Source organism: Echiichthys vipera (genome assembly GCF_963691815.1).
Source record: "Echiichthys vipera genome assembly, chromosome: 1".
In the NCBI taxonomy this organism is placed as follows: Eukaryota; Metazoa; Chordata; class Actinopteri; order Perciformes; family Trachinidae; genus Echiichthys; species Echiichthys vipera.
The window spans coordinates 6225412-6369590 of record NC_139826.1 but is presented as its reverse complement, the minus strand read 5'-3'; the positions used below and the strand labels follow the sequence as shown (position 1 = coordinate 6369590).

Genomic DNA, 144179 nt, shown 5'->3' with positions numbered 1-144179 from the left:
ATTATTATATCTTATTCAATGAGGCACACTGCTGGAGGTTGCTTTTCTAAATTAAAATAAAAAAATCTCATCACTTCAACGTTCACTGATAAACAGAGCAATGGCATAATGGAATTCACGCCCAAATCCTGTTCCACAGCAGGATAAGATGTTTGATCACAGTACTTTGTGATTTAAGTCTGTTGATGTAGTACAAGAGCTCAAGAATCCTCTTTGGGAGGATGGTCGTGGTGTTGGGTGGGTCCAGGAACACAGGACTTTGACCCGGGGGAACGCTGTCTGTGTCCTGGAAGTATTAAGCCAAACCACACCATTCAAGTCATTTTGGTGCCTTAACTTAACCGTCACCTTGTTTTGCATAAACTTGATTAGTCACGGTCACGTACAGGTCAATGTTTCACTGCCTTGAATAAAATGTAATATTTTGTAAGATATTGTAAGAATTGTCGTGCATCATTTTTCATAAGCTGTCATACTGATCAGAATACGTCGCCCAGAGTCTGTGAGTATCCTTTTCTGAATCCAGGTCCAAAATAAAGCTGCAGAGGTGTGAGTTACTGCCCTTTTCCTATTAAATCATTTTGAACCATGGCTGCGGTCTTACATAGAAATAACATTTTCATTATTTGCTCTCATTTAATGGCCTAATAAATACAGTTGCTCTTTGAACCAGATGAAAACAAATAGTTTTATTCACCTAAAACTTGTAGATAAACCATGATAACATGAGAGTGTATACATCGAACACATCACTCATTCTGTCTTAATGTTTAAAGAAACAGCAGCAGACCTGCACAATATTTTATGTTACTTTTAGAGGGGCCAGTTGGTGGCTTTTCTACAAAGTACTTGTAATGCGTCTGGTCAAAGGATTGATTAGGTCTTTAAGCCTCCTGATTAACTCTGTTTTAAGGAAGTGAGGAATGTGACTTATTTTAATAAATGCTTCTTCCTCAGGTGGTTCCTTTTGGCCTTTGAGAACTGAACGCCCTGATGCTGAGAGACGTCCCAATGACCCAGTCCTGCCTGATTACGAGGACGTCGTTGGGATGGATGATGTGGACGGGCTTCAAGAGGCAGAGCCTCATGGAGGTAATGCTGAAGGTGAGCAGCAGTTCCCACTGCACTTTGGCGCTGAGGGAGAACAACAAGGTCCTGCTGTTGCTTTTCCTCTTTCCTACCGTGTTCCCTACCCTGTTTCCTACCCTGTTCCTTACCCTGTTCCCTACCCCGTTTCCTACCCTGTTTCCCACCCTGATAACTACCCTGTTCCCCACCCTTTTTCCTACCCTGTTCCCTACCCTTTTTCCTACCCTGTTTCCAACCCTGTTTCCTACCCTGTTCCCTATGCTCCTTATGCTTATTCATATGCTCCCTTTGCATATCCTAATGCTCCTTATACATACCCTCATGCTTACCCTCCTCCTCCTGCTGCCCCTGCTGACCCTCCTGCTGCTCCGGCTTTCCCTCCTGCTGACCCTTCTGCTGACCCTATTGCTGCTCCTGCTGACCCTGATCCTGACCCTTTTGATAATTCTATGTTTGTTGGATTTGTTGACGCCATTCTTGACCACTATAATAACGGGCTCTTTGATGAGGATTCTGAGATAGATGTCGTTGGACTTCACGTCCCTGAACTGGACGTTGAGCACATTTCGTCAAACTTCCCAGAAGATTCTTCTGAAGATCAGGTGGTTCCTAACTGCTTCACAGGAAGTTGCAGGGAAGAAAGCGACGGGGAAGAAAGTGACGAGGAAGAAAGCGACGGGGAAGACAGTGGTGAGGAAGAGAGCGACTGGGAGGAGCCTACTGCGAAGAGGCCGAGGTGGTCTGATGATAGCAACTCGGATTGACTGCGATGAATGGGCTGTCAATCCTCCTTGAAACATCAAAGTCCACACATGCCCTTCATCACTTCCAAATCACAGCAGGACCAGTGATTCCCATGGTTACCTTAGTGTATGCCAAGGTTGTGATCACCCTAGTTAGCGTCTTGCACTGGGGCCATTTTGTAGCATCTCCTAATTCTTGCACATTGGATCGATCAACCTTCTTTCATTCTGAGGGTTGGCATCCGGCAATGCCCCAGAAGGCCCCAGGAAGCCCTTGCGTCTTGCAGGGCTGTCGACACCCCATGCAGGTAGCCTTTGCGTCTGGCAGGGCTAAGGTAGAACAAGTAGCCTTTGCATCTGGCGGGGCTAAGGTAGAACAAGTAGCCTTTGCGTCTGGTGGGGCTAACGTAGAACAAGCAGCCTTTGCGTCTGGCGGGGCTTAGGTAGAACAAGTAGCCTTTGCGTCTGGCAGGGCTATGGTATAAAAGTAGCCTTTGCTTCTGGCAGGGCTAAGATATAAATGTAGCCTTGGTCTCTGGCAGGGCTAAGGTAGAACAAGTAGCCTTTGCGTCTGGCAGGGCTAAGGTATAAAAGTAGCATTTTCGTCTGGCAGGGCTAAGGTAGAAATCATTGCCTATGCGCCTGGGATTAATCATGTGTTCAAATGAACCCAGTATTCTTTCTCTCTGCACCAGTGACTTCAATAGTTGATCACAGTCTGCACAGCGGGGATTAGCTTGAATCATCCACATGTCACGCCCCCCCAGTAAAGCTGAAAGCCCTGTGAGTCAGTCAGTCCTCTCCAGATCAACACCAAAGATATCACTCAAAATGACGACACTGAAAGAAGAAGAAGCTGGAAAAATGCTGCAGAAATGAAGAAAAGACAAAGCACTTTACTATCACACCACCTTCAATTCACAATTAACTGGCAATCCATGGGACACCAACAACAAACAGAACATCCAATATGAGCAAACCTCATGGAACCAAATAACCCAGGCCATGTACCCAAGAAAGCTTCCCAAAGGCAGTTTAGATACAGTCTGACAAACATAAAAAGTCGACTCACACTTACCATTCATACCGTTCCCCTGCACGAGTCACGGCTAAAGTCTCGTTTGTTTGAGCACTGTGAGTACAACATTTCTGTGTCTAAGCACGGTTCAGTTCCTGGCCAAGGCCTGGTTGAGAGAGGTGGGCTTTAGTAAAGCATGACTGCACATGCACATGCATGATCACAGTCATTGACAGCAGCCCTGATGTCTGTATGCGTCCTTTGGATGCCTCCTGAACGTCTTCCTCCACAGGTTAATAATGCAGTAGCTCTAAGATCGAAGAGAGGCCGATGGTATGCCCCTAGTGGTACAGTGGTCTATGCCGGTCCCTGGTGTGGTATGTCACTCAGTGCAGCAGCAAATGCTGATCCCTGCAGGTTCATGCCGATCCCAATAGTAGTTTGCCAATTGTCTCGGCACATACCGTTTCCTAATTGCAGGTGGCAGTCTAAAGTTTTTTGCCAGTGACAATGACAGCAAAGTTATTTGATACAACTTAGTTTTACTGTAAATACCTCAACGTCTATCATATCTTTGCAGGTAGAAAAGGTCATATGTCCCAATGACAGCAAGCGCTTACTCATTTAAAGTAGCCTATTCATGGTGAATAATGATTTATATGTATGCCAAGTTAATTTACCGCAACGTGCAGTTTAAAATGATGTAATGTCTGATCATGTCTGCTATAAAACATGCCAAAATGAATACAAGTGAGATTTAGGTTAACAGTTTAGTTTGCTCTCATGTTGTTAGATTCATAATTCTGTTATGGATTAGAAAGCCTGGCCACGGTGAATAGGCTAAGAATAGCTATGTGGCTAAGGCTAGCTCTAATATTACCTTTGGGTACATTGGCAAGGATGTATGAAATTACTTTATCATGGTTGTCACTGGCCTACCAGCGTCACATGCCATTAGGAAACAGTATGTGCTGATGGAACACAAGCAGTATACCACTCAGACATCAGCATGAGCCACGAGAGATCGGTATATGCTGCTGTACTGAGCTGCGTACCACTCCAGACATCAGCATGAGCCACGAGAGATCGGTATATGCTGCTGTACTGAGCTGCGTACCACTCCAGATATCAGCATTAGCCACGAGAGATCGGTATATGCTGCTGTAGTGAGCTGCGTAAGGCAAGGCAAGGCAAAGCAAATTTATTTGCATCGCGCATTTCATACACAGGGCAACTCAATGTGCTTTACATGATCAAAAGGTGAAGCAGAACATTAAAAAACATTAAAATTCAGGAATAAAAATATTCAAATTATTCAGAAATAAAAACATTCAAATTCAGAAATTAAAACATTTAAGTTAAAAAATAAAAATTTAAATTTAAATTCAGCCAAATAAACTTCATCAACATGACCAAAAATCAACCTGTCAGAACATTAAAAAACATTACAATTCAGAAATAAAAACATTCAATTTAAAAATAAAAAAAAAACATTTAAATTCATCCGTAGAATTTTTAAATTAAATTCCATCAACATGACCAAAAATCAACCTGTCAATCATATGCAGTAGAGAAAAATAGTGCCTTTAACTTTGATTTAAAAATGTTTACATTAGATGCTGACTTCAGCTCTATTGGCAGTTTGTTCCACTTCTTTGCAGCATAATAACTAAACGCAGCATCACCATGTTTACTGTGAACTCTACTATCTGACCTGTGTCCATAGATCTGAGAGACCTGCTGAGTTCATACCTGACTAACATCTCACTGATGTATTCTGGACCAAACCCATTCACAGATTTATATACCAGCAGCAGAACTTTAAAATCTATTCTGAGGCTGACTGGTAGCCAGTGTAAAGATTTTAAAACTGGGGTAATGTGTTCTGATCTCTTTGTTCTGGTTAAGATCCGAGCTGCAGCATTCTGAACGAGCTGTAGCTGTTTGATGCTCTTTTGGGGGATTCCCGTTAGAAGACCATTACAATAGTCCAGTCTTCTGGAGATAAATGCATGGACCAGTTTCTCCTGGTCTTTCTGACTCATTAAACCTTTCACTCTGGAGATGTTCTTTAGGTGGTAAAGGGCTGTTTTTGTGATAGATTTGATCTGACTGCTGAATGTCAGATCTGAGTCAATCACAACACCACGGTTTTTAACTTTGTCTTTAGCTTTTAAAGATCTAGACTCTAGATACTCACTGACAGCAGACCTATTTTCCTTGTGACCAAAGACAATCACCTCCATTTTGTCATGATTTAGTTGAAGGAAGATTTCACTCATCCAGTGGTTTACTTTTTCTAAACAGTCACACAACCCCTCAATGGGACCATAGTCATCTGGGTTCAGTGCTAGATATAGTTGTGTGTCATCTGCATAGCTCTGATAATCAATCTTACAGCTCTGTAAATATCCAGATATCAGCATGAGCCACAAGAGATTGGTATATGCTGCTGTACTGAGCTGCGTACCACTCCAGATATCAGCATGAGCCGCTGTACCACTAGTGGAAAACATCAGACACTTTTTGATTTCTGAGTCACTCTTAACGAGGCCAAAAGGGCCAAAAAAGGTATAGTAACTCTATCAAATATTATATTCATTATATTCAATAATTCAAAGATTATTTGTCTTCTAACCAATTCTTTCTCATTTTACCCGTATCATACTGCATCACCTGACCCGCTGTTCCACTGTGGACAAAATAAGTAAGTCTGAGCTTGTGACTAAGAAAGAAAGTGACTTAGAAGAGTGTAGAATGTAAAGACAAAGTGAGAGATGTATTCTGTCCGTGAAGTATGCTTATCAATATTTATTCAAATATTGTTTTACTAACCATTCTCTGTCATACACTATCATTCTATTCCACCACCTGAGCCGCTGCTGTTCACTGTGGACAAAAAGGGGAAGTTAGACTCTGTGACTTGAAGTCAAAATGATCCACTACATAATACTCCGGTTTGACTTTATATTAATATGAACGATTTTGTTATTCACTGGACTAAAAACCCTTCTGACTAAAATCACCTTGAATAAGCAAAGACAAAGACTGAGAAACCTGCTTCTCTAAGTGATATCATTGATTCAATCACTAAAATATAGTTTGTCTTACTAACCTTTATTTCTCTTTTCCTTCTCTTACTCCACCTCCTGAACTGCTGCTGTTCACTGTCGACTACAAGGTGGGTATGAATTTCTGATGTATGTAAAAATAAATAATGCATCTTATTGTTACTGTTTTTATTTGTTATAGTTGATGTTTTTTCCCCACACAGGTGCTCCAACGTCCACACAGGAACCAACAAAGGAGGAAGACCCAGACTCTGTGTTCCTGCAGTTCATCCAGGGTTACCTTGATGTCCAAGAAGAAATGTGTCCATCCCACCCACAGGACCAGTCTTAGAGCAGACAGTTGTCTAATGTTACTCTTTCTATTGTAATTTAAATCATTTGGATCCATTTATTTCAGAGACTCAACGTTCCTGCAGAACATCCAGGGTTACCTTAACAAGAGAGCTGGAGAGAAGCAGCCGTCTGGGTTTCAGTCAAATTAGTAAGTAGACACGAAGAGCTAACATAGGCTGATGGTTTCTTCTTTCAAAACATATTTCCTGCTCCTGTGCTTAAATCCTTTATACTTGTGACTTGGTTAAATTAGAGATGATTGAGTCTACAGACGTGCATTTAACAGTCCATGAGTATACCTGAAACCATCATGATACAAAGAGCTCCAACAGTCGGATTTCTTGTTTCAGAGCAGGACTCCTCTTGTGTCTGTAGAAATCCTGGGGCCCTTGGGACAAAGACGGCATCACTGCGTCACACTGAGTCATCTCATTTCTCGACTAAACTGGTTTGGTGTTGCATTCAATAAAACAGGACATCCAAAGTGAAGCTGGAATCCAAACTGGAAAACAACAACACCAGGGACGTATGGAGGGGGATGAGTGAGATCACCGGCTTCCAGAGGAGAGGAGGAGGAACAGCAGAGGGAAATGAACAACGTGCGAACGAGTTTAACCTGTTTTTCAACAGGTTTGACCCCAGCTCCCCCAACAGCCCCCCTGCTGCTCCTCTGAGCAACTACCTCTTCTCACAACCCCCCCACAGCTCTACACCAGCCCCACAACCCCACCCCAACCCCCGCAGCAGACACCAGGTTCCACCACCCCCAGCCCCCCCTACCCCACCCCCCACCTCCCTTCTGGCCCCCACCACAGCCCCCACCACAGTCCGTCTCACACCCCCCTCCCCCATGACCCTCGCACATCCCCCACTGCTACCATCCACCCCCCAGTCCAGTCTCAACATCACAGCCAGCCAGGTGAGGAGAGAAGTGGAGAAGCTCAGCCAGAGAAAAGCCGCCGGTCCGGACCGCATCAGCCCTCGCGTGCTGAAGGCCTGTGCCAGCCAGCTCTGCGGAGTTCTCCAGCACCTCTTCAACCCTGAGCCTCCACCTTCAGAGAGTGCCAGTGCTGTGGAAAACATCCTGCCTTGTTCCAGTGCCCAAAAAAGGACATCCTGTGGCACTGGATGACTACAGGCCGATTGCACTGACCTCTCACATTATGAAGGTCATGGAGAGGCTGGTTCTTGCACACCTCAGACCCCTAGTGTGCCCATCACAGGACCCCCTACAATTTGCATATCAGCCCCATGTTGGGGTTGATGATGCTCTCATCTACCTGCTGCAGGAAGCCTACTCCTCCCTGGATAGACCCAACACTGCTGTCCGCGTCATGTTCTTTGACTTCTCCAGCGCTTATAACACCATCCAGCCCGAGCTGCTGAAGGCCAAACTGGAGAACATGCGGGTGGATTCTCCTCTCGTCACATGGGTAAATGACTATCTGACGGGCAGGCCGCAGTATGTGAGATTACAGAACTGTGTGTCTGACCGCCTGATCAGTAACATTGGTGCCCCCCAGGGAACCGTGCTGTCGCCCTTCCTCTTCACCACCTACACCGCAGACTTTAAGTACCGCACTGAGTCGTGTCATCTGCAGAAATTCTCTGATGACACGGCCATTGTGGGGCGTGTAGAGGGTGGAAGGGAGGACGAGTACAGGGACCTGGTCGGCAATTTTGTCAAGTGGTGTGAGGAGAACCACCTGCAGCTGAACGTGGCAAAGACAAAAGAGATGGTGGTGGACTTTAGGAGGAACAAGCCCCCGCCCTCTCCAGTCTGCATTGGTGGGATGGACATAAACATTGTGGACTCCTACAAGTACCTGGGTGTGGTGCTGGATAATAAACTGGAGTGGACCACAAACACACAGGCAGTCTACAAGAAGGGCCTGAGCCGGCTTTACTTCCTGAGGAGGCTCAGGTCCTTTAATGTCTGCAACCGGATGCTTCAGATGTTTTATCAGTCTGTTGTCGCGAGCACCATCTTCTTCGCTGTGGTGTCCTGGGGTGCGGGCATCAAAGCAAAAGACGCGAACAAACTGAATAAACTGATAAAGAAGGCCGGGTCTGTTGTTGGCTCTAAGCTTGTCACCCTGGAGGAGGTTGTGGAGCACAGGATGCTGGCAAAACTGCTGGTGATCATGGACAATGTCTCCCATCCCCTCCATAAAACCCTGGACAAGCTTCAGAGCAGCTTCAGCAGCAGACTCATTCAACCCCGCTGCCTTAAGGAACGGCACAGGAAATCATTCCTACCTGCTGCCGTCAGACTTTACAACGCTGCACAACAACGCTGAGCAACGCTCAGGGAATAAACTCTGACTACTCATAGTGACCTATCACTGACATGCACGTTATCCCAATTGCACATTAAAATCCACACTGCACATTTTAATATAGTGTTTTATCTGCAATACTGTACTTTAATTTTATTCTATTTTATTGTTGTTCATATTTTGTATTCTATATTTTGTATTTTATATTTTTATCTTATTTTAGTACTTCTGATTGCTCTGTACCGCTGCTACGATGACCTAATTTCCCCTCGGGGATAAATAAAGTTATCTATCTATCTATCTATCTATCTATCTATCTATCATATTGTTTGTGAGTTGTCTTTTAACTACAGTGATGTTTGGCTGAGTTGCAGCTTTTTTAAGGGTGAGTCAGTTGCAGGTGACATCAAATGCATCGTGTCTTAAAGGGACTTGACAAACACCTCTTTCAACAAGCAGGTACACTGAGTCGTCTGGATTACCTTGTAGAACAGACCTTTTTAAATCGCTCCATGTACCGATTCTAATATTTCCTCATATCCAGCAGTTCTGAGAAACCATCAAAGATCAGGGAAGTAAGAAGATGATCACATTGGACGGGTTGTAAACACTTTAGAGAGGGGAAAAGAAGCGCACTGACACTTAAAAAGATTAGAAAGTCAGAACACACATGCACACCACACAACACAAATCTGTGCAGGAAGGCTAACAGATACTAATGTATGGTTTTTGATGCATTAGTCACTGGTGTCTTTAACACTGACTCCTGGATATTAAATGTTAATCTGCAGTTTTCTGTGGTGGTTTCTTATTAAAGTGGAATGAAGTAGTGCATCACATGGCATGGTTAAGCTACGTCTGAATACTGGGATGCTTTCTATGACAGGGATTCATAATGGGTACTGGGCTATTAGACTCATTTGAGTAAGACGTCTTTTCATCAATACAATTTAAATTTCCATTTCCGTTCATGAAACATTACTTAAATCATCCAGGATCTTTGTTTCCAAATGCTTGAAGATGTTCAGTGGAGCTGTTACACTCAAACCATCTCTCCTGGGGGGAATTCCCACGGGAATATCCTTCAGGGTAGGATCCAAGAAGGCACACATCGCAAAAGGCTCCGCACACCACTTCTGTGTTAGTTCCTGCTACAGTAGGTGTCTCCAGGACCACATTTTACCATGATGAGACTGAGACACACACACACACACACACACACACACACACACACACACACACACACACACACACACACACACACACACACACACACACACACACACACACACACACACACACACACACACACACACACACACACACACACACACACACACACACACACACACACACACACACACACACACACACACACACACACACACACACACAGTTGGTAATAATTAAAATAGATTACTAAATATTATTCTTGGGGATGTCACTGTAGAAATGCTCAGGGGTGGAACTTCTGGTGAGATAGCAGAAGTAGCAGTAAGCTAGTTGGTCCCAGTGGCTAACCATGGTGGCTAACTGCCAACAGAAAAGTCATGTGCCTTTGAATGTACTGCTTTGTATTTTGAACTGATATCTAAAGGGAGCGTTAACCTTTTAACATGTCAAAGTCACACAATAACACAAAGAAAGGACCTGATGGAGGCAGTGGAATTCATTGATCTTATAAACAATGTAGGTACTTTAGGATTAATTGGATCAAAAGTGTGACTATCAAATGAAATATTTGAAGAAAAATTACTAAAAATGAATAACTTTAATTTATTAAAACTTCACAAGGAGAACCTATTAAATGTAGGGCCTTGACCGACGTTCAGATTATCTGATTTAGTATTCTCAATAAACTTATCGTTAATCAAGTAAATATTAGTTATCACCAATGATTATCAAAGATAATAATAAAAATTACTCTAGTTAAACCAGAGTTCCTCAGGGCACCACCGTCATAGACGGAGTGACAACTAATATAAAAGTCTCATTAAATATATTAAGCTACTAATTAAGGGTTAAACACCGATAAATGTAATAGTTTAATCAGTTGAAGGATTTAAAAGTTCTTTTCTTAGTAGATGCTGGCTCATTCATCTTTGTGTAATATTAAATAAACAGACATATGGCAAACACAAACATTTATTAACAAATTAATAAATGCAACAAACCAAACACAATAAACCAACTTAAGCCAACAACTAGTGTGTGTGTGTGTGTGTGTGAAACAAAGAGGAGAGGTAGGGGGCTTGGACCCCTGCAGAAAAGGTGTGAACATTAAGAGCATGATCACACTATCCTTTTGGCCGCGGCCAAAACCGTTTTTTCAGCTAAAGTCTAGTACCTTTAAGTAGTGTGAGCGCACCCGCTCAACTGGGGCCAGCTGGGCCGCCACGGCCCGCTTGAAAGAGGTGGGCTTTAGCGGAGCCGTTTGCACATGTACGAGCACGAGCGTGCGCACGTGTACGAGCACGAGCACGAGCCCTACGGCAGTAGCGTTATGTCCGCCTGTTCGGACATGTAAATAGAAGGACGGACCATGCGCGGACATTTAACAACAACAACAATGGTGGTGAAAGGTTCACGTTGTGTTTACTGCAGATTTGGTCGGATGAAAATATTCAAAAACAGTCGACAAGACGCACAAAAACTCAGAGGTCTACGGAAAGATTTGTAAACAAAGCCACACACACGCGATCAATGCGTGTGACGTGTTACGGCTTGCAGGCGTATGGACAGCAAGAAGCATTGGCCGAGGCCCAGGTAGTGTGAGTACAAACGGGGCTGGGGCGCGGGGGGGAGAGGAAGGGGGGACAAGTACCCTAAAGTCTGGGTCGTGGTCCGGGAGGACAGTGTGATCACGCCCTAAGTTACACAAAGGCCAGCAGGCTGAAGACCTCAGAAGTTAGAGTCAGGTTATACCAAAGTCACAGTTCTATGCTTAGCCGTTCATTCAGTCCTAGAACATGTAGTAATGCCCAGTTGGTGATCAGTTACCAGTCCATGAGATGGGAGAAGTTATGTAGCTTGATGCCAGTGGCTGGTCCTTGTGAAGGAAGCTGGTTGAAGAAAGGTTCTTGTCTTGGTTGTTGCTCTTAAACAAAAGAGGACTCAGATCGCTCTTTGTTCTACTTAGTTGAGTTGATAACCGGTTGGTGATCCTACACCATACAGGCCATGTTCAGGGCCGAGGGACAGCGGGTCCCTGGATCCAGCAGGAGAGTGTTGAGTTGAGTGTGGAGATTGGAAGGAAGAGTTGCGCACAGACAGAGAGAGAGAGAAAGAGGAAAGAGCCCAGGAGGAGAAGACCCCCCTGCCTGAAGACATCCATACCCTACCAGACACAAACACCACCCCCACCTGCCCTGCTGCTGACCACAAGAGTGAGCCCCCCATCTCTGAACAGGCCCAGGACCCCCAGCTGACCTCCATCATCACTGACATGAAGGTGAAGTTCAGTGAGCTAGAGAGAGTACTGGTCCAGCTGAGAGAACTAACCAGCCATCAGCTGAGCCAGGAGGAGGCCTACAACCTCAACACAGAGCTGAGCAGACTGAGAGGACAGAGAACTGAACCAGGCCACGCTAAACACCCTGAGATCAGAGAAATACAGCAGCACCAGGCAAACCACGTGGCAGCACTGAGCGCCCTGACAGAGGAGGTGAAGGAGCTGAGACAGGAAAGAGAGCCGCAGGAGAGAACTGGCATCTCTGTCACAGAAACACCAGGAGACATCGGGACAGCAGGACTCACAGCAAGACCACAACCAGGACCCTGGGAGCCCCACCCAGAGACACCTCGACAGAGATGCCCCACCCACCCAGAGACGACAGGACAGAGAGGCTCCACCCACCCAGAGATACCTGGACAGAGAGGCTCCACCCACCCAGAGATACCTGGACAGAGAGACCCCACTCACCCAGAGACACCAGGACAGAGAGACTCCACCCACCCAGAGACACCAGGACAGAGAGACTCCACCCACCCAGAGACACCAGGACAGAGACTCTATCCACCCAGCAGCTACCCCCCAGCCAACTGGTGGAATCCACCCGTCCACCCAGACCGGCACAGCAGCCAGACATAGCCATCCTAATTGACTCCAATGGAAAATTCTTAAATGAAAAAAAACTTTTCCCCAACCACCAAGTGGCCAAACTCTGGTGCCCAACCAGCCAACATGCCATGGAGATGCTCTCAGAGGAGTGTCTGGGTTCTCCCAGTCACATCATCATCCACACCGGCACCAACGAGCTGAGGACGCAGCAGGAGAGAGTGTCAGAGTCACTCAAAGGAGTAATAGAGAAAGCCTCCAACACGTTTCCCAACAGTAGAGTGGTGGTATCAACCCTGCTGCCCAGGAAAGACTTCCACCCTGATACCATCCACAGGATCAACAGCAGCGTCTCCAGAGACTGCGTCCTGAGGCCGAATGTCCAGCTGGCCCACCACCCCACCCTGGACATCAGCTGCCTTCATGACCACGTCCATCTGTTAAAAAACACAGTTCCAATCTTCGCCCGTACACTGAAGGACGTCGCTCTCAACCGAGACCAGTCCGCCCCCCACACAAGGAACAGGTCGGTCCGCAGCACCCCAAGACTGCCAACCAGACCATCCAGACCACCCACACAGAGACCTCACCATATTCATACCCCTACACGACAACCACACCAGGAGAGCTACGGACCCCCTCACACCAGACCAGGGCCCCTCCTGCCCCCAGGAGCCCCATCCCGGCACCGTCACCAGGGGCCACACCCTGCCCCACTGAGCTATGCTCAGGTGGTGAGGAGAGCAGCAGACCCCCCCACTTACCCTCCCAACCTCCAACCTCACCCCCACACCTCCACACAGCCAGCTGAGAGACATCCAACACATGCTCAGCCTGCTCTGCTCCCACCTGATTAATCAAACACAGTAGACAACCCTAGAGTGTTTACCCACATATTTACTAAATTATAGATGTTAAAGGGTAATAATAGTATTATTATAAATATATATATATATATATATATATATATATATGTATATAATTATAATATTATTAGGTCTATTGACAATAAGGATTGGAAGTTTGTCTCATTTTACCACAGAAAGCTACATGTTGAGTTTAATACCTAATGATATCGAAGTCATTTGTTATCTCATGTTGGAACATCCAGGGTCTGAGGTCTTCTGCTTTTGGCCTTAAGAGCAGGACCCCAGACTTTAAGAAAGAGTTGAAAAACGCAGATATCATTGTTTTGCAGGAGACTTGGAATAGAGGAGACATGCCCACTGGTTGTCCTTTAGGATACAGAGAAATAATATTCCCATCAACCAAACTGAGAAGTGTAAGCCAAGGCAGAGATTCAGGAGGGATGTTGATCTGGTACAAGACAAACCGCACCCACTCAATTGAATTGCTCAAAAAAGGAGATTTCTCAATTTGGATCAAAATAAAAAAAGAGGTGGTCTCCACAGACAGAGACATATTCATGTGTACAGCCTATATCCCCCCATCAGAGTCCCCTTACTATAATGAAAACAGCTTCTCCATCCTTGAAGATGAGATCAGCTTCTACCAGACAAAAGGAAACGTGCTGTGGTGATCTTAATGCCAGAACAGGCCCATAATCAGATCTAATCAACGCACAAGGAGACAGACATATACCTGGCCAGATCAACATCCCCTCTCCTTCGCACAAAAACAGGAACAACTTCGACAAAACAGTCAACAGAAATGGGCAGCAACTGCTGCAGTTGTGTTGCACGCTGGGTCTGTACATCGTCAACGGTCGGCTTCGAGGGGACTCCTTTGGTCTCTACACTCACAGCTCTACTCTTGGCAACAGCACTGTGGACTACAGTATTACAGACCTGGAGCCTTTCAGTGTAAGAGCATTCACCGTCAGCCCCCTCACACCCTTATCCGATCACAGCAAAATAACCCTATACCTTAGGAAGACACCAACTGACCCCCATGTAGCAGAGCCCGGTAAACTCAACCCCTCCAAACAACCCTATAAATGGACGAGTAATAGTAAGGATGACTACCACAGAGCCATCGGTCATCCAGCAGTCCAATCCCAATTAGATTATTTTATCACCACCTCCTATCCCCACAGCACTGACGGCCTGAACCAGGCTGTGCGGGATATTAACTCCATATTTGACAGCACAGCATTGCTCGCCAATCTGAAACAAAAAATGGCATTCATTCAACAAATCAAATAAGGAATAATTGGCTATTCAAAACGGGGACTTATGGAAGAAACATTTTGAAAATCTATACAGTGCAATCACACTGGATTCAGACCAAAATCATCTGCTCAACAAATTAGAAAACCTTGAATCAATCATTAAAGACAACCAAAATCCTTTAGATTATGAGATGAATGAAGGGGAACTGCTGGCTAAGATCCAGAACCTGAAGCCCAGGAAAGCAAGTGGCCCTGATGGCATCTTAAATGAAATGTTCCAGTTTAGCAGCCAGAAAATCAAGACTGCCAAGTTAAAATTATTCAATCACATCCTCAACGTTGGACATTTTCCTGACACCTGGAGCCAAGGGCTCATCACTCCAATATTCAAAATTGGAGACAAATATGATCCAAACAATTACAGAGGCATATGTGTCAGCAGAAACCTGGGGAAGTTATTCTGCAGCATCTTAAACAGTCGACTGCAAAACTTCCTCAGGGAGCACAAAGTCCTGAACAAGAGTCCGATTGGTTTCACACCACAACACAGAACCACTGACCACATCTACACCCTGCAAAGCCTAATCCAGAAACACATCCACCACAACAACAACACCATCTTCTCTTGTTTTGTAGATTTCAAGAAAGCATTTGACTCAATTTGGCATCATGGCCTGTTTCTGAAATTACTAGAAAAAGGTATTGGAGGAAAAATCTACGACATTATCAAGACAATGTATATAAATAATAAATGTGCTGTCAAAATTGGAACTAGGGAAACAGACTTCTTCCCCCAAAGTAGGGGAGTGAAGCAGGGCTGCAGTCTGAGCCCCACCCTGTTTAACATTTACATAGACGAACTGGCCAAATCCCTGGAAGAGTCAGAGATCCCTGGTCTCACCCTCTCCGACACAGAAGTCAAATGTTTGCAGATGACCTAATACTGCTGTACAAAAGCAGCTAGATCACCTGCAAAAGTTCTGGCAGACCTGGGCCCTGACCGTAAACATGAAGACCAAAGTCATGGTCTTTCAGAAACAACGCAAGAGTCAGAAACACCCCCACAGGTTCCACCTGGACTCTACGGACATAGAATACACACACAGCTACACATATCTAGGACTAAATATCACATTGACGGGAAATTTCAATCTGGCCATTAAAGATCTCAGAGACAAAGGCGGAAGAGCTTTCTGGACTATAAAAAAAGTCTTCAAACATCGACATCCCTGTCAAAATCTGGATCAAAATATTTCAATCCATAATTGAACCAATCATATTGTATGGTAGTGAAGTGTGGGGCCCTCTCATGAACCAAGACTACCAAAAATGGGACAAACACCCAATCGAAAGCTTGCACACAGATCTGCAAAAGCATCCTCAAAGTTCACAGGAACACCCCCAACAACGGATGCAGAGCTGAACTGGGCCAATTCCCCCTTTTAATTCGGATCCAAAAAAAAGCAATAAAGTTCTACCAACACCTCAGAGCCAGTGTGCCCAGCTCCTACCACTACAAAGCCCTACAATGCCAAGAGGAGAGCAAAGGAGGGAGTCCCCTCAGCCAGCTGGTCCACAGGCTGAACTCCAACAGCACCGGGCACAAAGACCGCCCTCACACCATCCAGCCCCACCAAATTATAGCAAAAGAAAGACAATTACATCGACTATTGGACATCCACAACCAAAACCCAGAGCAAACTTCAATGCTATTTGGCCCTAAACAGACAATACTCCACGGCAGATTATCTCCAGACTTCCCCAAACTATCAGACCAAGAAAAACTACAACATTTACTGGGAGAAAAAAGTGGCACTGCTGTAGATGCAGCGAGATAGGTGAACGCCTGCCACAGGAGAAGAGACGACCTGCACAACAACACCTGACAGGAACCAGACAGACAGTTAGAGAGATATGTGAACGCCTGCCATGATTTCCTCCACATGAACCAGCTGATCCTGACTGAGTTCTTACCTGCACACTGATATGCTGCTTATTATTGTTATCATCATCACTTTTTTCTGTAATTCTGTACGCTTTGGCAATATTGTGAACCACAGTCATGCCGAGAGCGAGAGAGAGAGAGATTTATAGACACTGATGATGTCATCACCAGAGGTCAGGTCAGCCAATGGACAGTCTGGGGGTCCCTTGGAGAGTTCACACCTGGGTGTGACCTGTTGTGGGGGAAGGTTTCCAGGCTTTGGGCCTAGTCGTTCCTTTTGTTTGAGCAGGCTGAGGCTTCTCATAATCAAACTGAAAGTTCACGTTAATCCAGAAATGAACACTCATCTTTGGGATGTCGGTTGCACCTACGGCACTTATGTTCTGTTACGGCCTCCAAACAATTGAATAAATTGATTACTGACTCAAACTGGAGACCGAAACAAAAGGACACCAAAGAAAATAGAACTTAACGGTTTTATTAAACAACGTATCCCAACAGGAAACAAACATTCCTGAAGGAAAACTAGCAAAATACAAATGAGGACCTTACCAAAATAAGAAATCAGCAAACCCAAAAAGGGACCTGGAGATGCCGGCCAAACTCAGCAAAAATGGAGGGGGGACCAGGCCACCCCTTATAGGAACTCAGAGCTGGCCCCCCTCCCTACCTAACAAAACCAAATTATAAACTAAAAACCAAACGAAGAAAGAAGGCTGCCGGCCATCTCCAGGCCAAAAATAAAACAACTACTAAAACAAAGCTTTTAACAGATCATAATGTGGGACCAAAGGTGCTGGTGGGTCTGTGTTTCCCAAGGGAACGGTCTTGCTGGCTTTATATAGCAGGTTGGTAATTAGGGAGTTGATTAGCTGCAGGTGTGTGCCAGCCTGATTGCCAACCTGCTGAGAAAAGGGAAAACAGGTTTAGGCACATGGAGGAGATCTTTCATGGCCACAAGCAACATGTTCATAGTTGCATTAAACATTTATGCATTAACTTTACTAAATGAATTTGCATTGGTGTAGGAATGTCAAGTTATTTCACTGGTGTTGAAAAAAGTCATTTTGATACAGTAACTTGTGTCATGAGATGTTCGAGGACCAGCTGGGCTTTTAAAACTATGACTGCAGAAAATAAATCAATCAAACTTATATTTATACCCTACCTACAAATATGATTTAGAACCAGCTGCTTAAAAACAAAACTCTGAACATACTCACACGATCGTTCAACATGTGCATTCATGACTGAACAATACTATAAAACTATTAAATGTTTGTACAAATCTTTACTAAAGCTGATGTCACTACTTTGGTAAAGGTCTGAGGAAGAGACGCATAAGATGGCAATTATTTTATTTTTATTTGTAATCTACTGCTGTGCTCCTGCACAGCATCACACTCTAAAGGCTTTGGATGCTGCTGGACAACTTTTCAACTTTTTATCTCATAATCATGACTTTTTATCTCATAATCATGACTTTTTATCTCATAATCATGACTTTTTATCTCATAATTTAGACTTTTTATCTCATAATCATGACTTTTTATCTCATAATCATGACTTTTATCTCATTATTTAGACTTTTCATCTCATAATTTAGACTTTTTATCTCATAATCATGACTTTTTATCTCATAATCATGACTTTTTACCTCATAATCATGACTTTTTATCTCATAATCATGACTTTTTATCTCATAATCATGACTTTTTATCTCATAATCATGACTTTTTTTCACATAATCATAACTTTTTATCTCATAATCATGACTTTTTATCTCATAATCATGACTTTTATCTCATTATCATGACTTTTTATCTCATACTCCTGACTTTTCATCTCATAATTTTGACTTTTTATCTCATAATTTAAACTTTTTATCTCATAATTTAGACTTTTTATCTCATTATTTAGACTTTTAATGTCATAATCCTGACTTTTCATCTCATAATTTAGACTTTTTATTTCATAATTTAGACTTTTTATCTCATAATCATGACCTTTTACCTCATAATCATGACTTTTTATCTCATTATCATGAGTTTTTATCTCATAATCATCACTTTTTATCTCATAATCATGACTTTTTATCTCATTATTTAGACTTTTTATCCCATAATCCTGACTTTTCATCTCATAATTTAGACTTTTTATCTCATAATTTAGACTTTTTATCTCATAATTTAGACTTTTTATCTCATTATTTAGACTTTTTATGTCATAATCCTGACTTTTCATCTCATAATTTAGACTTTTTATTTCATAAGTTAGACTTTTTATCTCATAATCAGGACTTTTTATCTCATAATCCTGACTTTTTATCTCATAATCCTGACTTTTTATCTCAAAATCATAACTTTTTATCTCATAATCATGACTTTTTATCTCATTATTTAGACTTTTTATCTCATAATCATGACTTCTATCTCATAATCATGACTTTTTATCTCATAATCATGACTTTTTATCTCATAATTTAGACTTTCTATTTCATAATCATGACTTTTTTTCACATAATCATAACTTTTTATCTCATAATCATGACTTTTTATCTCATAATCATGACTTTTATCTCATAATCATGACTTTTTATCTCATAATCCTGACTTTTCATCTCATAATTTTGACTTTTTATCTCATAATTTAAACTTTTTATCTCATAATTTAGACTTTTTATCTCATTATTTAGACTTTTAATGTCATAATCCTGACTTTTCATCTCATAATTTAGACTTTTTATTTCATAATTTAGACTTTTTATCTCATAATCATGACCTTTTACCTCATAATCATGACTTTTTATCTCATTATCATGAGTTTTTATCTCATAATCATCACTTTTTATCTCATAATCATGACTTTTTATCTCATTATTTAGACTTTTTATCCCATAATCCTGACTTTTCATCTCATAATTTAGACTTTTTATCTCATAATTTAGACTTTTTATCTCATAATTTAGACTTTTTATCTCATTATTTAGACTTTTTATGTCATAATCCTGACTTTTCATCTCATAATTTAGACTTTTTATTTCATAAGTTAGACTTTTTATCTCATAATCAGGACTTTTTATCTCATAATCCTGACTTTTTATCTCATAATCCTGACTTTTTATCTCAAAATCATAACTTTTTATCTCATAATCATGACTTTTTATCTCATTATTTAGACTTTTTATCTCATAATCATGACTTTTTATCTCATAATCATGACTTCTATCTCATAATCATGACTTTTTATCTCATAATCATGACTTTTTATCTCATAATTTAGACTTTTTATTTCATAATTTAGACTTTTTATCTCATAATCATGACTTTTTATCTCATAATCATGTCTTTTTATCTCATAATCATGTCTTTTTACCTCATAATCATGACCTTTTACCTCATAATCATGACTTTTTATCTCATAATCATGAGTTGTTATTTCATAATCATCACTTTTTATCTCATAATCATGACTTTTTATCTCATAATCATGACTTTTTATCTCATAATCATCACTTTTTAACTCATTTTTTAGACTTTTTATCTCATAATCATGACTTTTTATCTCAAATTTTAGACTTTTTATATCATAATCCTGACTTTTCATCTCATAATTTAGACTTTTTATCTCATAATTTAGACTTTTCATCTCATAATTTAGACTTTTTATTTCATAAGTTAGACTTTTTATCTCATAATCAGGACTTTTTATCTCATAATCCTGACTTTTTATCTCATAATCCTGACTTTTTATCTCAAAATCATAACTTTTTATCTCATAATCATGACTTTTTATCTCATTATTTAGACTTTTTATCTCATAATCATGACTTTTTATCTCATAATCATGACTTCTATCTCATAATCATGACTTTTTATCTCATAATCATGACTTTTTATCTCATAATTTAGACTTTTTATTTCATAATTTAGACTTTTTATCTCATAATCATGACTTTTTATCTCATAATCATGTCTTTTTATCTCATAATCATGTCTTTTTACCTCATAATCATGACCTTTTACCTCATAATCATGACTTTTTATCTCATAATCATGAGTTGTTATTTCATAATCATCACTCTTTATCTCATAATCATCACTTTTTATCTCATAATCATGACTTTTTATCTCATAATCATCACTTTTTATCTCATTTTTTAGACTTTTTATCTCATAATCATGACTTTTTATCTCAAATTTTAGACTTTTTATATCATAATCCTGACTTTTCATCTCATAATTTAGACTTTTTATCTCATTATTTAGACTTTTTATGTCATAATCCTGACTTTTCATCTCATAATTTAGACTTTTTATTTCATAATTTAGACCTTTTACCTCATAATCATGACTTTTTATCTCATAATCCTGATTTTTTATCTCATAATCATCATTTTATCTCATAATCATGACTTTTTATCTCATAATCATGACTTTTTATCTCATAATCATGACTTTTTATCTCATAATCATGACCTTTTACCTCATAATCATGACTTTTTATCTCATTATTTAGACTTCTATCTCATAATCATGACTTTTTATCTCATAATCATGACTTTTTATCTCATAATTTAGACTTTTTATTTCATAATTTAGACTTTTTATCTCATAATCATGACTTTTTATCTCATAATCATGTCTTTTTATCTCATAATCATGTCTTTTTACCTCATAATCATGACCTTTTACCTCATAATCATGACTTTTTATCTCATAATCATGAGTTGTTATTTCATAATCATCACTTTTTATCTCATAATCATGACTTTTTATCTCATAATCATGACTTTTTATCTCATAATCATCACTTTTTATCTCATTTTTTAGACTTTTTATCTCATAATCATGACTTTTTATCTCATTATTTAGACTTTTTATGTCATAATCCTGACTTTTCATCTCATAATTTAGACTTTTTATTTCATAATTTAGACCTTTTACCTCATAATCATGACTTTTTATCTCATAATCCTGACTTTTTATCTCATAATCATCATTTTATCTCATAATCATGACTTTTTATCTCATAATCATGACTTTTTATCTCATCATGACTTTTTATCTCATAATCATGACCTTTTACCTCATAATCATGACTTTTTATCTCATTATTTAAACTTTTTATCTCATAATCATGACTTTTTATCTCATAATCATGACTTTTTATCTCATAATCCTGTCCTTTCATCTCATAATTTAGTCTTTTTATCTCATAATCATGACTTTTTATCTCATTATTTAGACTTTTTATCTCATTATATGAGACTTTTTATCTCATAATCATGACTTTTTATTTCATTATTTAGACTTTTTATCTCATAATCCTGACTTTTCATCTCATAATTTAGACTTTTTATCTCATAATTTAGTCTCTTTATCTCATTATTTAGACTTTTTATCTCATAATTTAGACATTTTATCTCATAATCATGACTTTTTATCTCATAATCATGACTTTTTACCTCATAATCATGACCTTTTACCTCATAATTTAGACATTTTATCTCATAATCATGACTTTTTATCTCATAATCATGACTTTTTATCTCATAATCATGACTTTTTATCTCATAATCATGACCTTTTACCTCATAATCATGACTTTTTATCTAATTATTTAGACTTTTTATGTCAGAATCCTGACTTTTCATCTCATAATTTAGACTTTTTATTTCATAATTTAGACCTTTTACCTCATAATCATGACTTTTTATCGCATAATCCTGACTTTTTATCTCATAATCATAACTTTTTATCTCATAATCATCACTTTTTATCTCATAATCATCACTTTTTATCTCATAATCCTGACTTTTTATCTCATAATTTAGACTTTTTATCTCATAATCATGACTTTTTATCTCATTATTTAGACTTTTATCTCATTATATGAGACTTTTTTATCTCATAATCATGACTTTTTATCTCATTATTTAGACTTTTTATGTCATAATCCTGACTTTTCATCTCATAATTTAGACTTTTTATCTCATAATTTAGACTTTTTATCTCATTATTTAGACTTTTTATCTCATAATCCTGACTTTTCATCTCATAATATAGACTTTTTATCTCATAATCATGTCTTTTTATCTCATAATCATGACCTTTTACCTCATAATCATGACTTTTTATCTCATAATAATGACCTTTTAGCCCATAATCATGACTTTTTATCTCATAATCATGACTTTTTATCTCATAATCATGACTTTTTATCTCATTTTCTAGACTTTTTATCTCATAATCATGACTTTTTATCTCAAATTTTAGACTTTTTATCTCATAATCCTGACTTTTTATCTCATTATTTAGACTTTTTATGTCAGAATCCTGACTTTTCATCTCATAATTTAGACTTTTTATTTCATAATTTAGACCTTTTACCTCATAATCATGACTTTTTATCTCATAATCCTAACTTTTTATCTCATAATCCTGACTTTTCATCTCATAATTTAGACTTTTTATCTCATAATTTAGACTTTTTATCTCATTATTTAGACTTTTTATGTCAGAATCCTGACTTTTCATCTCATAATTTAGACTTTTTATTTCATAATTTAGACCTTTTACCTCATAATCATGACTTTTTATCTCATAATCCTGACTTTTTATCTCATAATCATAACGTTTTATCTCATAATCATCACTTTTTATCTCATAATCATGACTTTTTATCTCATAATCATGACTTTTATCTCATAATCCTGACTTTTTATCTCATAATCCTGACTTTTCATCTCATAATTTAGACTTTTTATCTCATAATCATGACTTTTTATCTCATAATCCTGATTTTTTATCTCATAATCATCATTTTATCTCATAATCATGACTTTTTATCTCATAATCATGACTTTTTATCTCATAATCATGACTTTTTATCTCATAATCATGACCTTTTACCTCATAATCATGACTTTTTATCTCATTATTTAGACTTCTATCTCATAATCATGACTTTTTATCTCATAATCATGACTTTTTATCTCATAATTTAGACTTTTTATTTCATAATTTAGACTTTTTATCTCATAATCATGACTTTTTATCTCATAATCATGTCTTTTTATCTCATAATCATGTCTTTTTACCTCATAATCATGACCTTTTACCTCATAATCATGACTTTTTATCTCATAATCATGAGTTGTTATTTCATAATCATCACTTTTTATCTCATAATCATGACTTTTTATCTCATAATCATGACTTTTTATCTCATAATCATCACTTTTTATCTCATTTTTTAGACTTTTTATCTCATAATCATGACTTTTTATCTCATTATTTAGACTTTTTATGTCATAATCCTGACTTTTCATCTCATAATTTAGACTTTTTATTTCATAATTTAGACCTTTTACCTCATAATCATGACTTTTTATCTCATAATCCTGACTTTTTATCTCATAATCATCATTTTATCTCATAATCATGACTTTTTATCTCATAATCATGACTTTTTATCTCATCATGACTTTTTATCTCATAATCATGACCTTTTACCTCATAATCATGACTTTTTATCTCATTATTTAGACTTTTTATCTCATAATCATGACTTTTTATCTCATAATCATGACTTTTTATCTCATAATCCTGACCTTTCATCTCATAATTTAGTCTTTTTATCTCATAATCATGACTTTTTATCTCATTATTTAGACTTTTTATCTCATTATATGAGACTTTTTATCTCATAATCATGACTTTTTATTTCATTATTTAGACTTTTTATCTCATAATCCTGACTTTTCATCTCATAATTTAGACTTTTTATCTCATAATTTAGTCTCTTTATCTCATTATTTAGACTTTTTATCTCATAATTTAGACATTTTATCTCATAATCATGACTTTTTATCTCATAATCATGACTTTTTACCTCATAATCATGACCTTTTACCTCATAATTTAGACATTTTATCTCATAATCATGACTTTTTATCTCATAATCATGACTTTTTATCTCATAATCATGACTTTTTATCTCATAATCATGACCTTTTACCTCATAATCATGACTTTTTATCTAATTATTTAGACTTTTTATGTCAGAATCCTGACTTTTCATCTCATAATTTAGACTTTTTATTTCATAATTTAGACCTTTTACCTCATAATCATGACTTTTTATCGCATAATCCTGACTTTTTATCTCATAATCATAACTTTTTATCTCATAATCATCACTTTTTATCTCATAATCATCACTTTTTATCTCATAATCCTGACTTTTTATCTCATAATTTAGACTTTTTATCTCATAATCATGACTTTTTATCTCATTATTTAGACTTTTATCTCATTATATGAGACTTTTTTATCTCATAATCATGACTTTTTATCTCATTATTTAGACTTTTTATGTCATAATCCTGACTTTTCATCTCATAATTTAGACTTTTTATCTCATAATTTAGACTTTTTATCTCATTATTTAGACTTTTTATCTCATAATCCTGACTTTTCATCTCATAATATAGACTTTTTATCTCATAATCATGTCTTTTTATCTCATAATCATGACCTTTTACCTCATAATCATGACTTTTTATCTCATAATAATGACCTTTTAGCCCATAATCATGACTTTTTATCTCATAATCATGACTTTTTATCTCATAATCATGACTTTTTATCTCATTTTCTAGACTTTTTATCTCATAATCATGACTTTTTATCTCAAATTTTAGACTTTTTATCTCATAATCCTGACTTTTTATCTCATTATTTAGACTTTTTATGTCAGAATCCTGACTTTTCATCTCATAATTTAGACTTTTTATTTCATAATTTAGACCTTTTACCTCATAATCATGACTTTTTATCTCATAATCCTAACTTTTTATCTCATAATCCTGACTTTTCATCTCATAATTTAGACTTTTTATCTCATAATTTAGACTTTTTATCTCATTATTTAGACTTTTTATGTCAGAATCCTGACTTTTCATCTCATAATTTAGACTTTTTATTTCATAATTTAGACCTTTTACCTCATAATCATGACTTTTTATCTCATAATCCTGACTTTTTATCTCATAATCATAACGTTTTATCTCATAATCATCACTTTTTATCTCATAATCATGACTTTTTATCTCATAATCATGACTTTTATCTCATAATCCTGACTTTTTATCTCATAATCCTGACTTTTCATCTCATAATTTAGACTTTTTATCTCATAATCATGACTTTTTATCTCATTATTTAGACTTTTTATCTCATTATATGAGACTTTTTATCTCATAATCATGTCTTTTTATCTCATAATCATGACCTTTTACCTCATAATCATGACTTTTTATCTCATAATAATGACCTTTTAGCCCATAATCATGACTTTTTATCTCATAATCATGACTTTTTATCTCATAATCATGACTTTTTATCTCATTTTCTAGACTTTTTATCTCATAATCATGACTTTTTATCTCAAATTTTAGACTTTTTATCTCATAATCCTGACTTTTTATCTCATTATTTAGACTTTTTATGTCAGAATCCTGACTTTTCATCTCATAATTTAGACTTTTTATTTCATAATTTAGACCTTTTACCTCATAATCATGACTTTTTATCTCATAATCCTAACTTTTTATCTCATAATCCTGACTTTTCATCTCATAATTTAGACTTTTTATCTCATAATTTAGACTTTTTATCTCATTATTTAGACTTTTTATGTCAGAATCCTGACTTTTCATCTCATAATTTAGACTTTTTATTTCATAATTTAGACCTTTTACCTCATAATCATGACTTTTTATCTCATAATCCTGACTTTTTATCTCATAATCATAACGTTTTATCTCATAATCATCACTTTTTATCTCATAATCATGACTTTTTATCTCATAATCATGACTTTTATCTCATAATCCTGACTTTTTATCTCATAATCCTGACTTTTCATCTCATAATTTAGACTTTTTATCTCATAATCATGACTTTTTATCTCATTATTTAGACTTTTTATCTCATTATATGAGACTTTTTATCTCATAATCATGACTTTTTATCTCATTATTTAGACTTTTTATCTCATAATCCTGACTTTTCATCTCATAATTTAGACTTTTTATCTCATTATTTAGACTTTTTATCTCATAATCCTGACTTTTCATCTCATAATATAGACTTTTTATCTCATAATCATGACTTTTTATCTCATAATCATGACCTTTTACCTCATAATCATGACTTTTTAACTCATAATCATGACTTTTTATCTCATAATAATGACCTTTTACCCCATAATCATCACTTTTTATCTCATAATCATGACATTTTATCTCATAATCATGACTTTTCATCAGATTATATAGACTTTTTACGTCATAATCATGACTTTTTATCTCATTATTTAGACTTTTTATCTCATAATCATGACATTTTATCTCATTATTTAGACTTTTTATCTTATAATCCTGACTTTACATCTCATAATTTAGACTTTTTATCTCAAAATTTAGACTTTTTATCTCATTATTTAGACTTTTTATCTCATAATCCTGACTTTTCATCTCATAATTTAGACTTTTTAACTCATAATTTAGACCTTTTACCTCATAATCATGACTTTTTATCTCATAATCATGACTTTTTATCTCATAATCATGACTTTTTACCTCATAATCATGACTTTTTATCTCATAATCATGACTTTTTATCTCATAATCATAACTTTTTATCTCATAATCATGACTTTTTATCTCATCATCATGTCTTTTTATCTCATAATCATGACTTTTTTTCACATAATCATAACTTTTTATCTCATAATCATGACTTTTTATCTCATAATCATGACTTTTTATCTTATAATCATGACTTTTATCTCATAATCATGACTTTTTATCTCATTATTTAGACTTTTTATCTCATAATCCTGACTTTTCATCTCATAATTTTGACTTTTTATCTCATAATTTAAACTTTTTATCTCATAATTTAGACTTTTTATCTCATTATTTAGACTTTTAATGTCAAAATCCTGACTTTTCATCTCATAATTTAGACTTTTTATTTCATAATTTAGACTTTTTATCTCATAATCATGACCTTTTACCTCATAATCATGACTTTTTATCTCATTATCATGAGTTTTTATCTCATAATCATCACTTTTTATCTCATAATCATCACTTTTTATCTCATAATCATGACTTTTTATCTCATAATCTTGACTTTTTATCTCATAATAATGACTTTTTATCTCATAATCATGACTTTTTATCTCATTATTTAGACTTTTTATCCCATAATCCTGACATTTCATCTCATAATTTAGACGTTTCATCTCATAATTTAGACTTTTTATCTCATTATTTAGACTTTTTATGTCATAATCCTGACTTTTCATCTCATAATTTAGACTTTTTATTTCATAATTTAGACCTTTTACCTCATAATCATGACTTTTTATCTCATAATCCTGACTTTTTATCTCATAATCATCATTTTATCTCATAATCATAACTTTTTATCTCATAATCATGACTTTTTATCTCATAATCATGACTTTTTATCTCATAATCAAGACCTTTTACCTCATAATCATGACTTTTTATCTCATTATTTAGACTTTTTATCTCATAATCATGACTTTTTATCTCATAATCATGACTTTTTATCTCATTATCCTGACCTTTCATCTCATAATTTAGTCTTTTTATCTCATAATCATGACTTTTTATCTCATTATTTAGACTTTTTATCTCATTATATGAGACTTTTTATCTCATAATCATGACTTTTTATTTCATTATTTAGACTTTTTATCTCATAATCATGACTTTTCATCTCATAATTTAGACTTTTTATCTCATAATTTAGACATTTTATCTCATAATCATGACTTTTTATCTCATAATCATGACTTTTTACCTCATAATCATGACCTTTTACCTCATAATTTAGACATTTTATCTTATAATCATGACTTTTGATCTCATAATAATGACTTTTTATCTCATAATTATGACTTTTTATCTCATAATCATGACCTTTTACTTCATAATCATGACTTTTTATCTCATAATCATGACTTTTTGTCTCATTATTTAGACTTTTTGTCTCATAATCATGACTTTTTATCTCATAATTTAGATTTTTTATCTCATAATCCTGACTTTTCATCTCATAATTTAGACTTTTTATCTCATTATTTAGACTTTTTATGTCAGAATCCTGATTTTTTATCTCATAATTTAAACTTTTTATCTCATAATTTAGACTTTTTATCTCATTATTTAGACTTTTAATGTCAAAATCCTGACTTTTCATCTCATAATTTAGACTTTTTATTTCATAATTTAGACTTTTTATCTCATAATCATGACCTTTTACCTCATAATCATGACTTTTTATCTCATTATCATGAGTTTTTATCTCATAATCATCACTTTTTATCTCATAATCATCACTTTTTATCTCATAATCATGACTTTTTATCTCATAATCTTGACTTTTTATCTCATAATAATGACTTTTTATCTCATAATCATGACTTTTTATCTCATTATTTAGACTTTTTATCCCATAATCCTGACATTTCATCTCATAATTTAGACGTTTCATCTCATAATTTAGACTTTTTATCTCATTATTTAGACTTTTTATGTCATAATCCTGACTTTTCATCTCATAATTTAGACTTTTTATTTCATAATTTAGACCTTTTACCTCATAATCATGACTTTTTATCTCATAATCCTGACTTTTTATCTCATAATCATCATTTTATCTCATAATCATAACTTTTTATCTCATAATCATGACTTTTTATCTCATAATCATGACTTTTTATCTCATAATCAAGACCTTTTACCTCATAATCATGACTTTTTATCTCATTATTTAGACTTTTTATCTCATAATCATGACTTTTTATCTCATAATCATGACTTTTTATCTCATTATCCTGACCTTTCATCTCATAATTTAGTCTTTTTATCTCATAATCATGACTTTTTATCTCATTATTTAGACTTTTTATCTCATTATATGAGACTTTTTATCTCATAATCATGACTTTTTATTTCATTATTTAGACTTTTTATCTCATAATCATGACTTTTCATCTCATAATTTAGACTTTTTATCTCATAATTTAGACATTTTATCTCATAATCATGACTTTTTATCTCATAATCATGACTTTTTACCTCATAATCATGACCTTTTACCTCATAATTTAGACATTTTATCTTATAATCATGACTTTTGATCTCATAATAATGACTTTTTATCTCATAATTATGACTTTTTATCTCATAATCATGACCTTTTACTTCATAATCATGACTTTTTATCTCATAATCATGACTTTTTGTCTCATTATTTAGACTTTTTGTCTCATAATCATGACTTTTTATCTCATAATTTAGATTTTTTATCTCATAATCCTGACTTTTCATCTCATAATTTAGACTTTTTATCTCATTATTTAGACTTTTTATGTCAGAATCCTGATTTTTCATCTCATAATTTAGACTTTTTATTTCATAATTTAGACCTTTTACCTCATAATCATGACTTTTTATCGCATAATCCTGACTTTTTATCTCATAATCACAACTTTTTATCTCATAATCATCAATTTTTATCTCATAATCATCACTTTTTATCTCATAATCCTGACTTTTTATCTCATAATCCTGAATTTTTATCTCATAATTTAGACTTTTTATCTCATTATTTAGACTTTTATCTCATTATATGAGACTTTTTATCTCATAAAAATGACTTTTTATCTCATTATTTAGACTTTTTATCTCATAATCCTGACTTTTCATCTCATAATTTAGACTTTTTATCTCATAATTTAGACTTTTTATCTCATTATTTAGACTTTTTATCTCATAATCCTGACTTTTCATCTCATAATATAGACTTTTTATCTCATAATCATGTCTTTTTATCTCATAATCATGACCTTTTACCTCATAATCATGACTTTTTATCTCATAATAATGACCTTTTACCCCATAATCATGACTTTTTATCTCATTATTTAGACTTTTTATGTCAGAATCCTGACTTTTCATCTCATAATTTAGACTTTTTATTTCATAATTTAGACCTTTTACCTCAAAATCATGACTTTTTATCTCATAATCCTGACTTTTTATCTCATTATTTAGACTTTTTATCTCATAATCCTGACTTTTCATCTCATAATTTAGACTTTTTATCTCATTATTTAGACTTTTTATCTCATAATCCTGACTTTTCATCTCATAATATAGACTTTTTATCTCATAATCATGACTTTTTATCTCATAATCATGACTTTTCATCAGATTATTTAGACTTTTTACGTCATAATCATGACTTTTTATCTCATAATCATGACTTTTTATCTCATTATTTAGACTTTTTATCTCATAATCCTGACTTTTCATCTCATAATTTAGACTTTTTATCTCATAATTTAGCCTTTTATCTCATTATTTAGACTTTTTATCTCATAATCCTGACTTTTCATCTCATAATTTAGACTTTTTAACTCATAATTTAGACCTTTTACCTCATAATCATGACTTTTTACCTCATAATCATGACTTTTATCTCATAATTATGACTTTTTATCTCATAATCATGACTTTTTATCTCATAATCATGACTTTTTATCTCATAATCATGACTTTTTATCTCATAATCAAGACCTTTTACCTCATAATCATGACTTTTTATCTCATTATTTAGACTTTTTATCTCATAATCATGACTTTTTATCTCATAATCATGACTTTTTATCTCATTATCCTGACCTTTCATCTCATAATTTAGTCTTTTTATCTCATAATCATGACTTTTTATCTCATTATTTAGACTTTTTATCTCATTATATGAGACTTTTTATCTCATAATCATGACTTTTTATTTCATTATTTAGACTTTTTATCTCATAATCATGACTTTTCATCTCATAATTTAGACTTTTTATCTCATAATTTAGACATTTTATCTCATAATCATGACTTTTTATCTCATAATCATGACTTTTTACCTCATAATCATGACCTTTTACCTCATAATTTAGACATTTTATCTTATAATCATGACTTTTGATCTCATAATAATGACTTTTTATCTCATAATTATGACTTTTTATCTCATAATCATGACCTTTTACTTCATAATCATGACTTTTTATCTCATAATCATGACTTTTTGTCTCATTATTTAGACTTTTTGTCTCATAATCATGACTTTTTATCTCATAATTTAGATTTTTTATCTCATAATCCTGACTTTTCATCTCATAATTTAGACTTTTTATCTCATTATTTAGACTTTTTATGTCAGAATCCTGATTTTTTATCTCATAATTTAAACTTTTTATCTCATAATTTAGACTTTTTATCTCATTATTTAGACTTTTAATGTCAAAATCCTGACTTTTCATCTCATAATTTAGACTTTTTATTTCATAATTTAGACTTTTTATCTCATAATCATGACCTTTTACCTCATAATCATGACTTTTTATCTCATTATCATGAGTTTTTATCTCATAATCATCACTTTTTATCTCATAATCATCACTTTTTATCTCATAATCATGACTTTTTATCTCATAATCTTGACTTTTTATCTCATAATAATGACTTTTTATCTCATAATCATGACTTTTTATCTCATTATTTAGACTTTTTATCCCATAATCCTGACATTTCATCTCATAATTTAGACGTTTCATCTCATAATTTAGACTTTTTATCTCATTATTTAGACTTTTTATGTCATAATCCTGACTTTTCATCTCATAATTTAGACTTTTTATTTCATAATTTAGACCTTTTACCTCATAATCATGACTTTTTATCTCATAATCCTGACTTTTTATCTCATAATCATCATTTTATCTCATAATCATAACTTTTTATCTCATAATCATGACTTTTTATCTCATAATCATGACTTTTTATCTCATAATCAAGACCTTTTACCTCATAATCATGACTTTTTATCTCATTATTTAGACTTTTTATCTCATAATCATGACTTTTTATCTCATAATCATGACTTTTTATCTCATTATCCTGACCTTTCATCTCATAATTTAGTCTTTTTATCTCATAATCATGACTTTTTATCTCATTATTTAGACTTTTTATCTCATTATATGAGACTTTTTATCTCATAATCATGACTTTTTATTTCATTATTTAGACTTTTTATCTCATAATCATGACTTTTCATCTCATAATTTAGACTTTTTATCTCATAATTTAGACATTTTATCTCATAATCATGACTTTTTATCTCATAATCATGACTTTTTACCTCATAATCATGACCTTTTACCTCATAATTTAGACATTTTATCTTATAATCATGACTTTTGATCTCATAATAATGACTTTTTATCTCATAATTATGACTTTTTATCTCATAATCATGACCTTTTACTTCATAATCATGACTTTTTATCTCATAATCATGACTTTTTGTCTCATTATTTAGACTTTTTGTCTCATAATCATGACTTTTTATCTCATAATTTAGATTTTTTATCTCATAATCCTGACTTTTCATCTCATAATTTAGACTTTTTATCTCATTATTTAGACTTTTTATGTCAGAATCCTGATTTTTCATCTCATAATTTAGACTTTTTATTTCATAATTTAGACCTTTTACCTCATAATCATGACTTTTTATCGCATAATCCTGACTTTTTATCTCATAATCACAACTTTTTATCTCATAATCATCAATTTTTATCTCATAATCATCACTTTTTATCTCATAATCCTGACTTTTTATCTCATAATCCTGAATTTTTATCTCATAATTTAGACTTTTTATCTCATTATTTAGACTTTTATCTCATTATATGAGACTTTTTATCTCATAAAAATGACTTTTTATCTCATTATTTAGACTTTTTATCTCATAATCCTGACTTTTCATCTCATAATTTAGACTTTTTATCTCATAATTTAGACTTTTTATCTCATTATTTAGACTTTTTATCTCATAATCCTGACTTTTCATCTCATAATATAGACTTTTTATCTCATAATCATGTCTTTTTATCTCATAATCATGACCTTTTACCTCATAATCATGACTTTTTATCTCATAATAATGACCTTTTACCCCATAATCATGACTTTTTATCTCATTATTTAGACTTTTTATGTCAGAATCCTGACTTTTCATCTCATAATTTAGACTTTTTATTTCATAATTTAGACCTTTTACCTCAAAATCATGACTTTTTATCTCATAATCCTGACTTTTTATCTCATTATTTAGACTTTTTATCTCATAATCCTGATTTTTCATCTCATAATTTAGACTTTTTATCTCATTATTTAGACTTTTTATCTCATAATCCTGACTTTTCATCTCATAATATAGACTTTTTATCTCATAATCATGACTTTTTATCTCATAATCATGACTTTTTATCTCATAATCATGACTTTTCATCAGATTATTTAGACTTTTTACGTCATAATCATGACTTTTTATCTCATAATCATGACTTTTTATCTCATTATTTAGACTTTTTATCTCATAATCCTGACTTTTCATCTCATAATTTAGACTTTTTATCTCATAATTTAGCCTTTTATCTCATTATTTAGACTTTTTATCTCATAATCCTGACTTTTCATCTCATAATTTAGACTTTTTAACTCATAATTTAGACCTTTTACCTCATAATCATGACTTTTTACCTCATAATCATGACTTTTATCTCATAATTATGACTTTTTATCTCATAATCATGACTTTTTATCTCATAATCATGACTTTTTATCTCATAATCCTGACCTTTCATCTCATAATTTAGTCTTTTTATCTCATATTCATGACTTTTTATCTCATTATTTAGACTTTTTATCTCATTATATGAGACTTTTTATCTCATAATCATGACTTTTTATCTCATTATTTAGACTTTTTATCTCATAATCCTGACTTTTCATCTCATAATTTAGACTTTTTATCTCACAATTTAGTCTTTTTATCTCATTATTTAGACTTTTTATCTCATAATCCTGACTTCTCATCTCATAATCCTGACTTTTTATCTCATAATTTAGACATTTTATCTCATAATCATTACTTTTTATCTCATAATCCTGACCTTTCATCTCATAATTTAGTCTTTTTATCTCATAATCATGACTTTTTATCTCATTATTTAGACTTTTTATCTCATTATATGAGACTTTTTATCTCATAATCATGACTTTTTATCTCATTATTTAGACTTTTTATCTCATAATCCTGACTTTTCATCTCATAATTTAGACTTTTTATCTCACAATTTAGTCTTTTTATCTCATTATTTAGACTTTTTATCTCATAATCCTGACTTTTCATCTCATAATCCTGACTTTTTATCTCATAATTTAGACATTTTATCTCATAATCATTACTTTTTATCTCATAATCATTTTTTACCTCATAATCATGACCTTTTACCTCATAATTTAGACATTTTATCTCATAATCATGACTTTTTATCTCATAATCATGACTTTTTACCTCATAATCATGACCTTTTACCTCATAATCATGACTTTTTATCTCATAATCATGACTTTTTATCTCATAATCATGACCTTTTGCCTCATAATCATGACTTTTTATCTCATAATCATGACTTTTTATCTCATTATTTAGACTTTTTATCTCATAATCATGACTTTTTATCTCATTATTTAGACTTTTTATCTCATAATCCTGACTTTTCATCTCATAATTTAGACTTTTCATCTCATAATCATGACTTTTTATCTCATAATCATGACTTTTTATCTTATAATCGGGACCTTTTACCTCATAATTTAGACTTTTTATCTCATAATCATGACTTTTTATCTCATAATCATGACTTTTAATCTCAAAATTTAGACTTTTTATCTCATTTTTATCTCATAATTTAGACTTTTTTTATTATCCACAAATAATCCACGTTGAACAAAAGCAAAATCCAGTCTGTCACCTCAAACTAACTGACAAAAAAGAGTTTCTTAGGCCTAGAATGACGTTAGCTACGGTCAGAAAAGTGTAGCTCCTGTCCTGCCCTGATCACTAAATAACAACCCCCGACCAGCGCTCACATGACTAATTTACTACAGATCTCAACAGTACACCGTGCTTTACGGCGGCATCAACTTTTGGTAGCAAGCCAAAATGAGAGCATAATAAAATCATAACTACTAACAGGCGTTAATTACATGAAAAATAGAACAAAATATCACTTATGATTAGCCACTATAAATTAACGCAAAATATATATTTACTAATGAGGCACAAAGTGTAAACATAAGCCTAATGTTATGCATGGCTCTAACAAATACTATGATTCTTGATGGACTATTCTCTCTCTTTAAAGACACATTCAGAAAAGTGTGGAGAAGCTGAAGCTCAGACTGGGTTTTTATTTCAGAAATAAATCTTTGATGCAAAGAGGAAACTTGCTGCTGCTGCCTTTATGTCTATGGTTGACTGTGGTGATGTGTTATACAGTAGATATGCATGTGTGCTCTAAGTGTCTTCACTCCTTAGATACTGTTTATACCATGGAGCATGGAGGTTCATTCCACACATCCAGACACTCACTCATTGTCATCTGTGCACTGAATCACTGGCTTTCCTTATTCATAAGACAGTTCTTCACTTGCTTCTTTCATTTCTATGTGATTTAATACTTCTGAAAAAGGCTGGAAGCTACAGTCTCCGCTCTGCGACAAAGTCACAAGAGTGACTCTTGCTGTCAGGTCCCCAACGTCAGACTTGAAAAGGGAAAAGAGCTTCTTTTCAGGATGCTGCTCCTGCAGCCTGGACTGACTTGGGTCTAGGGGAGCTGGTCTCTTTAAAGCTTTTTAAAAGTAGATGGAAGGATTTGGAGGAAGTTCTCTCAGGTTGGAGATGCTTTGACTGAGCTCTTTGCCCTCTGGGATCTAGGAAACCATGTTTTTGGTTTAATTATGATGTGATTTTAAATCGTTTTTTATGTTTGTATGTCTGAAACTTTGTGTAATGTGCTGCTGCTGTCTTGGTCCAGGACACACGTGTAAAGGAGATTTTTAATCTCAATGAGGTTTTTTTTCCTGGTTAAATAAATCCTAAATAAATAAAATAAAAATAAAAAACTACTAAAAAGAAAAAAAGGACAAGAAAAGATGGAGTAGTGGCCTGGCTGTGTGTGTGTTCATCACCATAGATCATTATACACTTATTTATGGAAACACACACTAAAGTGTAACAAAGTAAAGGCCCAACTCTTCACTGTATAGAACCTCGCTCACGCGCGCACCTGCGTCAGTCATGGAGACAGCACGGTGACGTTTTACCGAGGTGATGTAAAGGCTGCACACCTGTCCAAAGTCTCTTTCACACTTGGACTTGACACGAGTTGACCTGTGAAAATATCGAAATCTTGGCGATCGCCTGGAAACGACAACAAACTGTTGGAAAAGCTCAGAAGCTGCTGGAGAAATGACTTCTACTGGATCCGCTGTGGAGGAGGAGCCGCTGCCCCGACGATGGAGCGTTTCCTCTGGAGGTGAGCCACTAAACATTATATGATATTATCACATATTATATTATATTATATTATATTATATTATATTATATTATATTATATTATATTATATTATTATGTCAATCGTTAAAGGGAGTTTCAGGATAATGTGTACGTAAATAACGTGGTAAATAATGATGGTAAATGGTAAATTGTTGAATATAAAGATAAAGAGAGTTTTAGTCGGCCTGATAAAACACATATTTTGGTGATACTTGATGTTTTTTGCTTATATAATAATAATGATATGGTAAGAACGTGCTGAGTGTGGCGGGACAGCTGAGGAACGTGTCAACAACTGTATAGTGATTTGAAAAAACTCTTATTTTGGTTTGAGGGCATCACTTTTTACAAATATGTCGTCCAAAAATGAGGAAAAAGATGGCGACCGGGCCATATTTCGAAAAATGCCCCAAAAGAAGTTTGTGTCGTGCGCCATGGAGACGATGGAACTGTGAGCCGCCTGCGTCACTGCGTCAGGACGCGCAGGTGTAAACCAAGCAGGGCGCGTTCCTGTGTTTGGACACTTGTTCCACATGTTTTCCTCATGGATCCTCCTCAGAAAGCACCAACAGATTCTGCTCTGAGCCTGAATGAAGGGGAGGAAGTGAACTCCAGTGTGTGACACTTATTGGGCTCCTCATTCATCACTCACAGCGTGTTTCACATGTACCAGAGAGAATTATTCTTCATGGTGTATTTTATTAGGAAGAGCAGAGATGAAATGCAGGTCCAGTCCACTGTCTCACATGTGTGTGTGGTTATTTGGAAGAAGCCCTGTTGTTAACTGCGTGTGATCTAGTGATGAAGGCACCTGCGTTATGTAGTTGTGCATGTCTTTGCACACAAACTTCCAGTGTTTTTCATCTCAGTGTTGTTCACAAACTATGGGGACTGTTGGAGGCAGAATCCTGTTAAAACTCACTGAATTATACCATTTAGATATTATTATATCTTATTCAATGAGGCACACTGCTGGAGGTTGCTTTACTAAATTAAAATCAAAAAATCTCATCACTTCAACGTTCACTGATAAACAGAGCAATGGCATAATGGAATTCACGCCCAAATCCTGTTCCACAGCAGAATGAGATGTTTGATCACAGTACTTTGTGATTTAAGTCTGTTGATGTAGTACAAGAGCTCAAGAATCATCTTTGGGAGGATGGTCGTGGTGTTGGGTGGGTCCAAGAACACAGGACTTTGACCCCGGGGGAACGCTGTCTGTGTCCTGGAAGTAATAAGCCAAACCACACCATTCAAGTCATTTTGGTGCCTTAACTTAACCGTCACCTTGTTTTGCATAAACTTGATTAGGCACGGTCACGTACAGGTCAACGTTTAACTGCCTTGAATAAAATGTAATATTTTGTAAGATATTATAAGAATTGTCGTGCATAATTTTTCACAAGCTGTCATAGTGATCAGAATACGTCGCCCAGAGTCAGTTGAGTCCATAAACAGTTGCTCTTTGAATCAGATGAAAACAAATTGTTTTATTCTCCTAAAACTTGTAGATAAACCATGATTACATGAGAGCGTATACATCGAGCACATCACTCATTCTGTCTTAATGTTTAAAGAAACAGCAGCAGACCTGCACAATATTTGATATTACTTTTAGAGAGGGCAGTTGGTGGCTTTTCTACAAAGTGCTTGTAATGCGTCTGGTCAAAAGATTGATTAGGTCTTTAAGCCTCCTGATTAACTCTGTTTTAAGGAAGTGAGGAAGGTGACTTATTTTAATAAATGCTTCTTCCTCAGGTGGTTCCTTTTGGCCTTTGAGAACTGAACGCCCTGATGCTGAGAGACATCCCAATGACCCAGTCCTGCCTGATTACGAGGACTTCGTTGGGATGGATGATGTGGACGGGCTTCAAGAGGCAGAGCCTCATGGAGGTAATGCTGAAGGTGAGCAGCAGTTCCCACCACCGCACTTTGGCGCTGAGGGAGAACAACAAGGTCCTGCTGTTGCTTTTCCTCTTTCCAACTATGTTCCCTACCCCGTTTTCTACCCTGTTCCCTACCCCGTTTTCTACCCTGTTCCCCACCCTGTTTCCTACCCTGTTTCCTACCCTGTTCCCCACCCTGTTTCCTACCCTGTTCCCCACCCTGTTTCCTACCCTGTTTCCCACCCTGATAACTACCCTGTTCCCTACCCTGTTTCCTACCCTGTTCCCTATGCTCCTCTACATCCTGTTCCTTATGCTCCTTATGCTTATCCATATGCTCCCTTTGCACATCCTAATGCTCCTTATACGTACCCTCATGCTTTCTCTCCTCCTCCTGCTTCTCCTGCTGATCCTCGAGTGGCTCCGGCTTTCCCTCCTGCTTTCCCGCCTGCTTTCCCTGCTGATGCTTCTGCTTTCCCTCCTCCTCCTGCTGCCCCTGCTGCCCCTCCTGCTGCTCCAGCTTTCCCTCCTGATGACCCTGGCCCTGACCCTTTTGACAATTCTGTGTTTATTGGATTTGTTGACGCTATTCTTGACCACCATAATAACGGCCTCTTGGATGAGGATTCTGAGATAGATGTCGTTGGACTTCACGTCCCTGAACTGGACGTTGAGCACATTTCGTCAAGCTCCCTAGAAGATTCTTCCGAAGAGCTCCAAGAGCAGGTGGTTATTAGCTGCTTCACAAGAAGATGCAGGGAAGAAAGCCATAGGGAAGAAAGTGACGGGGAAGAAAGCGACGAGGAAGAAAGTGACGAGGAAGAAAGCGGCGCAGAAGAAAGTGACGGGGAAGAAAGCGACGAGGAAGAAAGCGGCGCAGAAGAAAGTGACGAGGAAGAGAGCGACGGGGAGGAGCCTGCTGCGAAGAGGCCGAGGTGGTCTGATGATAGCAATTCGTATTGACTGCGATGAATAGGCTGTCATCCTCCTTGAAACATCAAAGTCCACACCTACCCTTCATCACTTCCAAATCACAGCAGGACCGGTGATTCCCATGGTTACCTTAGTGTAAGCCAAGGTTGTCATCACCCAAGGTAGCGTCTTGCACTGGGACCATTTTGTAGCATCTCCTAATTCTTGCACGGTGGATCGATCAACCTTCTTTCATTCTGAGAGTCGGCATCCGGCAATGCCCCTGAAGGCCCCAGGAAGCCCTTGCGTCTGGCAGGGCTGTTGACACCTCATAAATGAGCATTTGCGTCTGGCAGGGTTAAGGGAGAACAAGTAGCCTTTGCGTCTGGCGGGGCTAAGGTAGAACAAGTAGCCTTTGCGTCTGGCGGGGCTAAGGTAGAACAAGTAGCCTTTGCGTCTGGCGGGGCTAAGGTAGAACAAGTAGCCTTTGCGTCTGGCAGGGCTTAGGTAGAACAAGTAGCCTTTGCGTCTGGCAGGGCTAAGGTAAAACAAGTAGCCTTTGCTTCTGGCGGGGCTGAGGTAAAACAAGTTGCCTTTGCGTCTGGCGGGGCATAGGTAGAACAAGCAGCCTTTGCGTCTGGCGGGGCTTAGGTAGAACAAGTAGCCTTTGCGTCTGGCAGGGCTATGGTAAAACAACTAGCCTTTGCGTCTGGCACGGCTAAGGTATAAAAGTAGCCTTTGCGTCTGGCAGGGCTAAGGTATATAAGTAGCCTTTGCGTCTGGCAGGGCTAAGGTATATAAGTAGCCTCTGCGTCTGGCAGGGCTAAGGTATAAAAGTAGCCTTTGCGTCTGGCAGAGCAAAGGTAGAACAAGTAGCCTTTGCTTCTGGCAGGGCTAAGGTAGAAATCATTGCCTTTGCGTCTGGCATTGATCATGTGTTCAAATGAACCCAATAAAATCTTTGAACCAGTGACTTGGACTAGTTGATCACAGTCTGCACAGCGGGGGTTAGCTTGAATCATCCACATGTCATGCCTCCCCAGTAAAGCTGAAAGCACTGTGTGTCAGTCAGTCCTCTCCAGATCAACACCAAAGATATCACTGAAAATGACGACAATCACAGAAGAATTAGCAGGACAAAAGCTGCAAAAATAAACAGAAGAAAAATAACTTTACTAACACACCACCTTCAATTCACAATTAACTGGCAATCCACAGGACACCAACAACAAACAGAACATCCAATATGAGCAAACCTCATGGAACCAAATAACCCAGGCCATGTACCCAAGAAAGCTTCCCAAAGGCAGTTAAGATACAGTCTGACAAACATAAAAAGTCGACTCACACTTACCATTCATACTGTGCCCAAGCACGAGTCACGGCTAAAGTCTTGTTTGTTTGAGCACTGTGTGTACAACATTTCTGTGTCTAAGCACGGTACAGTTCCTGGACAAGGCCTGGTTGAGAGAGGTGGGCTTTAGTAAAGCATGACTGCACATGCACATGCACGCTCACCGGCATTGACAGCAGCCCTAATGTCTGTATGCGCCCTTTGGATGCCTCCTGAACGTCTTCCTCCACAGGTTAATAATGCAGTAGCTCTGAGATCGAAGAGAGGCCGATGGTATGCCACTAGTGGTGCAGTGGCCCTGGTGTGGTATATCACTCAGTGCAGCAGCAAATGCTGATCCCTGCAGGTTCATGCCGATCCCAATAGTTGTTTGCCACTTGTCTCTGAAAATGCCGTTTCCTAATTGCAGGTGGCAGTCTAAAGTTTTTTGCCAGTGACAATGACAGTAAAGTTATTTGACACAACTTAGTTTTACTGTAAATACCTCAACGTCTATCATATCTTTGCAGGTAGAAAACAACATATGTCTCAGTGACAGCAAGCGCTTACTCATTTAAAGTAGCCTATTCATGGTGAATAATGATTTATATGTATGCCAAGTTAATTTACCACAACGTGCAGTTTAAAATGATGTAATGTCTGATCGTGTCTGCTATAAAACATGCCAAAATTAATACAAGTGAGATTTAGGTTAACAGTTTAGTTTGCTCTCATGTTGTTAGATTCATAATTCTGTAATGGATTAGTAAGCCTGGACACGGTGGCTAGGCTAAGAATAGCTATGTGGCTAAGGCTAGCTCTAATATTACCTTTGGGTACATTGGCAAGGATGTATGAAATTACATTATCATGGTTGTCACTGGCCTACCAGCGTCACGTGCCATTAGGAAACAGTATGTGCTGATGGAACACAAGCAGTATACCACTCAGACATCAGCATGAGCCACGAGAGATCGGTATATGCTGCTGTTCTGAGCTGCGTACCACTCCAGATATCAGCATGAGCCACGAGAGATCGGTATATGCTGCTGTTCTGAGCTGAGTACCACTCCAGACATCAGCATGAGCCACGAGAGATCGGTATATGCTGCTGTTCTGAGCTGTGTACCACTCCAGACATCAGCATGAGCCGCTGTACCACTAGTGGAAAACATCCACTTTTTGATCTCGGAGTCACTCTTAACGAGGCCAAAAGGGCCAAAAAAGGTATAGTAACTCTATCAAATATTATATTCATTATATTCAATAATTCAAAGATCATTTGTCTTCTAACCATTTCTGTCTCATTTTACCCGTATCATACTGCATCACCTGACCCGCTGTTCCACTGTGGACAAAATAAGTAAGTCTGAGCTTCTGACTAAGAAAGAAAGTGACTTAGAAGAGTGTAGAATGTAAAGACAAAGTGAGAAATGTAGTCTGTCCGTGAAGTATGCTTATCCATATTTATTCAAATATTGTTTTACTAACCATTCTCTGTCATACACTATCATTCAACTCCACCACCTGAGCCGCTGCTGTTCACTGTGGACAAAAAGGGGAAGTTAGACTTTGTGACTTGAAGTCAAAATGATCCACTACATAATACTCCGGTTTGACTTTATATTAATATGAACGATTTTGTTATTCACTGGACTAAAAACCCTTCTGACTAAAATCACCTTGAATAAGCAAAGACAAAGACTGAGAAACCTGCTTCTCTAAGTGATATCATTGATTCAATCACTAAAATATAGTTTGTCTTACTAACCTTTATTTCTCTTTTCCTTCTCTTACTCCACCTCCTGAACTGCTGCTGTTCCCTGTTGACTACAAGGTGGGTATGAATTTCTGATGTATGTAGAAATAAATAATGCATCTTATTGTTACTGTTATTATCTGTTATAGTTGATGTTTTTTCCCCACACAGGTGCTCCAACGTCCACACAGGAACCAACAAAGGAGGAAGACCCAGACTCTGTGTTCCTGCAGTTCATCCAGGGTTACCTTGATGTCCAAGAAGAAATGTGTCCATCCGACCCACAGGACCAGTCTTAGAGCAGACAGTTGTCTAATGTTACTCTTTCTATTGTAATTTAAATCATTTGTTTCCATTTATTTCAGAGACTCAACGTTCCTGCAGAACATCCAGGGTTACCTTAACAAGAGAGCTGGAGAGAAGCAGCCGTCTGGGTTTCAGTCAAATTAGTAAGTAGACACGAAGAGCTAACATAGGCTGATGGTTTCTTCTTTCAAAACATATTTCCTGCTCCTGTGCTTAAATCCTTTATACTTGTGACTTGGTTAAATTAGAGATGATTGAGTCTACAGACGTGCATTTAACAGTCCATGAGCATACCTGAAACCATCATGATACAAAGAGCTCCAACAGTCGGATTTCTTGTTTCAGAGCAGGACTCCTCTTGTGTCTGTAGAAATCCTGGGGCCCTTGGGACAAAGACGGCATCACTGCATCACACTGAGTCATCTCATTTCTCGACTGAACTGGTTTGGTGTTGCATTCAATAAAACAGGACATCCAAAGTGAAGCTTCATATTGTTTGTGAGTTGTCTTTTAACTACAGTGATGTTTGGCTGAGTTGCAGCTTTTTTAAGGGGGAGTCAGTTGCAGGTGACATCAAATGTATCATGTCTTAAAGGGACTTGACAAACACCTCTTTAAACAAGCAGGTACACTGAGTCGTCTGGATGACTTTGTAGAACAGACCTTTTTAAATCGCTCCATGTACCGATTCTAATATTTCCTCATATCCAGCAGTTCTGAGAAACCATCAAAGATCAGGGAAGTAAGAAGATGATCACATTGGACGGGTTGGAAACACTTTAGAGAGGGGTAAAGAAGCGCACTGACACTTAAAAAGATTAGAAAGTCAGAACACACATGCACACAACACAAATCTCTGCAGGAAGGCTAACAGATACTAATGTAGGGTTTTGATGCGTTAGTCACTGGTGTCTTTAACACTGACTCCTGGATATTAATGTTAATCTGTAATTTTCTGCGGTGGTTTCTTATGAAAGTGGAATGAAGTAGTGCATCACATGGCATGGTTAAGCTACATCTGAATATTTTGACTCAGGTCTGAATATTGGGATGCTTTCTATGAAAGGGATTCATAAGAAGTACTGGGCTATTAGACTCATGCGAGAAAGACATCTTTTCATCAATACAGGGCTCTTAAGTGCCACCCATTGAGCACACAACTGATTACTGTTCAATCTTCAAAGTATATAACAATAGAAACAGTAATAATCTCTCGAGGTAGTGCATCTATCCTAAATAAAAGAAAACACTGAAGTACATAAATCATTACAGATCAAATTCATTACACATGTCTTTGGTTTTCCCAGCTCTGCAGTTGGTGCAGTACTTGAGTGAGTCCAGGTAGGAGTTAAGTGAAATGAAAACAATAAAATGAGGTTTCTGGTTTGCAAATTTAGTGTTATGTCTATAGAGTTGACCTAATAATAAGAAAATAATCATAACACAACTTTTTGATAGGACATATATTTCCAAAAAGAGTGCAATCATTCAGAGATGTCTCTGGCACCTTATTTGAGAAAAACATTTCCTGGGTAATAACCATGTTTTTTCACATTCTATATCAAACTTTCTGTGTAAAAAGAGGGTAACTGTGTTTGACTAAAAGAGCGTTCCTTAATAGGATGCTGTGTTGTTTCATCTGTGATGTGACAAAAGGAGCAGAGAGGATCAGCATTTAACATAAATCTGACAAAAACACAATTAACAGGAAAACATCTGTGCAATCATTCAGAGACACCTCTGGCACCTTATTTGAGAAAAACATTTCCTGGGTAATGACCATGTTTTTTCACATTCTATATCAAAATACTGATTACTCAAAAAAAAAAAATATATATATATATACAGTATATTATATATAGAAGCAGGTTTACTAATTGTGTATCTTTGTACTAATTGCCTCGTACGTCTATAATTAGTTTTATACTCCAAAAGGAATCTGGTTTCCATAGAAAGCTCTGGTAGAGAGGTTTGCTGGATAGTTTCTCTGATTGCAGGTCGGGCACAATAATACCAAGGCATAAATAATAACTGCGCTGCTGTCATGGCTGGTAATAATTCAATTAGATTATTAAATATTATTCTTAGGGGTTTCACATTACACAAAAAGCTGACCTGAAGAAGAATGGACCAAGATCGAACCAGAGCAGTGTGAGAAACTAGTGATGTCCTGTGGGTGCAGATGTGCTGAAGTCATTCAAAGCTGTGGCCTCTACACTTCCTGTTCATTTTTTAATCATAGAGAAGAAAACATGGTTGAAATCTTCTCTTCTGACACAAGGGTCACTGTTCTCTCATTTTGATCACGTTTTTTTCACCAAATAAAGGTTTTTGGTTATTTATTAAAAAAATAAATAAAAAAAAACTTGCTAGTACAGCAGTGGTATAGCCAAAGCTGATATTCTATCAAACAAATAATAAATAAATAAATAATATTTCGGAATAAAGTATTAATAATCTGTTCTCTAATTTTCTCCAGTGTACATTTAATCCATACTATTTTCGCCAAGACTTGCCACCCTGTCTTTAATGTAAGGATATGTGATGTGTGCTATTGACTGCAGGGGGCGCGATTAAGCCTCACGGCTGACAGTCTGCCGGAAACCCGCAGAAGCAGAGGCAGAAGAAGGAGGAGGCGGAAGTCGGCTGGTGTAAACAAAACACATGTGTTGAACTGCCGTTGACCCGCTTTCTGCATTCGAACGGCGTGTTGAGTTGACTGTTTTTCTTTGGAAAGTCTGCGAAAACGTGGAAATGTCCGGTGAGTTTAATTTGAAGATCATGAATGCTGACCCATAAACCCGCCAGTCAACCTCATGTCAAGCCTCGATTCAAAGTCAACGATGCCCCCCCCCCTCTCTCTCTCTCTCTCTCTCTCTCTCTCTCTAATGTTACTTAAACTCTGCCTAATGTTACTTAAACTGTGTCTAATGTTACTTAAACTCTGTCTAATGTTACTTTAACTCTCTCTAATGTTACTTTAACTCTCTCTAATGTTACTTTAACTCTCTCTAATGTTACTTTAACTCTCTCTAATGTTACTTTAACTCTCTCTAATGTTACTTTAACTCTCTCTAATGTTACTTTAACTCTCTCTAATGTTACTTTAACTCTGTCTAATGTTACTTTAACTCTCTCTAATGTTACTTTAACTCTGTCTAATGTTACTTTAACTCTGCCTAGTGCTACTTCTGCTCTTGAGCTTGTGGTAGCGAGTGGTAGAAATAAATGTAGTAATACAGCGTACAGGTATGTTACGAATATAATTCCTGCATTCAAAATGTACTGGCTGGTAAAAAATTAGTAAAAACAGATAAAACACGTTAAAATACAACATTATCACACTTTATATGGTTGGCTTATTTAGGTGTCATGTCAAAATGAACTTAAAAATGTAACCTCAAATGACTTGCCTGGACTACTTTTTCCTGTTTGCATCCATAGCCTACTTTCAAACAAACAGAAGTAATGTTATTAATGGTGGCCTAATGAATTAACTGTGTGTGGACCTGGCACACTGGAACAGTCTTCACTGTGGCATTAGTTTCACCTGTGCTGTTGCTGCTTTGACAAGTCAAAATGTCTGCTCTGAGAAAGGTCTGCTGCTATACTCTAGTTTCTGTATCCTCATTTTGGAGAGGATGAAAGTGTTTTAAAGCTGCAATAATTCACATTTTTATATGAACAGGTCAAAAGGCGAAATATAAGGGACACTCGCCAATTTAACCACTCCTGCACTTCCCTTCAGCTCTAAGGAGTGTTTAAGCACATTTAGCTAGTTTGGGTTACACAGCCTGCAACTTCACTGCTCTGGTTCAGTCTATCAGCTCACGTGAGAATCGTAGGTTCACGTCACATGAAAATCATTTTCTGTGTAACAAACCATCTGACGAGTCAGGTTAGTGGCGGGCAGCTGTTTTCAGTGAAAAAGGACTGATAAACCCTCTGTACACTACCTGTACAGCAGACAGACAGACAGACGAAGCTAGCTAACACAGTGGAGCATTTATACCAAGAGTCAGTTCCACTCACCAGCCACTCTATTAGGCACACCTGGTGCTTAATAAAGTGTCAGTGGGGTCTTCTGCTGCTGTTCCCTCTCTGTAGAAAGTAGGTGGTGTTGTGTGTTCACAGATGCTCTCCTGCATTCCTCTGTTAGAGCCAGTGGATATTTGAATTACTGTTGCCTTTTCTATCAGCTCCAACCAGTCTGGCCATTCTCCTCTGACCTCTGGCTAAAACAAGGCATTAGCGCCCACAGAACTGCCGCTCATGGATCTTTTCTCTGTTTGGGAGCATTCTCTGTAAACCCTAGCTGGCATCACCCTAGCTGTTGGTCTGGCACCAACAACCACGCCACGTTCAAAGTCACTTCAATCACCTTCTTCCCCGTTCTGATGCTGCTTTGAACTGCAGCACATCATCTTCACCGTGTCTGAATGCATTGAGCTGCTGCCATGTGATTGGCTGATTAGAAATGTGCATTAATGAGCAGTTGGACAGGCCGGTGGGTGTTTTTCCCACAGGATCTGGTAAAGACTTAAAGCAAAGCTAATAGAGAGAATATTAGACTTCCATTACCCAGGTAGACACACACCGCCTGAAGTGAATGATAATGTTGCTTCGTTGCATGTGAACATAGGCAATAGGTTGCTAACATGTAAAGTTAGCTTGTGAAGTTCTGCCCCCAAGTTACTAAAAACTGAAGGTGAATGTGGCTGCTGTACTAGAACTTTGCCTAAATAGAGTTCTAAAAATTCAGATTGTAATTAAAATCAGGAACTGTGGGATCAAAGACTGAGTAAACAAGGTTATAAATCTGACCAGACATTCAATGGGAGCTCTCAGTACATGACAAGATTTTGCAGTAGCGCTGAGATTGAAAACACTCTACAAGTAGTGGCATTGATTGTTACTTACAGTGGCCTAGGCACCTGCCGTTAGGAACACAGCAACAGAACAGAACAGAACAGAATATGCCACAATAGTTCAGCGATTCATTCAACATCCAGCTCTGCCCGCAGAAAAAGACACTGCACCTCTTTGTCTGGAGCATGAAGGCCCTTTAAGGGACCGGAAAGCTCATCGACAATTGTCTAACCATTCTGGGAGACATAATGTAGGTTAAGTGTTTGTTGATGATATCAGTGGCTCTGTACTTTCTCAGTCTTACTGTGTACACAACAGCAGCTTTTAACTGTGTTTCCTTGAGGCTATACAGTCAGAGAACATACAACATGTAACTAAACCTCTTATGTAAGTTAAGTGCTGCGGAAAGTAACTGAAAACCACAACTGATATCCTCATTCTTCAGTGTCACATGAGAGTCGAGATATTCCTGGAAGACTGTTGTTGTCAGCCAGCAGTAAAAGTTTTCAATCACCAACCTGTACTGACAGCTGGCATCTTGACAATTAGGTATTAAGGACATTCTCATTGTGTTGTGTATTTGTGAAGCAATGTCTTACCCTAAAACCCACTTACAGGATTAAAGGCTTTCCGGGAAACTGATATTCATCAGGATCTCACACACACTCTGGAAAACTTTCTCTTTTTTCATACAGTTTTCCAGTCCTAAAAGAAATGACACAAAAAGATTCACTCAAGTCTCAGAAACCTCTTAGAATTGTGATAATTGAATATAGAGTCATTTATCAAGCAAATATGACAAGTTGTGTCTACACTGTGCTTCTGCTTGTTATACACACTTAAAGTTCTCAGACACCATGCCGGATTTCAGGCATAGAGCAGATTTAAATGTTCAAGACATTGTTATTTCCTCCTGGACAACCTTTCAGGCTCCCAAGTTGTTTCTTGCTGTAGACCCTGGTTAACATGCATTTGTATAGGGCTGGACCTGAATATTTGGAACAGGCAATGAATACTCAAATATATTCGCTGTTGATTAGTGTTGAATATTCAAAGTTCAAAAAATGGTATTTGGGTGAGCCCTACGTTTGTTTAACTACTTTTTGTTTGAACCTCCATGGTTAATCAACTGATAGAAAAAGGAACAGATAATGGAAAGAATTGTGAGTTTCAGCCAAACGGTTCAGTTTTGTCTTACACTAGTTTTTGTTTCTCCTGTTCAGCAGAGGCACTCATTCGAGCCCCGATTCCTCAGGATCTGGTGAAGGTTCTTGGTGTTGAGGTAAATATATACCTCTCAGTAATATGATGTGCTGGTCCGTGTACCTGTATATTTCCAGATGTGATTCCTCATGTAGTTTCCAGTCATGTGTTGCAAAGACTTTACTGCAGAAAAGAAAGTTAGACAAGATCGAGAGCTGAAGCAATTGGCCCATAACTTTATCAGTAAATAAACAATCATCCTGAGAAATGTGTGCCAAGCATTTTTCTCATTGTATTTGTCTACAATCTTACCATCTAAATATGTTTTCAGTTAACCTTTTTTAATTATTTGTTAATTGAATTAACAGGGACAAAGATAACTTGCTGCACACAGCTAAAGCTTATTTAACAGAGGAAATAAATAACAATGGTTTAGTCTTTAAATGTTGATGTTTGAAAGTTTATTGTTAAACGGTCAAATATCCTGTCCATATATGTCACACGTCTCTAGACATAACTTGAAGAGATTGTTGCCAAAAATGATAATTGTAAAATTAAAGGAATATTGACTTATATATTGTTGGTGTCATTGTCTCATTTCCAGTCTCAGACCAAATTTAAAGCCGAGGCCTTCACCCAGGCGTTCCTAAAGAACAGCGTTCGGCGTGATACACAACTTGATGTGAAGAGCATATTGAAACACAAGGCCGTGCTACTGGAGTACTCCAGGTCCAAGAAGGACAAGTCCAAGGGGAGCAGCAAGAAAGCCATAGGACTGAACGCTCGCCAGAAGAGGGCAATGAAGATCTTCCAGATCAAGCCAGAGCACCAGAGGTGGGTGAGAGATCTGAAGGATGGGACACTTCTCGTTCTTCCAAAGATATATGTTAGCATTGATGTACATCTCAATATTCTTTAATAAATTGATTGTGATAGATTTCCCTTTGTAGCCAGTAGTTTTCTCTGTCCTCTCTCCCCAGCATTACTGTCTTTATCTTTACCATTGTAGATACGAGCTTTTCCTGCCTCTGCATGACCTCTGGAAACAGTATGTCATCGGCCTGTGTGGGGAATTGAAACCAACAAGGTAAATGAGTGTGGACCTCCACAGATGCGCACCCAGACATTACTCATTAACTGCTTATTTGAAGCGTTTTTAGAAGTGTTTATCACTTTCACTGTGTATCCACTCTTATATGTTGTGTTTTTACAGCAATCCAAAGTCTGTGCAAGACAAGCTTATGAAGGCAGACTTCCATGGTGCCATCATTACAGGTAGATGTTTACTTTTTCTCAGAAAAACAGTGACTTTGATCATTATCACTGCCCAGTGTTTGAACTTGTAGTGAGGTTTAATAGCAGTTTAAATTAGCTGTGAGGACCACAGGTTTTGCCCTGTGTTGTAAAAACAACAGAAGTTGCTGTTTTGAGCCCTCACCAACATGGTCAGTAGTTGGAGCTGCACCAGTGGCTCTGACACAAAGCTCATTTATGCATTTAAAGTTATACTCCGTAAGATTTTCATCTATTTAATTGTCTGGTAAGTTCTATCCATCAAATAGTTTAAACAATGGGGATTTGATCATATGTGTTGCCGTTTTGCTGAGTATTACAATATCCTCCATGTATGTGACGCTGCTGAGATCGTCACTAATGGCTTTGCTGCGTTCACTTGTAATTGGACATCGGGAACTTCCAACTTCTGAGTCTGGCTTGTAGTAAGGGCAGAAGTGTAATAGGAATGAGTGTGTGTGGGTGTGTGTGTGGATTTAAGAGGGGAACATATATAGGGGAGGGACCTGAATAAGAGAGGTAAATCTATGTCAGTAAAGTTTATAAAAGATCAAAATGGCATCTTGCTGCTAAAAACAAGTTATCTAAATTCTTACGGAGTACACATTTAATTATTTAATTGTCACAAATGTTATAATCCAGGAAGTTATTATATTTTATCACATTTGGTTCAAAAGTTATTGAAGAATCGTAAAAATGACTTTAATAGCGGCAGCTTGCAGTCAGTTGATATGAGTGTTTGTCCGATCAGGTGTAGACAGGATTCGTGTCAATGTCTAGAATTGTCGATTTTCAGCTAAGAGTATGGTTGAGGTGGCAAAACTGTGAGCTATGTACAGTGTTAATGTGATATGTGACTGACCTAATGGTGTATCTTATAATGTTGATTGATGTCACCCATGCTTTGTGAAACCCTACTAGGGATATGGGGATTAACCGGTTTTGCCGTATCTGTGGTAATATAACATCACTGTTTCATAATCGTAAGAATTGTAGCAGCTACGTTATCTAAGATGCCCTAATTTCTACATCGTTGCCCTGTGAAAAACAATCTTGCGAGTCACATTATTTGTGTGCGGTGAGATCTCCTCTCGTGAGTTGTGTGCCCACCAATTTCTCAGTGTGGGAGAGCTGTTGCGCCACTCTACTGAAGAGTCCAAGAGAAAATGTCAGAGGGGATTGACAGCCGTATATCTGGCAAAAAAGTTCCATAAATGGCACGTTGAGCTTTTTATTTATCTACAAAATGACCAGAGAGTGGTTGTCATGTTGGAAGACGGATATCTAATTTTCAAAGTTTACTGTTTTTAAGTGACTGCAAAGGGCTTCAACACTTCAGGATCATCCAATCATCCACATGCTCTATTCAAAGTAAAAAAAAAAAAAAAAAACTAGCACTACTAAGCTGGACTCAACCAGTTTAAACTGGGCTAGAGTAGGTCAGAACGTTTTCCTGTTTACTTTTTAAATGTTGCTGGGATATGTGGGAGTTACCTGGATGTAACTCCAGTTCTGAGTCTCTGTCTTCAACAGAAAGTAGCCTGACATGTTTTATGTGCAGGACCAAGTGAATGATGTGTGAAATACAATAAATCAAGTAACTGGTGTTTGTTATTCAAAATGCTGGTGTGTCTTTTTCCTTCCATAGTGTCCTATAATAAATTCCCTTGTTAATAATCATAAAAAATGTCAAACCATGATATGTCCTCTGACAATAATCATGATTTCAGGTGCGTTTCGACTATGGTCAAATACCCGGAATAAGGCGGGTCTATCTCGTCAAAACGCCCCTAATTTGCATGCGAGTCGCCCGAGCAGCTGTTTGGTGACCCTGTGGGAGAGCAGGTCCAAAAAACGGCTGATCTAACCCTAGAGAGAAGCCCAGTTGCTGCACAGACGCCACAACAACACAGTGGAGTAGAGTAGACACTTTTATCCAGTGGAGAAATAGAACGCAGTGCAGAAAATGATCTGTGCACACGCATCTTAGCACAGGCTTGCAGGTGGGTTGGATTCTGACCTGTGGCAAATATTCTGTATTCCTCACTTTGAGAAAGAGTGGCGCGCCACTGTAACACGGATCAGCTGATTACCGGCGATCGAAACCCATTCAGAGTGAAACGTCACCTCCGGAGTCTCGTAAATCCCTCTCGGGCCGAGTGAACGGCCATTTGAGAGAACATGCCGTGAAACTTTCTGAGCGGCCACATTTCCTAATTTCCTAATGGAAACATCCCAAAACCCTACTAGTACCTGTTGTTTGTATATGCATACTTACCTGATGATCAGACATTGTTACATTTTTAACAACAGTCCTTTTTGATGTGAGTTGAGTGTGTCCGCTTAAAGACCATCACCAACACATTCAGCTATAACAGTTACTGATGGTGTTTCTTTTCTCTCTCATAGTTGTCCGCTCTAAATGCCCATCATATGTAGGCACTACAGGGATTCTAGTCCAAGAGCTCAAACATGTCTTCAAAATCATCACCAAAGAAGACAAATTGAAAGGTAAGCCAGCTGGATGTGTCTCACTCACTGAAACAGAGCTTTCTAACAGCAGGCAGTTTGACCTATGTATTGCATTGATTGATCCATTTGATCATTTTACACATTTAAAGGTAACATTCAGAAAATCCTTATTAGCAACACCGGTGGTTGTTATGGAACTGCAGTCAGCATCCTGTAACTCGCGCCTGCATGCTTTCACACAGACAGTGTGACTGTACATAATTGACCAACATCATGTCGGTATCAATACATTTCCAACCTATTCAGAATAATGCTAGCTTGCTGTTTGTAAATCACTCCATCAGCCAGCGCCACAAAGCAACCGACGGCAGATTCATGCCACGAAGCCGAGCCACAGCCAGTTTTGGCATCGGTGAGCTAACATTAGCAAGCTAGCTGTACCTTAGCAAAGCTGCATGGATCTGGTGATCTTTGGCGAGCCAGCCAGATCAGCTCCGGGAGCCGGTGTAATCCACTCAAGGCAGTATGTTGGCCTATTGGTTTGAGTTAGTTATCTGTAGTAATATGTTTATTCATTTTTTTTTTTTTAATTAAACCATTAGGTCAAGTCAAACTCGTCCATTTAGACACGAAAACTAAACCACCTGTCAGACTGTTCCTCACAATATGATATGATGCTGTTGCATTATGCTGTGTCTGTCTGAGCACTGGTTTGATATGTTACGAGGTTAACACTTTTGTCCCTCTGTTTGTTTGTTTGTTTTTCTCACCCTCCACTTGTTGTGTGTTAGTGATCCCTAAGAGGAACAGCGTGTTTGCAGTGGAGATCAACGGCGTCGTGTCCCACATCTATGGAAACAAGTTTCAGCATCGAGCTGGCGAACGCTCGGCCAAGAAGTATAAAGCTAGAGGAACCATCGACTTGTGATATGTCGACAACAGAGACATTACATACTCAGACTTTTACTGCCCTCTATTGGCTGTCAGAAAGAAGTGCAACAATGATGTGTAGATAGATTTTTGGCTCTGTTTTCATCTCACTGAATATGGATGACTTTCACAAATAGGTATCACCTTATTTTAAAAAGGTCTCAATTTCGCACTCTCTGGATTAGTTTACTTACTAACTACTTTAATACTTGTAAGTTGAGCCAGATGGAGCTAATGTCTGCTGTTTAACAGCACTGTGTAGTTTAAAATAGTTTTGTTTTATTATGTACAGCCCCTTTCACCAAAAGTTGGGACTGGGGATGTTGGAACATAAAAATGTTATTGTTTTTTAAAAAGTGTATCCTCATTTAGAATCTGATGGCAGCAACACATGTTTAAAACAGTTGGGACAGGGTCATGACTACCACTCTGTTGCATCACCTTCTTTTACCAACACTCTTGTGTTTGGGAACTGAGGAGACCAACGGCTGTCGATTTGAAAGTGGAATGTTTTTCCTTTCTCGTAGGATTTCTGCTGCTGACTCATCAGACCACAGGAAGTTTTCCACTTGGCCTCAGTCCATTTTAAATGAGCTCAGGCCCAGAGAAGGCGTCAGAGTTTCTGGATCTGGTTTCTATACGGTTTCCTCTTTGCGTGGTAGAGTCTCAACTGTCATTGGTGGATGCATAGACGAGCCGTTCACAGACAATGGTTTTTGGAAGGGTTCCTGAGCTCATGCACTGATGTCCACTACACAATCTGTTTTTAATGAACATCACAACATCCAATATTGGTTCTCAGCCTTGTCCCCTGTGTACAGGGATTTCATCAGATTATCTGAATGTTTTAATGATATTATCTACTGTAGATGATCCAAAAAAAGCCCCAAATTCCTTGACATTTTACCTAATGTTATTGTGATAACTTTGTTGCACTATTTGCCAGCATCGTCTTTCATAGAGTGTTGGACCCCTCCCCATCTTTACTTCAGAAAGACTGGATGCTTTTTTTCCCTACCCAATCATGTTATTAACCTGTTGCCGATTAACTAAGTTAATTGTGAGATGTTCCGCCAGGTGATTCTTTCTCAGTATTGCACAACTTGTTCAGTCTGTTGTTGCCACTAAGAAGAAATCAGCTCCGGATGAGAAAAGACCAGGTTTATTGAAAGCCATCATATAGTCTTTCATTGATGATGTAAACTGTTCCAGATTTGCTCGGTCAGTTAATAGATTGAGTCAATGCTGGGCGGAGAGTTTTGATCTGTCATTCCAGTTGAGTAAAATTGTATTCTTGGCTACAGTGAGTGCTATGAGAATGAAAGTTTAGAGATGTGGTACAGTGAGAGAGGAGAGATCACCAGAAAGACCGATGGAGGGAGAGAATGGGATTCTGAGGCACAGGAACTCTGACAGCTGACACGTGGGCAGATGTGGGTGTCTATTGTGGAGTTGCATTTTTAGAGTGGTGATGTGTACCCTGTGTATGATTTTTGTCTTGAATGAGTTGAGTCCTAAAGCTGAGTGACATGGAAAACGTATTGTTGCATATGGTCTGCCAGTCTATGTCGGTGTGTTCTATATTTAAATCAAGTGCATTTATTTACTGGTATAGAGATGGTGGTGTCATGGTGAGAAAGTCATTTATACATTTGTGATAATCATTTTTCGAGTTGTAGTGACGCCGGAGGTTGTGGAAGTTGTTGAAGTTGATTGTCTTTTTCATGGTCTCTTTCAATTGCAGGTACTGGTAGTGACAGTGGTGAGGAAAGTTGTGTATTGGTTTGAGAAGGTCTAAGGTCATGAGAGAGCTGCCTGAAAAAAGGTGTCACAGGCTGGTTACTCCTCTCTGTTTCCATGCGGGGAAGTTATTGATTATTTATTTTGAACATGGGGCTGTGCCAGATAGGAGTGAGGGCAGAGGGAGATATTTGGTTGTTGAGGATGTCATTTGCTTTCCACCAGGCAGTGTGGGTGGTGTTTACTGTATGAAATCTGTAGCAGTGGTGTGTTTTAAATGATTTGTCTTTTAATGCAATGTGTTGAATTGGCAGTGCCAGCGTGACCGTGGAAGACTGGAGAAGGAGCTTAGCTAAGCTTGTCACTGCCCCGGCAGATTTGAAAGCATGCACTGCACTTTTGTTAATAATGCAAGATCATACTTATGCCACGCCACATGAGAAGGAATCCTCGTCGCCCAAAAACAAAAAAAGAGAACTAAAAAGAAAACGTGACCGTACCTCAAGGCCACGTAGCTTCTATACATGCTTGGAAAGGGAAGGGTGAGAGAAGGGGTATTCAGTTGGTTGTAATCTCTACCTCTCCACTAGATGACGCTAAATCCTACACACTTCTCCTTTAAATATTGTGTTTCAATGTTTTGCAGATCATCATATTCTGTTTCTATTTACATTTTACACAGCGTTGTAATATGTAGAGCACAGTGCATCCTTTTTGTAACAGAAAATGTGAAACATGGTGGACTGGAAGCTTTATCGACTGAATACAAACACAGTACCACAGTTAGTCTATTTGTTTCCACCTGCTCCTGTCTAAGCATGTGCAGGTTTTTCTCACACATTCCTGCCCTCCAGAGCTTCTCCTTTTTGGAGAATTGGAGTATGGATCTCCTACAACGCTGCACTGCCAAAGCACAAACACTTTTTCATCAGTGTGTGATACTGCGTGGGTTCAGTAGAGAGGCATGCATGCATGCATGCAGAGGTTTCACTTGGATCAGGCTACTGAGAATCCAGACTTTCAGGTTTCCATTTGTGACATTGTGTAAAGCCACGCTTTAGTGTGTACTAGGTCAGCATACTATAGTGGGCTCTCGTTAATAAGAACACGGTTGATTCAGTTGTCCATGACTCCATAACAGTCAATAAGTAATTGCTGCTAAATCGTGGAGCACTGCAGCTTTTGATGCAATGTTTAAAAAAAAAACAATGTTGTTGCATTTACTGTGAAAAACTACAACAAATCCCTCTTTGCATAAAGTATATTAGAAAATAATTTAAGTGTTTTATAAAAACAACAGTGGCAAACAAACAAACTGACATTTAAATGGTTCAAATTCTGATGGATAACGAAGGTATAGTTGGTAGTTATGATTATCTGGAAATTTATAATACATAGTGTTTTTAGAGCGCTTTTAGGAAGGGGACATTTGGGGGTATTTTTTTTTATCTGACTGCACAAAAAAATAAATTGTATAAGAACCACTGACATGTGGTAGACTGGGGACTAACATTTAGTAACAGAAAAATAATTACAATATTAACAGTGGCATTATGTAAAACTGTCATGTGAAGGGTTAATATTCTGAAAATGAATGCATATTTGGTGTTGTTATGATCAGGACTGAAAGATTGAAGTTGGTGAAAGTGTAAAATAATAATATATATATTTATGGCTGGGCATGAGAGTTTCTGGTTCGAATCCCGGCGGGGGCCCTTCTGTGTGGAGTTTGCATGTTCTCCCTGTGTCTGCGGGGCTTCTCTCCGGGTTCCCCCGTCTTCCTCCCACAGTACAAAGACATGCAGGTGTTCGGTTCATTGATGACTCTAAATTGCCCGTAGGTGTGAATGGTCTTTTGTCTCTATGTGTCCTGTGATAGACTGGCGTGGACCCCGCCTCAAGCCCGATGTCAACTGGGATCGACTCCAGCCCCCCTTCGACCCTGATAGGGACAAATGGTTGAGGATGGATGGATTTTTATGGCTGTTGTCAGGACACCAGAGTAACTTTGTTGAGGTTGGGGTTGAACAAGGGGTAAGATTTGCAAAGGGGAAACTGGCTGCCAGTGGAGTAAATGGAACTACTGATGGAGATGGGAAGATTTGATAATAGTTCACTTTAACCACCTGTCAGGCTCACACTGTTGCTTTGTGAAAATGTATTTGTAGCTGTGTGTTATTCTTTACAAAGCCAACTAATGCAGAAAAAGCACAAGTGGAAGTAATGTAATGAATGATGGTGGCTGAATTCCATTTAGCTGCTTCAGTTTCAGGGTCCTGCATGCTGGCTCACTGTCTCGGCCTTCTGAGACACTTGAATAGAAGTGACCCATCATTACTGGTGTTAGTAATGTCTGTGTCTGTGCACGTCCCTTTATCACAAGTGTCTGCTCTGAAAATGCCCGTTCACTTAGAAAATATTACCCATATGTTAATAAAGTAACTGTGATTAAAAACTGATCAGCTGGGTTTCCTCTCAAATGATGCGATCTGTTTGATAAGTCTTATGGGTGAGAAGGGGTTCTTGTGTGCATGACATGCTCGCCACTTACTATAACCCTCGCTTGGGTGTAATGATGAAAGCATACACCTATTTATAAAGTACAGCCAACTTCTGGAAGGAAGAACTATTTAATGAACGTGCGCCAAAGCTGGAGAATGTCCAAATGAGAAATGACGAACAATAATTGGCAGTGTGTGACAGTGTGACATCTTGTTGTTGTTTTTTTCACTGCTGCTCGACCTGTCTGACAAGACTGCACCTGTTTGTGAAACGTGAGCTCAAGTCAGTTCATTTTCCCGCTGCACTTCCTGGTCACAGAGAGAAAGTTTTCACTCTCGTACTGAAGATTGCTGTTTAGTTTTTCCAGTTTCTCATTTTGCGTCATCCAAATATATTTAGTTGCCACTAAACACTAATCATACTGTATATGACCTCAATATATACTTCAATATCATATCGGCTCAGATGTGTAAAAGGTGTGGAATTCAATTGATAGTTGGTGATTGCATGGTGAAATGGAACTATGCATTCATTAGTTGATTACGTCCACAAGCTGGAAATAGTGAAGCCACAGGTTCCTTTAAATGTACCATAGTGACCAGGAGCTCCTTTCGTAACAGCAAACTGCAATGTCCTGGGTTCAATTCTAGCTTAGAGAGATCTGTTGTCATAGTTTGACGCTGATACTTAATACCTAATAATTTGAATGCAGGACTGAGTAGCAAGGAAAAACTGTCCACCACTGTCAAATAAGCAGTGATGGAAAGTAACTAAGTACATTTACATTAACCAGCACTGCACTTTAGTACAGTTTTAAGGAACTTGAACTTTACTATTACTTGTCCTTTTTACTTCACTACATTTATTGTATAACTGAAATTACTGATTACTTTGCAGAATGATATAAAATATTACAAAAAATATCAATTATGACATATAATTATATATTTAGATCAAATGAGATAGTATTGATCCCCTGGGTTACCTCACAAGCTACCCAGCAGATAAGGTTTATAAAGTAGTTGTATGATGAGGACTTCTCCTTCTACTACTTTAAGTATATGTTGATGCCAATACTAGTGTATTTCTACACGGTAGTATAAAAACAAACAAAAAAAAATCTTAAAAAAAAAAAAATTGATTCAATAAACATGACTTGTGTGTAAAATCAGCACAGATGCCAGGAAGAAGGGGATTTTCAGTTCTAAAAATGTTGCCTTCTCGCAAGTGCTGGAATTTCCTCCAGAATTTCTTCTGTCTCTCTGTTTACAAGTTTAGACCACGCCCCCTTACCTCTTGCCAAATGGGTTTGTCTTAAAGCTGAACGGACTTTGGAAAGTCCCATTTCGTCACCAAGAACTAAGGCTTAAATGCCTCTGCACAGCTGCTTGTCTCGTCAGAAAGACAAGACAAACACATGACAATATCTCACACTTACGAAGTCGTGAAACTATCAGCAGAAGACACTCACAACAGGACTCGTGTTGACTTGTTATCTACATGGATACCATGGTGCACCGACTAACTTTTGCTCAGGATAACCGGGAGCGTATCCACGCTGTGGAAAACTCATTTGGGCCGTCGGGGAAGTCACTGTACCAGCCGGATCGGGTTCTGATCGGAGAGGGCCGGCTGATGAAGCTGAGCCGACGGGGGCTGCAGCCTAAAGCCTTCTTCCTCTTCAACGACATGCTGGTGTACGGCAGCATCATTCTGAATGGCCGTTGGAACAAAAAACAGAAGATCATCCCTCTAGGTGAGCAAAGCATGTGATTCTCAAGAACACTTGAATTAGACAAGAGCTCCCCTGAGGAGGATTAATGGTTTCTCCATTTTCAGAAGTTCTGTGAAGTTTTGACATGACTCATTTTTCTTGTCTAACATGCCATTTTTTCATCATTTTCAGAGGACATCCAGCTAGAGGACTTGGAGGACAGCATGAAGATGAAGAACCAATGGTTGATCCGCACACCATGCAAGTCCTTCTACGTGGCAGCCGTCTCATATGAGGAGAAGCGAGCCTGGATGGACCACATAGAGGACTGTCGGTCCAGACTGCTGCAGAGCAGGGGCTGCAGTCCCGGGTCCAAATTCGCAGTCACCTGGATCCCTGATCACGCCTCTGCAGTCTGCATGCGCTGCTCCAACAAGTTCACTGTGACCCAGCGTCGACACCACTGCCGAAAATGTGGCTTTGTGGTCTGTGGTGCATGCTCCAAGGCACGAGCCGTAATTGGACACATTCACCCGACTAAGTGGTTAAGGGTCTGCACCATGTGCCACTCGAGTCTTTCTACAACAGAGGCAAAGGCCAAAGAGGTGTGTCGTCTGAGGGGAAGCAGCACTGAGAAGATGGGCTCGGATGAGGATGAAGTGGAGGGATTCAGTGACGATGAGGAGGCAGAGGAGCAGATGGAGGACCATAACCCCAGCAGGTGGATAGACTCCCAGATGGACTCCTGGTCCACCTATGTCTACTTCAAACCAGAGCATGTGAAGCCCCAAACTTGAAGAAACTTGAACATCACAAGTGCTGCAGCCACTCAGAACTAACGCTTCTTTGGACTTTGAGCCTTTCTTTAACATGGACACATTACTGATGCAGATTTGTGCAGTAGCAGAAAGTTAAAAAGGCATGCTCACTTCACCCATAAACATAAAAACACAATATTGTATTACATGGGACTATTTTACTGTATTTATGAATGTGAATTTGTTTTTACATTATGCTGTTTGTTGGAACACTACTGCTGTGAAGTTGTCACTTGATTTTTTCTAATAATGTGATCAAATTGTTTTGAGTAATGACTTAAGGTAGGCCTCAGTCTGCCTCACTACTCCTTTTCAGTCTGATTTCAGTCAAACGTGTGTATATGTCAGTGTTTTCCCTTAACTTCTGCCTTACATTTGTCTTTGGAATGAACTATGAAAAATAAAGCACTTAAAAAAAAGATCTGTCTGTACTACCTCAGCTAACAGTGATAACATGTTATTGGTCCATCTGTCAGGATATTTCAACTACTTGACACATTTCTAAGAAATAAGACAGATGAAATCCTGAAGCAAAGCCTCTTAGATTTTAAATCATAGTACCACAATATAATGTTTGATTTGTTCAGGTGGGTGACAAGTGAAAAGGGAAATTTGATGACCATCGTATATGATTCACTTCATGTTCATACTAAGCCCTCATATCTGTGCCCCCATTCAACAGCCACATTAAGACAATTCCAGTCAGCCTACTACCACCCTAGCAATATATCAAGGGGCTAAAGGACTTATGTCTCAGCAGGATTTGGAAAAAATGTATCTTCAGTAGACTTAACTACTGTGACAGAGTCTTTACAGGGCTCCCTAAAAAGTCGATTTGCAGCTGCAGTTGATTCACGACGCTGCTCCAGTTCTGAGGTCATTACACTGCCAAAGAATGGTTTTCAAAATACCACTGTTGGTTTATAAAGCACTGAATGATGTATTTCTGTTCTCCTGCTATAGTTTGAGCCATCCAGACCTCTCAGGTGTTCTGGGACAGGTCTACTATCTGTCTCCAGAGTCAGAATGAAATACTTAGAAGCAGTGTTAAGTTCTTATGCACCACATAACAAACTCCCAGACAACTGCAGGTCTGCTGTAACTCTTTGACACTACCATTTATTATAACAAATACTTATTATACTGGGAAGCCTGGTGGCTTAGTGGCGCCCCAAATTCAGAGGCTAAAAGTCCTCGCCGCAGCGGCCTGGGTACGACTTCAACCTATGGCCCTTTGCTGCATGTCTCTTGCTCCCATTCCCTGTCAATCTCCAGCAGTATCTAGCCAAAAAATATTCTTTAAAAAATATGCATATATTATATAAGTATATATTAGTATATATTGTACTTGGAAATAACATCCACTCATCTGTGGTGTGGGTGTGAGAGGGAGTGTCTTGGGTATTTGACCTTGTGTTTACTGATGGTGGAGTGCAGTGGGTTTGTCACTAACAGAGAAAGAAGGATGTGGTGGATTACAGTAGAACGGTGTGACGTTTAAAGATGTAATCCTAATAGCCTGATATTTTCCCTCAGCTCAAAGTAAAAAAGTCCCTGGACTGTGTGAACATGGCACATTCATCGCCACACTTCTGTATCTGTTCCACGTCAATGTTCCACATGAATAAAATTTTGAAAAAAATATTGTTTTAACCTTATGACACTTTGAAAAAAATATTGTTTGACAAGTTTTCACCACAGACGGGAAAAGCGGTGACAATGAGCCATGGCTTTGACTGTGGTGTCAAACCTGTTTGACTTAACTGCCTTCAGCAAAGTGTCTACCTGGAACAAAGACATGATGAAGTGTTACTGGAAGAAGACACCCTCGAGAGACGAAAAAGTAATAACACAGACAGTGATTGTCTCAAACAAAAGTGATCTTTGTTCTCTTGTGAAGACAAGTATAAACATATAGACATATTATTTTAGACACTCTTTTTTTTTAAATATCCTTTTGTGAAGCACTTACAACAGGAGAAAGTCCCTGGCTTAATTATGTTATAAAAAAAATAATGAAAGTGAAAAAATCACAAAGACGGCATTTTAAATATTGAAACTGAACATTTTTATTGTTTTTGAAAGTTATTTCCTCATTTAGAATTTCATGTTAACTAACCTGACTCTCGCCAGATGAATTTTGTTCGGCCTTGCTTCATTCATACATCTGGGATAAGCCTGTGAATGTTCTCATTTGTCCAGGTCATCGTTATCCTCAAAGCAATTTCAGTCAAAAGCAACTGGACTGGTTGTTTGTCTAGGAAGACGTTTCACCTCTCATCCAAGAGGCTTCATCAGTTCATGTATGCATCTGACCAGGCTGGGACTGGACCAACTACGACTGTCGTTCAGACTCAATAGAGCACTAACAAAGTCGAAACCTACTTCCCACCAACGACTGTCACTCTAACGACGGTCGTTGGCACTTGGAGCACAAAGGGTTCCAGTGACATCATCGGCCTTGTGAGAGGTGAAACGTCTTCCTAGATAAATAACCAAGTCCGGTGCTTTTGACTGAAATTGCTTTGAGGATACATCTGGGATCGCTCCATAACAAAGTGATTTCAGGAGGCTGGGCCTTATTAAAAATCCTTGCATATGATTGGATAAACCACCATCATCTTTATTGACGCGCTACTTCAACCACTCATATTGAAACCAACCTGTGAGGCTGATGAGAGCGACGCAGGGAAAACCAAACCCGGTCGGGAGAAGGGCGAAAACATGGTTTCAACCAACAAAAGCCTCCAGAGCCGTTCTCTGGTTCTTTTAAAGAAGAAAGATTCTCTAGATTGGAAACAGATGAAAAAGCAGCATCCATGTTAACGTGTGCTTCCTCAATGTGAGCTGCCATTGTTGTCTGAATCACAACAGTCGCTTCTCTGCTAGGTCACATCTATAAAATCCTGCCCGGCCGTCCTGATTAGTCTGACCTTTTTTTGCAGACCCTGAAATCCCTTTGCAATGGAACGATCCCACATAGTTGAGTGGAGCTAGGCAGAGTCAAGATGGAAGCAAGGCTGAACAAAAGTCATCTGGCGATAGTCAGGTTACATGTTTACCACTCTGTTGCATCACTTCTTCTTTTAACAACACTCTGTGAGAGTTTGGAAACTGAGGAGACCAGTTGTTGAAGTTGGAATGTTTTCTCGTTCTTTCATGATGTAGGATTTCATCTACTCAACAGTTCAGGGTCTCCTTTGTCATATTTTACTTTTCATAATGCTCCAAACATTTCAATGAGTGACAAATTCAGGACTGCAGGCAGGTCATTTTAGCGCCCGGACTCTTTTACTACAGAGCCATCCTGTTGTAATACGTACAGAATTTGGTTATGCAATGTCTTGCTGAAATAAGCAAGGCCTTCTCTGAAAAATACGTTGTTTACTTGAATAGCATAGGTTGCTCCAAAACCTGTGTATATGGTTCCTCATTGATGGTGCCTTCACACATGTACAGGTTACCCATATCTAACACTAATGCACCCCTATACCATCAAGGATGCTGGCTTTTGAACGAGCCAGATGAAAAGAATTTCAGATTTTGACACCTCAAATCATCAAAATTCAGCCTGACACATTCAAGAGAATATACTCCAGAATGGACGTGGATATGGACAGCAGTCCTGTGTACATTACTGGTCAACTGTCTACAGGGTCTAAAGGTACATCTGGTAATGACATGTCTTTGTATGCAGACTTCAAATTCAAAGAACCGTTGTCACATCTGCCTCTGTTTTGGATTATTCAGTAGTCAAACATGTCTAGGCAGACCTCGCCGACGCTTGACATGTCACTGCAGCTCCTGGTAGATGCTTACAGCTAATCTTTGTAAATTTTTAATCAAAAAAAGGGTGGTCTAGTGTTTGGTCAAAACACTATGTATGACAAAAGATGAGCTATCAGAGGGTACAGCACATTTTGTTGGAATATACAACAAACTTTTCACTCCTCCAGTACTTTTCTCAAATCCCCCCAACTCCCCCAGTTGTAGATATTCCTGAGTAAGGGGCCAGATTGGGATAAAACAATCCATATTTGTATATGATCATTTATTTCTAACAAAATACATCATATTATGCAAACAAATTCTTCAGATTAATTCATAAGTCATAATAAATGTATTTTACATAGTAGGTAGGTGGATCATTTATTTGTCTCCTTGGGGAAAATTGTTCTCATTTATACAAACAACCGTTAATGACAAAACATAAAAAAAAAAAAAAACAACCTGCATAATAAAGACATATAGGGACATTTAACAAGCATTACATCATCAACATTTTTGGAGAGTAGCGAAACCTGCCACCTGAGGGTAATAATTCAAAGGTGGTGAAAAGTGGGTGTTTTGTATTTATTAAAATCTTGTCGGCTTTACACAGTACTCTCTCTCTCTCTGTAGATGTGTTCCAGACTATTTAAATTAGTACCCAACAGCTTGTTGGCAGTGGTTACTATTTTCCTTATCCTACTTTTAAACCAACAGATTATGCAAAAGGTCGAGTAATAGTAATGGTTTATTTAATAACAAATCATAGTATAGGATCTGGTTCTATATTCATTTATATTTGGACTGTTAGCAGTGGTACTTAAGTACAATATAAAAGTAGTTGTGCTTTATTTTTGTTTTTTCCATGTTACTCCACTGTAATGTAAAGATAAACATTGTACCTTCGACTATATTCACGACATCCATATTACAGATATTGGCCCTCATTTATCAATCTTGCGTGAAAATGGGCGCAGATCTGAGCGCAGAATTGGTCGTAGGAAAGGACCCACGTGTGATTTATGAAACATTCGTATCTGACCAATCTCAGCGTACGAATGAGCGGGCCTTGATAAATGCGGCGGCTGAATTTGATCGTCTTTAACATGTCACGCCCTTAAATATTCCTGGTTTGGAGGCCTCGCCCACTGAGGTCAAACGGAGAGGAAGAACGCAGGTTAGAAAAGAAACTTTTCCGACACACAGATCGACATCCTGACATCCGAGATGGAGCAAAATAAAGATGTGCTTTTTGTCTTAAGAGTGGAATAAAAGGGCCCATCATAAAAACGCTGTATGGAACAGAATAACGGAGGCAGTCAACCCGAAGCAGCGCTCCACTGTGACCCGAGTGCGCCTGTGCGCACTGTTGGACAGGTGTAACCCAATTAAAAGCACACACCTTTGAACATATGTATTGCAAGAAAAGCTGGGATTACATTTAGGAAACGCTGAGTCAAATACATTCAACTTGCTCAAAAGATCCATTTCATTCATTTTGTAATTATGGCTGCAGTATATTTCCACAGAACATACAAAAAGGTGTTGTTTTGTGTTCGCTATTATCCAAGTTTGTGATTTTAACTCTTTAAAATAGTTTAAAGACTGTAAGTAACCAATGTTCTAACCGTTGTGGGTTACCTGTATATAAACTACTCCTATAGGTGGAAACAACAGCCTTCTGAACCAGAATATCACCTATAATGCGAGGGGGTGCATTTCACGGCAGGGGTGCTGAATACGTCACAACACCGCGCTCTTGCTCTGTAGCAGGGTTTGCCAGCAGGGTTATTAGGTATTCCGTTAGAGGATACCTTTGTCACCTAGAAGAACCATACCAAGATGTTAATCATCTGATACCTTGTTTGATTTAATGCAATTTATCGAGGGTAGCCACGAACCGAGGAGATGACTATGGCTCTGCAGTGCGTCTTTCTGCAGCCGCGCGCCAACACATCCATTCATTCAATGTCAGGGTCACAGGGGGCTGGAGCCGAGCTGTTTTAAAATATAAAAGAATCGTGTGTGTAGTTTTGGCGATTGATGAATGCGTAATCATTCATGGATGGTGCCTTCAGACGCACATTAGTACAATCAATCGCTCCAACCACAATTTTTTTTTTTTTAATTTGTTTTAAGAATCCGTTTTGATCTGTTCTTAATATGTGACTGCTTATGCTTAATGACAGCTGAGGTTTGTTCATTATTTTCAGCCAGATTTTGCTGTGCTGCACCGCAAATACACAGGCTCAAATGTGCGTACACAATCTCAGACCAGATGTGAGATTTGATCGTAGCTCCTGCTCACGTCCAAATTGATAAATGCCGACGTTTGCCAGGAAATGGTCGTACGCACGTTTTTCTGCCGTACGTTCATTTGATAAATGAGGGCCACTATTACTAGTTTCAGATGATAATTGTGCATATAATATTCCACCTTGACCAGCTGCAGCATTTAAATGCTACTTACAAGTTAACGCATGAATAATAATATTCCAATATATTATATATAATACTGTAACACTATGTAAGGGGATGTAATTTACTGTCATTTTTCAAAACGAGTACTTTTACTTTTGATATTAAAGTATATTTGGCTGATAGTATTTCTCTAGATCACTATGATGATCACTAAGTATTTTTACGGTGCATTATTACCACTTATATATTTTATATAAAGTTAAAGTATCTGACACTTTCAACATAAAGTGCGCACTAGAAACTGACTTTGGAAAAGCCAGTATCACTTAGTTTAACTCGCTAAGATTTCAGATAAAAGAGAAGGAAACGAAGAGTGTGTTAATCTATGATTTCAGAAGACGTCACATTCAAACCTTTGTGGTTGACTTTTCTAGGGTACAATAGTTCCTCTTTATGCAAAATGGTCTTCTAAGGAAAGAAAGGCTGCGCAGGCTTAGTCATATTAGATATGTTTGTGAAATGATAATATAATTGTCAGTACTGCAGATAAGGAGGTATAGTAAGCAACGCATTCACACAAACAAATGTAGAAAGTAGTAGTGTTGACTCTTTTGATCTAGCGGACACTTTGCAGCAGTGAGAGAAAAATTATGGATAACTTTTCCAATCAGGCATTTGACCAGGCAGGGCCTATACAGGGATCATATCAGTCATCATACAGGATGGAAGTACTACAGCTTGAGGACTCGTGCATTGAAACACTTTACATACTCACCAAATCTCATAGTCATGTAATATGACTTTGCATTTAACAATTATGAGACAATTGATGATAACAAGAACTGCATCTTGATCAGGTATACAGAAGTCAGCAGAGGCAGAACAACATCTGCAGCCTGAATCATTTTTTGCAACAGCTGCATTTAGAAGAGATGTGACCCAGAGAGAGCAGCCTATAATAAAACCAGGAGTCAGGGTATACAGAAGGTAGATGGCTGAAACCCAACCTTTTACCGAAAAATGAAATGAATAAAGTTGGAGTTGGACCAGATGGATTGATTTGAAGTGGACTCACAAAAATCATCTTGTGAGGTTCCTAATGTGCAGGTCATCGTGTGTGCATCTGCATAATAGTCATGTGAAACAGCTGTAGTCCATATCAGCATTTAATGTGGCAGAGAATTGTACTGTATCTGCTAAAGAGTAATACAGAAAATAGGCAGTATATCATACTCAGTGCCATACAGTATATGTGTGAATGTGTCAGATCTATTGCTGCAAAGTACCAAATTAGTGACTTTCAAGTCAATTCCGCCAGGTTGGTTGGTCATTATTATTATCAATTTACAAAGTTGTGGCCTCGTAGCAACCCGAAAGTACTATTGCACCAAGAGGTAAAACTGCCTTTTTTAACCAGAGAGTGATGCATTGTGATTCATGTTTGTGTCATTTCTCACCCCCCTGTTTGGTTCATTATGCTGCAGCACCATGTGCCTCCCCGGGGTTATATTTTCCAAAAACATTGTTGAAATAATTTTTTTTTTATTAGCTTTTATAGTAAGTTTAAAGGTGCACTAATCAATAATTTTTATACTAACAATAGATAGAATAACTGCTTGTAATGTGAGCTCGGCGGCTCGTAATAATAATCCCACAGGGAATTATCACTCTGCAGTCCCCCTTAACTTTATGAAGCCTTTTAGTGTCATGTTTTGGTTTTACAGCCCACAACTTTACTGCCTCGCTACTCTCATCAACCACTTTGTTTTAGCAGGCTGCTGTTTTCTACCTGCTGTCTGTTACCTGCTCAGCAGACACAGCTAGAGACAAGCTGGTGAACCCAGAGGAGCACTTAGCATCTGGAAAAAGAATTTCACCAAAGCAGAGCTAAAAACAGATTCATATTAGACTTGTATTAATCAGATGGACAGAATCACAACTCCAAATGAATGCTAATGTTGCTTTGTGTCTGCTGCATTTGTGAGTCATTTTGCATCTTTTCGTTTTGGTTTTGCATCTCGACAATTTAAGCTTCTATGTCGTCGTTATGTTTCTCTATGTGGTCATTTTTCATCTATTTTTTATCATTTTGTGTGTCTGTCCTCTGCTTTTCTGTCTCTTTGTGGTCATTTTGTATCTACTTTCAGTCATTTAGCATCTCTTTGTGGTTGTTTTTGGTCGTTTTGTGTATACTTGTGGTCATTAAGTATCTCTTATATATAATTGTGTGTATTTTTCCGACCCTGACTTTATGGGTGCCTGGGCCTGTGCCCGGTAGGCCAATTCAGTAATTTATCCATGACTACAACGTTGGGAAATCCAATTCTGCTTAGGAGATAAGTATCGGATCTTTGGTTCCTAAATTCATAAGATTAAATTTCCATCACTTTATAGGAAAACATGAGTTTTTTTTTGTTTTGTTTTTTATCTAGTCTTGATTAGATACATGACTCCACATAAGGCACTCGGCAGTCACAGTTGGAGACAGCAGTCACTGATAAAGCATAAAACAGCCCCCTCTACTGTACACTGTCAGAAAGTCAAGAAATATTCCCAAACACTATTGCTTCAGGGTGTTGGATTGGGGTGAAATTACAAATGTATTATGTAGGAAACTTCCCACCACAGTTAAATTCAATTAAATTCAATTAAATTCAATTAAATTCAATTTTATTCATAGTGCCAAAGCATTACAAAAGTTATCTCAGGACACTTTACAGAGTAGGTAAAGACCACACTCTATGACTTATTTATGATTTACATAGACCCAACAATTCCTCCATAGAGTACGGTGGCAACGAAAACCTTCCCTATTACAGGCAGGAACGTCAGACAGACCCAGCTCTGTGGAGGACGGATATCTGTCTTGACCGGTTGAGGAAAAAGGAGAGAGAAAGAGAGAAAAGACGGACAGATGGACAGAGAGAGACAAAGACAGACACAAAGACAGAGACAGACACACTTCCAGTAATTATAATTATATCTATAGTAATTTGAATATGACTTATATGTTATGGCAGTTAATACAGCAGAATAGTAGAAACAAGCACAGCTAAGGTGATAGATCATAATAGCAGCAGGAAGCGTCATGCAGGACCACGGCAGCAGTCACCACCACAATCAGCAGAGACCTGCAGGACGACAAAGCACAAACAACTCTGGTGAAGAAGTGAATTAGTAACATGCATTGATGAGACATGAATGATACAGACAGAGAGGAGAGAAGCTCAGAGAATCAGGAACATGATTATCCCCGGGCAGACTAGGCCTATAGCAGCATAATTAAGCAGAACAAAATCATCTTAAAAATAACAACATTGTTAAGGCATTGCAAGCCCTAGCTGTAAGCTTTATCAGAAATTAAAGTTTTAAGTTTACTCTTAAATATGGGGACAGTGTCTGTATTTCGAATAACACCTGGGAGTTGGTTCCACAGGAGAGGAGCTTGGCAGCCGAAGGCTCTGCCTCCCATTCTACTTTTGGAGACTCTAGGAACGACAAGTAGCCCTGCATTCTCAGAGTGCAGTGATCTAGTCGGGTAATATGGTACTATGAGCTCTTTAAGATATGATGGAGCCTGACCAATAAGAGCTTTGTACGTAAGGAGAAGGATTTTAAATTCTATTCTAGATTTTACAGGTAGCCAGTGCAAAGAAGCTAATACAGGAGAAATATGTTCTCTTCGATTTGTTTTAGTCAGTACACGAGCTGCAGCATTTTGGACCAACTGGAGACTCTTAACAGACTTATTGGAGCAGCCTGATAATAAGGAGTTGCAGTAGTTAAGCCTAGAAGTAACAAATGCATGGACTAGTTTTTCTGCATCTTTCTGAGATACTATGGGCCTCATTTATCAATCTTGCTTGAAAACGGGTGCAGATCTGAGCGCAGAATTGGTCGTACAAAAAGAAACATTTCCGAAACACAGATCCTGACATCCGAGATGGAGCAAAATAAAGATGTGCTTTTTAGCAGTCTTAAGAGTGGAATAAAAGGGGCCCATAAAAACGCTGTATGGAAAAAAATAACGGAGGCAGTCAACCCGAAGCAGCGCTCCACTGAGACCCGTGTGCGCACTGTTGGACAGGTGTTGTGCCGTACTCAGCACCCCTGCCGTGAAATGCACCCCCTGGCATTATAGGTGATATTCTGGATCAGAAGGCTGTTGTTTCCACCTATAGGAGTAGTTTATATACAGGTAGCCCAATTAAAAGCACACACCTTTGAACCTATGAATTGCAAGAAAAGCTGGGATTATATTTAGGAAACGCTAGTCAAATACATTCAACTTGCTCAAAAGATCCATTTCATTCATTTTGTTATTATGGCTGCAGTATATTTCCACAGAACATACAAAAAGGTGTTGTTTTGTGTTCGCTATTATCCAAGTTTGTGATTTTAAACTCTTTAAAATAGTTTAAAGACTGTAAGTAACCAATGTTCTGGCCGTTGTGGGTTAGCTGTATATAAACTACTCCTATAGGTGGAAACAACAGCCTTCTGAACCAGAATATCACCTATAATGCAAGGGGGTGCATTTCACGGCAGGGGTGCTGAATACGGCACACACCGGCGCTCTTGCTCTGTAGCGGGGTTTGCCAGCAGGGTTATTAGGTATTCCGTAAGAGGATACCTTTGTCACCTAGAAGAACCATATCGAGATGTTAATCATCTGATACCTTGTTTGATTTAATTCAATTTATCGAGGGTAGCCACTTACCGAGGAGATGACTATGGCTCTGCAGTGCGTCTTTCTGCAGCCGCGCGCCAACACATTCATTCATTAATTCAATGTCGGGGTCGCGGGGGGCTGGAGCCGAGCTGTTTTGATATTTAAAAGAATCGTGTGTGTCCCCCTGGCCACCACGTTTAAAAGCGATAGCTTGGCATCACAAATCACCTGTACATTTATCGAGTGGTAGTTTTTGCGGTCGATGAATGCGTAATCATTCATGGATGGTGCCTTCAGACGCACATGAGTACAATCAATTGCTCCAACCACAATTTTTATTTTTTTTATTCGTTTTAAGAATCCGTTTTGATCTGTTCTTAATATGTGACTGCTTATGCTTAATGACAGCTGAGGTTTGTTCATTATTTTCAGCAAGATTTTGCTGTGCTGCACCGCAAATCCACAGGCTCAAATGTGCGTACACAAACGTGAGATTTGATCGTAGCTCCCGCTCACGTCCAAATTGATAAATGCAGACATTTGACAGGAAATGGTCGTACGCACGTTTTTCTGCCGTACGTTCGTTTGATAAATGAGGGCCAATGTTCCTAATTTTCTCAATATTACGCAGGTGAAAATATGCATTCTTTGTCGTTAGAATGAAGAGAGAATCGAAGGACATATCCTGGTAAAAAATTACATCCAGATTCTTTACTGTGGTGCTGGATGACAACATAACATCATCCAGAGTAACAATATCTTTAGCTAGTGAGTTTTGGAGGCCTTTGGGGCCAAGTAGCCAGGCCCAGAAGTGACGTGGCACCTCCCTCCTCTCCATCCTGTGGGCCCACCACTCACAGGAGGAACCGCTGGAGTTGGGTGCGCTGCTGCAATGGTAGCAGTGAAGGTGAGGGGCCTCGATGGACCAGACACGGACAGCAGAAGCTGGCTCTGGGGACGTGGAATGTCACCTCTCTGTTGGGGAAGGAGCCGGAGCTTGTACGGGAGGTGGAGCACTACCAGTTAGATCTGGTGGGGCTTACCTCCACACACAGTCTCGGTTCTGGAACCGTACTACTGGATAGGGGTTGGACACTATTGTTCTCTGAAGTTGCCCAGGGTGAGCGCCACGGTGTTGGGGACGAGAGGGTCGCCTCCTTACGTCTGCGGGTGGTAGTCCTGCATGGGGCTCCAGTAGGGGACTCCATAATTCTGCTGGGAGACTTCAACGCCCACATGGGCAATGATAGGGACACCTGGAGAGACGTGATTGAGAGGAACAGCCTCCCTGATCTAATTCCGAGTGGTCGTCAGCTATTAGACTTCTGTGCTAGTCACGGATTGTCTATAACTAACACCATGTTCAAACATAAGCATGCTCATAAGTGATCGTGGTACCAAAGCACCCTAGGCCAAAGGTCGATCATAGATTTTGTGATCGTATCATCTGATCTGAGGCCGTATGTTTTGGACACTCGAGTGAAGAGAGGGGCAGACCTGTCAACTGATCACCATCTGGTGATGAGTTGGGTCAGAGGATGGGGGAAGATTCTGGACAAACCAGGTAAACCCAAACGAGTAGTGCGGGTGAACTGGGAACGTCTGGAGGAGGCCCCTGTCCGAGAGATTTTCAACTCACAACTCCGGCGGAGCTTTTCTGGCATCCCTGTGGAGGTTGAGGGCATTGAACCGGAGTGGGCAATGTTCACAGCTTCCATTGCTGAAGCTGCAGCGGTGAGCTGTGGCCTCAAGGTCTTAGGTGCCTCAAGTCTTAGGTGCCGCCTCTTAGGTGCCTCGGCGGTAAGCCTCAAACACCATGGTGGACACCGGTGGTCAGGGAAGCTGTTCGACTGAAGAAGGAGGCCTTCCGAGATATGTTATCCCAGAAGACTCCAGAAGCAGTTGCAAGGTACCAAAGGACCAGAAGGGCTGCAGCTTCTGCTGTGTCAGAGGCAAAGCAACGATGTGGGAGGAGTTTGGAGAAGTCATGGAGAAGGACTTTCGGGCGGCACCAAGGTGCTTCTGGAAAACCATTCGACATCTCAGGAGGGGGAAACGGGGAACCGTCCAAGCTGTTTACAGTAAGGACGGGACGCTGGTGACCTCAGCTGATGAGGTAATCGGGCGGTGGAAGGAGCACTTTGAGGAACTCCTTAATCCAACCAACACACCCTCTTTTGAAGAGGCAGAGCTGGAGGCTGATGGGGAATCATTGTCAATATCTCTGGCAGAAGCCACTTAGGTAGTCAAAAAACACCAGAAATGCTGAAAGCTTTGGGTTTGGAGGGGCTGTCTTGGTTGACACGTCTCTTCAACATTGCTTGGAAGTCTGGGACAGTGCCAAGGGAGTGGCAGACCGGGGTGGTGGTTCCCCTATTTAAAAAGGGGGACCAGAGGGTGTGTGCCAATTACAGGGGTATCACACTACTCAGCCTCCCTGGTAAAGTCTACTTCCAAGGTGCTGGAAAGGAGGGTTCGTCCTATAGCACTCATTCAGCACTCACTGGATCGGTGTGAAACGGCTGGGATGAGGATCAGCACCTCTTATTCTGAGGCCATGGCTCTCAGCAGGAAGCCGGTGGATTGCTTTCTCCAGGTAGGGAATGAGTCCTTACCCCAAGTGAAGGAGTTCAAGTACCTCGAGATCATGTTCACGAATGAGGGGACGATGGAGCGTGAGTTTGGCCGGAGAATCGGAGCAAGGGGGGCAGTGTTGCAGTCGCTCTACCGCACCATGACGAAAAGAGAACTGAGCCGGAAGGCAAAGCTCTCGATCTACCTGTCAATCTTCGTTCCTACCCTCACCTATGGTCATAAAAAAGCTGGGTCTTGACCGAAAGAACGAGGTTGCGGGTACAAGCGGCTGAAATGGGTTTTCTCAGGAGGGTGGCTGGAGTCTCCCTTAGAGATAGGGTGAAAAGTTCAGCCATCCGTGAGGAACTCGGAGTAGAGCCGCTGCTCCTTTGCGTTGAAAGGAGCCAGTTGAGGTGGTTCAGGATCATCTAGTAAGGATGCCCCCTGGGCGCCTCCCTAGGGAGGTGTTCCAAGCACGTCCAGCTGGGAGGAGGCCTCTGGGAAGACCCAGGACTAGGTGGAGAGATTATCTCCACACTGGCCTGGAAACGCCTCGGGATCCCCCAGTTAGAGCTGGTTAATGTGGCCCGGGAAAGGGAAGTTTGGGGTCCCCTGCTAAAGCTGCTGCCCCCGCGACCCGACCCCGGATAAGCGGATGAAGATGAGATGAGATGAAATGAGATTCATTCAAGTTTCGAACATGTTGAATTAAAAACATCTAGATAAAAAGGTGGCACATTTCATTTCCCTTCTACCAGTCCCTGTAGACAATGTTGCTCTTTATATAATTCAGGCTATGGAATCGTGATGTATGAGTGTTTTCTTTAATGATTAGAGATACTGCTTTTGGGAAATGTAAACATTTCCACACATGCAGTAATTTTACCACAGAAAATATCATGGGACGTTTAAGCAGCAAAGGTGTAGTTATAACCTTTACAAAGGAAACAGAACTAAACTTATATTCAAGATTCAAGAAGCTTTATTTATCCCGAGGGAAATTATAGTAACCGAAATAATCAATGGACGTACGCCACTGACTCGGCATTGGTGTTGTGGTGGTTAGCACTGTCGCCTCACAGCAAAAAGGTTGCTGCTTCGAACCCCAGTTGGGGCCCTTCTGTGAGGAGTCTGCGTGGGTTCTCTCCAGGTTCTCCGGCTTGCTCCCACAGTCCAAAGACATGCACGTGTTTGGTTCATTTATGATTAGAAATTGGCGTCCTTGGTGTACCCCCAGGTGTACCCCGCCTCTTGCCCGATGTCAGCTGGGATCAGCTCCAGCCCCCCTGCGACCCCGATAGGGACAAGCGGTTGAAGATGGATGGATGGATGGATTATTTCAACATGGTATGTCTTTCATGAAAGCATTCAATCAATAACACTACATACTTCGTATCATATCTCATGTCTGTCTCTCCCACGTGAAATGTGATGGACGAGGAAGAGACAGGAGTCAAGTCTGTTGAGCCATCATTTTAAAGCAAAGTGGTGATGAATGAATTACTAAGCATGAATTCTTTGTTGTATTTGTTGACACCACTAGATGGTGCTCTTGGTTACAAGAAAAAGGCCAAAGGAAGGGCAAATCAGTGTGCTTTCAGCACCTACGGTATATTAAACGTTAATGGCTTTCAACCCTTTGTTTAACAGACAGCTGAATTAGAAAATAAAGAAAATGCCTCAAGAAGCTACATTTGGCCAAGTGGAGTCAATTAAATATGATGTGTAGCACAGCTGCTGCTAGTCACTTTCTTGTAAGCATCGATGCATGTTCCTCAGGAACGCATGAAGGTAAGTGTGGGGTGCCCCAGGGGTCGATCTTAGGTTCATGCTTTTTAATTATATATGCTCCCCCTTGGGGCATCATTAGGAGACACTGCATCAATTTTCACAGCTACGCTGATGATACACAGCTCTGCATTGCTGTGTCTCCTGATGATACTGGGCCTACTGATTCCTGTAATTTAGATATAAGGTCATGGATGGCAGAAAAAATTCTTACAGCTCAACCAGGACAAAACAGAGGTTTTAATTTGGTATTGGTCCTGAAGGCAAGAGAGAGAAACTTTTATTAAAACTAATTGCTTTGAAACATCCACAGTGCATAAAATACCTAGGCATCAGAAATACTACAAAGATTGGTTTTTACCATCTTAAGAACATAGCCAGAGTCCACCCGTTTCTCTCTCTGGCAGCACAGAGGTGCTAATGCATGCCTTTATCTCTAGCCGGTCCGATTACTGTAATGCCCTGCTCTCTGCTCTCCTGAAAAAGAGCATTTTACATCTTCAGCTGCTCCAGAACTCAGCTGCACGAAGGCGGGCTCACATTACACCACTTTTAGAATCGCTGCATTGGCTCCCTGTGCGCTTCAGGATTGATTTTAACGTTGTTTTATTAGTTTTTAAGTGTCTTAGCAGCCTTGGCCCTTCTTATGTGTCTGACCTGCTTTAACTGTATCGGCCCTCAGGGACCCTGAGATCCACCGTCATCAGTACTGGTCTTCTATCTGTCCCTAATGTAAGAACCAAAACCTTTGGTGAAGCCTCATTTTATCATTATGGCCCTCGCCTGTGTAACAGCCTGCTGGAGGTCCTCAGGGCCACTGAGTCTGTTGATGCTTTTAAACGCAGGCTCAAGACTCACCTTTTTAATTTAGCTTTTAACTGAGTCCTCTGTCTCTTTTAGTATTACTCATTTATCCTGTCCTGTCCTTTTCTTTCAGTTTTCTGTTAAATGTTTTATTATTAATTTACTTATGTTTTGCCTCAGTAATTCATATTAACATTTATTTATTTTGTTTTAGGAGGTTTTTCATCTCTTTTATTACCTATTTTATTTATTGTCTCTTAGTTTCCAGCTCCATTGTTCTCCTCATGGGGGCCTTCCACTCCGAGAGCTCTGTCTGGCCTGCCTGCAGGTGTGCTGTCCTGGGGGTTGTCCGGGCCTGGATAGTTGGGGTGTGCTGTCCTGGGGGTTGTCCGGGCCTGGACAGTTGGGTTGTCTCTGTGGAGGTGTCCCCCGTAATCGTGGGCTACGACTGTTCTCGGTGGGGATATACATATATGAAAGGTGCTATATAAATAAAGTTGATTTGATTTGATTAGTGACAACTTATAAATTCATTTTAAATTGAATTCACAATGGCGGGAAGGTACAGATTTGTATTTATTTAACACACACACACACACACACACACACACACACACACACACACACACACACACACACACACACACACACACACACACACACACACACACACACACACACACACACACACACACACACACACACATATATATTTATATGTTTTATTGTGAAGCACTACAAATCTTTCCGTGAAAAGAGCTATATAAATAATATATATATGATTGTTCCTATGATTGAGGAAGGTCTGGAATACTGTGCTTAGTCTACCCCCTCCACGACCTCACCCTGGATAATACACACAAACATGTTCATGTCTATCTATACAAAGTACTGTATATATGTATATTCAGCTCCTCTGGCAAGCCTCCTCTCTCCTCAAGATGCATTTAAGGAATCAAGACTTCCTTTACGATGGAGCGATTTCCGGGTCACAGGCAGGAGGATGGAGAAGAGAGGAGGCACAAAATATACAACTGAGCAGAGCCCTTTGTGTCTGCTGTTGAGCAGATGCGTTATGTTGTACTTGGGTATCACGAGGAGGCCTTACATTTAATATGGAACAGCTGCACCTGTTTCGACAGTCAGGCTGTACTTGTTTAGTCTGAATATTGTCAAGGATCTTCTCAGTTTAGGTTCAGTCCCTTTGGTAACCTGTGTGCTGTCAGTCACTCAATGATGGCAGTAACTGCTCGTAAAGCTCTGTCATGTTCATTTCCTGGAAGGCTGCAGTCAGCTCTGGTAATGACTCATAGTTCTTCACCACAAAACCCTGGAGACTGATAGGAAGACATGCAGAGGAACACAGAGAAAAATGACAGTATGTAAGAGCTGCAGTAACACTGCTGTGTGATCCAGTACTGCCCTTATTCCTTTTGTTTGCTGTATCAGAGTAAAATGTCTGTGATTCATACCCATATCCACAGGAGGAAGACAAAGGGCTTTCAGTGAGAACCTTCATCATCCTCTCTTTGCATTTCTTGCCTGAAGAATCCACATCCACCTTCACCCTTTTCAAAAGGCGACAAAACTCCTGAGGAGACATGATGGCGGTCAAAACAGTCAGAATAGACTCCATAGGGAGACATTTGGGACTCCTGCTGTCCCAATACAAACTACCACACTACAGTATTTAGTAAGCCAGAAAAAGAAGTATTACAAATACAGTATGCCAAAAATACCATGATGTCCTACTACATCCAGTCAGATAATTGGCAGTCTTTCTGGGGAAAACCTGGTCTTATTAGGAGAGATGGTATTCATCCTACTTTGGAGGGTGCTGCTCTCATATCTAAGAACCTGGACGCAGTTGTTAGCGGTCTAAAACCATGACAACCCAGTGTTGGGATCAGGAAGCAGAGTCGCAGTTTAATACACCTCTCTGCGCTGCCCTTATCGCAGGTGCCCAGGAAGCAGAGTGGCAGTCTTACACACCTCTCTGCGCTCCCTGTGGAGCATTTTCCAGCTCAGTTTAGTATACAAACACTGTCTGCCCCACGATCATTTAAATTAAACAGATCAAAAATGAACAGAAGAGGAGCTATAAAGAAAAACTTGATACAAATCAACGCAAAATCTGCGACAATGCAACAATATCAGAAAATAAAATGTGGACTTTTAAACATTAGATCTCTCTCATCTAAAGCTGTATTAGTAAACGATCTGATATCAGACAACCATATTGATTTACTCTGTCTGACCGAAACCTGGCTGCGTCCCGAAGAATATGTTAGCCTAAATGAATCCACTCCTCCCAGTCATATTAATACTCATATTTCTCGAGGCAGTGGTCGAGGAGGAGGCGTTGCAGCTATTTATAATTCAGGCCTATTAATAAACCCTAAACCTAAACTAAATTATAATTCATTTGAAAGTCTTGTTCTTAGTCTTTCACATTCAACCTGGAAAACTGTGCAGTCAATTATATTTGTTATAGTGTACCGTGCTCCCGGTCCCTACTCTGAATTTCTGTCCGAATTCTCAGAGTTTCTGTCAAATTTAGTCCTTAAATCCGACAAAGTAATAATTGTAGGTGATTTTAATATTCATGTGGACAGCGATAATAATAGTCTCAGTATCGCGTTTATCTCTCTATTAGATTCGATTGGTTTTAGTCAGAGTATACATAGACCTACTCACTGTTTTAATCACACCCTCGACCTTGTTTTGGTTTATGGTGTGGAAATTGATGACTTAATAGTCTTTCCACAGAATCCTATTTTATCGGACCATTATTTAATAACTTTTGAATTCATATTACAGGACTACTCACCACTGGGTAAAAGTGTCTACACCAGATGTTTATCTGATAGTGCTATAACTAAATTTAAGGAAGCGATTCCATCTTCATTTACTTTAATGCCTCATCCTAATATTCAAGACTCCTGCACTAACGTTAGTTTCTCTGAAATTGATCACCTTGTTTAAAGGTTTGCAGGCTCTCTAAGAACAACACTTGACTCTGTTGCTCCTTTAAAAAAGAAGATAATAAAACAGAGGAAGTTAGCTCCGTGGTATAACTCACAAACCCGTGAATTAAAACAAATATCGCGAAAGTTGGAAAGTAAATGGCGCTCTACTAAACTGGAGGAATCTCACTTAGTTTGGCAAGAAAGTCTTAAAACCTATAGGAAAGACCTCCGTAATGCCAGAGCAGCCTATTACTCATCTTTAATAGAGGAGAATAAGAACAATCCTAGATTTCTTTTTAGCACTGTAGCCAGGCTGACAGAGAGCCACAGCTCTATTGAGCCATGTATTCCTATAACCCTCAGTAGTAACGACTTCATGACCTTCTTTAATGACAAAATTATAACTATATAAGACTAAATCAACTCGCTTGGCACTATTTGTTCATCAAACCCAGGAACCTTACAAACTGTACGACCTGAAATATTCTTGGACTGCTTTTCTACAGTCGACCTTAACAAATTAAACTCTACTATTTCAGCATCAAAACCTTCTACTTGTCTTCTAGACTCTATTCCAACTAGGTTACTTAAAGAAGTGTTACCTTTAATTAGCACTCCTGTATTAGATATGATTAACATATCTTTGTCAGCAGGTTATGTACCACAGTCTTTTAAAGTAGCTGTAATTAAACCTCTTCTTAAAAAGCCCAGTCTTGATCCTGAGGTACTAGCCAACTATAGACCTATATCTAACCTTCCTTTTCTCTCTAAGATCCTCGAGAAATTAGTTGCCAATCAGTTGTGTGACTTTTTACATAATAATGAGTTATTTGAGGATTTCCAGTCAGGATTTAGAGCAAATCATAGCACTGAGACAGCACTGGTGAAAATTACTAACGACCTTCTAATAGCTTCAGACAAAGGACTTGTCTCTGTACTTGTCTTACTAGATCTTAGTGCTGCCTTCGACACTATTGACCATCACATCCTGCTACACAGACTAGAGCATCTGATCGGCATTAAAGGAACCGCACTGAGCTGGTTTAAGTCATATTTATCAGATAGATCTCAGTTTGTACATGTTAATGACAAATCCTCCATGCACACTAAAGTTAGTCACGGAGTCCCACAGGGTTCTGTCCTTGGACCGATTCTTTTCACCTTATATATGCTTCCCTTAGGAATTATTATAAGGAAGCACTCCATAAATTTTCATTGTTATGCTGATGATACACAATTATATTTGTCGATCAAACCAGAAGAAACCCATCAGTTAGATAAACTTCAAATGTGCATTAAGGAAATAAAAAGCTGGATGACCTGCAATTTCCTGATGTTAAACTCAGATAAAACTGAAATTATTGTACTTGGCCCCAAAGGCCTCCGAAATTCAATAGCTAAAGATATTGTTACTCTGGATGATGTAGTGTTGTCCTCCAGCACCACAGTAAGGAATCTGGGTGTTATTTTTGATCAGGATATGTCCTTCGATTCTCACATAAAACTAACAACAAGGACTGCATATTTTCACCTGCGTAATATTGCAAAAATTAGGAACATTGTGTCTCAGAAAGATGCAGAGAAACTTGTTCATGCATTTGTTACTTCTAGGGTGGACTATTGCAATTCCTTATTATCAGGCTGCTCCAATAAGTCTGTTAAGAGTCTCCAGTTGGTCCAAAATGCTGCAGCTCGTGTACTAACTAAAACAAATAGAAGAGAACATATTTCTCCTGTATTAGCTTCTCTGCACTGGCTACCTGTAAAATCTAGAATACAATTTAAAATCCTTCTCCTTACGTACAAAGCTCTTATTGGTCAGGCTCCGTCGTATCTTAAAGAGCTCATAGTACCGTATCACCCAACTAGATCTCTGCGCTCTGAGAATGCAGGGATACTCGTCGTTCCTAGAGTCTCCAAAAGTAGAATGGGAGGCAGAGCCTTCAGCTACCAAGCTCCTCTCCTGTGGAACAAACTCCCAAATGTTATTCGGGAGGCAGACACTGTCCTCTTATTTAAAAGTAAACTTAAAACTTTCCTTTTTGATAAAGCTTACAGCTAGGGCTTACGATAAGACTTTATTCTGCTTAATGATGCTGCTATAGGCCTAGTCTGCCGGGGGATAATACTTTTCCTGATACTCTGAGCTTCTCTCCTCTCTGTCTGAATCATTCATGTCCCATCAATGCATGTTACTGATTCAGCTTCTTCCCCGGAGCTGTTTGTGCTTTGTCGTCTCGCAGGTCTCTGCTGATCGTGGTGGTGCTTGCTGCCGTGGTCCTACATGACGCTTCCTGCTGCTATTGTCACTGTTACTCATATATACTATCACTAGTTTAATAAACTATAAAATTTGTAGCTGTATCGTAGCTGCTATTGCCACTACTCATCATTGATCGTGTTTGCCACCATAATTATTATCATTTTCATATTCTGTCACCTTAGCTGTGCTTGTTTCTACTATTCTGTTGTATTAACTGCCTTAACATATACGTCATATTCACATTACTATAAATATTATAGTTACTGTTTGCTCTGTTTCGGCTTTGCTTGCATCTCTGGAAGTGTGTCTGTCTGTCTCTCCCTGTCCATCTGTGTGTCTTTTCTCTCTTTCTCTCTCCTTTTCTTCCTCCCCAACCGGTCAAGACAGATGGCCGTCCTCCACAGAGCTGGGTCTGTCTGACGTTCCTGCCTGTAATAGGGAAGGTTTTCGTTGCCACTGTACTCTACAGAGGAATTGTTGGGTCTATGTAAATCATAAATAAGTCATTGAGTGTGGTCTTTACCTACTCTGTAAAGTGTCCTGAGATAACTTTTGTTATGATTTGACACTATAAATAAAATTGAATTGAATTGAATTGAATTGAATTAGATGATGCAGAATGCAAGCCAGCTTTTCTGACCCACAATCCTTTGCACAGAATACAGTATGTGACAAGAGGGTCAAAGTTCAAGACAAAATGTTAGTGAGAAGTGGTATATCCCACTTGTATTCATACTTGTAAAGGGAGATGCAGAACATGCTTAAAGAAAAGGTATGTGTATGTACATACAAAAATGATGTGATTTGGAAGTCAGCCATAATCAATTTATAATAACATCATATGACTTCCTCCTTTGCGCTTGACAGAAGAATCATAATCCCTATGACCACTTGAGAGCGCTGTCACTTGAATGTAAACAGATGTTGTTTTGAGGCAAACTACTGATGCTCTTGCTTTTCTACGGAAGCCAGTGAGGACTTGTTAACAGCATACTGAACCCTTTAGCCTCAGCACTGTATATCTTAGATCAGAGCTGCAATTATTAGTCAGTCAACATAAAATTAATCTGTAACTATTTTGATGATCAATTTATCATTTAATTCATTTAATTAAAAAAAAAAAATCCAAACCTTATCTTGTTTAAGCTTCTCTAAGCATCACAGTTAAAAAGGCTCAACTTCGCCTTTACTCCCCAAGGACACTAACCTAACCGTGAAGCTGCCTGTGCCCTTGTACCACAGCTCTGCATACTATATTACAGTATAGTATACCAGCTGTTCAGCAGCAGACAGAAGAGCTCTCTAGAACCCAGCCCAGAGAATAATTGTGCCCTGACTGAAAAACATCTTCAGATCACGCTGCCTCCACAGAACCAGTAGCATTCACCTCCATCTACCTCCACTCCTGTCCTCAAAGCTGTGAACTACTGGTTTGATGCACAATTCCACTTATTCTGTTCACTCTGTTTATAATGTTACTGGTCTGTTGCAGTACGCCACTTATTTATTCTGTTTAAATGTTACTCCGGTCTGTTGCACTCCTCCACTTATTTATTCTGTTATTATGTTCACACCGGACTTATTCTGTTACTATGTTCTTACTGGTCTACTTGATTCTAACACTAACATTAACATCCTGACACTTATTCTACCTGTACTAACACACTAACATCCTGACACTTATTCTACCTGTACTAACACACTAACATCCTGACACTTATTCTAACCTGTACTAACACACTAACATCCTGACACTTATTCTACCTGTACTAACACACTAACATCCTGACACTTATTCTACCTGTACTAACACATTAACATCCTGACACTTATTCTACCTGTACTAACACACTAACATCCTGACACTTATTCTAACCTGTACTAACACACTAACATCCTGACACTTATTCTAACCTGTACTAACACACTAACATCCTGACACTTATTCTACCTGTACTAACACACTAACATCCTGACACTTATTCTACCTGTACTAACACACTAACATCCTGACACTTATTCTAACCTGTACTAACACACTAACATCCTGACACTTATTCTAACCTGTACTAACACACTAACATCCTGACACTTATTCTACCTGTAATAACACACTAACATCCTGACACTTATTCTAACCTGTACTAACACACTAACATCCTGACACTTATTCTACCTGTACTAACACACTAACATCCTGACACTTATTCTACCTGTACTAACACACTAACATCCTGACACTTATTCTACCTGTACTAACACACTAACATCCTGACACTTACTCTACCTGTACTAACACACTAACATCCTGACACTTATTCTAACCTGTAATAACACACTAACATCCTGACACTTATTCTACCTGTACTAACACACTAACCTCCTGACACTTATTCTACCTGTACTAACACACTAACATCCTGACACTTATTCTAACCTGTACTAACACACTAACATCCTGACACTTATTCTAACCTGTACTAACACACTAACATCCTGACACTTATTCTACCTGTACTAACACACTAACCTCCTGACACTTATTCTACCTGTACTAACACACTTACATCCTGACACTTATTCTACCTGTACTAACACACTAACATCCTGACACTTATTCTACCCTGTACTAACACACTAACATCCTGACACTTATTCTACCTGTACTAACACACTAACCTCCTGACACTTATTCTACCTGTACTAACACACTAACATCCTGACACTTATTCTACCTGTACTAACACACTAACATCCTGACACTTATTCTACCTGTACTAACACACTAACATCCTGACACTTATTCTAACCTGTACTAACACACTAACATCCTGACACTTATTCTACCTGTACTAACACACTAACATCCTGACACTTATTCTAACCTGTACTAACACACTAACATCCTGACACTTACTCTTCTCTTACACTTTATTCTTGTGTTAGGTTAAAATGTTTTTGTATAGTTGCACTGTTGTTATTTGCTGCTCTGTCTGCCCTGAATTGCCCCCCGGGGACAAATAAAGTTTTTTGAATTGAATTGAATCACCATGCCTTCTCTCTGCTGCCATCTGGAGGACGCTACAGCGCATTAAAGTCCCTTCGACCCCCACCTTCACCAACACTCCACACCACTAACTGTCAATGAGGAAATGTGCAAAACTATTAACATGCAGTAATATATTTATATGGTGTAATTAAAGTTGGCACAATATACAAAATAGTTTTATTTTTATTACTTGTTCTCCATCTTTCTAATAGAAATACATTATTATCATTCGATACTGCAGATGTTGCCCTGTTCATACTGAGGAAAAGTGCACTGGTCTTCAAGTTTATAGGAAATGTCTTCATTCTGGTGTGAGCCAGAGGATACTAATGGACCATACAATGTTGCTAGAATTTCCAAATTTTCATACAATATAATGGGGGAGGGGGGGTTAGCGGTTAGCACTGTCGCCTCACAGTGAGAAGGTCCCTGGTTCAAATCCTGGCAGGGGCCTTTCTGTGTGGAGTTTGCATGGGTTTTCTCCGGGTACTCCGGTTTCCTCCCACAATCCAAAAGACATGCAGGTGTTAGGTTAATTGATGACTCTGAAATTGCGCATAGGTGTGAATGGTTGTCTGTCTCTGTTCGTGCCCTGCGATAGACTGGCGTCCCTGTCCAGGGTGTATTTATAGGAAATGTCTTCATTCTGGTGTGAGCCAGAGGGTACTAATGGACCGTACAATCATGGACATTATTGTATGAATTTACCTTGGTAATAATGCGGTAAAGATGTGATCATGTAATAGTGATACACATCATTTAAGATCAGTGTCAGAAGGGGGGGGGGGCAAAAAGGCCCCAAGAAATCTCAGAATGCCCCTGAAACACATGGTTTTTAAGATTTTAAAGTTTAAGCCAAAGAATAGTGTCTGTAAGACTGTGTGTGATGGAGTGCTGAAACATGTGGGTTGGTACCTTGATGTTGGGCCTGGCTCCCAGCAGAATAACCAGTATTTTTCGTCCCAGTAATAACCTCCCAGTGAGCTGCAGCTGCTGGGTCCAGCGCTCCAGCAGACTGATGTAACGATTACGGGATCGAATGTGGTCTAACGACAGCACAGCCATCCACTGCTCCTCTTTCTCTGTCACCTCCTGCTCACCACCTTTGCAGTTCTCTGTCAACTCCACACACTATTTGTAACACAGATCAAGTATTATTTGAGGAGCATTCATTTAATATAAAATTTTGTTTGATTATATGCTAAATCCATAGTTACAGTTCATTGGGCAGTCAGTAAAGCCTGGTTTCCACCATGCAGTCTGGTTAAGTTCAGTTAAGTTTGTTACACATAAGAGCAGTTCATTTTGAGTTTCCAAACAAAAGTTGTGGATGGCACCAATAGAAGTGCTTCATTACGCCTCTGTTAAGTTACCTAGCGCGCTGATCCAAACTAAAAGATGGAGCGAGAAACACTGCAGTCTGTTGATTGCTGCTAATGTTCCTCTGCATCGTCTGTGAGGAGGAAATACAGCGAGAGCTGGATGGAGCAGTGACAAATTCAAATATTTCTCCTCACGTTTCTCAGTGCATGGCTGTCGACTGCTCTTATCATCCACTAACGGTGCATTTAAGAGCACCATCTGCGGTTGAAATGCAATATAGATGTAGTGTTTAGGTACATGTTCCTGTGGGTTACGTATGATTCTCAAGGTACTACACCACAAGTGTTTGATGGAAACGCGGCTTAAGTTAATTTACCTGCAACCACTCCACCAGCTGATGAACCATCGGTTCTGGAGGTAAAGCTGCAGCTTGATCCAGCAGCTTCTGTCTGATGTTGTGACACTGAGTTCTAGAAAGACCAGTGGAAGAGACAGAGATGGCGGGGGGACATGACGGGTAGCGGGGGTGCAGATGGAACAACAGTCTCACGTCCAGCCCTCTTTCTCCTCCAACTGTGCTGTTGATTTGGACCATGAGCCCATCCTGACCTAGTGGGCAAACGGAGTGATGATGATGATGATTTCTTTAGTCGATCAATCCTTTTTTTAAGGCTGTTTTTCATTCTGAATTACTTATTTCCAAGGAACTTATGAGCATGAATCTTTGTGGAGGAACTCACTTTTACAGATATAATCGATAAACGATTTAATCGACAATTTATTGAGCAGAAAAAACAATAACGTGCACAGCGTTATTGTTACGTGTATGACTCAGTTTTAAGTTGGTCAGAAACAAATGACAGAATCAGATAGCGATGAATTGTGTGTTTGTTTTTGATAGCATGCATTTATCATTGAAAGCGCCACCCCTCTGTATCCGGGTGGGCAGCTTAGGAGCATAGGAGCCTATAGGTAACTGTAAACTTGACAGCTGGCCGTATAAGCACTGAAGCTTCAAAATATCACTTTCGCCTGTGTTGATGCCAAAAGTTTCAGGTTGTATGTTGACATGGTCAGCCTAACTTGTACAGATACGACAGTGTTTGCAGCGACATGTTAGCTAGAGTCCGCTCACCGGACTGCTGGATGAGCTGGAACTCTCCTTCTCCGCAGTAAATGGACGATAACACGGAAGCTTCCTCTAAAGCTGCTTCAGACATTATTCACGAGTCAACATCATGTCGTTAGCTTCTCCACAGGGCCGTCACACAGGCGACAGGTTATGAAAACAGAGTGTTATTCACTGTGATAGTTCAATCGATTTCAATGGATTCAGTGGATATGATGTTGCTGCACATGTCCGCACCACTTTGTCGTCCGGGTAGCCTCGCATACCCCCTTCATCAGTTCCCTGCTACAATTCTCTCTCTCTCTCTCTCTCTCTCTCTCTCTCTCTCTCTCTCTCTCTCTCTCTCTCTCTCTCTCTCTCTCTCCTCCTCTCTCTACTCTCTCTCTCTCTCCTCTCTCTCTCTCTCATCTCTCTCTCCTCTCTCTCTCTCTCTCTCTCTCTCTCTCTCTCTCTCTCTCTCTCTCTCTCTCTCTCTCTCTCTCGCGCTTCCTTTCACAGCTTTATTTGACCCTGATGTCATGTCAAAATGTCATGATGTGGAAACATTGGTCAGTATTTGATGATCAGTGCTCCTCTGTATTAGATGTGGTTCTGTAAAATCTTCACCTTGGATTTATGAGCCCATCCGCAGTTTTAAGCAGAAATGTAGAAAGTCAGCACACCACCTGCTTCATCATGGAGAACTTTTTATCTGTTTAAGCGAAATGATGATTGCCAACCTGATCTCATCTAGTGATTTTTCGAACACTGACTGAACTCCTTTTCCCCTGTGTCAGTAGATCTTTAAATTGTTGATTTGCAGTAGATCACTAAAGTGTTGAATAAAATTAAGCCTTCTTTTGCCCCCCTTGAGGTTGTTTCCTCATCCTTGCTCTTATTTATTATTTAAATATGCTATAGTTCAAGCCTTGCTGAAAAAGCCAAATTTAGACCCCACCCTCCCAATAAATTATAGGCCTACTCTATATCCCACACTGGAACACGTTGTTGCCACATAACTTACAGTTGTATTAGAAACACATAACATTCAACAGAAACCACTCTTCTTAAGGTTACTAATGGCATAATGATGGCCGCAGATGACGGGAATTGGTCATTACTGGTGCTACTTGATCTCGGCTCTGCTTTTCCTGTTTCCTCTTGCCCGTAGGAGTTTTTCAGTCTCAGCAGAACAGCTCATGCCTGCCCCTTTACTTCTCCTGATGAAAAAACAAATTGTCCATTTTTAATGAATGTTTCATCAAGCTTAGGTTCACTGAGAACTGCCTGCTGTTAAATGCTAACAAGACCGAAGCTCTTTTTATTTCTCCTGATGATCAAATGTGATCATTAAACAACATATTTGGTGTTTGTGTTGAGCATAAAATACAAAATTTAGGTGTCATCCTTGACCAATCAATGTCTTTAGATAAGCCTTGTGCGCTCATGATTTTACCAGCTGAGGACATTGCCAAATAAAGATCCTTCAGCCACTTTACATTTAAATGTTATTTTTAAATGTAGTGTATGTGTGGAGTCTTAGGTCTTAGCATATGTGTATGATATTTATTATTATATGATATGAATTTATATTTTTAACTGTAATGTATGTATATGTTGTATTCTGTGCTGACCTGTCCCCAGGGACTGCAGATCTGGTATGAAGCAAATTTTCTCTGTGAGATCAATGTTATTTTTGTACATGGTCCCTTATAACTAAACTAAACTGTAGTTTATCTAAACTAAACTAAACAAAGATCGCATATCACTCCAATTTTATCCTCCTCTGCATTGATTTCCAAACTAATTCTGCATCCACTTTAAAATACTAGTGTTAACTTTTAGATCTTTGAATGGTCAACCCCCTCAATATATTACTCACCTTCCCCTCCCTTACGCACCAAATCAGGCTCTTGAAGAGTCCGATCATGATCTACTCACAGTCCCTCCAACCCGTAATAATTCCAGAGGTGACTTTGCCTTGAAACTGTTGCACCGGTTTTATGGAACACCATCCATTTATCCCTGCAGATCCCTGACACCTGTGACACCTTTATGAAGCAGGTGAAAACGTTTTTAATCAGACAGGCTTTCCGCTAACCTGTCAGAGTAACTGCTCTACTTTTACCAACTGTATTATATTTTGTTTCCTCTTTTTACCTATGTTGTCTCCCTGTTCTCATAATCTGTTCTTATTGTAACTGTTGTCACTATGAATTAAATGTATGCACACCACTTTGTGATTTCTATCTATGAAAGGTGCTTTATAAATGAATGTCCCTTACTTACTTCTCTCTTCTGATGTAGAAAACAGAAATATACTGTAGGTCTAAAGGAGTTGCTTTGCTTTAAAGGGGAACTGTTATTTGTTTTTCTTAAATAGGCTAATCCTTTTACTCTAATCTCAAAAAACATAAACTTACAAGCAACACATAGGTTAGATTTATGCTGTATTGATTGTATTTAAAAAAAAAAATACCCTAAATCATTCAAAATTGAACAAATGTATTTTCAGACTACACATTTTTGGGGCGGCACAGTGGTGTGGTGTGGTGGTAAGCACTGTCGCCTCACAGCAAGAGGGTCCCTGGTTTGAATCGGGCTGGGGCCCGTCTGTGTGGAGTTTGCATGTTCTCCCGTGTCTGTGTGGGTTTTCTCTGGGTTCTCTGGCTTCCTACCAAAGACATGCATGTTTTAGGTTCATTTATGACTCTAAATTGCCCGTAGATGTGAATGGTTGTCTGTCTCTGTTCTTCTCTATGTGCCCTGTGATAGACTGGTGTCCTGTCCAGGGTGGACCCCGCCTCACAGCCAGCTCCAGCCCCCTACAACCCCGATAGGGACAAGCGGTTGCAGCCCAACACTGACTGAGACCCTTAAAATGCTGATTTACTAATATATCAGTTAAGTAAACACTGATCGCTGTTAAGGACAAATAAACAAGAAAGGTTCCATGTGCGAGCTTTTGAATTAAATGGCGAGCCTCTATGAAGTTTTGATTTATGGTGGCATGGTATGAGTTGCATACAGGGAAAAAATAAAATCACTTTTGTGTGTGTGTCCTAATCCTGACATTGGATCTGCACCCCTGGTCATAGAGACTGTGAGTATTTATAATTTTTTCTCGAATGCCTCAGGTGTTGCCCTATGGTCCCTTGCCTGATCCAGGTCTGGTGTGCAGCTGGTGAGCTCAGTGAGGTGACTTTTGAAAAAAGTTGTGCTGAGGTCATTATCCAAATGCCAGATTCTGACATCAGACCCAGCAGGGACATTATCATCCCTGCCTTCACCGTGGCGGCTGACTCCACTGAGTGGGTTGACATTGCTATGTGTTCCCCTGACAGACGCGTGTTGAATCAACAGAGCTGTGTGGGCCATGGCTTCCTGTCATGATGAAGCAATAATCAGCTGGTCATCTATGTAGGTCAGGCTCCTCCTCCCCTTCTCCCTGAGAGGATTCAAATGTACCATTAGGAGTCCATCTCACCAGGAAGAGGCTCTTTGAACGCAGTGTCTGTGACGTGACTGTAATTTTGTGTGACAGAGAGCAAAGGCTGAAAGCCAGTAATCTGGGGTTGAGTGTGCATCTCTCACATCTCTGATATTACTGGTAAACCCGGAAGTGACCGGGAAGTCAAGGCAGCCACTAACAGTGGTAATATAGGAAAAGAAGGAAGCTCCTCTCCTCCACTTCCTCTCTCTGGTATGGTAGAAACATGAACCGGAGTTTGAACACACTTTGTCGATAAAGCCACCCTGCCATCTTGGGCTGGGACAGGGTTTTTTCACGCAGAGAGGGAAGGCAGTGTTTACTTCTCCAATGGGACGTGACGTGGAGGATTGAGCTCATGAAGTGGAGGCTGAGGAGGAGCGGGCTTCGGGCACTGCCTTCCCCTCACCTGCCTCACCTGATATGGGGAGTGAAAAAGCCAGTTTGTGTATACGTTACAGGAGCTCATGCATGAGACGAAAGGTTTCACTGGACAGGCACCCCTCTCTCACCCGGGGTGGCTTGTGGTCACAGTGGTTCTCCCTGGAGCTCCGGTGATACTGTCGCTGCTGTCATCATAGGGGCTGCTGGGGCCGTTGATGGGAGCCCGTCTGCTCAGGCGCCTGCCTCACTGTCTCCAGACAATCAATCCTCAGCTCGATGTCCAGGCCAAAGAGGGAGTTGGTGGAGAAGTTTTTGAGGTCCAGCTACTAAGTGCCTGTGCCCCTTCTGAATGGCCGCTGTCACTGGTGCGACCTCGACCTGCGACATCCAGAGGAAGGCATTCATTGTTGTCTGTCTGACCGACACAATCTCCTTATCTGCCAGCTCCATCTGCTTATGAATGAGGTGGTCCATGTGGCAAGCCAGATACAGCACCTGAGCTGCACCAGTGTAGTAGCAATCAAACATAGCTATCATCATGTCTTTTTTTTGGACGCAAGCGGCATCCGACCACCCAGACAAAGAGAAGCAGACACAAGGAGACTGACCTGGACTGATCCCTCAGTGGATGAAACGTCTTTGTATACTGGCAACCAATGTGGGCCATAGGTGACTGCAGGTTTGACCTACTAATGCTTGGCATAGTGTAAAATGGCTTGAGGTGCAAACCTTAAATACCAATTTATGTGTCGAAAAATGCTTCTGCAAGGTGTTGACATGTTTATATTTTATTTATATTTATTTATGTGTGTGATTGCTTCCTCCTGATTGGGAGGTGAGTGCTGAGGCGGCATTCATCAATAGCGAAGCCATGAGGGCAACGCCTACAAAATAAAACATAGTGTTGTGTGTTTGCGCCATAGAAATAGAATGAGAATAAAACAGACATTGAACTGCTTGCTGTGGCCGACTAGTTAATGAGGAAATGGCAATTGTTCTTAATTGTTATGATGACATCACATGTCAGTGGGGCCGCAAAGTGTTTCACACTCACTAGTTTGAGAACTTAATTTAGGCCCATCATTTAAAGTCGTAGTCTGCAACATTTGTTTGATCATATTCACTGAATCCGACACTCTGCTCCGAAAGAACAACATAAATCATCCGGTTTTTAGAAAAAAAACATGCCTCTGCATACACCTGGAGATTGTTGTTGAAAATCCACCGCGCCCGTATCATCCTGTCCACTCAGCACAGTTCACAGTTTGTGCACGCTACAGATTTCCCCTCCCCCTTACGCATGTTACAATATCACAGGCACACGCCTCAAGCTAGGCATACTCTAAATGACGTTAGCTTTTGCTATCTATGAGTAAGTTAGCCAGCCTACCTCCATGTAGCGTGTACATGTTTTTTGATTAGAGAAGACACAGGCGCGTTCACAGGAATCTGGTGCACGTGCACTGACGAGCACTCAATGGGTGGTAGAGGGGGAGGGGCGTGAGAGTTGTAAACATTCAAAATTTGGTCAACTCAATATGCCATACTTTTCGACTGCAGCCTTAATAAGTTGAATTTGGTGACTTAGCGATTAAAAAATGAAGCAATTAAATATATTTTATTGCAAGTTGTTTTATTCTGAAGTTCATGCAGAAGTTAGCCTGCTCTGTTGATTTGAATGGGAATGTCAATTTTAATGTCATTCTGTTTCTGTGGTGTGTGTATAAACCGATTGCTCTCTATTTACTTTAATTTGTGTGTCTGTGGGTCGCAGCCGATGTGCAGACTATATTGTCTCTACATGTCTGTGTTGGCTGCCTTGGTTGATCCTTTATTCTAAAGTGGCAGGTTATAGTTTATTTATCGTATGTCTATGTATGTATTATGCTTGCTGAATCTTTTTTTATTCATGAATTGGAACTGATTGTAACACTGATAGATAGATAGATGTAACTAATGGCTTTATTACTAGTTATTAAATAATGTATTTATGTTTTATACACAAGTTATAAGCCATTGATAAGAAGAATGATAAATGGACTGGACTTGTACTTATATAGTGCCTTTCTAGAATGTTTTGTCACATTCACTCATTCACACAGACATTCACACTGATGGCAGTGGACATCTACAGACCATCTAATCTAACCATTCACACCACATCCACACACCATGCACAGCACACTGAGCAATTTGGGGTTCAGTGTCTTGTCCAAGGACACTTCGACATGTGGACTGGAGGAGCCGGTATCAAACCACTGAGCCATCGAATGGAGGGTGACCCACTCTTTCACTGAGCCACAGTCACCTATGTGTATGTATGTATGTATTACGTTTGCTGAATCTTTTTTTAATTCATGAATTGTAACTGATTGTAACACTGATTGTAACTAATGTCTTTATTACAAGTTCTTAAATAATGTATTCACATTTTATACACAAGTTGTAAGCCATTGATAAGAAGAACTGGGCTGTTGGATACCTTTGACTGAATGGATCATGTGACTACTTCTGGATGAAAATATGTTCACTGACAACTTAATTAATGGCATTTGTAATGGATTAGCATCATTTATACATTTACCAATATAAATAATTAACACATCATGACCCAAAGAATGAGGTCGTGGGTACAAGCGGCCGAAATGGGTTTTCTCAGGAGGGTGGCTGGAGTCTCCCTTAGAGAGAGGGGGAGAAGTTCAGCCATCCGTGAGGAACTCAGAGTAGAGCTGCTGCTCCTTTGCGTTGAAAGGAGCCAGTTGAGGTGGTTCAGGATCATCTGGTAAGGATGAACCCTGGGCGCCTCCCTAGGGAGGTGTTCCAAGCACGTCCAGCTGGGAGGAGGCCTCGGGGAAGACCCAGGACCAGGTGGAGAGATTAGATCTCCACCTCGGGATCCCCCAGTTAGAGCTAGTTAATGTGGCCCGGGAAAGGGAAGTTTGGGGTCCCCTGCTAAAGCTGCTGCCCCCAAGACCTGATCCCAGATAAGCGGTTGAAGATGAGATGAGATGAGATAATAAACAAACATACAGGGGGGTTTCACAACAATACACCCTATTTTGTTTCATTATCTATTAAACAGGAGTGAATGATTTTACTAGCCACTGATAAAGCATCACTCACAGCTCTTTATGACGTATCAGAAAGTGTTGCCATCACTTTACTTGTTTTTTTATACGCAATAAAAGTTTGGGTTTGTCTCTATTGCCAGATTTAAACATCTCTAACCAACAGCCACACCCACCAGGAAGTGTTGAGTGTAGTAACATGAGAGGCCACTGTAATGTTCATCATCCAGCAGATCCTGACTCAGGCGTACAAACAGGCTAAAAAATCAGTATAAAAGCATCTATTCAAATACCAACCCTGAGAAACAGCCCCTTCAAAAGTTTGGTCAACCACGGAAAAGTTTTCTCCAGAGTGCGTGTTTGATGAGAGGGCTGCTTTCTATGAACCTCAGAGGATGCTGCGGCCGTGTGGAGCCCGTCTTTGTCCGCAATGCAACAGCTCGACGCAACGCACGTCGGCCAAACCAAACTCTCGGCAATGTCTCGGGTGCTGAGTTTGAACCCTGATGCCTCGGGTGATGCACAGACGCTGCCGGCCGCGTTGCTCCTCCTCGACAGACTTCGATTCAAGAGCGTAAAGGGACTTCAACCGGAAACCGAACTTTTTTCTTCGAACTTTTTTCTCCGCACCAAAAGAGGAAAAGGAGACGACCCTCGGTGTCATAAACTGCACGGTTCCTGCTTTTTCTTCATTCACGCGCGCCGCTGGAAATGCGTGAGCTGCCGACCGACGGGGGAGAAGTAAACCGTGTCCGGCGAGGATAAGGGCGACGTCGAGTGATTTTAGGCGAGTCGACGCTCACATAACGGAGTTTGGTCCTTTATCATGGAAGATGTGAGTAGTCACTTCAGTCCCACTGTGTGTGCCTCTTCGCTTTCTGCAGCACTCTGTGCCACTGTTTTCCTATGTTGTGTTGAGATATTTAATGAGAGTGAACACTTGAGTTGGCATTCACTATGTGATGTTATAAACCTCGGGAGAGATGTTACTCCGCGAGGGCGCGACCGAGTTATCAGAGCAAAGTTAGGGCCCACAGAGAAGGTGGCAGTGCGGATTCGACCCGCTATTTTCCCGATAGTCCACATGTAGTTATTAGAGGAATAAGTTAGTTTGGTATTTTACAACAGGGCCATTCTGTCTGCTTCAGTCATTTAAAGTCGACAGTATTTGGCACGAAGCACCTGCCCACCTGTCAATCTCGTCTTCATCAACTTGTTGGTCAGACTCCGTAAGAAGCTCCAGCGAAGACTGCAGAGTTGCGGACTCCGTTTAAAAACAGCCCGTTTTAGTGGAGCGCTACGTGTGGATGCTAATATATACCATTTAGAGCAAAGATGCAGAGCATGTATGAGTCAGATATGCCCTTTGGTAAATTCGGCAGTATTACTATTCCCATTTAGTACATTTATGAACTCCATTTAAACATTACGTTTTGGGCCACACACGCTCCATAACGGTGCATCTCGACAGGGGAGGCTTATCGGGAAAAGGTTTATATTTGACAAATAAGATACACATGGTGGAGTGTACCTATGCCGAATCCACTATAATAGGATAATGTGTTAATGAAAGTGTTAATTCAGGCTTAATATGGTTTTGTGTTTTCATAATAACCGAGTAAATTGTGACTTGTCATATTCATAAACGATGTTTGGCGTGCGAGTGACTATTGGAACGAACTTTCGCAGTTTGACATGTGGTATGTGATTAGAGAAACCAAAAGCCTACATTTGATCCTAAACATGCATTCTTCATAAATAAGCTGCATTAATGTAACATTTTATGAACTGCATATCTCAGTGGAAATATGGCATGTTGCGGAAGCCAACTTGCTATAGAAAAAGGAAGTAGAGACTGTGTGACAGTATGCAGGGAACTTATTGCATGCATTTTCAAGCACACTGTACCCCGCCCTTTGATTGGAACATTAGTTTTAAAAGACAGCAACAAACCGTGATACGTTTAGATGCCTCTCTTTCTCCATCCAGAATCTGATCATTAAATGCACCTTTCATTTTTCTGCCTGCTCTGAAGGCTGTACACTATTACACAGCTACAACCCACATGTCAACTATGTGAAAGAATATGTTCTCTCTAATTCTCACACTTGTCTTTCACAATAAACAAAGTCGGTTGGGAAGTAGTGTTCACTATTAGATAATTATAACTTACTTAATCAAAATATATGTTGAAGTCAAATGTAGGCTAAGCAGTAAGTAGAGCTCAATCTACAAATGGAGCGGATGCTTTTCTACAAGGTATAGACATCAAGAAATACACCAGTCATCCTTCCAGATTTGTAAATGATTTAAACAGGAACAGCATGACTATGAGGTCACTTTGGTGAAGGGGTTTGAATGATGACTTTCAAAGGTTGGATCTTTACATTTTTCATTTATTAACCACATGTTTTGCGGTAGGCGTCAGACAGAGCCTTTCACACAGAGGTGCTGCACTGGACAATATGAGAAATATAATGTGATTATTAAAGATCAAAGCATGTAAATATATTGCAGTTGACACAAAAAAAATACAAATAGAGTATGTTAAAGTCTTTGTTGAAAAAAGAGCACTATCTAGTGGGCTCATAAAGCTTAATGAAGCCTCATTTGCCCATCACTACCTGTCATCCTTCAGGCCTCAGATCAAAAGAATGCTTGTGTAAAACGATGATGTAACACATCGGTGGGACATCTTTGATTTAGCTTTTCAACATATAAGTCATGCAAACCAACTTAGTTTTTTTAGGAAAAGCAACATGGAGGAATGACATCATGAACAACGTTACATTATTAGCAGCCACACTGAGTCTGTGCATGATGGCCCAATATGGTCCTGGAGACACCTGCTGTAGTGAGAGCTAGTATAGAGGCATTTTAAGTACTTTACCAGGTGTTTATAGTTCTATCACTTGGTGGCCATGTTGTCACCGTGAAAGCATGATACAGTCTTGAAACTTTACAGGTGTGCTGAGATCAATTTGCAGACTGAGCTTGAAGATGAGTGGGATTCGAATAAAAGCACGGGGTGTAGGGGGCTAAGGTATGGAAGGGGCCAGTAAAACGCTACGGTACATAACCATCGCTGCGGGGGCTTGTTGAAAGAAGCCTGTATCGATGCTCGCAGGTTGTACAGAAGTGTGACATGCTCCAGTACGACTCTGTGACATACATCTTTTGTAACCTCTTTTGAAAACTAGAAAATGTGCTCAATAGTTGGTGTATAGTTTACATTTTCTGTTTTGTTGTTTGGATATGGTACTGTGATATCTAAATCTGAAATGAAACCAGTGCTTGGTGTTTATGACTGGAAAGATAGATAGTCTGAACACCCACTATTTGGCTGACTGCCTATTGACAGCTGTTTGGCTCTTATGCGTCCCAATGTTTTATTTGTCATTTCCCGTTCTTCTCCTTTTTACTTCTCATTGTGCCTTATCTTCTTTATCTTTCACCCCCAAAACCACTGTGGCCCTTCCATGTCTCAGCTCTGAGTCATCCTTTTATCGCCATCCCACTGACCTACAGTGCACAGTGTGACGTGTCTGCCTGACCCGTTCAGCAAAGGGGAAACAGACTGCCACATTATGTGTCAGGCAGAAAACAATTAACCCTCTCTGATAATCGTGCTGCCATCCAGGCCTCAGCTACACAATGGATGTGTGTCTGTCACACTGTCATCATACTGGGGCACAATTTCTGGGAAAGTGCTTTTTTGAACAAGAAAGAGTGCTCTATAGGGAATGAATGTGTGTTTCTTGAAGTTGTGTAACAAAAAGCTTCCAAAAGATGGAAATATGAGGAAATGCATTTTGCTCATTTCTTCTCACTTTACAAGCTTTTCATTTGGGTTTAAATAGAAAAAGTGGTTTTGTTGTTTGCTTCTCTAATACTTCTCCATATTTCTCACTTTTTATTCTTCCTAATATCATATGTGTCTGCGTCCTACACACATACAGAGTTGCAGAGTTGGTGGACTGACTGTATTTCAGGGTTGTAGAAGTAAAAGTTTGGTCCTTTTTTTCTGCATAGACAATGTCAGGAGGCTGACAGCTGGGATGGACTGTACAAGCCTGTGTACATTACTACGACTCCACAGAAGTCTATAATCACTGAGTTTGGAACGGTGTGCACCAAAGTTAGAGATGAGTCAAAGACTGGGAAGAACAGTTAGGGCTGCAAATGATTGTCCACATTATTGATTTATCTGCAAATTAGTGACTTCATGAATCCATTTATTAATCGTCTATGAAATGACAAAAAAAGTCATAAAAAACGCCTACCGAAACATCCCAGAGCCCAGAGTGATGTTGTTAAATTGCTATTTATTTCCACCGTTGTGCCTTATTTTAGCCGCAACTGTAAGGACAAAACATTTTGAATTCGCTCTGATGGAAAAACAACCCGCTATCGAGTAAACTCCTGTGTTTCTGTGTTGATTCATTTCATTAGAAGAACATTTCCGAACTGGACATAGTGGGGAAGCAGACAAAACCAATATTCAGTTGCACTTGACACTTGCGTCAAGGAATTGACCATTCATAGAAAATGGTTATGGTTAGGCTACATTTGGCAGAAAAGGCTCTTTCATTTGAGGGAGCTCTCAAATAACTTGTACCACCTTAACATAAACAATAAACCTTAGTTTATTCATCAATACAGCACACAATGTGGAGGTTGGGGTGGTGGAGTTCAGCATAGAAACAGTGTCAGTCATAGGTAACTACGCTCTACACCTGCATGGATTTCATACTGAAGGTGCAGTTTGACCTTTAACGCCAGGGCTTCACAAAGCCTAGAGGAAATCTGCCGGTAACACCAGAGGCTTTGTTTACACCAAAATGAATTTCCAGGATACCAGCAGGTGCATTTTTTATATTGCGACCTATATGCGCTTAGTTTCTTCCTCCGCTTAGTGATCCGTTAGATCAGGGGTCGTAGTTATATGGCGTCCCGGAGGACAACGCGTGGCTTCTGCTCGTCAGCGCTCCCCCTGAGACGAGTCACAGCGGGTGGTACGTGTCGACAGGGGTGTTTTCGACCACAAGGGGCAGTTTTCATTATCTCTTCAATGACCAATGGCCAACTGAGAGAAGACGCCACACCCTGGGCTGCCTGCCCCCAGATTTAAAAACGGACCAACATGGCAGCAAGGCATATTAATAAATTATTAGTTCTGTGTTATAATAAAAAAAACATTATATTGAAATCCCTGCACACGCAGTTTTGGCTAAGGCAGTTAGAGGGTTGAACCAACACAAACTGCGCCTGCGATGAATGTGATTGGTTAAGACTAGTCAGCTGAGAGCCACTGTACACAACACAACACAACTGGTGACTGTGAAGCATGAATTAAACAGCTGATAAGTAATACTATGCTTAACTATTCTGGTCAATCTGTGTCACCATACTGTATATGAAAGGAAGCGTTTTTGCATGTTATTTGGGTTTTTTGCACACCAAGGGAATTTTTTTAATATCCCACCACTGTTTGGCTGAGACATCCCATAAGAACTAAGGCATAAAACAGGATGTGAGTCGTGGTCATGATCAGGTATTGCTTCGTCAGTCTTCTGTTGGTGAGTTGCATTCATGTGGCAGTCTTTTTAGATGCTGACAAATGGTTTTCTCCTTAGCCCAGGTCAACTATAGAAATTAGAGCTGAAACGATTTGTTACTAATTGATTCATTAATCAACAGGAAATTAGGAACGGTAAATAATGTGGGCTTCGTAGATAATTGGCAGTCTTTCTGGGGAAAACCTGGTCTTATTAGGAGAGATGGTATTCATCCTACTTTGGAGGGTGCCGCTCTCATATCTAAGAACCTGGACGCAGTTGTTAGCGGTCTAAAACCATGACAACCCAGTGTTGGGATCAGGAAGCAGAGTCGCAGTTTAATACACCTCTCTGCGCTGCCCTTATCGCAGGTACCCAGGAAGCAGAGTGGCAGTCTTACACACCTCTCTGCGCTCCCTGTGGAGCATTTTCCAGCTCAGTTTAGTATACAAACACTGTCTGCCCCACGATCATTTAAATTAAACAGATCAAAAATGAACAGAAGAGGAGCTATAAAGAAAAACTTGATACAAATCAACGCAAAATCTGCGACAATGCAACAATATCAGAAAATAAAATGTGGACTTTTAAACATTAGATCTCTCTCATCTAAAGCTGTATTAGTAAACGATCTGATATCAGACAACCATATTGATTTACTCTGTCTGACCGAAACCTGGCTGCGTCCCGAAGAATATGTTAGCCTAAATGAATCCACTCCTCCCAGTCATATTAATACTCATATTTCTCGAGGCAGTGGTCGAGGAGGAGGCGTTGCAGCTATTTATAATTCAGGCCTATTAATAAACCCTAAACCTAAACTAAATTATAATTCATTTGAAAGTCTTGTTCTTAGTCTTTCACATTCAACCTGGAAAACTGTGCAGTCAATTATATTTGTTATAGTGTACCGTGCTCCCGGTCCCTACTCTGAATTTCTGTCCGAATTCTCAGAGTTTCTGTCAAATTTAGTCCTTAAATCCGACAAAGTAATAATTGTAGGTGATTTTAATATTCATGTGGACAGCGATAATAATAGTCTCAGTATCGCGTTTATCTCTCTATTAGATTCGATTGGTTTTAGTCAGAGTGTACATAAACCTACTCACTGTTTTAATCACACCCTCGACCTTGTTTTGGTTTATGGTGTGGAAATTGATGACTTAATAGTCTTTCCACAGAATCCTATTTTATCAGACCATTATTTAATAACTTTTGAATTCATATTACAGGACTACTCACCACTGGGTAAAAGTGTCTACACCAGATGTTTATCTGATAGTGCTATAACTAAATTTAAGGAAGCGATTCCATCTGCATTTACTTTAATGCCTTATCCTAATATTCAAGATTCCTGCACTAACGTTAGTTTCTCTGAAATTGATCACCTTGTTGAAAGTGTTGCAGGCTCTCTAAGAACAACACTTGACTCTGTTGCTCCTTTAAAAAAGAAGATAATAAAACAGAGGAAGTTAGCTCCGTGGTATAACTCACAAACCCGTGAATTAAAACAAATATCGCGAAAGTTGGAAAGTAAATGGCGCTCCACTAAACTGGAGGAATCTCACTTAGTTTGGCAAGAAAGTCTTAAAACCTATAGGAAGGACCTCCGTAATGCCAGAGCAGCCTATTACTCATCTTTAATAGAGGAGAATAAGAACAATCCTAGATTTCTTTTTAGCACTGTAGCCAGGCTGACAGAGAGCCACAGCTCTATTGAGCCATGTATTCCTATAACCCTCAGTAGTAACGACTTCATGACCTTCTTTAATGACAAAATTATAACTATTAGAGACAAAATCAACTCGCTTGGCACTATTTGTTCATCAAACCCAGGAACCTTACAAACTGTACGACCTGAAATATTCTTGGACTGCTTTTCTACAGTCGACCTTAACAAATTAACATCTACTATTTCAGCATCAAAACCTTCTACTTGTCTTCTAGACTCTATTCCAACTAGGTTACTTAAAGAAGTGTTACCTTTAATTAGCACTCCTGTATTAGATATGATTAACATGTCTTTGTCAGCAGGTTATGTACCACAGTCTTTTAAAGTAGCTGTAATTAAACCTCTTCTTAAAAAGCCCAGTCTTGATCCTGAGGTACTAGCCAACTACAGACCTATATCTAACCTTCCTTTTCTCTCTAAGATCCTCGAGAAATTAGTTGCCAATCAGTTGTGCGACTTTTTACATAATAATGAGTTATTTGAGGATTTCCAGTCAGGATTTAGAGCAAATCATAGCACTGAGACAGCAATGGTGAAAATTACTAACGACCTTCTAATAGCTTCAGACAAAGGACTTGTCTCTGTACTTGTCTTACTAGATCTTAGTGCTGCCTTCGACACTATTGACCATCACATCCTGCTACACAGACTAGAGCATCTGATCGGCATTAAAGGAACCGCACTGAGCTGGTTTAAGTCATATCTATCAGATAGATCTCAGTTTGTACATGTTAATGACAAATCCTCCATGCACACTAAAGTTAGTCACGGAGTCCCACAGGGTTCTGTCCTTGGACCGATTCTTTTCACCTTATATATGCTTCCCTTAGGAATTATTATAAGGAAGCACTCCATACATTTTCATTGTTATGCTGATGATACACAATTATATTTGTCGATCAAACCAGAAGAAACCCATCAGTTAGATAAACTTCAAATGTGCATTAAGGAAATAAAAAGCTGGATGACCTGCAATTTCCTGATGTTAAACTCAGACAAAACTGAAATTATTGTACTTGGCCCCAAAGGCCTCCGAAACTCAATAGCTAAAGACATTGTTACTCTGGATGATGTTGTGTTGTCCTCCAGCACCACAGTAAGGAATCTGGGTGTTATTTTTGATCAGGATATGTCCTTCGATTCTCACATAAAACTAACAACAAGGACTGCATATTTTCACCTGCGTAATATTGCAAAAATTAGGAACATTGTGTCTCAGAAAGATGCAGAGAAACTTGTTCATGCATTTGTTACTTCTAGGCTGGACTATTGCAACTCCTTATTATCAGGCTGCTCCAATAAGTCTGTTAAGAGTCTCCAGTTAGTCCAAAATGCTGCAGCTCGTGTACTAACTAAAACAAATAGAAGAGAACATATTTCTCCTGTATTAGCTTCTCTGCACTGGCTACCTGTAAAATCTAGAATAGAATTTAAAATCCTTCTCCTTACGTACAAAGCTCTTATTGGTCAGGCTCCGTCGTATCTTAAAGAGCTCATAGTACCGTATTACCCGACTAGATCACTGCGCTCTGAGAATGCAGGGCTACTCGTCGTTCCTAGAGTCTCCAAAAGTAGAATGGGAGGCAGAGCCTTCAGCTACCAAGCTCCTCTCCTGTGGAACCAACTCCCAAATGTTATTCGGGAGGCAGACACTGTCCCCTTATTTAAGAGTAAACTTAAAACTTTCCTTTTTGATAAAGCTTACAGCTAGGGCTTACGATGAGACTTTATTCTGCTTAATTATGCTGCTATAGGCCTAGTCTGCCGGGGGATAATACTTTTCCTGATACTCTGAGCTTCTCTCCTCTCTGTCTGAATCATTCATGTCCCATCAATGCATGTTACTGATTCAGCTTCTTCCCCGGAGCTGTTTGTGCTTTGTCGTCTCGCAGGTCTCTGCTGATCGTGGTGGTGCTTGCTGCCGTGGTCCTACATGACGCTTCCTGCTGCTATTGTCACTGTTACTCATATATACTATCACTAGTTTAATAAACTATAAAATTTGTAGCTGTATTGTAGCTGCTATTGCCACTACTCATCATTGATCATGTTTGCCACCATAATTATTATCATTTTCATATTCTGTCACTTTAGCTGTGCTTGTTTCTACTATTCTGTTGTATTAACTGCCTTAACATATACGTCATATTCACATTACTATAAATATTATAGTTACTGTTAGGCTTTGCTTGCATCTCTGGAAGTGTGTCTGTCTGTCTCTCCCTGTCCATCTGTGTGTCTTTTCTCTCTTTCTCTCTCCTTTTCTTCCTCCCCAACCGGTCAAGACAGATGGCCGTCCTCCACAGAGCTGGGTCTGTCTGACGTTCCTGCCTGTTATAGGGAAGGTTTTCGTTGCCACTGTACTCTACAGAGGAATTGTTGGGTCTATGTAAATCATAAATAAGTCATTGAGTGTGGTCTTTACCTACTCTGTAAAGTGTCCTGAGATAACTTTTGTTATGATTTGACACTATAAATAAAATTGAATTGAATTGAATTGAATTGAATTGAACAATCAAATTATATCTAATGTATTCGATATAAGATGAAGTGAGCCGAAGTTGCTCTGTGTGTTATGACCCGCAGCCATAGAATGTTTCTCGCTTCATTAAATTGCCAGAAAACAACTGTAACCCACACACAGACCAGTCTACACACACCAGAAGCACAACACACGCTCCATGTGTGACTCGGACACAGGCTGCAGTTAAGCTATTGTCAAAGAAAGATACAAACAAAACACATTTATGTTTTATTGCAACAAATACTTTTGATCAGACTCTTATATCAGAAATCAGAAACACCATCTCTCACCACCCAGAATGAGAGGGTTAATTATTTCCACACGTTCAAAGTCCAATTGAAAATACTAAATAGTCCAAGAAATGTTTGGCCCACCTTGTCTGTGATGTGGTGTGTGGAACAGAGGCTTTAAACATGTACATAAGCAGGAAAGCTTCAGTATAAAGCTTGTTAGAATCTTACATTGTGTACAGTGATTGACTTGCTTAACAATCCAAATGCAACACTGAGCAATGAGTAAGCCTCTATCTGTTTCTGTTAGCAGGGTGCGGACAGTCTAATCAACCCTGCAGACATGTGAGGAACATTTATTGCAATACACTTGGCTGTGACAACATTGGCAGCAACGACACAAAACAGGAAGTCACACAGCGGGGTCGAGCATCTTTCAATCTGACCATTTCTGAGAACCAGGACCTTTATTTTTTTCATTTCAGCTTTTACAACCTTTTTTTGTGAAGCTTTCAGTCAGACAGACGTGGTGATCTCAGTTATGGTCAATAACTTGCCTTTTATTTAAGGCTAATAACCAACAAAACAATGTATTTGTCCACCCCCACTGTCTTCTTCTAGCTGAAGGAGTAAAGGGTTAGTGAGGGTAAAGTGTGAGCTCCACTGAGGCTTGTGGTGACATCAAGCTGGGCAGGTCAGTGTGAAAACCAATGAATGCCAGATGCTCCCGGACCTAAAACTTCATCAGAAACACATGTCCACTAAGGTGTGTCTCTTCCATGAAACCCTGCGCTCTGTTTTTTCTCTCTCTTTTAAGACCCAGCTTGCATGAGATACCTGAACTTTAGCATTTAGTCATTTTATAACTGCATTACCACTTGACTCTGCATGTTATTTTATTCTGCACAATGCTAGATGACAGTTGATGTTTCAATGTGCACCACAACACCGCAGTTAGGACGGCTTATAGATAGCGCAAACAAGTGCGGGCAGTTTGAGGTAAAAGTTTTGGTCAGGTCTATGTTTCAGTGCAGAGCAGACTTCCTGTGTTATTCCAAAATCGGAGCCCCTAACCTCCTATCTGATAGCACAGCTCAGAGCTATAGTAGTCAGCTGAGCTCTGAGTAATGGAAACCTCTCTGCTCTGTTGCAAGGGTTTGATCAGTGCGATCCCGTGCTCAAGTGTTCCAACCAGCCCCATCATTTCTTTCCATGTTCAACCGTGTCAGAGGCATGCCAAGGCCACTCTGTGCCCAAAGGGTGGTTTTATGGACTGTACAGTACGATTTATTTGCTTAGATTTGACAAATCTGTCCTAGTTGCATTGTCCCCATTTTTTAAAAGTGTTTTTACAAAGTAGCTTTTTCGTTTTTGCTCTTCTCCCTCTCTGTCTGACATGTCTTTCCTCCCTGCTTGGCGTTCCTTTCTTTGCAGCTGCACTGCTGCTGTTTACCAAGTTGAGACACACTTGCAGTTACAGTGAAAGTGGAAAAACAGTTTGATGACCTCCCACCTAATCCCAAAAAAGAAAAAAAAAAGATATCCTGTGGAAGTTCCTCCAACAGAAACAAAGGCTATGAATTTTGCAGACACCTGCATTTCAGTCAGTGTTTCAGTGACCATGAAAAAATGCATATCTGGGTTATATATATACTGTATATATGTATGTGTGTGTTTGTGTGTGTGTGTGTGTGTGTGTGTGTGTGTGTGTGTGTGTGTGTGTGTGTGTGTGTGTGTGTGTGTGTGTGTGTGTGCGTGTGTGTGTGTGTGTGTGTGTGTGTGTGTGTGTGTGTGTGTGTGTGTGTGTGTGTGTGTGTGTGTGTGTGTGTATTGTAGTATATTATGTACTATATTTCAGGTTGAAAACCACAGTGTAGTCTGCTTGGGTTGACAGGAGCTATAGTAGGAGCTATAACAGATTACAATGGTGACCAATTTTTACTAGAAAAGGTGCTTCCTATGTTGTTGCTAGGGTAGTTAGCTTTTCATATCAGCGCTTGTAGCTGTATTAGTTTAAATTTGTTGCTAAAGTAAATATCTATCCATGCTAGTGGAATTCAGCCATGTGTCGTGGAGCATAAGTAGAAGTTGGTTATGTTATGAAGTTAATTAAGCTTTGTTTACACTGGCACGGGCCTCTGCAGATAGCGCACGAGCCACAAGCATACACAGAGGTGTTTAATGCTCAACATGTTCGTAGCAGTATTCTCAAATGCCAGGGGGCGTACCAACAAAATCAAAATCAGAAGTCGTGAGCAGAAGTTAAGGAAAGTAAACTGCTAACAGTAGTTAACACAGACTTACTGCCAACCACTGAATTTGTGTACTTTAATTATTTATGTTACTGTACCTCATCGGCGATTGCTCTAAGACTGCAAGGGTAGCTCAGCTTCCCCTAAAATGTCTCAAAAAAAAGGGGTGAAATATGTACTGCAGTGTGTACATTTCATTGACTAAAGACGCGCTAGAAAGCCTTCATCTTTTGTTCAGAATCAGCTCCTTATCACAGGTAACAGGAGCAACTTCCTTCTCATTCATCCCCACAGCACCACAGCACTTTACACAGTCAGACACTCAGCTTCTACTGACTTCAATGGGGAAGCATAGAGCGGGTTGTTCCACTGCAGCCAAACTAGACGCTCATTGGATAAATGCTGGGCTTTGTTCCGCCCATCGGAAGCTCAGTGTCTCTGGGGGTCTATGGGACAGTGGGCTAGCCCGGATGCTCGGCTTCTGCATGAGCGAATCAGCGATCTTGAAGAATAAACATCCAGAGGAGCATTTTCCAAGTTTTTCATTCCGTTGTTCTGAACTGATCCGGAGACTTAATCGATCCCCAGAGACTTTGTCTTTGTTAAAAACGACTAGCGTTGTGTTTGGAGACTCTGTACTGTCACTCTGCGGTTTCTTTCCCCAACGAGCAGCGGCAGCTGTGGAGCTTCTCCCCCGTCACGATCACTCACACTCACAGGCGGTCACACTTCACAGTAGCCTGGCGCAGCAGCTCCAGCTGGGCCAAGAACGTTTAAGCAGCCTAGCTCTGCTGCCATTGAGAGGACACTGGTCAAGTCTCTGAAAAAGACGCCTAGTTGGTACGACAAGGTCACAGATCATTTTCTTGAAAAGGAACGAAGGGTAGCATTTACGTATAAATAAACAAACGCATTTATGATGTAGGCCGGAAAGATGAGCTTCCACTCCTTGAAAGACCAGCAGCCGCCACTGCTGTTGCTTGATTACAAGTTGAAATTACTTTAAACAACTCTCTATTTTTAAAGTCCCAAGACACGTGTTAAAGTCAAGTCTAAACTACTCTGCTATTAAAAATATTTATATAATAGTTTTCCCATAGAAAATAAAAAAAGCTGGAAGCGCATCAACTGTTTCTCCCTCATTGAGCAATTTTGCATCTGGTGTCCTACTGGAGGTTGACAAGCAGGCCCGAGGTTTAAAGAGAAGTGTAGCCATCGGCCTACATGTTTGAGCCGGCATTCAGACAGGAGGCAGCGGAGCCCCTTGGGCGGATCGCCTACTTGTAGTATGGCAGGTGTCAGTGTCTGAAACAAAATTCAACGTTGCGGACATTGTTTCAGTTAACCAACTTCCATCTGTGATGGAGGTATCAGTGACTAATTTTAAGCCGAACCATGATCCATTTCTAACCCTAACAAAGTTTTGTTGTTCCAAACTTAAGTAGTGAGGTTTCACAATCTTAAATATGTTCAATATGTGATTACCGCATTCAGGCGTTTCAGTAACCTGACTCCTCCAGATGGATTGATTCACATTTTCTCAGCATATCCATCTGGGAATTCTCATTTGGAGATCTTTTGGGAAGGGGCGAAAATACTGGTTGCTGATTGGATAAACCATCTGTCTATCACCAACCTACGAGCCAAACCAACCAATTAGATCAACAAAGCGTGTGACGTACTAACAGCGGCAAAGCTCAGAATGTAAACAAAATGTGGGTAAAGGATATTTTTGTTTGTGTAACATGAATTTACGGATCAAAGGCCCAATTTCAGTGGAGCTCAAAAATCAGGATGGACTCACAAGGCTAGCATTTTATTGCCACCCTGTGCCACCGTGCTGCCGTTTCACAGCGTTAAATAAAACAGTCTTATATGTCTTCTGTAAATGTGTGTTTTTTCCACACCGTCTGGCAAAATGCATCTTCTTTCCAGTGTGGTGGCTATTTGTACTGTTCAGGCGAACCCGCTCAGCCAGTCAAGGGTGTGATGATGTAATTTTATGTGCGCCCACCCTCATGCTGAGCAGAAACCTAGCTTGAGTGTTTTGACTCACAGTTCCCTTGCAATAGAGCTACAATGTCTTCGAATCATTCCAAATACTTCAAAACTGATCTGTGGAAACACAGCAAGCGCTCACGTCGAATTTAAGCGACCATTCCTGTGATGTCGCTAGCATATTTAGCTTTTTAATGTTTGTCGCTCACAACCACATTGACTTACATTGCAACAATGCTCACATAAACGGCTAATTGTGCAAGATTTAAATTATATAATCTTGGTATTTGGACTGTGTAGAAGTGTGTTATGCTGGAGGAGCAGTTTGAGAAGATTGTATCTGTAGATTTTTTCTCTTGTAAATGAAATTATTATATTTACTGTTTTTCTTCATTTATTAACAAAACACACAGACATTTTTTGCAGGTAGCCTGTGCTGGTTGAAGACAGCAACATTCTGTATCCTTTTCGTTATGAATTTAAAATGTTTCAGTTCCCTTATATTTTGCTCACAGTTTCATTATTTATCACACTAGTACAAGTGTGTTTCGGTTGTGTAGCAGCCGCTGCTTTATTTGTGTCCTATGCCCTTTTTTGGTGCTTGAAAACAGAAGCGACCTGCTCTCACTTATTACCCATCTGTGGACAAATAGTGATGGGACAAATCATGTAGGAAGCTAATGTACAGAGCACAAAGAAAATACTATCCAAAGGTGTTATAGTCTGAGGTGAGATGTGTCTGTTTTCAGAAAAGAGTCTTAATAAGAAGTGAGAGCTGTTGCTCTTAACAGACCTCTCACTCACTGTAAAACCTTGAGCCAAGATTAAAGTGATCACACAACCACATTTCTTTTTCTCAGACTTAGTAGGAAGAAGGAATTACATTACAAAGAGAGTGGCCGATGCAGTATTGTATAGCAAGTGGGCTTAGAATGTGGAAAATGATTGGTCTCCCTGCCCTAGAACATAGAGCAGATACTATTTGATGTTGAACATGTTTATATCCATATGTAGCGGATTTTTTTGTGTGAAAACAAGACAAAGTCATATTATAAGCTGATGTCCGTCTGTGTCACGCAGATATTTACTCACCCTTACTCAATATGTGTCCTGCAACATACAAATTATGTTACACCAGACACTGCTGGTGTAGTAAAACACCAACTGTTTTCTATGTAAGACCATAGACTGTATAGACATAGTCTCCGTGAGGTCACCCATAGGTTTCGAAAAAGCTGTTGTGAAGCTCAATGTGGGTGGCTCCGGCCATCGCCATCTTGGCAGTGCCTAACACTTCTAATTCAAACATGAACAAAGACATGGAGCACGGGTGGAGCTGAGGGGAGGCCCAAGGAAGCCTACAGTCTGTGCTAGCCGCCTGTGATGGCACCCACTTGTCAGTCAAAGCAGCATGTCCCTAATTATGTAGAACTCTAAGCCTTAGGAAAACTTCAATGGCTGAGTTATATTCAAAATATTATATATATATAATATTCAAAAACATTGACAAACATTATTGTGTCAGGATACACTACTGCTGAAATGTGTCCAGTCTCCAGAGATGCAGCAGTTTTATCACATGCTGTACCTTCACAACTATCTCTTATCTGTGCGCTACGACTGTAAAAATGACTTGATGCATCTATTTTTTTTATGCACATAAGTCTGTTGAGGATAAATGCCTTTTGGCTGTTGATGAATTTGGATTATACATGATGAGGTTGCAGATTTTATAATGTGCATATAAAGCTAACTATCAAATCAATACACCAGTCCTTTTCTAGTACAGGTATACTATGTAATACCAATTACTGAACAAACTGTCAAACCGAAAGTGACAGTCTGAACTCTGCTAGTGGTGCGTGCTTTGAGTTTGATTTCCTTCCTCTATCATTGCAGGGTGCAAAAGAGGACCCAGCCCAGAGTAAAGAGCCAAAGTTCCTGGGTAAGGCTGGCTGGGTGAAGAAGGCCCCCGGCAGACTGTTGGCGAGCTACAAGGACCGCTACGTCCATGTGGAAAAGACTGAGATTGTGGTGTATGAAAATGAGGTATTATTTCTGCCACAAGTTTTGTCTCTGCTTTCAAAAAGCTCTCAAGATGAATATAAAACAGTTGCATGATTGTCAAGAATTTGCCACTATATCCAACTCTACAAAGACAGTTGGTTGAAATCATGTCATTTTTATCCTGTAATTTATGGATAGTTAACCTGTAAATTTGTGTTGCAGGACCGGCAGAACTGCTTAGAGAGGCTTGACCTGGAAAACTATGAAAAATGTCATGAATTAAAGAGCCCCTTCAAGAAGAAGCACAGACTGGTACTGATCCGATCTCCCAAGCATGGAAATAAGGTGAGCTGGGAGATGCTTCAGGTGGAACAGAACTTTGTGTTATAAAGCAGTGTTTTACAGGGTTCCTACGCAGTATGTAAAAGTATAGAATTTAATGTGAGTCATTTCCAGGTCTGGATCAGTTTGCAAAAAGGGAAAAGAGTTTAGAGAAACGTTTGTGTTGTTTCACGACTATTATCTCACTTTCTAAAATAAAATATATTAATATCTACAAATCAAATCAAGTTTACTAACGCAACATAGTCGACCTGTAGATGATATGAAACTAATCAAACTGGCTGTGGAATGATGTCTGGTTACCATGGTTACCGCTTGCTGTGCTACTGCGATTCTCATTTATTGATTTCTTTCCATACGTGTCATCACATTTTATGATTTATTTTTATTAATCTTATTATTTTATTCATATAAAAGTATGTTCACTTCATCTAAAAGCCAATGAAGCAAAGATGTCTTCTTTTGTAGTTCCCTGGTTAAGTTTACAGCTCTACTGTGATCTGTAGGGGTTGCAGGTACACAGTTGTTAATTACACTCTTTTAGCATTTACTTTGAATAAAATATTATGCTGTAAAATCCTCCGAGAAGGCTTGAAATTTGAGTCTGGAAAAGTATGGTATTATGAAATGGAAATTGTGTAGGAACCCTGGTTTTAATTTAATAGGCGTGTGACTGCCAACATACAATAGCTCCAACTGTCGGGTTTATATTTTTTCAACAAATTGCCTGCAGCAGTTTACCTTAAGCATGTAGGTGAGAAGCACAAAATCCTATAGATCAGTGTCAAAATGATCAATTCTTGGGCAAAATTAATTTGCACTACACTTTCTCTTAATTGATCTATAATCTGTACAATATTTCAAGTTCTTCTCCAAGTGCTATTAATTCATCTCCACAGTGTAATAATGTAACAGCTCCAGATGTAGAAAAGCTTCAGTGGCTTTCTGTAGCATGGAAAGAAGGAAGTGATTGTGAACAAGGAAAACATGTAAAGTTAAATGAATAACTAGCATAGGGAAACATGTACTAACAGGCAGAACAAATAAACTGAACCAAAACATGCTCCGTATGTTTGCCCTTTCCTGTAGTAAGTTTAAAAAAACCCACTTAAAATCCCCTTTTAGCTTGAACCCGCCCCCTTCACAAATTCAGAGATGCATCTGAACCCTGACACACTGGGTAACAGAATGGGTACAGAATCTGATATCTGCAAACAGAAGTAGGAAATCATGAAGTTTAATCGTGCTTTAACAAGCCTCATGTGAGAGATAATTCATAACTCATTACAAAGATGATTCCTGACAGAAAAGTAAGTCAAATCGCTTCTAATAAAATAATAAACATCTTACTACTTTTCCACTTTAAAGCTGCACTAATTAATATGTTTTATTGAAAGTGGATACAATTAGAACTTGTAATATTAAAGTGGCTCATAGTTACAAACCAGTCACAACGTCCTGGGCTGAAAAATGAAGCCAACGTTAAAGTGCCAAAAACTGCAGTTCTTTGAAACGCCACTTCAGGCATCCCCATAGAGCCCCTTGTTAAAATGCCCAACAAATAAACATGTTTATAGCCTGATGCAAAAAAACCTCTTTGAGCTTTGTGCTTCATTTTGGCTTTTTCACAAACCTATGCGTGATGTAATGGAGTCTCAGATTTTTTAGACAGTCCATTTTACAAAACTGATATTGCTGTCTAACAGACATTAATGCGTCAGTTCAATAACTTTACAAGCCTTCTATATTTGTGCTACTATTAGCACAAATATCTCTGCTCAGAAATCTGGTCTTAGATCAGCCATTTGCTCAAAGGCGTCAGCGTTCTCAAGGAAATATGGACATACTAATATATGAGTTACCTCTTCAGCACAGTTTCATTTGGGCTATGGGCTGTTGTCACTTCCTCATTGAGGGGCGGCTGTGGTTCGGTGGAAGAGTGGGTCGTCGTCTGTTCCAGAGAGCAGTTCGATCCCCAGCTCCCCCGGTCTGCATGTCGAAGTGTCCTTGGGCAAGCACTGAACCCCGAATTGCTCCCCGCAAGTCCATTACTCATTGAGGTCAGCTTTAATTTTTGTGCTGTGGCTCTAACAAATTGAGTGAATAGTTTTTAATGTATTTAGCTTGTTTGCTTATTGTTAAGATATATATTTGACATATTTTGTTACATTGAAATTGATTAGATTAGATTTTTAAGCAATCACCGACCCTCATCCAGAGCATTGGAAGAGTGAGAATCATTAAAGCCGGACCTATTGTTATTTTAATATTAAAGGCATACTATTCAGGTGTTGATGCTTAATGTTTGTAAACACAACAATAAAAGTTACCCCCACCCCCACCCCCACCTTATTGACACCAGAAATGTGTTTCCCCTAACCGCAGTTGCCAGAACACGTTGCATTAACTGCAGCATCAGATCATCACATCACGTTTGGAAAGAGCTTTGTCAGCTTGTCGTTTCACTTACATCTTTTCTTGGTGTCCCCCATTTCTCCTAGCTTCCACTAGGATGGGTGCTTGTGCATGTGTGGGGGCTACACACAAGTGATGGGCAAATGAGGCTTCATGAACCATTAGTTGTATTTGTTGGGGCCCCTAGATGTAGCTCTTTGTTTAGAGAAAAAGGCTCAATAAATGAGAATTCAGTGTAAGTTCAACTCTTTGTTGAACAAAGAGCACCATCTAGTGGACTCATAGAGCTAAATGAAGCCTGATATGCCCATAACTACTCATCACTCCTACACACCCAGTGCCTAAATGCTGATGCCTACTGTTAGGGAATACTTTATTGTGGTGCCAAAAAGAAGACAAAAGTCCTGTATGCCTGATACTGAAGGAGTTTAATTACCTGACCAAGGAGAACAGAAGAGTCGTCAACACAAAGTAGTGCGTGAAGCCACTTCACTTCTAAGGCTCCAACAGCAAAGATCAGATTCTTATAGCAAGAGGCTATATATTTGCTATCATACATAAACGTGACATTAAGGAAGTGACGCTGAGTGAAAGTTAAAGTTTCTTCTAGTCAGACAAGTTAGTTATATGTTGAGGATGTCCTCTTACCTTTTCTTAGTCGGCAGTAGCTCAGTCCATAGGTGACTTGGCTGGGATCCGGAGGATTGCTGGTTTGAGTCCCTATGTGCACCATGAATGGAGTCGTTCACCCTCGCTCTATCATCGCTCCATCAATTGCATGTATATAGGTTCTGTGTGTGTATTTCGGGCCTGTGTGTGTGTCTAAAATGAAAAAATAATAATAGAGTGGAAAATTGAACTATTGTGGGACAAATAAAGGAATTCTTCTTCTTCTTAGCTTAGATAACAGTGAGTGTTATCATTTTAACCAGTCTCAGATTGAAGGCACCAAGAGATCGTGGCTGGCTCCAGAGAGTTTTCAGGGCAGACTAACTGACACGGAAGTAATCTAACACAAGTCCTGTGATTAAGAGCTGCCCACTATACTATAGAAGGATTGAACATGAACACAAACTGCCTAGGGAAAATGAAATCCCCCCTATCAGCCACAAACTTTGTCACGATACCATTTTTCCTTGCTGATTACGATTGGCTACCTGAACTTGCATATTGACTCCATACCAGGACATTTAAAAAAAAAATATATATATATATATATTTTATATTTTGTACTCACTACAAATCTCATTTGGCTATAAAAAATGTATTCATTGTCTACGGAGCAGCCAGACTTTCTTTTGTGGTTGTTGGCTTTGAGAGAGAGCAGCTCATGTTCACACATATTGATTGACGTTTATAGGACATAGAAATAACATATTGGAATACTACTTTTAGGTAGTGTTCCCTTTTAAATGCGACCTGTTTTTACCTAAATTTGCGCTATACTACTTCTGCTATTACTTTTGTTTTGTTTTTTCCTGTTAACCTTATGAAAGCTGAGACTCAACCAAATGTTTATTGTCTCTGTGATTCTCCCATAAAGGGAAGTTAAAATAAAAAAAGGGAAATGTTGGTATAAAACTTTGTTTTGCAAGTTGAAATAACATCATTCAACGTTTTAAAACAATCCCCTTTTTGTTAAATTCCTGAGTTCCTGAATCCAGAAGTTGGTATTCTGTTATTGTTGTTGAGTGTGAATGAAGTGAGTGGGACTGAGCAGGATGTGAAGAGCTACTTGGCTGCCTCTTGTTTTCTCCGGGGTAACCCTCTTCAGCTCTGGCACTGCATGGCTGAACGATGCCAAAAAGAGTTCCTTAAAGCAGAGCAGCAGCCAACAAACCTGCAGCTGCTTTTTGTCACAGTTAAGATACCTTAAAGGGGACCTATTAGGTTTTTCCTTATTTTGACATAAATATAATGTTACATTGTGGGATAATCATATCAAACATGGCATAAGCTTCAAATAATGCGGTAAACTTATGTAAAAGTTATCTAACCTAACCCTCTGAGTAAAAACCCTTTTTTTCTGCTCTCGTCTCGAGGTGATGTCAACCCGATTTCTTTATATTACATACAACACTGCAGTGTTTACATGACAGATGTTTTTAATTTGTCCCAAATTTGTTTGATTGTGTAGTTTTCGATTTGCTGTTTTTTTCAGTGCAGAAAGGCAATGATGGATGGTTCTAGCCTTGCGAGACCATCCTGATCTCTGAGCTCCATTGTATTTTACTCTCAGATCAGTCTGGTAACCTGGGGCAGAGAAAATTTGGAGAAGGTTGCCAAAGTGACCAAACCAATTCGCATTGGTTTTGAGGCAGCTTGAAGTGTGACGCAACGAGAAGCGACTATTCAGTGTAAACAACGGTGGCCTCCACGGAGGAGATGAGCGCAGACACCTGAAATTGTGCCTTTTATTCGTAAATTCACATTACACAAACAGCAAATATCCTTTACCAACATGTTGTTTACTTTGTCTCGAGGCTCTGTTAGTACGTCATACGCTTTCTTGATCTGATTGGTTGATTTGGCCTGTCTATCATCAACATAGATGATGGATATGCAGAGCAAATGCGAATTTACGCAAATCAATCCATCTGGTGGAGTCAGGATAAGATGGTACAGCGACGCTAAGAGCACAGATGAGTAAGACCAGGAAATGCTGAGCCATTAGAGCAGAGTGGGCATTTTCAGGAGTGGGGCAGGTGCAAGAGACAGGTGCTTCAACAGAATATCTAAAGTCTGGATACAGATGCAGCAGCCATGAGAAAAATAATGTGTTTTTTGAACATTGAAGCATGTGAACATGTTGCAGCAGAAACACAAAATGCAAGTCATACTTGTTTAGTTAAGATACTCAGAAGTGTTACGTTAGAAGAGGCAGAGTGAGTGATTATTAGTCAGTTTGATTAGTTATACACTATTGTTTTGAGTCAGGAGAAATTGTCCAAATTCTCTGGTTTCAGCCTCTTCAATGTGAATATTTTCTGGTTTCTTTCCTCCTCTATGACAGGAAACTGAATATCTTTGAGTTGTGGACAAAACAAGACGTTTGAGGACGTCATCTTAGACTTTTGGAAACACCGATCTACATTTTCAACAATTTTCTGACATTTTACAGATTAAAAATGAATAGAGAAAATGATCAACAGATTTATCCAGAATGAACAAAATAATTAGTTGCAGTCGTAATTATTTTTGAAATGACTATTCTGAAGTTTCTCTGCTTTATGTGACTGACAGGTCCATGATGTGAAGTTCCAAGCTCAGACTGCAGAGGAGAAGGAGGCTTGGATTAAAGCTCTGATTGACGGCATCAACCGAGCAAAGAACAAAATCTTCGATGAGGCAAACATGCATTTAATCCACACACAGAATCAAAAGTCTCTCTTAATTTCAGTCAATGACATCCTGACTGAGCTACTAAAGGCTCAGTTGGATCACCTGGAAAAGTCAATGAATGAGCTTAATGTTTTCACAGGTGACCGTTGATGAAAGCAGTAATTTAGAGCATGTAACTCGAACAAGACCCAAAGCGAACCCTAACCGGCGGCCACCGACCAGAATACACATGAAAGAGGTTTGTGTGTGTGTGTGTGTGAATGTGAGAACCCATTCATTAATTTTGATTTCAAGAGTATTTGACTATGTTTATAGGTATAAATATGTATAAAAAATAAACTGTATAAAAACAACACAATGAATTTACTGAACCACAGGAGGAACAGTGTTATAGTGAAGAGTGCAAAGGGTGCAGGAATGCATATGGAAGGATTAATGTAACAGGTTTCTTTATATACATGAGGTAGGTGGACATGACAGTATATATAGTAAAGTGTGCTTAAATTTATAATGACAGTGATATTCACATGTTAAAAACAGCGTGTCTTTAACTGTGAAATAGCCTATAGGATTTACAGGTACAGTGGATGTTAGTTTTACAAGGTTGTTGCACACTGATTGTTCCTGACACTATGTGACACTATCTTTTTTTTTCCAGGTAGCTGTTGTGTCCTCTGATGGTATCCTGCGTTTGGATCTGGATCTTGAGAATGCCTTAATGCCTAATGGGACCCATCATGCCAGTGTTGATGGCAGTGAAAGCCCCAAAGAGGCAATCGCAGTCCCAACTCCTCCGTCCACTGCCAGTGAAGCTGCAATGAAGGAGGAGGAGGAGGGGGCTCAGACTGAGCCAGATGTCAGTCCCCAGAAAAAGGTCATCAAACCTCCCATGCCCCCTACCAAAGAGGCTAAAACATGTTCAACACCTGAGGATGAACCTGATAAGGATGATGGCTCAGAGAAAAAGGTCTGTTTATTGCTAAATAACCTGTATTATACAATGCAGAAATATTTGTGTCTGTCTTTCTGTCTGGATAAAATGTCAAATATGATGTTTTTAAGGTCCTGAAGCCTCCTATGCCTCCATCTAAAGAAGGCAAACCCTGCGCTTCACCTGTTGAAGAAGCTTCAGAGGAGGCCAATGCTGAGAAGATGTCTGAAAAGAGTCCCGATGCCAAGAAAAAAACAGGCCCACCACCAACCCCTCCCAACAAACCCAGCTCCAGCAGCTCCATAGGGAACCTGGCAGAGGCCTCACAGTCCAGGCCTAACTCCCACCCTCCTACCCCTCCATCCAAAGAGAAGAAACCCTTGCAGTGTGCTGTGGAGTCAGACCAAGAGGTCCAAGGCATGACTGAGGAGAATAAGGAAGAGGGCAATAGGAAGGAGGAGACAGAAACAGCCATGGAAAGAGATGAGACCATTTCTACAGAAGCTCTGTCTAGTGTCAGAGAGGATCACCCTGAGAGTTCCAGCACAGCACAGGTTTCTGAAGATTCAGAGGAGACTGTGCATAGTGACATAAACAAAGTGTCCGACAATGAGCCACAAATACACACAGAGCCACTCAGAAAAAGCCCCAGTCCTCCTCCAACCCCCAAGAAAAAGCCTGACAGACCTGTTCAGTCCAACACGCAACACACAGACGGCGACACAACAACAACAACGCAGACTGATGAGGGACAGGACCCTACTGTATTTCTACAAACAGCCTCAGATACCTCAGCCAGTTCTCCTCAAGCAGAAGAGGCACCACCCAAGAGTGAAGTCCCCTCAGTAGTTGTCTCTTTCTCTTTGAATGATCCAGTCACAGACAGCCTCAGCCTGAGTCCACTGCTCTGTCGCTTGCCCGGCGAGAAGAAAAAGAAGACAGAAGAGAAATCTGTAGACAGCGGTCAGCACTCAGATGATGACAGCGAAGGCTCTGGGAGCGAAGACACACTGGCGACTTCCACAGCTGCGTTGAGAGGAAGCCACGCTGGTCTGGATGCGTTGGATGCCAGCGAGGAGGACATTCAGATCCCCGTCAGTGTAAAGCCGAAACAGGCCCCACCCAAGCCTCAGGTTAGACCAAAGGTCTTTCCCTGCCGGCGCTCTGATCCCACTCCTCCTCTCAAACCTTCAGCCAAGTCCAGGTCAGCCTCCAGTGGAGATCTACTCTCTGACTCTTCACTCTGTATTCAAGCGAAACAACATACCAGAGTTGTGGCTGGAAGTGATGATGCCATTAAACTCGAGACCGAAGTGGCGCTGGAGATGGAAAAGACGAGAGAGCTGCTGAGCAGAGTATCGCAATCCCAGGGGGGAGGTGACGGGGAGATCATGCCAGAGGATCTGCTGGCCAAGGCCATGGAGAAGCTGAAGAAGGCCGACCATGTCCTGAGGGAGGTCAATAAACTGAAACTTGCAAAGACCTCAAGCAACAGGAAGAGCTGGTGAATGTCAGTCATATGAGATTGACTTGGAACCGACCATTAGCTAAACCCCTTTCCTGAACAGGATTTGTCCAATCATAGCTTAGCCACCTTAAATAGAGTTAAATTCCCTCTCCTTCCATCGCCCCCCCAGGTACGGTAGTCAACAGCGAGAGACAAATAACACTTTGATCACTTATTACTCATATTACTGCTTAGTTTTGTATGACCGCTCAGCGAACTACGTCGCTCATCTTTCTTTCAATCAGCCAGGAAGCAAAAGAACAAGCAAGACCTGTTGCTTGTGCAAGTACATTCTGGTATGAAACACAGGCGTTGTAAGGCAAGTTTTTTTTATAGCACAATCCAACAAGGTCATTTAAAGTGCTTCACATAAAACATTAAAAGCATTGGAAATAAACCCATATAAAATGACATTAAAGAACAATGGAAAACATATAAAAAGACATTCAAGTAAAATTATTACAATTTAAAAAAAAAAAAGTCAATTGTAACTTCACATCTGTCTTCCCACTTCTCACCTACTGGAAACAAAAGTGATATTCTGTAGGGTATACAAAGACTTTGGAGGGTAGTGTCTTTTTGCCTTTAAAAACTAAAACACAATAGCAAAAGTGTAAGGAATAGATTAAATAGTGTGTTTATCTGTTGTAATGTAAAGTAGGTCTAACCTGCAATAGATAGCATCCCTGAATAACTTGCTTACAGTAGTACAGCAGCTGAGCATTATTTCTTTCAAGTAGCCTAACATCTACTAACCACATTCATTTGTGAGGTTAAAAAAGAAGCCCCATTCACAACACACATCCATTTGGCTATGTAGTATTTTGCCACTGTGTGGAGGCCGGTCCTAGATGCTATTAGAGTTTAGAGTAATGTTAGCAGCTTGGTCCTGTTCTTTGGATTTGGGAAGCTGGTAAAATTGACAGTTGAGAAGCTGTTTTTGTCTTCCTCTGACTGAAATCAGAGATCCACTGGTTTCCTGTGACCCTCTAAAGGATACGTGGTTAGACCTAATGAAGAGAAAGGAAAGTCTGGCAGGTGTAGCAGCATTGGCTAAATTAGAATAGATAATTCTTAGGGTTTAGCGAACGGTTAGTCGGTGGACTTTTGCAGAACGACAGAAATCGCTAATTTTTCGATGGTTATGCAGCACATGCAAGTGTTCGCTCATAATTAACTAAGTGCAATTATTTTTAGTTTATCTTTCTCTGCAGCTGAAGGTAATGCTTAATGTTCCACTGTGTTTGTTTTTTGTTATATATATATATATATATGAAGAATCCTTCATTTTCAAGAATGATTACTTGAAAGTTAATCAGATAATGAGTCACATAATGACAAAGCATTTCTGGCAATACATTGAGAACATGCAAAAAAAAGTACTAAAACGTGTTAATACCAAATTTCACAAGTGGTTTTAATAGCTAACTCATCTTCTTTGTGGATTTAAGAGGCTTTTTCTCTCATTTTCAGATACCATGTTATTTTTTGGCAGTTGATATGAGGGAATGTGCATGTACATAATGTATACTTTTACTACAGCATGTGCTGTTTATTGTTGATGAGGAAAGATGTACCAACCTAGCTCAGGAGATTTCTGAAATGAATATTTTCAGACTAATCATGTGATTAAAGCAAAATGAAGAACTGCTTCGCCACATAGAGCGATGGCAGTTTTGTTATTAATAATATGTTTTGCATACTGATATTGTATATAGCATAGAACGAAGCTAAGCAAAGCTTGTAGCAACCCTTTGGTTCCCACTGCCCCTCTTATACTTTGATTTTACATTCATCTGATTATATGAGGGATATGTGTTCCTCAGTGATGTTCCTCGCAATTCTCATCATGAATATCCTCTATTATTCCCCAATGCTTTGTGAAAAGACATGATGATAGTGTTTGAGAGCTATTTTAAATATGTGATGCTATTTAGACGATGCATTTTCTAACATAAGATATCATTTTGTACTCTTTGATACAATTTGCTATTGCCCGAATAAACAAAGGGAAACTATCTGTTTACGCGTTGTGTCTTTTTTATCTCTAAAAAGCATTGTAAATATGTATTTAATAAATTATGAATTATCTATTCTTATTTATGAAATATGCTCTATCATCGGTTTCCTTTTATAGAAAGATCGGTTGAAACCTTGCTGAAAACTGCCAGTTTGATTTAAGGCTAGCCACATAAAATGTTTGTAATTTAATGCTCAACCACCTGCCGACCACTTGTGTTGTCTTAAAAAGAAAGTTTGTTAAAAATGAATTTTACTAAGCAAAAAATGGCAAAAAACATTTGCTCGTGTTAGTGACATTCTTAAATTGGATTTGCTACTTTTATCATTTTAAAATGGAATACCTTTTTGGATTTTGGAGGGTAGGTTGGTCATAACAAGTAAAAATGGTAAAATAAGTACTCAGATCTTTCACTTAAGTAAAAGTACTAATATTACAGTGTAAAAAAATACTCTGTTACAAGTAAATGTCCTATATATATATATATATATATATATATATATATATATATATATATATATATATATATATATATATATATATATATATTTATTTTTTAAATATATTTAAAAAAAATTTAAATCATCATCTCATCTCATCTCATCTCATCTTCAGCCTCTTATCCGGGGTCAGGTCGCGGGGGCAGCAGCTTTAGCAGGGGACCCCAAACTTCCCTTTCCCGGGCCACATTGACCAGCTCTAACTGGGGGATCCTGAGGCGTTCCCAGGCCAGTGTGGAGATCTAATCTCTCCACCTGGTCCTGGGTCTTCCCCGAGGCCTCCTCCCAGCTGGACGTGCCTGGAACACCTCCCTAGGGAGGCGCCCAGGGTTCATCCTTACCAGATGATCCTGAACCACCTCAACTGGCTCCTTTCAACGCAAAGGAGCAGCGGCTCAACTCCGAGTTCCTCACGGATGGCTGAACTTCTCACCCTATCTCTAAGGGAGACTCCTTATAATTATGAACCTCCAAAGTTATTAATTAAATGTAGTGGAGTAGTAAAACCCTGATTCACATGAATTTGGGATGTTGTGTAAAACGTAAATAAAAACAGAATACATTGATTTGCAAATCCTTTTCAACCTATATTGAATTGAATACACAAGACAAGATATTAATATTCAAACTGATAAACTTTATTGGGTTTTTTTTGCAAATATTCACTGATTTTGAATTTGATGCCTGCACCACGTTCCTAAAGCTGGGACAGGAGCATGTTTACCACTGTGTTACATCACCAACACTCAGTAAGTGTTTGGGAACTGAGGACACTAACTGCTGAGGCTTTGGAGGAGGAATTCTTTCCCATTCTTGCTTGAAGTATGGCTTCAGTTTCTCAACAGTCCGGGGTCTCTTTTGTCATATTTTGTGCTTCATAAAGCTCCACACATTTTCAATGGGAGACAGGTGTGGACTGCAGCGGGCCAGTCTAGTACCTGCACTCTTTTACTACCAAGCCACGCTGTTGGAACACGTGTGGCTTGGCATCGTCTTGCTGAAATAAGCAGGGATGTCCCTGAAAAAGACATTGGTTGGATGGCAGCATATGTTGCTCTAACACATCCCCGTACCATCATAGATGCTGGGTTTGAACTTAGCCCTGATAACAGTGTGGATGGTCCTTTCCTCATGACGACCATGATTTGAGTTTTAACTTGCACTTGTAGACGTAGCGATGACGAATGGTTTGTCCTCAGTGTTCCTGAGCCCACGTGGGAACATCCTTTACAGAATGATGTCAGTTTTTAATGAAGTGAACCGAAGTGTCGTCTGAGGGATCGAAGGTCACAGTCATTCAATGTTGGTTTTCAGCCTTGCTGCTTACGTGCAGAGATTTCTCCAGATTCTCTGAATCTTTTGATGATATTATGGACTGTAGATGAGGATTTCCCTGAATTCCTTTCAGTTGTACGTTGAGAGACCTTGTTCTTAAACTATTGGACTATTTTCTCACACAGTTGTTCACATAGTGGTGAACCTTGCCCCATCCTTGCTTGTGAACGACTGAGTCTTTCAGAGATGCTCCTTTTAAACCCAATCCTGACACTCACCTGTTTCCAATGAACCTGTTCACCTGTGAATGTTCCAAACAGGTGTTTTTGAGCATTCCTCGACTTTCCCCATCTTTAGTTGCCCCTGTCCCAGCTTTAGGAACATGTTGCATGCAACAAATTCAAAATGAGTCAATATTTGCAAAAAAAAAATCAAATAAAGTTTATTAGTTTGAACATTAAATATCTTGTGTCTGTAGCATATTCAATTGAATATAGTATAGTAAAAGGATTTGTCAATGATAGTATTCTGTTTTTGTTGACGTTTTACACAACATCCCAACTGCATGTGAATTGGGGCTGAATATTTTAGTACAAGGAACATTTCTCTCAGAGATGTAGTGTATTCTACTCCTGCAGGTAACTTTTTTGTTGTTGTTATTTTTGATTGTGAGAAACATTTATAAGCAATTCATCAATAATGTACTGATTTATTAATAGGGAAAATAGTTGCCCTGGGATGCCGAATTACTAAAAAAATAAAATATTTCAACTTTAATTTATTTTATTTTGAAGGCCGTGAGCGGAAGTGACTATTTCCCCGAACGGAAGTCACTTTTTAACAGTTATTAGTTACTTTGTGTGGCTTGACGGACATAACTGTCACGGCGTAGCGTCCAGCCTCCCTTTCTCCTGCTGAGAAATATTAACAACCATAACATGAGAGTGGAGAAAGCGAAGAGTCAGAGGCGCCTTTGAAACAGAGATGGAGGACGACTTGGTGTCGGAGGAGGATATCTGTAAGTATGAACCATCGTTTCCCCCCTCAGCTGTGTGCTACAAGAGCGACCTGCCATCCGTCAACGGGAGGAGGAGGAGGAGGAGGATGTCCGTGTGGACCAGAGAGGGACACACGGTAACCTGTGAGAGCCAACAGCATGGGAACTGTATCCCAGTAGTGTTTGCAATCATCATCAACATCCCGTTTGAACCGGACGGGGGACAATAAACGTTACTTACCGTACAATTTGTGACGTGAACGGCGGCATTCATCTCCTGTTACCTTCTAGAAATATATACCGTCCTTTTGCTTGGGGAAAGATTGACACAAGCAACTTAGTAAAAGGTTTCCAGTGATTGTTCTCCCCGTGTGAAAGACCAGGAAAGTACCAGGAAAACGTCGTCGATATCACAGGACGATGTAGAGCCTGGCATTGACTGATATCGTTTATGCAGGAGGACCTGGAGGCTTTTGTCCCTCCCTGGACTTGTTCAGTTGTTATTATCAACCATGTGAGAGTGTGTCCAACACTGTAGGCTACTGTCTGTATTCATCTGCTGGTTGCAGTGCTTTTTCATTTGACTACAGCCAATAATGTAAAGGGCTAATACCTGAGTCACAATTAATACTGTGCAAATCCAATTCAAGTCAATTCAGTTTTATTTACATAACAAATGTTATCTCAGGACACTTTACAGAGTAGGTAAAGACCACACTCTATGACTTATTTATGATTAACATAGACCCACCAATTCCCCCGTAGAGTACACAGTGGTGTTGAAAACCTTCCCTACAGCAGGCAGGAACAAACAGACAGACCTGTCTTGACCGGTTGAGGAGGAAGAAAAGAAGAGAGAAAGAGAGAGACAGACTGACACAAATACAGAGACAGACACACTTCCAGAAACTATAATAATATCTAATATCAATTCTCTCATTGTCTGTGATTCCTGACAGTGCTCTGTTCAGAAAAGGAGTTTCACGATGCTGCGAAGAGGAACGACCCAGGGAGGCTGCAGGAACTGATCAAGAAGGGCGTGGACGTCAAAGCCAAAAATAAAGTAAGCCTGATGGAGGACAAACATGGACACTTTTGTGGGCCTCACCCGTCACTGCTTTCAACTTCGACAGATGAAACTAATAACGTTAATCAAGATTCAGCAGCAGACACTTGGAAAAAGGAAGCGGCCGTGCTTATGTACATTTTGGTAAAAGAGGGTCTGACAATTCAGTCACAAACGAAGGATTGAGAGAACAACATTAGAGATATCAGGGGATGCCTGACGTTTACCATTCTTTCTTTTTACAGCAGATATTTGAACATGCCATCACTTAAAAAGCGAATAGCATAAATAATGTCACATTTAGATGAGCCAGGTCCCTGGTGTTGTGCGTGTAAATTCACTCATATAGCTCATCAAGTTGTCTCTCCCAGCTCAACAGATACAGCTTGGTCAGTGGCCACCTGCGATGTTAATGCTGCGATAAGCCAAAATGTCAGCTGTTGAAAAGGTCAATTATAAACTGAGGTGTTAGTGAACTGGTGCTGTCCAGTACTGACAGGCTCACGTGAGAAGAAGAATTTAAAGGTTGTGTATGGAGAATGAGCAGAACACCGCCATCTAGTGTGTCAAGATTGTTATCGCAACAACAAAAAATAATTCCAGGAGTCGGGTTGCCAGGTTGGTCAGACCCGGCCCAGTAGCCTACAGGAGACCGGAGTCTGTTTGAACCTGTTTGAACCCATCCCCTTCAGCAAATCACACCATAAAAACAAGTATTAGAGGAGTTTGACTGACAGTTAGCGTTAGCTGTTAGCGTTAGCCGTTCCAGCTAAGTAAAGATGAAAGCAATGTTAGCGATCAAGGAGAAACATAGCCATTTGGGCGTGCGTTTGAATGGCGTTTCTCTCCTTTCTCTCAGTCCATGGAGTGATTGCTCGGCCTATAGTGACTCTGGTTGTTGCCCGTCTCTGCTCACTCAGCTGCTGGGACAAATAACGCCCCCTTCACTGAGGCTCCGAAGCAGCTGCAGGATTGAAAAACTCCATTTCACCCAGTGCCAGCCTACAGTAGCTGCACCCAACAACAGACAACCCTGGCAACCAGCAACGCCCAACGCTATTGGCTGCTACCATGGAAACAGAACGGGACAGGAAGTCATTGTCAAACCCGTTAAAACATTTTTTTTAACTATTAATTCAGACTAAATGTATTTTTTTATGGAAAAGCAACACTTTGATTCTGTAACCCTCAAAACGCCCCATTTTTTTTTAATTAAATATAGCTTTTAATAAAAATTCTACATATTCAGTCTTTAATTTAATTTTGAACAGTCAGTATTTGAGAGTGTTTCAGCCTTGTGTGTACTGTGAGGAGCACTCAGGCATGTATCTCTCTGCCTTTCTCTGTACAGATTGACCGTAAAGCACTACACTGGGCAGCAGGAGCTGGGAATGAAGAGTCTCTACGTCTCCTACTGGACCATGACACTGAAGTTGATGAGAGGGACACGGTATGTACACACGTCTTTAGTGGAGCTACCACTGAATTCATTCACTCATTCCCCAACAGAAAAACTATAATTCTCTATTATGTTATATTCCTAAGTGGTGATATAACATACTAGAGATTCTACCCTAAGCCTTAACCCTTTAGTTGCTGCACTAACAACTGACACTTTATTCATTTTTAAAAAAAGAAACATTGAGGTCAAAGTAAATCCTAAAACTTCAGATCAGGTTTTCTATTGTTTTCATGATTTGTGTGAATTCTCTTTAACAATCTTCCCCAAATGTCGTGAAACATATATTGCTAATCTTATTTTCACTTCTATCAAATATAAAATGTTTTATTGACTTTTGTATTCTGATTTATTTGATATGATTATATTGTTTATATTCCATTTTCACCTCAAATATTTGTCTTATCAATATTATATTTAACAGATGAAAAAAAAAGTCCTTTAGTGAATACCATGTCATTGCTAGAGCATAGAACTGTGGGACTGTGACCTTGTGGTTTCTAGATAAAACATCCCCAAAATACAGAGCATATGTTGACTCAGTAACAATTCAATTAAAGGGAAGACCATGCCCAAAGGGATGCAAGATAGCCAAAAATATATAACATTTAGAAAGAGTGGGTATGGTGAGACTGGCACAATTAACGTTCAAACATAAAACAACCAATGGACCACACAGCAGGACAGAGACAGACTACTTTATATACACTGATGAAAATATCCTGCTTGATCTACTTAAAAGATGTAAAGGCAATTTTTTTTGCATCAGATTATTATGTAGATCGAGCAAGAATGTCTTCTCTCGGACAGGTAAACTGCTAAATGATTTTTCCTCTAACAACTCCAGTTGCTGTGATTGGGTTAAGGTTGTGTTGGCTGATTTACCATGTAAACAGCCTGGTCACAGCGGCTACTGATAACCACTGTCGGAGGATGCTAATATGAATCATACTCCCCCCCCCCAAACATCTTCACACACCTACAAGTTTGCCAAGAGTGACAGTAAATTCCCTTTTATAATTTTAACAATTGCAGTCATGATCGGGTCGATTGAAATGAGTGAGGCGTGAGCAGACTGATACAGGTGAACACATGAGTAAAGTTAGTTCTCCGTTTCAGTCACCGTGGCTGTCTAAGGAACTCATTCAGCACTGTTCAGGATTGCCTACATATAAATACTATTTACTATCGCTCCTGTGTTAAAAAAAAAAGGATTTTCTCACCTGTGACTCAGACTTTATGGAAGATACCATAAAAAAAAAGAAGCTTTGGCAACTTGGTTATTGCCTCGGGCAGGAACCGTCAGGTGCATGCATGAAGCGCGTGCATCAGATGCCCGTGCTTGTCAGGTGGGAAGAGCTTGGGTCAGAGCTGAGGAGATGAGACCCGTGTAGACTCAACAATCAATTTCTAGGTTTCCTGCCTACTGAGCCTTAAATCTTGCCCATCTGTTCAAAACTGCCTTTTCCCTCTGATCTCATATGCACTGTGTTGTTGTTATTTTAACCTGATTTGATCATTTTGTTTACTGCCCATTTTTATTATTGTTTGTGTTGCACTGTTTTTAACAAATGTAAGGAGTCCTTGAGTGCTTAGAAAGGCGCCTATGAATAAAAAGTATTATTATTATTATGCTACTTTTACATCTACTCACATATTGTTTTTTCAGCGTACTCGTACTATCATAGTTTCACTGACATATAACAGTCATTAATGTTTGTCCACAGTTTGGCATGAATGCTCTGCTTCTGGCATCGTGGTTTGGTCACCTAAAGGTCCTGCAGATCCTGGTGTCCTGTGGAGCAAAGCTCAACTGTGAAAACAAAGTAAGAACCGCTTCATTTCACTACAGACTAAAACTATGAGGTTATTGTCTGATTGATATCTCACTGTGTGTGTGTGTGTGTGTGTGTGTGTGTGTGTGTGTGTGTGTGTGTGTGTGTGTGTGTGTGTGTGTGTGTGTGTGTGTGTGTGTGTGTGTGTGTGTGTGTGTGTGTGTGTGTGTGTGTGTGTGTGTGTGTGTGTTAGGATGGTCTGAGTATGCTACACTGTGCTGCCCAGCGAGGCCACATCGGAATACTGGAGTTCATCATGGAGGACCTGGAAGACATCTGTCTCGACAGAGTGGACAAGGTGACTCCTTGCTTGACACTATTTTAAATTTACAGACAGATGTTATAGAAATTCTGAGGAAAGACTATAGATTATCCATTTCTCTTCATGTATTTAGCTATTTGTAAACAATATGACATGGAATCTGTTGAATGGAACAGGAACACTGTGTGTGTACAGTAAATGTGTAGTAGCTGATGTCTCTCTGACCAGTCAGGGAAGACAGCACTTCACCTGGCTGCTGAACATGGACAATTTGAAGTGGTGGAGTTTCTCATTGGAATGGGCTGCAGACATGGTTTGAAGGACAAGGTACACACACACACACACACACACACACACACACGCACACACATTCACACACACACACACACACACATTAAATCAGTATTTGTACTCAAGCAGACACACTAGGCTGTTATGAGTGACAAAAGAAAATATGAATTTCCAGATAGCGCACAGCTAAAATGTTATACTTTAGTATTGTATTTGTTAGTCTGCCACAGCCACACCTTGGCCAAGCTAATTTGAGCTGAAATGCATCCATCATTCCAAAGTTTTAAAGCCAGCTGCAAACCAACAAACAGTATAAAGCAGGATGTGTTGTGGCTTTAAATCCTGTATAGGGCGGGGTTATAGGCCAGCTAAATGATCCTGCTCCTGTTACTTCAAACAGCTGGCTCAAAGTATGCCACTACTTAGTTTACAGCTGAGGTAAGGGCAGATGTCACATGTCCGGTGGTAACCACTCCAACAGTTAGTTTGATTCTCTTGTTCTTTTCAGTTAAATTTATATTGAGCTTTTTTTCAAGTCATAACGGGCGTACATCAACATAAAGTGTTCAATATTAAAGGTCCCATATTGAAAAAAGTAAGATTACCCTATCTCTCTTATCTCTTTTGATTATGAAGCTGATCAAGGTGCTATACTGTTTATACTGTGAAAGTATCAAACCACAGAAAAATACACAGCCTGTATTCAGAAACTGTGTCTTTAATTGAGCCATCAGGACTTGTGATGTCACAACTATAGTATACAGTATATACTGTAGGTAGAAAGTGACATTACAGTGTGGTTACAGTTATTCCCCAGCTGCAATTACAGTGCAGAGACAAATGATTTTTTCTTAATTATTATTATTTTGGCAGTTTATCAAGTCTTTATTATACAGACAGGAAATGGGGGGAGAGAGAGAGGGAGACATGCAGCAAAGGGCCGCAGGTCGGAGTCGAACCCGCAGCCGCTGCATCGAGGACCTTCAGCCTCTTTACATGGGGCGACTGCTGTAACCACTGTACCACCGACCACCCCGCTGCAATGAAATTTGAATATGAACAAACATGAAACAAGGACAGTAAATGACAATATACACCCATATAATTAAAAACAGCAGACTAAGAAAATTCACGAGCAAAAAAAAAAAAAGGAGCAATACAAGAAATAACCTAATTTTGAATTAGGCGTAATTCCCCTTTAAAAAGACAAAAGTGGATAAAGGCAATGAGCCGAGCCATCAGCAGGAAGAGATCCTGAAATTCAGTATGCTGATGTTATGTTTGCAGCAAGTATTTTATCACTAAGTCAGCTATCCAAATGTCAGTTTTAGGCTAACTGTATTTATGTGTTCCCTGGTCGTATAAGTCTATGCCTTTGCTGGTTTAATTCAGCATTTTGCCAGGGTTATGGTAATGTTAGGCCTGTTTGACGTGGAATTTGGCACTGATTTCTGCGAAACAAACAAAGAGGGGAACATAGGACCTGTGGAACACAGGTACGCTCCCTTTATGTAAATACAGCTAAAGCATGTTACTAACAAGCAATTTGTGCTAAAGGAGAATGTGGATATATTTGAAATCAATGTCGTAATGTGCATGTGCCATAGCTTGCTAACACGTAGCTAACATTAGCTTACTAACATCTAACTCATCCTCACTGGTAGAAATAGGGTGCTAAAATAATCATTTGACATCTTAAGAAAGAAAGCAATCCTTTATTAGTCCCACCAGGAGACATTCAGTTATTTCACTCTGATATCATGATACATGAACAATACACACATGCACAAACAGGGCCTATAAACATTAAATCAGGGACGAGCAATCCTGCTCCCGGAGGGCTTCTGTCCTGCATGTTTTAGGGTTGTCCCTGCTCTAACACAACGGAGTCTAACACAACCGTGACAAGCTTCAGCTGCTTGATAATGAGCACATCATTAGAATCAGGTGTGTTGAAGCAGAGAGAAACCTAAAACATGCAGGACAGTGGCTCTCCTGTAGCAGGATTGCCTACCCCTGCATTAAAAGAAGAGAGCAAGGGGGCTGCCCCATGGAAAGTTGGGACTTTGGTGGCTTCAAGGGCACCTTGGCAGTGCCCAGGAGGTAAACTCTCCAGCTTCTAGTCCACCATCCATACTAGTCCATATGGGGACTTGTACCAGCGACCCTTCGGTAAAAGTGTGCAGAAAATTGTGTGGTAACTCTGAGCCCCCAGCTGAAGAGATCGTGTAAATATGTTTTCTAAGATCCTCAGAGTAGAACTGCTGTAAAAGCAGACATGTTTAGAGTCCCTGTTGACATGTTTTGATGGTTATACTGTACGTAGAGGAAGTTGTCTCAGAATGAGTCTCTGGTTGTAATGTTTTGTTATGTCTGGACTACAGGAAGAGAACACAGCCATGCATCTAGCAGCCAGATGTGGGCACACAGAGGTCCTGCAGAAGCTGGTGGAGACTGGGCTCGATGTCGATGAGAGAAATATAGTGAGTGGACTGGACTGCATACTTCAAGGCCCAATTTGTTGTAGCCTGTCTGCAGTTACTTTTGAATTTTACAGAAGCATTTTTTCAGTTGTACTTTTTACAGTAGGAGCTTGTTTACTACAGAGGGCAGTGAATTGTGTTTTTCTGCACTATCAAATATAGAGGAGACAGAATGCAAGACAAAAAAACAACTTCTGAAAAAAATAATGAAACCAAAGATCTGCAAAAGTTTTCCCCTCAAGACTCATGTGAGAAGACCACAATTGTTGGTTTAATTACGATGCAGGTTCCATCTTGTAAAAAGAGAGAACTCCATATCTTTTTTGATTATAAAGCAGGTGGAGCTGTATTCAGAAACTGTGTCAGGGCTTTGTACGGTTGTGATGACACAACTATATTTTATATAGGTAGAAAGTTTGGCTACAGCACCGTTACAGTCATTCTCCAGCTTCAATGATGGTGCAGAGACAGCCAGAGCGCACTTGCAGAAGACCAGTCAGAGCAGACTAGGCTTTTTTCAGGAGACAGGTGCTAAAAGGGAGACTTCCTCTTCCGAACAGCAGTCATTGTTTACAGTCAGATTAGCAACTTGAGATGTGAGAATGGAGTTGGGGTTGAGAGATGGGATATCTGTAAACTAATAACAAAAAGTTAAAACGAGCTAAATTGTCGTCAGACAGCTGATGGGTTGCTTGATTGCTCTCCAACCAAAGCATGCTGATCGGTACATACTACTGAGACCACAAACGGAAACCAGACTGCTTCCTTTCCCCAAATTTTGATCCGTTCTACATTCCTGTGCAGAACCTGTTTGTAGAGATTAGGGACTCAAGGTCCTTAATGACTTTAAATGTTTTAATATGTAGGCTTCCTGCAGAAGGAAGAGATCAGTTTTTAAAATTTAGATTTGAAATGAATAAGTTCAACTGCTTTAACTAGTTAAAATCACTTCGCCTGTTCGGAGTTCTGTTTGTATCATCCAATATCACAAATTCCAATTTTAGATTGAATTTGTTGTGTTGTTTTTTTGTGTAAAAAACATGCTTCAGCAGTAGTTTAATTTGTGAGTCCACAGTCAGCTGTGTTGTCACAGGCTTAAATGTCTAAAGGACTCATCATTTCAATAATTTAACGTCATTTAATTTAATTTATTGTAAAAGTGCATGCTGGTTCCCTCTTCTCAAAGACTTTCTGCTTTTCTCTGGTCATCTTATTGAATTATACATAACAATTGTGCCTGTTGTGTTTTGAGGATGGTCTCACAGCATTGCACCTGGCAGCTGATGGAGGTCACTATGAATGTTTGAAACTGCTGCTGGAGTCTGGCTGCAATGCCGCCGCACAAACTTGTGTACGGTTTGTTCATTCAATAGCATAAATCAATAAACACAATATATTCCAAAATATTCTTGAACCTTTCCACCCTCTCAAAGTTTAAATTCTTGTTTCCTTCCATCTGCAGAAGAACATGAATGCTCTCCATTACGTGGCCCAGCATGGCTTTGACAGAGAAGCCAGTTTGCTGCTGGAGGCAGGAATCAACAGAGATGCCGTGGACAGTGTAAGTAATGTCAACTCCCATGTGACTTATGTCTTGGTTTGTACGATGTAGTAGATGTAGTTTTTATGCCTCTGCGCCGTGATCATCTCATTTTTCTACACCGAAACCTTAAGTTACCAAAATAATTCAGAAAATGCTTGAAAGATAAAAGTAGATTCAGACACTCAAAAATTGAGCCTTACATTGCTGCGTGAGATAACATGACATTAAAAAGTCTATCTAAAGACCTTTTTTAGTTTCTGACTGGGAAAGTGGGGAAAACAGTAAAATTCCCCAAAACTACTGTATCTCTTAACTGTCTTACACATTTAGGCTGTTCTGTGTAATATTTTCGTAATGTAATATTTTGATTTTTTTCACTTCCATTCACTGAGCCTCCGTGGGGAGGTCCGTGTCACACAAATAGCACTTAACGGACAACTGAACAACACTAATGTGCAATACCGTTTACCTGAGCTGCTTTTCTTTTCTGTATATTTCAACTTTATTTGTTATGTGTATATTTTTGTCTTTATTGTTAATTGTAGATTTTATTGTTTGTTTTATATATTTTTTTATCCTTCTTGTATATTTAAAATTGCACTGCCTGGATGACACTTAAATGTCAATGTTCTACGTGCAATGACAATGAAGACATTCTGATTCTGATTCCGATTTACTTGATACTCACACCTCTGAAAAAAAAAAGATCATCAGGCTAAACTTTGCCTCCAGATCTGAACATTTCCATGTTAAGTTTTGAAACCCACAACAGTGATCAGGGAAATTTGGATCCACACTATCAAAATAAAAGAGTTTAAGGTCTGATTCTTAAATTCCCACATGACTAAAGAATAATTAATACTCTTTGAAACTACACAGTCCTGAACAATCTTATCTTATTTTCACAGAGTAAAGAGGAAAACATCTGTAACAGAGAGCATAACATAAAAACTAACAAGGCCATCATGGGTCCTTTGTTCAGGTTGACGCTCCTATTGTCGGGATCATTTACTCATATGTTCACCTGTATTACTTTCTCTCTGTTTGAAACAGCAACATAACACAGCGCTCCACCTAGCTGTGTTCAACAACCACACAGAGGTTTTACGGCTGCTCATAGAGGCTGACTGTGACCTAGACATCACCGACAGTGTGAGTACAAACCTCTACAGCTGTACCGGTACACAGTAAAGAACATAAAAGCAGGTGGACCTCTGTGTGCCCACGTTCATAAATATAAGACTGACACAAAGGCTGTAGTGCAGTAATGTTACATTTCTGTCATGTGGCTCACAGAGACAACAGACTGCTTTGCATATAGCTGCAGAGCTCGGCTGGCAGGACATGGCTGAGATGATGCTCATCTCTGGTGTTAACCTCAACCTGACTGACAAGGTACCACACAATAATTGCCGTCCCCTGAGACAGATACAGCTTCTCCAACATCACCATGTGCTAGTTTAGTGATTGAAGTTTTCTTGGTATTTTATTTATGCGTAGTACTAGAAGAAGTGTTTAATCAATATGCACCGATAATAAACATCCACCAAAAGTGTTTGTTTTTTCCACTGGTTGGTTCAGACTGTTGTCAGAAGTGTCTGACTTTATTATGGAAAGATTGAGGAGTTGCAGTTATTCTGCCACGCCCTCGCCCACGCCCTCTGCCACGCCCTCATGTGTAGCTACTATTATCTGCAATACTGTACTTTTATTTTATTCTATTTTATTGTTGTTCATATTTTGTATTTTATATTTTGTATTTTATATTTTATCTTATTTTAATTACTTCTGATTGCTCTGTACCGCTGCTACGATGACCTAATTTCCCCTCGGGGATAAATAAAGTTATCTATCTATCTATCTGTCTATCTATCTATCTATCTATCTGTCTATCTACTGATGCAGGTCAACACAGTAACTTTAGCTGATAGCATTAGCTCTGCTCTGTCTGCAGCAAGTGTCTCCACTCCTGAAACAGCCTTCTTCTTTAGTAAATTGTGCTTTGGTAGGATGTCTTCTCCTCTGTGACTGGCATAGAGTCCTGGTCAAACTGCAGACCTGATGGTCTGTAAGGTGCAGTGTATAACGAGGAATTAGGATCCATCTGTAGCACAACTACACACAACTTCTACCTCTACCTCTGCATCCAAAGGTAACGTCTATGATTCCTTTCCCTATCAGAAAGCTACACTGACCTCTCTGAAGTTCCACTCTGATGTCTACCTGTAACATCATGCAAGATTTCAGCATGGGATTTCAGAACGAGACTTCCCCTTCTTTCCATGCTACAGTCAGACACTGATGATAACACAAGTCAAAAACAAGCCTTTTTGAGTGATGGTTCACAACACTGCAGCGCACCAGTACTCAATACCGGACCAATTAAAAAAAGTTGTTGCAATAAGTCACTTACACAGGAAAACAAGGAGAAATAGATTTTAAAAACAAATAAATGTAATTTCTTATCAAAAATTGTGTTAATTCTGACCCTGTGGCCCGCCACCCGTCGTGTTTCCATGAGCACCACCACCTTGTGTTGTAAAGATATTTGTTTTCTGTTCTTCGGTCAATTCTTTTCTTTTCTCTTTGCTGCCCCACTACCAGCCGTAACCACAACATACTGTATAACTTCAAAAATACAATTCTCTACATTAAAATTCTTCACATCCCATGTTTAGGCTACGTCTATCCCAGAAAGCCGGCTTTTAAGAAAAGAGGAATATTACGCCTAGGTTTCACATAGACAGACCGTCAAATTGCTGCCTTCGCCTGGCCGCCAATGTGACGGCTTTTCTGTAACACCAATGGACTCTCTGGTCTGCATGTCGAGAATCATTTCATCTGATTAAGCGAGAAATCTGACCCTGGACAGGCATGAGAAGAACTTGTCACTATTGGTCTTGTTTGCTTATGGTCATATAGAGGCATCAACATTAAACTGAGACTGTTTCATAACCAATTAAGATGTTTGGTAGCTGCTTTAAGTATCAAAAATATAAGTACTCATTATGGAGTTATAATATTACAAGTCTTTGTATTAACACTTAAGCAACAATTTTTATTTTGTGTCTGTTCAAGGGCATTCATTTTGTGTGTTATCCCTCTTTATCTATTCTGATTTAGAATATCAGGTCATACGCACCTGCTAATATCATGGAGTATGGCTGCTGCATCTATGTCATCTAGCAGAGTCATGTTCTTCTAGTCACTGTGTTTCTCTGCCTCTATAATACACACAGCAGGGGAAAACCTGTCTGGAGGTGGCAGCCAGAGGAAACCATGTCATCCTGGTGGACATGATCATCAAAGCTGACCGTTTTTATAAATGGGAGAAGGTGAGTTCATCCTCATTGCATCTGGACCTGGAATTGATTTATTAAAAAGAAAAACACAAATACAAAATACTTTCTCTTCTAGGAACTGATGTTTTTTTGGTTTATTTAATGATCTTATATGGGACATTGCTCATAGGTGTTGCCTTTGATGATCAACGTGCTGGTCCTGACTTTTGTTGAACCAAAACTATTACAGGAGCTTATTTTATTTTACCTTTGTAATTTGTATTTTATACCATAAAAAAATCCAGGGAAGCCATTCTACCTTCCAAATGAAAAGGTGTGTCTGGTGTCGTAATAATGTCTATGATTGGTGGGAGTGTGTTAGCTATGAATAAAGGTACAGTATGAAGGTTTTCTTAAGCAGGGTTCCTATGCAGTATGGAAAAGTATGGAATTTAATGTGAGTCATTTCCAGGTCTGGATCAGTTTGGCAAAAGGGAAAAGAGTTTAGAAAAACGTTTGTGTTGTTTCACGACTATTATCTCACTTTCTAAAATAAAATATATTAATATATACAAATCAAATCAAGTTTACTAACGCAACACAGCCAACCTGTAGAGGGTATGAAACTAATCAAGCTGGTGTCAGGTTACCGTGGTTACCGTTCACCGTGCTATTCTCTTTTATTGAATTTTTTCCATTTGTGTCGTCTACATTTTGTATTTACTATTTTATTTATTTACAGTGTGTTTACTCCATCTAAAAGCCAATGAAGCACAGCCTTAGTTGATTTATTGTACATCCCGACTGTTACTGTCTGCAGTGTTTAATAACTAATGAATTCAATTTCACTCTTTTTAATTGAATAAAATGCTGCGCATGTCTCGGTTTGGAGTTCATTCATTGAATGCCATGTAATGAATTAGCAACATAATGGCATACATAGTCAGAATTTCACATACGTGTTAAAAGCTGGATTAAAAACCATTTATTTACACAAGCATTTATTATTTAATATTGACTAAAAAATCCTCTAAGAAGTCTGGAAATTTGAGTCTGAAAATGTCTGGAATTATGAATTTGAAAATGTGGATGAACCCTGATTAAGGCTTATGTTTCTGCCATACTGGACCAAGCCGTATGCCAGTGTACTTCACTGTCATCCATTAAGCTTGGCCTGCATTCCTTCCACACTGTCCCTCTTTGATCATTGAAGAGGAAGGTGGGCAGCTCTGCTTTGAGGGAGATGGATCTTTTATTTTGAAGCACTGGACGAAATTGCTGGACATTAATGAGATGCGATAGAGCTCAAAGTGATACAAAAATGTAAGCACACCTTCTGATGGTGGATATCTACTCATTTTGGAAACCATATTATTAATATGAGCTGATTTGAAAGGGTTCCCTCAAGGGTGACCACAAGGACATTTGATCTGTTCCTAGAGATCATGCCTGGAGCCAAATACCAGACTCATGTTGTTCTCATGATGGTCAGCTTTATCCTGTTTTCAGAGACCCTTTCAGAAACCAGCACCAACTCTTCTTGAAGCATTTTTGTTGAGCTCCTTGGTCATTTCTGCAGATGCATGCACTGTAGTGTCATCAGTGTGCATTCTTTAATACACATGGCAGATCATTTGTAAATGTGGAAAAAAGGAGGGATCCAGACAGCTGCCCTGGGGAATTCCACATTGAAGTGATTTAATATTTGACAGGGTGCCACTAAACATAACACAATGTTGTCTGTTGGATAAATAATTCTTTGTCCTCCCATTTTGAGCTCAGTGCCAGATAGGTTTTTATAAATGAATTATGAATTGGCGATGACATGAGCTTTCATACTGTACTGTTAGCTGTAGATTAGGGTGGATTTGTTTGTTGGCATCACTGAATCGTCCTGCTGCTGCCTTCACTGCTGTCAAGTCAGGCCACCTCATTTATATAGCATATTTAAAAACAACAGAAGTTGACCCAAAGTGCTCAAAGGGAAATACTGGCGTAAAATCATCCCATGGTCTTTTTTTGACACTTGCAGACATCAAATAAGCAATGGAGAGTTTTTTCGTGTATAACCTATTAACGGAGAGTCGCTAACAGCCAGACGTGGCTAGTGCTGATTAGCTTGGGGCATTACAGTGAAGGCATTAAAACGGCTTTTTTAACCTCTAATACCGATCAAAATAATAGCTAATCAGTATTAGCCACATCTGGCTGTTAGCGACTCTCCGGGATTTCTCCATTAATAGTTAATACACAAAAAAACTGCCTGGCTGGCTTGTTTGATGTAAATAAGTGCCAAAAAAGACCATGGGATGATTTTACACTGGAATTTCACTTTAAGAGTGGCGTAAGAACTAATGTGGGGCGGGAGAGTCTGGGAGCAATAACAGAAAAAGCTTCATCCCTGATGGTTTTGAGATGATTGTGGGGGATTGAGAGGAGTTGTTGAGAAGATGACCTAAGTGACCTGGAGACAGAATCTGGGACTAGTAGCTCAGTGGTGTATTTTGGCGATAACCCACTAAGGGCTTTAAAAACAAATAATGCAATTTTAAATTTGACTCTTTTACAAGCAGCCAAAGCTGTGGACCACATGTGGTTTGTTGTTGTGCCTTGAGGTTATTGACACTGTTTACATATTTGCATCTTTACTCATCATAGAAGTACCCTTACCATCTTGGACATCTGTAAGTTCACGCAGAGTGAGCTTTGCTGGTGTTGATAGTTATTCAATGTTTTGTGTTACACCACTTGTATACCTATATGTACACTATGTATGAACCTTCAGGATCAGATGAGCAGTGAGCAAGACTCCTGGGTGGGCAGGCCTCTCAGTTTCAAACAGGACCACCAGCCAGAGACACAGCACCTCCGGTCTGTCCTGTGGAGCCTGGGCACCAAGCACCTGTGCCGTGGCGAGTGGAAGATACTGGCACAACACTGGAACTTCAGTGATGCACATATCCGAGCTATAGAACAACAGTGGACGGGTAAGCTTTGCTGACCTCTTGAATTGGTTTCAATGTAAATTAGATGCACTTATGCTTTTAAACATCTCTGAACGTTAGTGGCTCGGGCAGGGGGATATCTGTTGGAATCCCATAAAATCATGTAATGGGTTTTCTGTAAATTGCTCACAGCATGTTTTCTAACCTCAGCATTGGTTCTACTCTACTAAAGATCGATACCTTTCAAAAGCCAGAAACAAGTCCGCTGTGGGGCTGTTGGTACTTTAGGCACGATATTGACTTTTTTCAATAATCAATAATCCCCTGCTTCTCATGGCAGATACTGATAAGATAACTGATCGTTTTTGTATTTTAAAAAGAAGTTCATAACCTGTAGTTTATGCACACCTGAGGGTAAGAAAGGCTAAGATGTAGTCAAAGAAAGCTATTTGGTTTCTTATTAGCGGACAATAATTTGATAATAATTTAAAAGAATTAGAAATGAACACTGAGAAAAAGAAGACTAAATAAAAATAAAATAACTAGCTAAATAAACATCATGTTCAGTATCAGTCAGTTGCTAAACCACGTTCTGCTGGACAAACTACATAGTGACACCATTTCTGTTGACGCTCCTGCCTGTTAACAGAACGTTTCTTCGCCACTGTGTGCACAAAATTGCTGGATTAATATTGTATATAAAAACTATAATATAGCTGCGGCTCATGGAAGAACTGAATAAGCCAGAGCGGCCTTGACCTACTTAATATGTTAAGTGACCTGAGATAACTTTTGTTATGATTTGGCACTATAAATAAAATTTGAATTGAATATGAGAGTGGTATCCATGCTCCGCTCAACTCGACTCACTTTTTTGGTACCAGTATTTTTCTCTTTGATTTTCCACTTCAGATAGTACCCCCTCATGTACGCAGGATTCTCAGCTGATCGCCATGACATCATCTTCACCATGGCACATGCTAAATCCTTTCGACAACCAAACCTGCAGTCTGCACTTCCTCTATCCAATTTTATTGTTAGCTGTATATTTATTTTAGGTTTGTGCAGGACGTCCCGTGTCACTCTAGTGACGGGTCTCTCTGACTGAGCAGTGGTCTGCAGTGTTTTAACTCCACCTTCTCGTATCAACTCAAGTTCCTTGGACATCGACTGAGGTGGTCCAAAAAAATGAACCGGGACTAGGCAAAACTTTTCCTAATGGAAACCAAAGTAAAGTCCATTCAGTGGAAAAACACCAATATCTAACTCTCATAAAGGATAGGAAAGGACTTTATTGTCACTTAACTAAAAGTACAGTGAAACTACGACAATCCCCCCGTCCATACATGTACAGCATACAGTACATACAATAGGACATACACAACAGGAAGACTGGGCAGTAAGAGGGGGGAGGAAAAGGGGGAAAACAAGATGAGAGGGGAGGAGAATAAAAGCAGCTCCCAGACTATGCTCTTGTGAGGGAGTACAGTGTAGGATAAACGTAATATGATTACGAGACACGGGGAGAAAATGCAAACTCCAAACAGAAGGGCCCCAGCTGGGATTTGAACCAGGAACCCTCTTGCTGTGAGGCAACGATGCTAACCACCGTGTTGCCTGGGCCCACCGTTGCTGCTGAATTTGAAAATGCTCTTTACAGGTGTAATGGTGAGGCAGTGGAAAAAGCCCCTGAGACCTGTGATTTTGACTCCATTAGCAACGACCTCGGTTAGGTCCTATGTTCCAGCAAACACAGTTCGCTGTGTTCATTAGAGGAAAGCTGCTCTAGTGACTCCCACTGGTTGGTCTTTAACTTTAAAACCTTAATATGCTTCAAACAAAGCAGTTCATACAACGTGTTGTCCGTCCAGGAAAGGAAAAAAACTTCATAGCTGTTCTGAATGCTAGTAAGTAACTAGTTTCCAGCCCAGGTGCAAGTGAGCTCCGTTGTTTTAATTTGTATTCCAAAAGACTTTCAAAAGTTTGAGATGGCCTCTCTGAGATATGATCCATGTTGCAGCACCACTTTGTATTGTACAATGATTAGATGGCTATCATTTTCATTTGCCTGATCCTTGAGCTTTACTCTCATTACTGGTGTCGGGGGTCTTAAGGTCTTGACCACCATGGGTTCATTCTCTCCTCTGACTGTAAAAGGACAGATAGCAGCCACTTGATTTCCAGTTTTCACTCATCTTTACTCTGACTTGAGATAGATATTGATCTGTATTATAATTCTAGGTATGAAAAGCTTCAAAGAGCATGGTCACAGAATGCTGTTAATCTGGCTTCATGGAGTGGTGACAGCGGGGGAGAACCCGATCAAAGGACTGTATGAGGGGCTGGTGGAAATCTCACGGACAGACCTGGCAGGTGAGCCCATCAAACTGTGCTTTGTTTGGTGTTTACGTAACTGTCTCTTCTATACAGAGCCGCGAGTGCACAACTCCTGTGGTGTATTGGTAACACACATCTGGTCAGAGGGAACGCAAAACGTATAACGAGGGAACGTAACAGTTGTTCAGAGAAAATATTCTCACTCACTACACTCAGGGGTTCCATACTGCTTTCTAATTTATCATTTTTATATTTGTGCAATTGACTACGAATTGGAACGACTCCATACAAAGACGAATGATTCCCAGTAGAGTAGCATTTAGTAAGGAATACGAAAACAGACGTCTTTGCAATGATTTGTTTTAAACGCTTTTATCTCGAGATCACAAGTTATTTATTTTGTTGTCTTGAAAAAAAGGAGATAATTATCTTGTGATTTAAAAAAAAAACCCACAAAAGATTGTTTTATTTTATTAATAATGTTTATCAAAAATCAGAAGTTCATTCAGCCCATGATGGTGAGGGTGAAATGAGTGGAAAGATACAGTACTAGTGTAACTACGTCCGGATTTCAAAATAAGGTTATATACAAAACACATGTACTGTAACTGACTGTTACATCTCTGATTACATGCAGACACAAAATCAAGTATTTTTTACTGATTCAATTTAGAGATATTCCAAAGTAAACGCCCCGTCAGCTCGACCTGATCCATTTGAATCCATTCAATATGTCAAAGGTCGATTTAACCACAGAGATGCGAGTGCGTCTGATGGCAGGGCAATCTGGATCTCTGATAAACATTATAAGGAATAAGAGGAAAAGGTCTTTTGTTTTCTTGTGAAAATGGATCAATTATTACTTTTAAAATAATGTTTTCTTGAGATGATGAAATAATTACCATTTAAACACATGATAGTGTCATTCAGAAAGTAATTGACAGCACGTGCAGTCTTGATTTCTGTAATGTATGTCTTTTTGTGTTTTTTGTGTCTATTTTCGGTGAGTTGTTGGCTGTTTAGAGCATGGGCTGTATAGGGACTTGATGTCACCCTGTGGTTTTTAATTATCCAGAGTGCATCCGGCAGAAGGCAAATGCAGAGACGAGCTCTCCCAAAATTTGCTCCACAATGTGATCGACACAGTGAGTGACTGCAGAGCCAACATAACAAGAACTGGAAATGCCAAGAACGGAGCCCCATGGAAAAGCTTGGTATTATCCATGGCATGGTTTACAGATTCACACACTGAATTCAGCTCATTTTGCCACTGTTCTATTTTGCCAATGCTTTCTTCTTCTTTTACTGGGACGTTCTTTGTGATGTTTGCTCATGGGCGGTGCTACCTGAGTGAATATTACCAGGGAGAGTGAGGACACCAGCCCACAGACATCAAATACACTGTAGACAGCTATGATTGAGTCATACAACCACAGAAGCACATGTACTTTTCCAGATATATCTTCCATCATCTATATATATATATATAGATATATATATATATCTATATATATATATATATATATAATGTACAATAGATACTGATGCCAAGTTTAACACTCTTTTGGTCTTCTCTGTCTTTGTGTGGGGGAGCAGGACTTCAGGCTCTGCTTCTGTCTCTGTGGCCTTGAACATGTTTTTTTTACGACATGAGTGTTACATTCAGTTTAGGCCATACTTGGTTGCAGAGAGAGAGAGAGAGAGAGAGCATAATGACTCAGCCCCAGTTTACTCAGTTATCTAAAGCACAAGTGTTGTTATAATGTCAACACTGAGCTGAGTCTTGGTTAAACTTGAACCTATTCTTCCGTCCTTACTACAGTTGTGCATGCTCCGTGTTGTGTAAATGATTTAGATTAGAGCACAAAATAATTAGAGTTGACAGTTAAAGTATGTTTTATTTTCCCATCCCAATCGAGTGTTTTAGATCATCGGTTCATCACCTGAAGCCTTTAAGTTGTCACAAGATACATTTGGGTTTTTTCAAGATGATTAAAAAAGGACAGAAAATATGATTATTACTTTTATGACGCACAAAATAAAGATTTTATATTTTATCTTACATTTCTTCATTTTTTTTCATCAATTACTTGATCATTTTACTTCTTCTGGCCTCTAAAAAAGAAATAAAGCACTTGGGTTGATCTGATCATACCTCACAAACTCATCCAATAGTTGATGATGGGTCACAAATAGACACAATTTTGAGGTGGCACCATGCTAACCTGACTCTCGCCAGATGACTTTCATCCGTCTTGACTCCGCCTAGCTCCACTCATCCATCTGGATTCGCTCCGTAGGAAAGTGATTTCATGTGGTCGAGTGGGGTTTTATAGATTTGACGTAGCAGAGAAGCGACTGTTGTGATTCAGGCAAC

At 39.5% G+C, this 144179-nt stretch overlaps 5 protein-coding genes across 5 annotated transcripts; 4 read left to right on the top strand and 1 right to left on the bottom strand.

Annotated features, from left to right (window-relative positions):
- The first annotated feature begins 46073 nt into the window (after nt 1-46073).
- On the top strand, nt 46074-54512 carry pop4 (POP4 homolog, ribonuclease P/MRP subunit). The gene is made up of 7 exons (XM_083917275.1): nt 46074-46209; nt 49541-49599; nt 50125-50354; nt 50530-50607; nt 50734-50795; nt 53223-53324; nt 54077-54512. The coding sequence occupies exons 1-7, from the start codon at nt 46203-46205 to the stop codon at nt 54211-54213; spliced, it is 675 nt and encodes a 224-aa protein (XP_083773401.1). The 5' UTR covers nt 46074-46202; the 3' UTR covers nt 54214-54512.
- A 5311-nt stretch (nt 54513-59823) lies between these two features.
- plekhf1 (pleckstrin homology domain containing, family F (with FYVE domain) member 1) lies at nt 59824-61392 on the top strand. Its single transcript, XM_083927656.1, has 2 exons — nt 59824-60213; nt 60364-61392. Exons 1-2 carry the CDS (start codon nt 59958-59960, stop codon nt 60966-60968), a joined length of 861 nt encoding a protein of 286 aa, XP_083783782.1. The 5' UTR covers nt 59824-59957; the 3' UTR covers nt 60969-61392.
- Nucleotides 61393-78069: 16677 nt separating this feature from the next.
- Nucleotides 78070-87933, bottom strand: rwdd3 (RWD domain containing 3). Its single transcript, XM_083910961.1, has 5 exons — nt 87756-87933; nt 86997-87229; nt 86213-86428; nt 78489-78607; nt 78070-78353 (listed from the first exon to the last, which is right to left on the bottom strand). The coding sequence occupies exons 1-5, from the start codon at nt 87838-87840 to the stop codon at nt 78239-78241; spliced, it is 768 nt and encodes a 255-aa protein (XP_083767087.1). The 5' UTR covers nt 87841-87933; the 3' UTR covers nt 78070-78238.
- A 7285-nt stretch (nt 87934-95218) lies between these two features.
- On the top strand, nt 95219-121526 carry plekho2 (pleckstrin homology domain containing, family O member 2). Its single transcript, XM_083940441.1, has 7 exons — nt 95219-95505; nt 110864-111013; nt 111194-111316; nt 116972-117076; nt 117210-117308; nt 117729-118037; nt 118133-121526. Exons 1-7 carry the CDS (start codon nt 95497-95499, stop codon nt 119507-119509), a joined length of 2172 nt encoding a protein of 723 aa, XP_083796567.1. The 5' UTR covers nt 95219-95496; the 3' UTR covers nt 119510-121526.
- A 2661-nt stretch (nt 121527-124187) lies between these two features.
- ankdd1a (ankyrin repeat and death domain containing 1A) lies at nt 124188-143263 on the top strand. The gene is made up of 15 exons (XM_083924794.1): nt 124188-124321; nt 125260-125363; nt 126718-126816; nt 128553-128651; nt 128854-128958; nt 129151-129249; nt 131598-131696; nt 132949-133047; nt 133159-133257; nt 134293-134391; nt 134536-134634; nt 136479-136574; nt 139306-139507; nt 141707-141838; nt 142878-143263. Exons 1-15 carry the CDS (start codon nt 124288-124290, stop codon nt 142937-142939), a joined length of 1527 nt encoding a protein of 508 aa, XP_083780920.1. The 5' UTR covers nt 124188-124287; the 3' UTR covers nt 142940-143263.
- The last annotated feature ends 916 nt before the right edge of the window (nt 143264-144179 follow it).

What these genes read in the sequence shown, in the direction of transcription:
- rwdd3 (XM_083910961.1), bottom strand. Translation starts at nt 87,840, where the DNA reads ATGTCTGAAGCAGCTTTAGAGGAAGCTTCCGTGTTATCGTCCATTTAC. An exon ending in AGCTGGTGGAGTGGTTGCAG is followed by an intron (nt 86,429 to 86,996) that starts GTAAATTAACTT and finishes TGTTACAAATAG; the next exon opens with TGTGTGGAGTTGACAGAGAA. An exon ending in TCTTCCTCCTGTGGATATGG is followed by an intron (nt 78,354 to 78,488) that starts GTATGAATCACA and finishes TCTTCCTATCAG; the next exon opens with TCTCCAGGGTTTTGTGGTGA.
- plekho2 (XM_083940441.1), top strand. An exon ending in CCAGAATACACATGAAAGAG is followed by an intron (nt 117,309 to 117,728) that starts GTTTGTGTGTGT and finishes TTTTTTTTCCAG; the next exon opens with GTAGCTGTTGTGTCCTCTGA. An exon ending in ATGATGGCTCAGAGAAAAAG is followed by an intron (nt 118,038 to 118,132) that starts GTCTGTTTATTG and finishes GATGTTTTTAAG; the next exon opens with GTCCTGAAGCCTCCTATGCC.
- ankdd1a (XM_083924794.1), top strand. Translation starts at nt 124,288, where the DNA reads ATGGAGGACGACTTGGTGTCGGAGGAGGATATCT. An exon ending in AAGTTGATGAGAGGGACACG is followed by an intron (nt 126,817 to 128,552) that starts GTATGTACACAC and finishes GTTTGTCCACAG; the next exon opens with TTTGGCATGAATGCTCTGCT. An exon ending in TATAGAACAACAGTGGACGG is followed by an intron (nt 139,508 to 141,706) that starts GTAAGCTTTGCT and finishes TTATAATTCTAG; the next exon opens with GTATGAAAAGCTTCAAAGAG.
- pop4 (XM_083917275.1), top strand. An exon ending in TGAAGGTTCTTGGTGTTGAG is followed by an intron (nt 49,600 to 50,124) that starts GTAAATATATAC and finishes TCTCATTTCCAG; the next exon opens with TCTCAGACCAAATTTAAAGC. An exon ending in CAAAGAAGACAAATTGAAAG is followed by an intron (nt 53,325 to 54,076) that starts GTAAGCCAGCTG and finishes GTTGTGTGTTAG; the next exon opens with TGATCCCTAAGAGGAACAGC.
- plekhf1 (XM_083927656.1), top strand. Translation starts at nt 59,958, where the DNA reads ATGGATACCATGGTGCACCGACTAACTTTTGCTCAGGATAACCGGGAG. An exon ending in ACAGAAGATCATCCCTCTAG is followed by an intron (nt 60,214 to 60,363) that starts GTGAGCAAAGCA and finishes CATCATTTTCAG; the next exon opens with AGGACATCCAGCTAGAGGAC.